The sequence below is a fragment of the Schistocerca gregaria genome, chromosome 11 (assembly GCF_023897955.1).
Source record: "Schistocerca gregaria isolate iqSchGreg1 chromosome 11, iqSchGreg1.2, whole genome shotgun sequence".
Taxonomy (NCBI): Eukaryota; Metazoa; Arthropoda; class Insecta; order Orthoptera; family Acrididae; genus Schistocerca; species Schistocerca gregaria.
Window position 1 is genome coordinate 109,004,726 of NC_064930.1, and position 144,179 is coordinate 109,148,904.

Here is a 144,179-nt window from a genome sequence, read left to right on the forward strand (position 1 = left end):
CCAGTTTTTGCATTCGTCTGTAAAGAATTCGTGTTAGTATTTTGCAGCTGTGACTTACGAAACGGATAGTTCGGTAATTTTCACATCTGTCAACACCAGCTTTCTTTGAGATTGGAATTATTATATTCTTCTTGAAGTCTGATGGTAATTCGCCTGTTTCGTACATCTTGCTCACCAGATGGTAGAGTTTTGTCAGGACTGGCTCTCCCAAGGCTGGCAGTAGTTCTAATGGAATGTTGTCTACTCCGGGGGCCTTGTTTCGACTCAGGTCTTTCAGTGCTCTGTCAAACTCTTCACGCTGTATCATATCTCCTATTTCGTCTTCATCTACATCCTGTTCCATTTCCATAATATTGTCCTGAAGTACATAGTCCTTGTATAGACCCTCTATATACTCCTTCCACCTTTCTGGGTTTCCATCTGAGCTCTTGATGTTCATACAAGTGGTTCTCTTTTCTCCAAAGGTCTCTTTAATTTTCCTGTAGGCAGTATCTATCTTACCCCTGGTGAGGTAAGCCTCTACATCCTTACATTTGTCCTCTAGCCATCCCTGCTTAGCCATTTTGCACTTCCTGTCGATATCATTTTTGAGACGTTTGTACTCCTTTTTGCCTGCTTCATTTACTGCATTTTTATATTTTCTCCTTTCATCAATTAAATTCAATATTTCTTCTGTTACCCAAGGATTTCTACTAGCCCTCGTCTTTTTACCTACTTTATCCTCTGCTGCCTTCACCACTTCATCCCTCAGAGCTACCCATTCTTCTTCTACTGTATTTCTTTCCCCTATTCCTGTCAATTGTCCCCTTATGCTTTCCCTGAAACTCTGTACAACCTCTGGTTCTTTCAGTTTATCCAGGTCCCATCTCCTTAATTTCCCACATTTTTGCAGTTTCTTCAGCTTTAATCTACAGGTCATAACCAATAGATTGTGGTCCGAGTCCACATCTGCCCCTGGAAATGTCTTACAACTTAAAACCTGGTTCCTAAATCTCTGTCTTACCATTATATAATCTATCTGAAACCTGTCAGTATCGCCAGGCTTTTTCCATGCATAGAACCTTCCTTTATGGTTCTTGAACCAAGTTTTAACTATGATTAAGTTGTGCTCTGTGCAAAATTCTACCAGGCGGCTTCCTCTTTCATTTCTTAGCCCCAATCCGTATTCACGTACTATGTTTCCTTCTCTCACTTTTCCTACTACCGCATGTCTTGCACCCATGACTATTAAATTTTCGTCACCCTTCACTATCTGAATAATTTCTTTTATTTCATCATACATTTCTTCAATTTCTTCGTCATCGGCAGAGCTAGTTGGCAAACTTGTACTTCTGTAGTAGGTGTGGACTTGGTATCTATCTTGACCACAATTATGCGTTCACTCTGCTGTTTGTAGTAGCTTACCCGCATTCCTTTTTTCCTATTCATTATTAAACCTACTCCTGCATTACCCCTATTTGATTTTGTGTTTATAACCCTGTAGTCACCGGACCAAAAGTCTTGTTCCTCCTGCCACCGAACTTCACTAATCCCCACTATATCTAACATTAACCTATCCATTTCCCTTTTTAAATTTTCTAACCTACCTGCCCGGTTAATGGATCTGACATTCCACGCTCCGATCCGTAGAACGCTAGTTTTCTTTCTCTTGATAACGACATCCTCTTGAGTAGTCTCCGCCCGGAGATCCGAATGGGGGACTATTTTACCTCCGGAATATTTTACCCAAGAGGACGCCATCATCATTTAATCATACAGTAAAGCTGCATGCCCTCGGGAACTGCCGTAGTTTCCCACTTGCTTTCAGCCGTTCGCAGTACCAGCACAGCAAGGCTGTTTTGGTTAGTGTTAAAAGGCCAGATCAGTCAATTATCCAGACTGTTGCCCCTGCAATTACTGAAAAGGCTGCTGCCCCTCTTCAGGAACCACACGTTTGTCTGGCCTCTCAACAGATACCCCTCCGTTGTGGTTGCACCTACGGTACGGCTATCTGTATCTCTGAGGCACGCAAGCCTCCCCACCAACGGCAAGGTCCATGGTTCATGGGGGGAGGTTTGTTATTATATCAGAGGATAATTACTTTCTGTTTTTGAATATTTCATGAAATATGTTAAGATAGGATTTGCTCTGCAAGTTCCACTTGTTCGTTCAGAACAAGGTCTGGTGAGTTAGAGCTGTGGATATAAATTTATAGCTCTTCAAGCAGATTCATTTTCTTTCCTTTGTTCACGGTGTGGAGTGTTTGTAGGTTTTCTGTAATGGTTGTGGCTGAGTGACCATGGTCTTTTAGGTGGATTTATCAAAATTACTTAGCCAGAAGGCATCCATATGCTCACGGTATCTTATAGTGAAACTCCTTCCAGTTTGGCCTATGTAGAACTGTGGGCAATTGTCACATGAAAGTTTGTAAATACCTGATTTGTGGTAGCATTGGTTGTTCGTCTTACTGTTGTGGATGATGTGCTGTTGTTGCTTGTTGTTAGTGCTCAAAGAAATTTGAATACCAGTTTTCTGGAAGAGGTTGACAATTTGGTATGAAATTTTACCTATAAATGGTATGCAGGCGAGTGTGTTTTTTCCTTCTTGAACTATTGTGGTTTACAGGCCAGCTTATTATATTTAATTTACTGCGGAATAAATCCATATTACCGAGATCCCTTTTTACACACACTTCTGGTGGATTTAGGTTATTTGCTTTTGGGAGCTCAATAAACAGAGCTGAGTGATCTGAAATACCCAAGTCTAAGCAGAATTTTTGGTTATTTCCATTGTCGGATTTATAGTTGGTAATATTATGTTTTCTCTAGTGTCTTCAGAGAAGTTTAGCGTAAAATTAGATTTCTGAATTAACGAAATTTTGTGGAATCATTGCTTTCAGTTAAGACATTTATGTTGAAACCTGCTGATATAACAACTTCTTTCTTACTTTCTTTCTGGACTTTTTTCTTACTTTCTTTCTGGAGTTTTTGTAGGAGGCATTGGAATTTGGCTAGTAACACTTTTGTTACTGCACATTCACGAATTCTGTAGATCGCTGTAACCAGTGTGTTCAGATCACTTTATTCTACAGAGCAACTTTCAAACACTCTATTATAACTTACAGAAGAACTGAGAAGAATGCAGGAGCCTCAACGAGATTTGGTTATTTTAGAAAAGCTAGCAGCTAACTTAAAAGTATTAATACTATTTAATACTTTTACACAATCTTCTGTTAACCAGTGTTCTTTAGGTAGATTATTTTAATATTTACCGAGTCTGAAAGCAGAATTTGTAATTCGTCGATTTTTGAGTATTCACGATTATGTAGTTCTCACCCTAAGCCATTTATATTCCAGTGCATCAATAGATCATTTTTGACAATTTAAAGCCATTATGACTATATTTCGACCGTGACTGTATCAAAAATTATGAAAAAGTTTATTTAAATAACCGCTACCAGTCACAAAATTTGTTACTACTGTATTATTTATTGAGCAACATGTTTCGGGGAATACCTCATCTTCAGGCTCAAAGGCCTTACAAAAACATATTTTAACATTAAAGTCATATTAAAGCCTTTAATTAACTGCGGCAGTTGGATGTACCACAATTGCATTGCGCTGTGCGCACATGCGGATGCATGGGCGGGGGAGGGGGAGGGGGGGGGGAGGGGTAGGAAGGAAACGTACCTGGGTGGAGTCGCTGGGGTTTTACGACGAGACGATAAAAGCATTCAACAAAACTGTCTACGTGAGCTTGTAGTGGAGGACGTCACGTCGCGGAGGAAAGTGAGGTACGTTGAAACACAAAAATGAAAAGGACTCTACATTCGTAAGTAACCCCTGTACAGTTCTGCTATCACTATTTTTAGTATAATTATTGTAAATTCAATGATTTATGGAATTATATGTAAATTTTGTCTGGTTTTCGAAAATTCTTCCAAAATATGAAAGATGTACAATGTCTCATGCTGCTACGTTGAGACAATATGGGGAAGAACGAGACACTGAACAATTAGAGTAAAACCTTTTTTTTTCCTTAAGACATCATAGTTGCCGTTGACCGTATGAAATATTTATTATTACTATTGAAATCTCGGCCTTAGGTCCATTTTCAAGTAACACTGCAAAAGTTACCTAAAGACAAAAACACAAAACTGCAGCACAGGGTGTATGTACATAATGAAACAAACAGTTCATTAAGATAGTAGCGTAATTATAAAAATCGGTGAGAAATGTACAAACTTACAAACTTACAATCTGTCAGAAGATGAGACCAAGGTTACTAAATAATTAGGTTCGGCAGTAAGCGCTCTGCTCTGCCGTTGGCTGGCCTAGTGACGTCAGCGTGGAAGCAAGCGCTCACAAGCAAACGACACGGCATACGCGTATACGTCAAGTTTTTGGCGGAAGATATTGTTTATACCAGAATTGAGATGTCTAAACTGCTTTTCTGCTGCTAAAATATTACAGTTAAAACTGATGAGTTAATATTCTTTCGCAGCCTATGCCTTACACATCGGTAAAATATCATATCACAACCACAGTGGCACACACTTGAAATTCGAAACCTCGGCTCAAATAAATCAGAAACTATTCATTTAATCGCATTGAAATGAATTTACTTAAGAGCATGATTACTTTAAATTAGCATTATATAAAGGAAAAACAAGTGTACTCACCATTTCTCCTCTGCAGTGTTGCAAATATACAAAAGCATTCGTAACATGTCTTGTAACACCATAACAATTTAGGGAGAAGTTTACAAACAGAATATCACACGCACTCTATATCCAATTGTTCTGTAAAAATTTACGTACCTATATACACAATTTTTATTTGCAAAACAGTTACACTATGTAGTGAATTGATTACGTTAATGACATATGCCAGTTTCCCCTTTTTTTCCCCTCTTTGAGCTGCCTCAGATATTCCTGCTCTGTCTTTTGATGATAGCCAGCGCAGACGAATAAATGTTGGAGTTCTAGCATATATTTTAATTATTTCTTTGTGTATCTTGGGGAACCGCTCACCAAGTGTTGCACACAGCTTACTAATTAAGCTTCTTTCTGTAGACAAACTTTAGCTGCCATGGAGATGAGTAAAACTCAGCTCAAATCGGCTTATTGTCTCAAGCCAAGTTTCTGATGGCACAAGTAAGCTTCCCTTCGAAATCGTACATAGCCAGCTAAGTGGTTTTTCCCCTGGGTCCGACATTAGCTCTTCGGTGGGTGTGGCTAATGTTCTGTCGTACTGCCTGCACCGATGGGCTATATATCCGGCCAGGTACTGAAATCCCTCCACGATACAGTCCGAACACACGGACGCTGAGGAACTCTCATAATTTTCTGCTGTCAGTTCTATCCCCTCAATTTCTTTCCGCCCTTCAATCATGCTTCAGACACATCAGGAAGAACACTGCTGCAGCAACAAATGTTCCTTCTTCATCGGGTTCAACAAAAGAAGCATTAGACAGAGGAATATCGGAAGCATTTGCACTTAATAATAGTAGCCTGATCCGGTTTTTTATGTCTATCAGAGTTGGTCATAAAAATGTCCCAGGCCCCTTACAAGAGGAAAGTAGTTTTCGAGACAGTCCTGATTCAGCCCAGCAGTAAGTATGTATTTGACGTATTCTCTTAAGTCACTGAATAGAACTAAAATTTACCGAATACACTTCATGAATCTTTTCGGAAAAGGTAACAAATGCCTTGATGATCCAACGTGCATCCTCTCACAGCAGTTGTAGAACTTGCACAGACATTGTTCTTGTGCTTCAAAATGAATTCCGAATCCACATGCCAGAGTTATCTTACTTTCGGAGGTAATTGAATTGAGGACATCTAAAGTATCGTCGACCAGCTGTATGAAGTCACAAGCGTGTCCTCCTTCTGGCATTAAATACTGAACGGCCTCTGAAGTTGTGTGAGACAGCAATTCGGCGTTTCTTCCCTTAACAGTGATGTTTTGCTGGGTTAACTTTGGCCACATTTTCATTTCCACACTGTCTAAAGCCAGAAGTCTGTCAAACACGTATTTTGTCATTGACTTATTTTCTACAATAATACCTTCATCCAGCAAATGATTCCGTAACAGCTTAAGCAAATGTGGGACATCAGCGAACACCCACACACGTTTCCATGTGTCGCTAGCATGAGGGAAACAACTGTTTATGTGCGTCACGCCAAGCTAATTCAAATCGCAAGCGTTTTTGTTCCCATGTCCTCTACACAAGCTACAACCTTATCGGAATTACTGTCTAAGGCGACAATAATTTCGTTCAAGAGGGCAGCTGTCATGCGAACATCAAAATCAAACTAAACAGGTTGTTTCCAGCTTGCAAACAATCCGCGCACCATGACAACTGAAACATTACTGTGGTGTCCTAACACCTTCTCCTCTTGTTGATCATAGCAAACCCTACTGTCGATGTTCATTTCGTCGAAGTACAAAACGCAAACACGTTGCATGTCAGTGAATGTTTTAGCCTGCATTTTCATCATAATCAAAACATCTTTCAAAATGCCAGGATTGCAACTAAAAGAGCGATTTATCCAGGCCTTCAACGTCGACACGGCTGGTAGAGGATACCCGATTTTTTCCTCCGAAAATAACATTTGTGAGATATAGCACGGAGAGTAATTAAATTAGAAAGGTCTTCATTACTCCATCCAACCCTTTTTTGAGTCACTTAATAAACTTTTTATTTGATTGGGTGAAAATATTTTTCCCAGTACACGAGTAATTTCATTAGACGCAAGAACCTCCTTATTAATTTCTTCCTCGTGCATAAGTCGTCGCGTTCTAGACAGCTGATTCCGAAGATCTTTATTCGTCGCTCGAAGTTGCACACACTTGAAACTTTCCTGGCAGATTAAAACTGTGTGCCGGACCGAGACTCGAACTCGGGACCTTTGCCTTTCGCGGGCAAGTGCCCTACCAACTGAGCTACCCAAGCACGACTCACGCCCCATCCTCACAGCTTTACTTCCGCCAGTACCTTCCAAACTCTACAGAAGCTCTCCTGCGAACCTGGCAGAAGTGGCCAAACCCAACAATGTAAACTAAAATATGAGCGGCCACTTCAGAGAGAAACACAACATATTTATGGTCACGAGTCACTAAATAGCTGTCCATGTCTACTAGCTGTTAGCGAGTTGTGAGATTTGTGTGTTCTGCAATACTCTGGCCACAGTAAGTCCAAATAGAGATGTCTCAAAGCGCTATACAACTGCCTGTCTCAGACTCGCGAATCTCATTGTGAACTAATAGCCTTTTATTGGCAGACATGAAGTGACGTGCCGTTGGGTAATTGCTCCACCCACCACGACTACGAATGGCACTGAAAAACATTTCTAAGTGGTCTTCAGAGCTCTTGTAAATCGGCAAAGACGCAGAAGATTGAGACTCAACTAATTTTGCATGCAAGTGTAAAACACTGTGTATACAAATAATAAAGCCAACAAATCCCGTCTTCCCGTTGGAGTCAACAAGTTTTGTGTTATGAGGTAGTGGAGACACTGAAAGTGCTTTTGATGTACTTCTCTGCATCCAACAAAAATCCTTCCACAACTCTAAAGTTATGAACTGTCAGAGGTTTCTTCCACTGATTCTGGATTATGCTCCTTGAATTCAGCACATCAAAATGGTTATTGGACGTGCGGATAAATTTTATAGTTGCAGATGCGTCGTCATATCACAACAATGCTGCATTGCATATGCCACAGAGTTGCTGAACAGCTAGGCTGCTAATCTTTCATTTTGTCGCGTAAAAAATTTATATGGTTGCCTGTAATGCTATTGCCTAAATGAAGTCCTCCTTTTACCTGTACCTTATGAAGCAGTTCAAAAAGGTACCAGTAATTTACACCACCTTTCTCAAATCAGAAATGTTTCTTCTCTCCTAAGGAATTTCTCAGTAATTTCAGTATATGTGGAGGATCTAGCATAAATGCAACTTCACAAGTGGTACCTTCGACGATAAATGTTGTCTTTAAATTATCAAGGACAAGATTGCATCCCAAGTATTTTTTGGCGCTGATAAATTTGTGGCATAACCATCACAAGACAGAGAGACCACAGAACACTACATGCACTATCAAGGCTAATGGATTTTTGAACTATTTGAGCTTTCTGGTCTCCCGTTATCCCACAAGTGAAAAAGTACGCTACCGGTAGCTTCTAACAGGCATTAATAGAGCACTATGTACGCTATCCATGGCTATGGAAGACCCCATAGCAACATAGCCATAGTACTGACTACCACCAAACTCAATGTGTTGCCTAATTGCAATCTCATCAACCGATAGGCTGCAGAGAATACACTTAACTGATCCTGTATGAAATGCTTTAGATCTAATTATGGCAAAAGCTTCGGAAGTAAATCCAGGTGCCCCACCCATACACTGGTACCACCTTGATAATGTTCTAGAATGTGGCAGACATGTATTAAAAGTATTTCTGACGTACTTGTATGCTCTTGGAGACTAAAAGTGTAAGGTTAACGCAAATGATCGTAGTTGGAGTCTGTATGTTCTAGCCACACTCTGACAGTTAGCTTTTTCAGTTTGCCGTTGCAACAACTCCTCCTGCATTCCAGGAATACTTTCAGGGACAATAAGGGCACTTTCATCAATAAGATTTATTTTTCCTAAGTTCATTAATAACACTGTTCAAAGATGTCACTTTCATTTTTAGACGTCGTTTTGACTGTTGAAGAAATATTTTTTTCTTGTGTTCTTCATTTTTTGATGACAAAAACCCACAACCTCTTTTTTTTTCACAACTGATGCTTCATCAATCTTTGTCCTTTGCTCTAGAGAATTGCGATCATCAAAGCGAAGGCACCTGATCAAGGTTTTAAACCGTCTTAGGCTCATAACCAGGTCAAATTTTTCAGTTCCATCTTTTTCATGACCCCAGAGCTCTTCTAAACTTTGACGATTGGCCTTATAGGCTCCTGCAAGGTACAGTAAACCAATAAACGCCCGAACTTCAGTCGTATCTGTTGACGTAATGTGTCTCGCTCTAGAAAAATTCCCCTTGATGCTCTCGATATACTGACTGGTGTATTTCACCATCATTTCAAGCATGGCAACAGTGAAAAAGTGAATTCCAACACAGCTGGAGTTTTCGCCAGTCTAGCTGCTTCTACGACTCCTGGAAGGTGAGTGATATTTTCTGGTCCTCTGCGCTTTCCCCTATTCAGTGGCTTCTTGGTCCATTTGGTCTTCTTATCCTTCCCTAATAGCGCCTTTCCTTTTTCAGTATCACAAGCCTCTTCATCGTCAGGGTTGTCAGTAAACTCTTTCTCAGAAGCCGTATCATCTTTCCTTTCTTAAACCCCGTCTTCTGACGCAATATCGCTTTCTTCACCTAAATCATCTTTTAGCATTGGATCTTCATCATTATCAGCTTCAAAACGCTTATTACCTCCTCGACATATTTCTCGTTACTCAAATCGAACGTTCTCTTCGCCATATTGCCAAAAACCTGGAGCAGGGGACAAATGAAAGAAATTAGTTTCGCCATAACGAGTTCAGTCGCAATGTGCAAATTTCGCACACCTCATAGAACACCATTGTTATCTAGAAATGTTCCAAAATAAACTCGTGAAATATAACGAATAAAGATGAATACAAGAAAAAAAAATCGAAATACGAACTTCAGAAAGTGTGACGTCTTCGGTCGCCATGTGCTTTTTTGGCCACTTTCTCTGGCTCCAGACCTTCCCGAACCAGGAGGGTACTGGGGAGGGGGCGCCACTGTTCATCTGGAAGGCCACTTTCATCAATAAGATTATTTTTTTCTAAATTCATTAATAACACTGTTCAAAGATGTTACCTTCGTTTTTAAACGTCGTTTTGGCTACTGAAGAAATTTTGTTTTATTTTCTTGTGTTCTTCATTTTTTATGACAAACTCACATTCCTCTTGATTAGCACAGGTCCGACTGGCGGAGGGTTAAAAACTTGACTAATGTTTGAAATGTAGTGTTATTGCCTCGCTGTGTTGGTTCTCCAGTGACTCGCTTAGTTTCCTCAACGCTGTTACAATCACAAGATGCCAACTACCATGACAACATAGGTACACTATTGAACTCGACATTCACGCACCAGTTGACATCTTCTAGTTATAAAAGCGGAGAGGAAACAAAGCATGCCGCTGGACAACCATCACAGTGAGACAATAATAACTTATATCTTTTCATAATTTGTTTTTTGAAATAGCTATATTTTTATGATTTCATATGAACAGTTAAAAAGCTTGATCTCAGTAAAGTGAAAGGGGCTTAAGCGCAAATCATCGTCTGCGTATGAGCAGCAAAATTGATGCAAGATATCATGGGATGTCTTATTTAATATTAGTTAATTTTACATTAATCTTGCCCCCCCCCACCCCCCAATAAAAAAACATATGCTATATTCGTCACTGACTGTGCAACAGCACAGTGCCAGTATAGTACGAAAGTTACGCTATTTATCTTCGAATCCATGCCGTAAATCGCAGTAAAATTGTCATTTCCCCTTGACTGTGAGCCGGAAATCGCACTAAAATTAGTCAATTCTTTTCCAACGGGTGTTGATGTGTAACTAAAATGAACTCGTTTTCGATATTAATTCTGACGTTAAGAACACAGGCTAATGACATCAAAAACTCGTATGTGTCCGACAGTGTAATATGTGAAAGCAGCAAGTTACATACCATTGGCACAACGAATGAAATTTACATAATATATGTAGATGTACGGGGCGGGGGCATTGAATTTATCCTACAAGATGGCAAAACTCGTCAAGACAACTCAGCTTATGTGCGAAAATATTTGATAGATTATGAAATTTTGTCAGTAATATAAGCATGATTTCTAACATTCCGGTTTCTAAAGCCAGTTTACCGCAGGAATCAAATGCGTATTGTCGTAAAATAGTGCCCTCTTTCCATAAAAGCAGATAAATATGCCTAAATTATTTTGAGAATTAACTGTGCTATTATTGTTTAAAAGTCCTTCGTTCACACAGTTATTGGGTGTAAATGACGTTTTCCAAGTGGCGGAACTAATAAAAATATCATCACTCGGAAAAGGCAATAGAAAACCACTACACAAATACTATAAACTTCACTGAAAATTTCATTTTCAATGTCAAAGGTAAATTCCGGCCTCTTTTGGAGAACGTTACGACTGACCGAGGATTTAAAGTTCTGTATAGATACTGCTGCCAACAGTTAATGTGCCAAAGCAGCGCCTATAAAATAGGGAATATTTAGTTTTAGAAATTAGTCCAATTAAAATAGAAAACCATAAAAGTCATATGGACGCTTCTTTCTCCACCTATAGTTTCTAAAACTTACAGTAAACTGATAGCATTCTTAAGTTGCAGCAATCAGCGGGCAATGTGCTGCTAACGACTCCAAACAAGCGAACGAAGAGAGGAATTTCGTCAGTCAAATGCACCCGCCAAGGAGCCACGGGAATTCCCTATTCATGAATTTTTATTTTAGCGCAAAAAATATATATGGTAGAACATGTTCAACAATGGACAATTTGTGAACTGTTTGGTTTCTTGCCATAGGGCATGATCGTCTACTTTGAGAGCTACCTTCAGCTCTCTCTGTAGACGATTGTGCAGCCTCCTGGTGGCCTGATTTCTGGTGATTTCCACTCTTTTGTCACTCTGTCCTTGTGTCGAATTTGAGCTAGCAAGTGTTCCTGGAGCTCTGTATTTGTGGTGCAGGGCCATCCCTTTGTGGAGGGGTGGCCTCTTCCACTGCCTGCAAAATGGTGCGTGTCAAGTCTTGTAGCGCTTGTTCTACTGTTTCGACAGTAGGTGGGGGAGCGCGAGCGATATCAGAGGCGACAGTTTCTCGGTATCGCTCCCAGTCCATACGTTTGTAAGACGTCTGGTACCGTGGGAGTGCTACCCATTCTCCCACATCGACCTCCAGACTCTCTGGATTGTGGTCGGAGGACATTCTGTTGATTGTCCTTGCGGCCACAAACCCTGCTATCCTCCTAGTGAGAGCTATGTCTAACACGTCGGGCCTGCCTCCATTATTTTGGGAAAATGTGCGGGTTCGACCGGACCCCATGCTTCGAAGTGGTGGGTGCGTGCTAGTTATTGCACTTTGGCGCCTGCTCTGGAGGTTACTCTAGAATTCCAATCCGGGTGTTTGGCATTGAAGTCGCCCCCTATTATGAGTTTGGCTTCAATTTGCCCTAGAGCAGCTAGGTCTCCCTCATCTATCTGGTCACGTGGGGGTCGGTATACTGCAACAATTGTTAGAGGTCCGGTGGCAGTGGTTACTTCCACTGCCACTGCTTCGATTTTGTTGATAGCTGGTAAGAATACCTGGTGGCGGGGATCCCTCTTTTTATGTATATGGCCACTCCTGCACCTTGGGTTGGCCTGTCTTTACGGTAGCTAACATAGTTGGTAACTGTCGCTTTTATTCCCAGTTTTAGGTGGGGTTCCCCCATCGTGCATATCTCAATGGAGAACTCCTTCACGAGTTCTCTTAACTCGACTTCTTGGTTAACAATGCAGTCTGCATTAAAGACGCTCATTGTCAGGCCTCGGATATTTGGTCGTCTTTTTGTGATGAGGTTTTGAAACTGCTGAGGAAGTCGCAGAGGGGAGCGACTGCTGGACTGTTGCCTGAAGGGCGACGAGGATCTGTGTGTTCTGCTTCTGGGCTTCCCTGGATTCCTTCATCATTTCCATGACGAGGTACACGGTCTGCACCGTCACGCCTAACAACTGATCCATGGGTGGGGAGTGTGTGTGGGGTTCCCTAGAGCTATCTCTGTCATGGTGGACCTGGTCATTGTTGCTGTGTGTTTCCCGGTGTTGTTCTTGTGATAGTTTCTGGTGATTGCGCCACGCTTTCGTGGCTTCTCGGAGGAGAAACCACTTCCGCATAAGTCGCCCTGTGTGTGTGTCCAGCTGGTTTTACCGAGGCCTTGTCCGTGTGTGGGGTCGTGTCTCTTGTGTGGCTAGATGGGTTTGTGGTGGTGCGTGTGTGTGTGTGTGTGTGTGTGTGTGTGTGTGTGTGTGTGTGTGTGTCAGTCAGTCACAACCTTGGTAACCCGCTGTGTGGTTTTGCCACACAGCGTGCACCTTATTTGTGGGTCCGTGTACTGTAATGTGAATGTCCTCCTGTCGTGGGCCTCGGCGCACTTCCTGCATCCTATTGGCATGGTGCAGTAGGCGGCGATGTGGTTTATGCCCTGACACCTGAAGGTTTTTACGGCGCAGCGGTTCAGTGGTGACAGGCACAACCAAGACGATTTTTACCTCCCTTTTGTTTTGAGGGATGTCAGGGAGTGTGGCCTGGTACAGTGGCCACTTGCTGTTGACGTTGCCCATCTGCTGGACCGCTTTGACGACGTACCCCTGGGCAGTCAAGTCTGTTTTGATTGCCTGGGGTGGGGACACTCGTCTTGGAAGGTCTCTTATCACTATGTTTTTGTTGCGGGGGGAACGTGTAGTCGGGTATGTTTTTGTTATTTAAAAGTGTATTGACTGTAGTGTAGATTTCAAGTGAATGTACTGTGATTTTTATTTTGCCTCCCCCGGCAGGTTTTGCCTGGAAGATGCTTCCCCCGAATTCTGCTTTCGACAGCTCGAAGAGTTCTTCATAGTCCTGAGCAACCTCAGCGACAATCGGGGGGAGGTGTTGGGTGACTTGATTCTGTGTTTGTGTTGTGTTGTGTTGTTTTGTGTTGTATCTGGCTCATCAGCGACCCCCTGAAATCTGTTCGGGGTGGGTTCCACTCCCCGGGCTGGCGAAAGCCTCGGCTGGCGAAAAGTTTTCTTCGCCAGCACGAAACCGTCCGAATCCTGCCCGGTTACGCAGTTCCCTTCCCGGGTCGACGACAGGCGCTGTCGGGAGCGCAGGTTCCTCGCAGGGTGATGGAGTGGTTGGGGTGGTGGAGTGCTCCTTTCCCTTGGATGTGGAGGACTTGTGTGGAGTGGATTTAAGGTATTTGGAACGGGTGGAAGACTGAGACGAGGGGGTGGGTTTGGGGAGGATTTTGATCGGCAGACGGGTCATCTGCTTGCCATTCTTCGTGGATGGAATGTAGTTTGGAAGTGTACCGGTGGCGTTGGCAAGCAGGAGCGGACTTAGGACGACAGGAGGAGGGGCGGGATCGCAAGTACTGACGACGTATTTTGTATTACTGCATTATTCGGTGTATTTCTCGCCATGTCTGGAGCGGAAAGTGGGGTTGTAGCCAAGGGGGTACCAGTTACAGCCATCGTTGACACCTTTAGGTGGCCTGGCTGCATTGCTGGCCCTATTTTCCTGGTGGACGCGGAGGTCTGATCGGGGGGGGGGGGGGGGGAGGATTGGGAGGGGGAGCTGAAGTGCTCGAAACGGCCGGCCGCGCGGCCCGCGGCAACAAGAAAACACGCCTCGTGTCGTCAGAGAAAGAGACCGCCGCGACCCCAAGGCACCACCCAAGCTCGACATACCACAACGACGAGAAGACACGACAATTCTGCTGTCAGGGGACGCTGTGTAAAATTTCCGAAGTGCCGTTTGTGCTAAGACCTCGGTGCAAGTGCCCGTCGGTGTTTTGATAAAAACAGAGCCAGAGAACACTACTGTTTGTACTCCCGTGCAAGTGGAGGCCTATGGCTGACAGTGCGCTAGCTAGAGGAGCGATGCTCTATCCTCGACTACCACTCAGCGAATGGGTCTCTACCCATCTTCTGGCGAAGTGTCGAGGGTTTTTTTTTTACTATTCATTTCCGCTCCTAAGGGGAGGCGGATGGGCCGCTGGAGAGCTTGTTGCTCTATTGGGGACAGAGATGCAGGTATTACATTTTTCTTTTCTTTATTTGTTTTGTACTTATTGCTAACTTACATACTAATTACAGTCTTCCTAAAGTATTATTTGGCCATATATAAATGTTTTGTTTTCTTAAAAATAGAAAGATAAAAACAAAAATGAAAATAGAAAAAGAGAAAAATAGAAGAGAAAAGTAGAAAAATGAGGGTGACAGTGGAGGCGGATTTATTTGCTGGTTTCTTGCTGTCGACTAGGTGGGGTTTATGGTGGCGGGCGGTCGGGGTTCAACGCCTGGAGGTGGGGGAGTGGGAGTGTCATTGTTCTGTATGTGTAATTGTCTTGCGTGTTCGTGTTGGTGTGTTGTTTATGATTGTTCTTGGTGGGTAGGTGTGTTTGTTTCTGTGTCTGGTTCTGTGGGTGTATATAGTGTGTAGGTCAGGTCGGGAGGTGAGGGTGGTTTTCCCATAGCGGGCTCTCAGGATAGCTAGTCTTGTTTGAACGGGGATGACTTTTGCTTCCTCAAAGACCTCTTGTCTGGGGGTGGAGGGTGGGAGTCGTAGGATACTGCGTAGAATTCGTCTCTCGGTGCGGAATATTCTTTCTGCTTGGGTTTTGGAGATGCAGGCGAGAGGCGCTGCAGCGTATTCAAATAGTGGGCGAACGAAAGTTTTATAGGTATTTGTTGCTGTCTTATCATTGCAGCCTGTAAATTTGCCTTGGACACCTCGTATGAGGTGTTGGCGTTGACGTACTCTGCTCAGGGTCTCCTTTATATGGTTGCTCAGGTTGAGGTACTTGTCGAGGTAAACGCCGAGGTATTTTACATTGGAGGAGGGGAGGAGCTGGGTGCCCCACAGTGTGAGGGAGATGTGGTCGGGATTCGGGTTTTTTTTTTTTTTTTTATGGATGTTGCGGTGTTTGAATAGGATGAGTTGGGTTTTGGAGGGATTGGGTTTGATCCGCCATTGTCGCATCCAGTCTTCTAGTTTGGTCAGGTAGGTAGCTGTATGTCTGTTGATGGTGTTTGTCGAGGGTCCAGCGTTCCAGTATGCTGTGTCGTCTGCGTATAATTGGAGTTGTTCAGTGGTTCTTGTCGGGGTGGGGATGTCAATGGTGTAAAGGGAGTATAGCAGGGGGGAGATAATCCCGCCCTGCACTACTCCTGCTTCAGGGCGGAAAGGGGATGAGGTGGTTTGGTTGATATGGATTTGGCAGCGTCTGTGGTTTAAGAGGGTTTAGATTAGTCGTACTGTCTGTGGTGGGAAGCATGTCTTAAGCAGCTTATATAATAGTCCGTCATGCCAGATTTTGTCGAATGCCCGCTCAATGTCTAGAAAGACAGCGAGCGTGCACTGTCCAAGGTTCTGATGTCTTGTTATGTCTGAAGTGAGTCGGAGAAGGGGATCATTGGTGGAGTGGAGTTTACGGAAGCCAGACTGGAGGTGGGGGATGAGTTGGAGTTTGTCAGTAAAGTGAGCGAGTCTGTCTGTGATTATTCTTTCAAAGGTCTTGCGGAGGACATCAGGGACGGATATGGGGCGGTAGGATTTGGGATCTGATTTGGGTTTGCCTGGTTTGGGGATCATGATGACTTTGGCGGATTTCCACACTGTGGGGATGGTGTTGTGAGAGAGGCAGAAGTTAAAAAGGAGGGACAGGAGGGGGATGATGGTGTTCAGGGGGCAGTTGCAGAGGTGTAGACGTTGTATACCGTTCTCGCCAGGGGCTGAGTTTCTGCCTGAGAAGATGGCCTTTTTGATTTCACTCTCTGTGATTACTTTCTGCAGTTTAATGTCTTCTTCTGTGGGGGAGAGGAGTAGCAAGGGGAGTTGTGTGGTGACTGTGTGATGGAATGGTTCGTTAAATAAGGGGTCCTGTGGGAATTTGTGGGTGTGTTCGAGGACGGTTTTGAAGGCTTCTGCTACTTGGGTGGGGTCCGTGGTGGGGGAGTCGTCTACGTTTAGTTTGAATGTCCTATCCGTGTTTTGTCCTGTGAGTGTCTTGAACTTGTTCCAAAATTTGCGTCCTTGTCTGTAGTCAAGTTTGGAGCAGGTTTCGTCCCATTGTTTTTGGCGGTGTTCAGAGGTGAGTCGCTTAATTTCGTTGTTTAGTCTGTTCCAGATAGTTTTAAGGTCGGGGTTTCTGTCTTTGTTGATTTTGCGGTAGAGCTTTCTTTTTTCACGGATCAGTCTGAGTATTTCGGGGGGAAGGTGTGGTTTGAAGGAGGCGATGGTTTTGGTGGGGATGGCTGCGTCGATGGCTGTCGTGATGGTGTCTGTTATGCTGTCATTGACGTGGTTAAGGTCGTCGGTGTCGGTAATGGTTAGTGGGGGTCGTAGGTTGTCGTCAGTGTCTCTTTGTACTTTGCCCAGTCAGCTTTGCTATAGAGTTTTATCGATAGGAAAGTGGGAGCTGTGGCAGGGGGATTGATGGCAGTGGTGCTGAAAAGATGGGTAGGTGAGGGCTGACAAGGGTGTTCCCTACTATATATTGAGTGACGGTATCAGTGAGGGAGGGGCTGTATAGGATGTGATCGGGGAGGGAGCAGCCGTTGTGTCCTACAAAGGTGAAGGTATTGATGGGAAGTCTTGTTGCGTTTTCAGTGGTGAGGAAGTCAAGTAGGTCAATTCCATTTTGATTGTGTGCGGTGTCTCCTAGTACTTCATGTCTTGCGTTCAGGTCAGTTAGGAGGAAGTAATCTTTAAAGGTTGTTACGTAGCGGAGGAAGGATCTTGGAATTGGAGTGTTTGGTGGGTTGTATAGGCAGGCTAAGATGAGGCGTCTACGTCTGGGGCGGGGTATGGATATCATGACTGCCTCTAGATGTTGATATTGAGGTGGGAGTGGGATCTCTTGGGTGGCCAGTGTTGTCTTGGTGTATATAGCAACGCCGCCTCTGCCGTCAGGTCGGTGTTTGGCGTAATGGTCGTAGTTGCGGTTGAGTCTCATATTGTCGGTAGGTTTGGTCCAGGTCTCTGCTAGTCCAAGGATGTCTATGTCTTTCCTGCAGAGGCAGTCGTTGAGAAGGGCTTTGCGGCTGTGGATGCCTTCTATATTGACAAAAGGAGGTTGGTGAGTTCTCTGTTGGGGTGTACTGCCATGAATATGATTAGGGGGGGATGAGGGTGGGGTGTTGGCATGTGTGTTCAGCTTCTCAGTGCTTGGGAGTATGGTCTGTTTGTTATTGTTGTTGTGACGTTATTGCCTGCTTGGTTGTATTTCAGGTCCTTGAGAAAGAGCTTTTGGGCCACCTGTCTGAGAGTAGATATTATCTCTTGTCGCCGGCCTTGGAAGAGGGAAGCAAGTGTGAAAGTGATAGATTTGAGGAAGTCCTCGATGAGAAGGTGCGGGCCTTGGGTGGCGGGGGAGTCAGCGAGGTGGAGGGGGGCTTGGAGGTGGTCATTTTCTGCTTGTTGGGGGCGGTTTTTGCAGAGAAAGGAGCGGGAGGAGTGTGGGCCGCCGCAGTTGGCGCAGGTGGGGGTGACGGAAGGGTCAAGTTCGCACGATGAGAGGGGGTGATCCTTGCCACAGCGGATACATTTGTGTGGTGAGGAGCATTGTTCGGTTCTGTGGTTAAACTTTTGGCATCTTTGACATTGGATGGGTAGGGGACTGGGTGGGTTGGATGGTTCTACCCTGTGGTGAGACAAGATGATGTGGACTCCGTGTTCAAGCATGAAGTCAATGTCCCTCTGGTTGTTCGAGATGACTCGAATCATGGGGCCAAAGTTGCCTGTCTTTCTGGACTTAATTCTCCAAGCGTTTAGGACTAGTATTCCCTGGCGTTGGAGTTCGGCTTTGAATCTTCAGGAAGAATGTCGAAGCCGACATCCTTGATCACTACGCTGACTGTTGGGGGTTTCGGTTGATGAGGGGGAGGTGCGGTTTCCCTAACGGTTTTCCTCTCTGTCACCCTAGAGAGTTCAGGAGTTTCCTGAGCTCCTGCTGTAGCTGATTTGGGTCCAAGTCTTTGTAGGAGGTAAGCTTGGCCGTCCTGCCATCTCTGAAAACGTTGAGGGAGCCGTTGAAATTTCGGAATGAAGGGAGGTGTTCCCTGAGGGTGAGGGAAAGGGTTTTGTTGGTGGAATTGTCTGGGAGGTTCTTTAGGAAGTATGTGGAGGGAGATGAGGACTTTAAGGGTTCCTGGTTTGGGGATTAGGTGGGGGATGATGTTGTGTTGAGGAGGTGGTAGGGTCGGAGGGCTATAGGAGAGGGGATGGGGGGAATGGGAAGCGGCCTATTTATGTGCTCGGTCACCCCCCTCCACAAGACCTGCGGTGGATCAGCGGCGAGCGCGGTGGTGGTGGGGATGGCGGTTGCCCCCGGCGGCAGCGTTCGGTTCTCGGTGTGAGCATTCTGTCTGCGTCTGCGGCAGAGGACATTGACGGGCGCGCTCGCGACTGATTGCTGCTATCGCAGGGTTCTGTGCTGCGCTGAGTTGCTATCCTTCATCTCTGTTGACCAGATTCTCGTGAATCCTTTTTCTACGGATTCTTTGATAACACTTTCCCAAAATCCAGCTGCTCGACACAGTACCTTCGTGTTTTCGAAGTTGAAGGTGTGTTCTTCATTGATGCTGTGTTCTGCTATGGCTGATTTTTCTGTGTCGCCTAGTCGCACACATCTCATATGTTCTTTGCAGCGTTTAGATATGCAGCGCTGTGTTTGCCCAATGTATTGCTTTCCACATTCACACTGTGTACTCCTGGTGTGTTAAGGTTCAGTGCGTCGTTGGCAGAACCTAGGAGCTCCCTCGTCTTCGTTGGTGGTCAGAGAACGGTTTTGATCTTGTATTTTCCCAGAAGTCCTGCAATTTTGGCCGAGAGCGAACTCACGTACGGAAGGAACGCGAGTCGTTTATCTTCTTCTTCACTATTTTCTTCTGGGGTTCTCACTGCTTCCTTCTTCCTTTAAGCACCCTGTTGATCCGCGTTTCACTGTAGCCATTGTGCCAGAAGACTTCCCTCAGGTGTTGCAGCTCGGACAGTAGGCTGTCTTTGTCGCAGACAGCGAGTGCCCTATGTACCAGGGTGGTCAGTACGGTTTGTCTTTGTGCTGGATGGTGGCAGCTCGTTGCATGAATGTATAGATCTGTGTGTGTCTTCTTCCTGTGTACTGCATGGCCTAGTGATCCATCTGCCTTCCTCTTAATTAAAATATCAAGGAAGGGGAGGCATCCATTTTCCTCCATTTCCATTGTAAATTTGATGTTCGGGTGGATGCTGTTGAGGTGTTCAAGAAACTCATCTAGTGCCTTTTTGCCATGTCCCCACACGACAAAAGTGTCGTCGACATAGCAGAAGAAATGCTTCGTCTGGCAGTTTGAAGGGCCACCTTCCGTTTACAGGTTTGCTATCACAGGAGCCAGTGGGAATCCCACAGCCACACCGTCGATCTGCTCGATGAATTCCCCGTCGCACTGAAAGTAGGTGGTCGTTAGTGTGTGTTCGAAGATGCTGACTGTTTGTGGTTCAAAGTGCTGGGCTAAAAGTGCCAAGGAGTCCTGAATGGGCACTTTCGTGAAAAGCGATGTCACGTCGAAGCTCACGAGTAGGTCCTCCCTTTGTAGTCGCATGTCCCTGAGTATTTTTACGAATTCGGCTTAGTTTCTCACATGGGGGCTGCAGTGTCCCACAAGGGGTCTGAGCAGTGTCGCTAGGAATTCAGCAAGTTCGTAACTGTGAGAGTTGATAGAGTCCACAATCGGTCTCAGAGGGACCCCTTCCTTGTGGATCTTGGGGAGTCCATAGAGGCGTGGTATTGCTGGAGCTCTGGGGTACAGCCGCTTCTTCATTTGCTCTAGTAAGTCCAATTTCTTCAGCAGAGCTACCGTGTTTCTACTCATCGTCGGGGTTGGATCCTTCTTCAGCCTCTTGTAGGCCTCGTCTTGTAGCAGAAGGTTTATTTTCTGCCGGTACTCGGCAGTGCTTAACAGCACTGTCGCGTTCCCTTTGTCCGCCGGTAGGATCGTTATATCAGGGTCATCTCTAAGGGACCGGAGAGCTGCTCGTTCTTCCGCAGATATGTTATTTTTAGGCAATCGAGATCTGTCGATTATTGTGCAAGTTTCCCCGTCTGACTTCCTCTGCTCTCTCCTTTGGAAGCCATCGTACTGCTTCTTCCACGTCACTGATAATGTCTCGTTTTGGGATCGTTCTGGGAACGGGGGCGAAATTCAGTCCTTTTTTGAGGACTGCGATTGTGGCAGTGTCCAGTTCTTTTCCAGTCAAATCACAGATCTATACCTTCATGCAACAAGCTGCCACAATCCAGCACAAAGACAAACAGTACTGACCACCCTGGTACATAGGGCACTCGCCATCTGCGACAAAGACAGCCTACCATCAGAGCTGCAACACCTGAGGGAAGTCTTCCAACTTTTTTGATAATATACAACGAGCTGCCCTTCTTCGATGTCCTCTGTCAATTGTAGCTGGTAAGGACCTCCCACAGCACAACAGTATTCTAGCAGAGGATGAACAAGCATAGTGCAGGCAATCTCTTCAGTAGACCTGTTGCATCTTCTGAATGTTCTGCCAATAAATGTAGTCTTTGGTTTGCCTTCCCCACAACATTATGTACGTGATCATTACAATTTAAGTTGTTCATAATTGTAATTCCAAGATATTTAGTCGAAATTAGTCTTTAAATTTGTGAGATTTATCATGTAATCGAAATTTAATGGTTTCTTTTTGTACTCATTTGGATGACCTCACACTTGGTCTCATTGACAGACAATTGCCACTTTTTGCAGCATTCAGATATTGTTTCGAAGTCATCTTGCAATTGGTTTTGATCCACGAGATAGTAAATGGCAGCATCATTTCCAATCAATCAAGAGTGCTGTTCCGATTATTTACTAAATCATTTATGTAGAGAAGCACCAGTAGAGCACCTAAAACACTTCATTGGGGAATTGGAGATATCACTTCAGTTTTACTCGATAATTTTCCATTGGTTACTAAGTAGTTACCTTTCCGAGAAGAAATCTCAGATCCATTTGCAAAGCTGAAACTTGTGATTTTCCATTATCTTGTGCATCTCCTATACATACATATCAATAAATTGCCATTTTAAACTTCTCTGTGCCCACTGACAAGAAACACAAGACTGAACAGCTGACTCAAGTCTCGTGTGCCAGATTTGTTGCAATCTTCTTTCCACACACTATGTTTTGTTTGGGCAGACGTGATGTGTGCAGGTGTGTTGTTCTGTGGGGATTAACCGTGAGTGTTAGACTGTTTGTGTTCTCGTATGTTCATTGAAGTTGCACTTAGTATTTCATGCTTTAGGGGCTCTACCAGCCATGGTACTTATCTTTTTGCCTCCTCCCCAGTATCTAGACCAGATATTCAGTCGCTTTTTTGGACCAAAAGAAATAATTAAGACACACAGTGATGTATACAGCATAGAACCATACTCTGGACCTACAGTATTACCTTGCACTACTTTCTGGTTCATATCACTCCTAACTTTTGGATTAAGTAAATATCATATACAATGAAAAGTTGTGAGATCACTTCATTCAACTTGTTGTTAACTGCAAACTTGAGGAACCTGCTATCTCAATACCTGTAGACCCAGTTTAGTGAAAACTTCATCACTCATATTTTCTGCATGAGATCACCAATTTCAGTATTTTCAGATTTCTCATTTACTGAAATAGTGGGGAGGATACAAACTGCATCTTGTCATGATTATGCTCTGGAGTTGCCTGAATATGTCTACAAGGTGGTATACCAGCCATGTGCTCAGTGATGAAGTGAGGTCATCCACTCAAATTGTGGATAAAAACAATTATACAATTTTTGAGCGTGTACTTGAGGTTTCTTCTACTGTGTGATGCACTGCATAATTTGTCAGTGTTGCCAAATGGCAGATCACAAATGTGAGGCTCGACAGACTTGTTGAATTCTAATTTAATATGCTGAGAGGAATCTTGTGACTCAGTTGTTATGGGAACAATGAGGAACAAAGATGGAGGAGATGATGTCAGAGTAATGTCACTTATAGACAAAGGAATAATTTTCTTGTAGAAAACTATACTTAAATTTTGAATTCAAGGTATGTAAAAACAAACAAGGCTACTTGTTTTGTTTATTTATATACATTAAACTGGTATCAAGCTACATACCCATTTTTTTTAACTTGGCTTTTAGCACATTCTTGACCAGATACAACATTGAGTTAAAATTTTGCAATTTTGCCCTGTTCCAGATGAGATAGCATGTTTTACGCTACATTCAGATTCACTCTTGTTGTGTCCACCCTCCTGCTGTGCCATTTCACTACCACTAAATTCACGTGCATACTCAATAAAATTATGTTATATTAATATGGGAAATAGAATATTTGTGTTACAAAAAAGTGATAAAAGTGATGACATTTTATATTGTGTGAATACTTCAATATAAAGGGTTATTACAAATGGTTGAGGCGATTACACAGCTCTACAACAACTTTATTATTTGAGATATTTTCACAATGCTTTGCACACACATACAAAAACTCAAAGTTTTTTTAGGCATTCACAAATGTTCGATATGTGCCCCTTTAGTGATTCGGCAGACATCAAGCCGATAATAAAGTTCCTCCCACACTCGGCGCAGCATGTCCCCATCAATGAGTTCGAAAGCGTCGTTGATGCGAGCTCGCAGTTCTGGCACGTTTCTTGGTAGAGGAGGTTTAAACACTGAATCTTTCACATAACCCCACAGAAAGAAGTCGCATGGGGTTTAAGTCGGGAGAGCGTGGAGGCCATGACGTGAATTGCTGATCATCATCTCCACCACGACCGATCCACCGGTTTTCCAATCTCCTGTTTAAGAAATGCCAAACATTGTGATGGAAGTGCGGTGGAGCACCATCCTATTGAAAGATGAAGTCGGCGCTGTCGGTCTCCAGTTCTGGCATGAGCCAATATTCCAGCATGTTGCACAAAACACGTTAACTTCTGGTGAATTGCAAATTTGCTGCACGAATGTGTGAGGATTCTCTACTGCTCAGATTCGCACATTATGTCTGTTCACTTCACCATTAAGAAAAAATGTTGTTTCATCACTGAAAACAAGTTTCGCACTGAACGCATCCTCTTCCGTGAGCTGTTGCAACCGCGACGGAAATTCAAAGCGTTTTACTTTATCGGTACACATGAAACTTGCCCGCACGCGTTCAACCATTTTTTCGCTCACTGCAGGCCGACCTGTTGATTTCCCCTTACAGAGGCATCCAGAAGCTTTAAACTTCGTCGTGAAGTGTCATTGCACTGTTATGACTGACTGATGTGAGTGCATTTCAAGCACGACATACGCTTTCTCAGCTCCTGTCGCCATTTTGTCTCACTGCGCTCTCGAGTGCTCTGGCGGCAGAAACCTGAAGTGCGGCTTCAGCCGAACAAAACTTCATGAGTTTTTCTACGTATCTGTAGTGTGTCGTGACCATATGTCAATGAATGGAGCTACAGTGAATTTATGAAATCGCTTCAATCATTTGTAATAACCCTGTATTGTCTTTAGCTTTTTTTGAAATCTGTTGACAGCCATTTGTGAGTGGAAGTGATAAATTGCCACCATACAACTGACAATAAGAGAAATGTTGAAGTTCTAATACTTTTAAGCAAAATGTAACCCCTTTAGTTATGTCTGCAGATATGTGAATAACAATGTGGACTTCATTTTTTTTTCCTTTCACTTTCAATGCAGTGTAAATTGGATGTGTTAATGTTATTTAAAAAATGTTTCCTGCTATGCATATGTATTTTAATCTACACAGCATCAACTTCAGTATGTATTCATGAAACACTCTAACAGGACACTGAAAGATGTAGTAAAAGCTGGTTAAATTAATTTTCTAACTTGTTTTTATGCATTTTTTAAATTTATTTTGCTGATAGAATCATAAGCACTGCAACATATATGAATTTGGATTTTAGATTTAAATATAGTGTTCATAAAAAATTTCTTGTGTTTATAGCCACTAAACATTCAGTAACTGTGCTAGCAAATGATTTTATATTTAATGTTATTTTTCTGGAAGTTTATTGTAATATTTTATTCCTGTGTCAAGTGTGTGTGTTTGATACAAGTTTGTATTACCTTGAATCACTGCAGGTTTGGCTTTACAACTTAAATTGTCATTTTCTGTAACATTTCCTGTGATATGCGTAACTCATTAGTGCTTGCTCACATCTGTACTTCAGCGAGATGTCGTCACCATTTGTGTCACATCCGTGATGTGGCACATTTGGTAAGCACAAATTTTTAATTGAAATGCAAATTAAATGCAGATTGTTGAATTATTTAAGACTGGGTGTTAATATATATTTATTTTAGAGATATTTCTCTGTTGTCCATAAATGTGATTTTCCAATTCTGTTGCCACTATTAACAGAAATTTTTGATATCAGTTTATTACATTTGTATAACTTGTAAAATGATGCACTACAATAGCAAAGACTGAAGTATTGGCATTTTTTCGAGCGTCATCTTCAGATGGAGGTGTTACAGGAACATTGTTGTGGACGAAGTGTAGCTAGATGCAGTGCTGGTGCTGTTGGCAGAAATTTAGTAATCGGCAATGAAACGTTTAAGACTCTGAAAGTTATTTCATGTTATAGGTACTTACAGTACACTGCTTCCGGTATCCACGTCAGATTGCTTGTTATAACATGCATTATGTACACAAATAAACACAGTATGTAGCTACACTTGGTTTTACATAGGCTCACAGGATCTAAACATTTGATGTTTTTACAAATATGGATTTGACAGATAGTACATAATAGTCTTTGGCATGAAACGCATTGTATTATGGTGCCAATTTCACTAGTACAGACTTAAATTTCAGTAAATGTTTCTAGCTGCATATAAAAGGTAAACAGCAAGAGATGAATATTTAATACATAATTAGAAACTTCTTTTAAGTTACAGAATACAATAATAGTTAAACACCAAGAACAAGATTGATGTAGGAAGATGAATTATTGTCATTTTTGTTGTTCTGCTGCCAGGATATCCTGGAAGAAAAGGTTTTGTGTTGACTCTGTCTGTTGATTCAGGAGTTTTTGGGATGATTTTAGTTTTTGGAAGAAAATTTCTAACTCTTCAATGAGGTCCATCTCTATTCCTTTCTCAGCAATGTGTAGCACCAAAAGACTCGTTGATATCATCAATCGAGTGTTCGTGATAACCAACATGTGATCCAAAACTGGACTCAAGTTTTTGAGTTGAAGGGCATCCATATGTTCTTTGTAGCGGGTTGCAAAATTTCTCCCGCTTTGGCCTATGTAGAAGGAAATACAGGAGCATGTGAGTTTGTATATGCCAATCTCTAGTGGATTTGTTACTGTGAACAATTTTATTTTGTAGTTTTGCGGTGTGGAAGGATACTTTTGGTGTGCAGTCTGAAAAGATTTGCAAGTTTGTGACATTTTTACCAAGGAATGGAAGATACACCAATTTTGGCATTTGTTTCTTAGTTTGGGCATTATAACCATTATTTTAGGCTATAGATTTAAGTATGTTCTTTCATTTACATGCATCTTCTTTACTGATAGGGGAGCAGAGCATAACAGTTCACAAATGACGTGAAGAAAGCAGTTTTATGTTGGTTCGGGTGGCATGAGGTATTTTTAACGGTAACATCACTGGTTGTGGGTTTTCTGTATATTTGGAAGGTGTGCTTGTTATTGTGAGCGGAGATAGTCATGTTAAGGAAGTTAATTTCTTCATTGATCTGTTGTTCAACTGTGAATTTAATATTTGGGTGCATTTTATTCATTTCATAGGTTATTTATTTATTTCTTCTTTTGGACCATTGAAAAATATTGTCATCCACATATCTTTTATAGTACATAATTTTGTCAGTAAATTGTGGGTGTGTTAAGTAGTAGTCTTCTTCCAGATTATGTAAAAATATGTCGGCAAGGCTGCTGCACATTACCAGACCATTGTTTTGCATGTAAAATTTGCCATTCAATGAAAAATAGTTATGCGAGATGTCTAATTCCAGCAACATAAGTTCATGAATTTCTGCACTGCTTAGCTTTTTATTTTTTTATTTGATTAGATTCTTTTGTATTATTGTGTATCTGTCTAGGGGATATTGGTGTAGAGGTTTACTATGTCTTAGGCAGCAAACTTTGCTGTCTGGCACTATTAGATCTTTAATGTAGTTAATTAACTCAAAACTGTTGTTAATTGAAAAGCTGTTTTCAAGTGTGTAATTTTTTCTTCAACTGCATATTTATTACCAGATAAACGCCAATTTAAATCTGTCACAGTTCGTCATACACAATGGATATACTGAAATTGAGACTACAGTATGTGAAATGAGACACTTGTTAAAGTAAGGTTATTCATAATTGGTTTAGTATATGGGGACTATACAGGCACTGAACAAAATTAAAATGGAGTATATCAGAATTGAACTCATCAGTTTTATTTGTTGACTGTTCAAATCATTTATATGAATTAAGGCTGGACCAAAATTAATTAAAAGGTTGTAGCAGCCTGTTTTAGCAAAAGTGAAGCATGTATTAAATGTTGTCACACCTTATGTAATTTATGTAATGCTGAAGCGTCTTATGTAAGTTGTTGAAATACTTCAACTGTAAAGCCAAAACCAAATAAATTAATTAATTAAAAACAATTCTTTGATATATCCTTCCCTGTTTCCTGACGAAGCAGCCGCTGGTTGCGAAAGCTCGAAATTCTCTCTCTGTGTGTGTGTGTGTGTGTGTGTGTGTTTGTGTTTTTTTATTCATTGTGCCTATCTACCGGCGCTTTCCCGCTTGGTAAGTCTTGGAATCTTTGTTTTTAATATATTTTTCCCATGTGGAAGTTTCTTTCTAATATATATATATATATGTGTGTGTGTGTGTGTGTGTGTGTGTGAGAGAGAGAGAGAGAGAGAGAGAGAGAGAGAGAGAGAGAGAGAGAGAGATGTGTGTCACATACAGATGGGCTCTTTTGCTGGAGCAGAAAGTCGTGTGTTAAAGGAGTATGGTAATACGTGGTGGTGAAATGCTCAACAGCCAAATATTTAATGTATTTTTATAAATAAATGTGGTTCAAAGAAGTAAAAAATAAAGAACTGGAATATAGCAATACCTTAAGAGCAGTGCATGTGCATACCTTTGTTGGAGTGATCTGAATTAATGTGTCCAACATGGTGGGCTACTAACTAGATCATAAAATAAGTAGCCAGAGTAACTTCATGTTTAGCTACAGCAGTTCTGTCTGGAGCTGTGTGCCAGAGTGCTGTACATTAGTGTGGCGTTGCTGTCACCTTGTGGAAGTTCTCCAGACCCTGGATGTCTGAAACGTACGGCATGGTAGAGGGGGAAGCATTTTATCATGTCCAACATCAGCTAAACAGATACTTTTGTGCCACCATTTATCACTTACTGGGTCAGTCGGCTGCCCAAAGTGGTGTGATCTGTTCACAGAAGTTAACTTTTCTCATAGGCCAATGAAACAGTTACGTGAAAGGCTCATTTCACAGTTGTCTACAGCCATCTAAATCGTGCCAGAACTTATGCCGGCAGGTAAGTAACTGTGCGACAATACACTACCAGCGAGAGGCTCTTGTGGCTAAAATGTACCTAGTGTCCGTCACTCTTCCCCTATTGGCAATTTGTTATTGTTGGAAGGGCCAATCGGGTAATAGTACAGTTTAGCAAATGAGAATGGCTCATTCTTATTATCCATGTCATAAATATTTGGACTTTTTTTCCATCTATGTCAGTTTCCGAGATGGTCGTCAGGACGGGACCTAATAGCTCGGCTTAAACTGTTGAAAGTGAAACGAAATACCAACTAACCTCATTTATGAAGCATAGTAAATTATGAACAAGCAATGTAACTGGTTCACTCCCTTCATTAGTAACAGAAACAGATACCAACATCAGCATGCAACGGAAGAGCCCCGCACAACATGATTCCAATATACACCACTGATTAGATGTGGCTGATTTTAATCATTCATACACACGTTATAGATCCCTTCGCAGACAGGAATAATTGCGGGTGTGACACAAGTCGAGGTATTCATTAATGAGAGAGAGAGAGAGAGAGAGAGAGAGAGAGAGAGAGAGAGAGAGAGAGAGAGAGAGAGAGAGAGAGACTATTAGAAACTTAATATCTACACTGTTTTTCACAGCAGAACTACGTTGATGCTATTTCTGCTTACTCCAGCTAAATGTAACCTAATAAATTAGCATGAAAGCTCGTTTTTATTTCCTACTGGTAGCTTAATATATACAAGACTGCACCAGTATTTTTCCAGGAAAACATTTACCAACCACTGGCACAGTTATCAAAGGCTTTATACACTCTTTATACATGCATGATTAAGTTACAAAATGTGAGATTTTTTTTTGCTGCAAAAAGATTACCTTTCCTTACATACATACCAATCTTTCCTCCCTTCAATATAACAGGGTTTGTATTTTTCTTTTTACATATAACAACTAGTGTGTTACTGTTTTAAAATTTGTAATTTGTTATTGCTAAAATAGTTGTAGCTATTAAACTGAGACCAGCTTAATAGCTACAATTATACTAATTTCACGGAGCATGCACAGAAACAATCTTGGGAAGACAGAGAAATTGTGAGTGAAGATTTCTGTTCAATGACATTTTATTTTTTTGAATCATTTTACTCAACTTTCCGTAATCTATCATCTTCAGAAAAGATTTTTTTTACAACTGGTTCATAAAATTTCATCAAGGTTGTGCTACTGTCAACAATGTATTTTGTTAAGCTCATCTAAATGAATTGTTCAAAAATACATAAGTGAGATACGCAACATGGTCCAGAGCACTGGCATGGGACTGATTGTGAGACACAGCTGTCTTTAGGTGTATCCAAGACTGCAGCACATTTGATTTTGCGGGGTCATTCAGCTGTGAAAAACATTTATTCCTGCTGGATTATTCACAATTTCAATGAAGATAGAATAATTTGCATCAAGGGTATCGGACAGTAAACGAAAAATGTTGTCATTCTTCGTGTCAATGCTAGATTAATTTATGCGGAAATGTATTGAAATAATTAGTTGTTGCCCAGATCCACTTGATTTTTTTACCTCTAGAAGCTGTAGAGTCCTTTAAGGTAGCAACAAAATATTGGCAATAAGTGTTTCCTGAAGTGGTTTGAAAAAGTTTAGAAGTCTATAAGTTATGAAGACAAATATTATGAGAAATATAAGAAAGTAGCAAAATGTGTTTCTTGTGTTGTTTTTTTTTAAAAACTTTGAGAGTTAGGCCCAAGAAATAAATAAATACAGTCATCTTGCCAGACACTGTTCACTGAGGTATTCATCTGTAAATATTAAACAGAAAAGTGAGTTTCCCCGAGCAAAGAAACAAAAAATAAAAACTAAGCGTAAGAGGAGTAATGATGATCATATATACCTGTACATGCATCAACTGCTTAAGAAAAAGCTTTGCACTGCATCTACTGATTAAGGTAATCTCTCTCCAGTTTCACATTGCATTCTCCTGGATGTCTTTCGAGATTGTACACATCATCACATTTGAAATAAAACTTATTTTTCTGGGTTGTCCCCCCTCCCCCTTACTTTACAGAAACCAGCAAATTTCCAAGCTCTTACAGCCTGCTGTTATTGTCACATTCGTGCCAGAAATATCAAGTGAGCTGGTGGTGAAGCTTGGGGAAAAAACGTTCACCAGAAACAGAGGGAGTCCCATTGTGTGGCTCCGTCACCAGTAACTTCCTCTGCCTCGAGTGGTTCGCTCTTCACTTCTATGTACTCTGGTTCCTGCAGCACAACAAAAACCACATTTCAGAGTCACACCACAGCCTTTAATTTTCTGTCATATGCAGCAACAGCAGTGCACTGAGCAGCCACTAAGTCATACTACTGAGTTCAATAACTAATGAATATGAAGAGTATCATTTGTAGACTATTGTTTTACAGAACAGAGTACATGCAGCAATCAAAAACAGAAGACATTACATTCATCTATACTTTAGGTCTCCTAAGCACCCTGCATGATATGAAATGTCATATTACAGGGCTATTTAGTGAAGATTAATGCTTCTTTTTAGGAGCAGGAAATGGTTAGTAAATAGTGCAGAAGAATACTTTCCTCACAAAGATGTATGTATGCACCACAATGTGTAGTTTTGTTTGCTATACTTTAAATCAAACCAATAAGGAAAATAAAATATGGAAAGCAGTAACTACAATATTTAACACACCAAATAAGCCACTGAAGAGAAAACTGCTATGTGGACATGATAGCAATATATCAAAAGTGATAAAACTATTTCCCAGCAGAGACAAAACCATCTCCACAATTTTAGCAGTCAGAGTGATTCAAGCCTAAACCACAAGACGTAAATTTTACAGGAAAGCGAAATAAAGATTTGGAAAAAAAATCTATAAACTAATGTTTTAAAAATTCTTACATTACTGTACGATCTGTTAAAAAATCAATAAACCACTTCAGCAGTAGATGCATGCAGCTATTCTCAGTCTATACATACTGAAATCTAATTCTTAGAGAGAATTAGGCTTAGGCTTGAATCATTCTGACCTCTTCAATTGTTATACCAAAGCCAGAAACCTCAAACACTCAACACGAACATTTTTTTTTAATATGAAGCAACTAGATTAAATAAAATTACTTGTATTGAAAAGACTGAGTGAAGTGTAGTAATGTGCAGATCACTAGACTCCCTGCAAAATTATTAGGTAGCAAGGAAACTGCCTATCAAAAAAGGCTAGGAAGTAACTCCCATAGAAATCAAGTGAAGAAAGACAAAATTTTTTTTACAAAAATATTAAATACAAGTACAGATACTTGAATTATGATTGTGGCTCATTTGGGCATCTAATTTACTAGATGAGTATTCTGTAATGTAAGCTACGTATTATAATGAAAGAACCTCATAGCATACAAAATAATAGGGACAAAGTTGTATTTTTAGTGACAGGCATCCTAATGACTCAATACACCAACTATTTTCTAAATTAGATACACATACAATTAAAAACAAATATAATTCTTATGGCAAACACTACTAATATGTGACAAGCTTTGTTGCTTTGGAAAATGTCAAAGTTAATAAAATATTCCAGGTTATTATGCAGTGGTCGAATAGATTTCACATTAAAACCCAACGTTTCGTTCCCATCTGGGGAGGACATTTTCATGGGGGATAGTAACTTCACTGAATGTGAAAGTCACACCATGGCTCACAACTGACTGCATCAAAATTTTGCCTCTGCGCAATGGCATGACGTCATATATTTTGAATACGCAAGCACAATTGGCCATTGTCAACTCCCATTATCCATTGTTACCAACACCTCACAGTGGAAAACTGGTATACGTCATCTTCAGCACCAGAATCCAGATGTCAATAATTTTTACACCCTCCTCTGTCCTATTGATATTCCTGGGGTGTTTTACAATCTCTATGTGCTCCCTGTATAACCTTCCATGGTATGTTCTAGTGGCTGCTACTTCTTGAGTCCTATCAAAGTGAATGTGGTGGTCTCCTGGCTGCAAAGCACGGTCTGCAATAGCTGATGTGTCAGTCTCCCCTCTTTCGCAATTGTCCTCCATGCTCTTTTAGTCAATTTTTAACCACACTTTTCGTACTTCCCACATACACCTTCTCACAACTACACAGAATCCTATAAATTCCCAATTTTTGCAGCAGTTGGTGAGCATCCTTGACCAATTTTTAGTGATCTTGTATCTTCATCTGTAGATTAACCGATGTTCCGCTTTTTCAAGATTTTTCCTTATGCGGTCAGAAACGTCCTTAATGAAATGCAGGAAAACATTAGATTTCACCGCTGCTTGAGCATAGCTATGATTTCTTCAAGGTGGTCTTAACACTCTTCTTACCTCAGAGAACAACCAACCATTCTTCAGCAATGCATCGTTGAGATGTTTTAATTCCGCATCGGGCAACTCTGGTTCGCAGAATTTCCTTGCTCTATACACAAACATTTTTAGGATGCCTCACTTTTGTTGTGGGTGGTAGTTTCAATCCCTGTGTAGGTAATGATCTGTGTATGTCAATTTTTGGTAAACCATGTGGTCCAAGCTACCATCTTCCTTCTTCTTCAAACAGAGGGAAGAGGCTTTACTAACAGAGCAGATTGAACAGACCTGCCAGGACCTGGCAAGCACAGACTGAAAGTTAATATCTCCATATTACTATCCACAATAAATTGTGTAGTGGTGACTGGGGTAGAATAGACAGACCACTGCACGATAATCTTAGGAAGGTTATTTTGACGTCGTATAATAGACATAAGAAATTTGATAATTTGCATCCCAACAAAGTGGTGCCTACATGAGAAATAATAGCCAGGGTAAAAGCACGAATTTGTAGTGTGGACACAGTTGTAGCCTAAGAAATCTGTACAGACGCTGTAAGAGTATTCTCTCGTGCAAACTCACCAAAAAATAATTTAACTGTGGGTGAGAGGAATACCATAAAATGCCTGAACAAGGAAGATAGTGTTATTATTCCCCCCACTGACAAGGGAATTGAAGTGGCTGTTTTGAATCTGACCAATTATAGAAGTAACATTCAGAACTAATCAGATCTGCAAACATAGAAAACTGAGTAAAGACACCACGACAAAGTTCTTAGAACTATTACGCAGTTGATAAAGAAGTCCTCTGATTGAACAGAGCATTCAGGAAAGTCTGTTCAATTCAGCTGTGCTGACACCAACACTTATGGATTGCCAAAGGTGCACAAAGAACATGTTCCTCTAATGCCTATAGTGACTCCTATTGTTTCATCCATGTATTCAATTGCCAAGTTCTTGACAACATTATTATGACCATATGTGGGCTGACTGGATACATATCAAGAATTCTGCATGTTTTGTCAAAAAATTAAATGGCATAGTAGACCAACGGGAGTACCATACTAGTTAGTTTTGATATTCACTGTTTCTGCTCGATAAAGTGTTGCAACTGATGCATCAGATTTTTCCTCCCAATACTGCAGAACTGTTTAAATATCGCCTCACAACCACATATTTCGAATGGAATGATGATTTCTACGAAGAAATGGATGGCGTTGCTATGGGTAGTTCCTTAAGCCCAATTGTAATGAACTTCACGGAAACATTTGAGGAGCAGGCACTGGAAAATGCAAACAAGAAACTGAATATCTGGATTCGGTACTTGGATAATACTTTAGTTTTGTAGTGGCATGGCAGGAAGGAACTGGCTCGTTTTCACATACATCTCTACAGGATAAATCTGATGATTCATTTTACCATGGAGGAGGAGGCAGGTGGAAGAAGGAATTTTCTTGATGTCCTAGTTTTCAAGAATGAAGATGATACCTTGGGCCACACAGTTTACTAAAAACACACGCACACATACCTTTACCCACACCAGGATTCGAACCACCACCCACAGCAAAAGCAAAGCATCAAAAATGTTGGCAGATAGAGCAAGGAAAATCTCTGAACCAGAGCTATTCGATACAGAATTAAAACATCTCATCATCAGTGCATTGGCTCAATAATGGTTATTTGTTCACTGAAGTAATAAGAGCGTTAAGACCACCACGTGGAAATCATAGGGATGCTCAAGTGCTGGTGAAATCTAGTGTTTTCATGCCTTTCATTAAGAATGTTACTAACCGCATAGTAAAAATCTTGAAAAAGTGTAACATTACAGTAACCTACAAACTCACCTGAAAGATACTAGATCACATAAAATCGACCCAGGATGCTCGCAAACTACTGGAAAAAGCAGGAATTTATAGGATTCTGTGCAATTATGGGGAACCACTACAAAAGAACAGTCAAAGAATGACTAGAAGAGCACAAGAGCAATTGCAGAAGAGGGGAGACAGACAGGTCAGCTGTTGCAGAACATGCTATGGAACCAGGAGACCAACACACATTCATTTTGATAGGGCCCGAGTACGGGCAGTCCCAAGTGGATACCATGAAAGGCTATACAGAGAGGCCATATAGTTTGTAAAACACTCCAGGAATTTCGAATGGAAGGAGGAAGGCACAAAATTGAATGATACGTGGGTTTTGGTACTGAAGAAGATGTGTACAGTCTTCCAACTCCACCTTGGGTTGATAGTAACAGAAAACAATGACTGTCGGCAATAGCCAATTGCGCTCAGGTATTCAAAACATGTGACATCACACCATTCCTCGTAAATGTAATTTTCTTGCAGTTAGTTGCGACTCAAGGTGCGAATCCACCACAAAGCAGCTATGATCTCCCTTGAAAATGTGCTCTACAGATGAGGACAAAATGATGGGTTTTAATGTGAAATCCTTTTGATCATGGTACAATAGCTCAGAACATCTTAACTAATTGTAAGCTTTGTCACTGCTGAGTGCCCTGCTGTTGCTCCACCTATCAGACGATAACAGTTTACACTACAGTGAGACTGTTGACAGGGCGATTTATTTTATAAGCCAGGCCACAAAGGAACTGTTTTGTACTTCTGCTGATAAGTTTGTAAGTACCTATTTCAACAAAAGAGCATTTTAAATAAAACTGTTTACTTAAAACTTTTTTTTAACACTAAACTACACAAAGAAGTGCTCCAAACAGATAAAAAATACAGTACAAGGTGTACAACTTTGCCTCCGCTTTTTTTTTTTTTTTCCACTAACATTTGAGGCTTTAATGAAACGAACTCGGTACACATGTATCATTCAAAGTATTTTCCATTGCTGGTCACTACTTTCTCCCATCTTTTGGGCAGTGTAAGAATCCTGTGTCAAAAAAATTGTTCACCTTTTGAAGCAATCCACGAATCGATCAAATTTGTGACTTCATGAGATCGGAAGTGTTGGTCAGACAGGCCATGCGCCATTGATCTAAACAGGTGATAGTCAGAGGGAGCAATGTCTGGAGAATACGGCGGATGGGGTAGGACTTCCCATTTTAACGTTTCCAAGTACATTTTGACCTCTTTTGCAACGTGGGGTCAAGCGTTGTCGTGTTGCAAAATCACTTTATCGTGCCTCTCGCCGTATTGTGGCCATTTGTCTTTTAATGCTCTGCTCAAACGCATTAACTGCGTTCGATATGAGCACCTGTGATGGTTTCACTCGGTTTTAACACCTCATAGTACACGATGCAGAGCTGGTCCCACCAAATGCAGAGCACGATCTTGGAGCTGTGAATATTCAGTTTGGCCATCGACTTGGAAGCGTGGCCGGGATATCCCCATAATTTTTTGCGTTTAGGGTTATCGTAATGAATCCATTTTTCATCCCCGGTCACAATGTGATGCAGAAATCCCTCCCATTATTGCCTCTGAAGCAACTGTTCACAAACACACGAACACTGTTCAATGTCTCATGGTTTCAGCTCACACGGGACCCAAGTTCCTTCTTTCAGAACCGTGCCATGGCTTGCTGTGTCACTCCCACTAATCATGCCAATTCTTCTCGACTTTGACGCGGGTCTTCACTCGGCAATGTCTCAAATTCTGCATCTTTGAAAACATTCTCTCTTCCACCACTATGCCAGTCTACAACATTAAAATCGCCATTCTTGAAGCATTGAAACCAGTCACGACACGTTCTTTCACTAATTGCGTCCTTATCGTACGTACTTGAGAGCATTCGATGAGAGTCAGCCGCTCTTTTCTTCATATTGAAACAAAACAGTAACACCTCCTGCAAATGAGGAGAATTAGGCTCGTAAACTGACATTTTCAATAGATAACAACTTCATGATGCAGACACAAATCAACCAACATTTGAATGAGGTTATGTCGACGAAAGTCCAAGCTAACTGCACGACGTCTGCGATTTGTTTCTTTCAACCACTACTTACCACTGTCGACACCTATCGGCAAATGGCGAAAGCAAAGTTGTACACCTTGTAGTAATGGTATATCTGGTCATTCAAGTCATTTTTAATTTCTTTGTCTTTTTTTAATTACATAAAGAGTGATATGTGTCACAATACTCTATTGAAATCATATTTCTGTGGACTAGAAAAGCTTACGTGGGAGGAGAGATGGACACACTCTGAATTGACAGCAAAGGCATATGCGGATTGTTCTGTTCACCTCTGATAGACAACAAACCATTATAACTACTTGTAAACTGATGTACATCTATTGTAACTAAATGTCTTATTACAAAAACAATAAAAATTTAACTGTAAGATATCTGCAACTGGATAAAAGCCACACACTGTAACTACTGGAAACATTGTTTATGATCGTTGCTCAGAGACCAGCTACACGTAATAGAAAGGTAACATCTGTAAGAAACACTACTGTGTAATCTGTAGTAAAGAACTGTTTGGCAGACATGCATTACACTTCTGTGTGAAGATTAAGATAAATAATTTTGGTTAGGAATAGCAAGAACTTCAGTGGTGGTGTCAGTGGAGGGTGTTACGTTAAATGTAGTTTTATGCATTCCCAATTTTCAAGTCCCGCAGATGTAATTTATTGCTCAAAATTCTAACAGTCAAACTCTGAATCACTACTGTGAATTTATTAAATGCTTTCAATTATTTCTAGAACGCATAATTCTGTGGCTTGGTTCTGAAAGGGCCAATGTCAGTATTTGTCAAAACTGTTTTTATTGGTATGCGCCACATAGTTTCACCTGCTCTTCATAATGTTAAAACGACCAATGTCTAAGCCACACAGGATGAGAGATACTGGGCTTTTAAGATGTAAGCCCCGAAGTATTTTATCAAGTTTCCAATCAGCATAAAAGGGCCAATCTTTATACTGGCCCTTCCTCTTATTTTACTTTTGTTTTAAGAAGGGCCAATGTCGACACTGATCTTAAATCCGGCAGGAATACACAATAATAAGAGTTGTTCCTCTAATAATTCGCCTAACCATTTGGCCCATTGTTAGTGAGGGGTCTAGACAGTCTTGGTGGGCAAAAAACATCATGTTCCACAGAGGCAGTAAGGAAGAGCTTGAGCAACAAACTGCACCTGAAATATCACCACACCTGAAATATCACCACACCTGAAATATCACCACTCAAGTCATCAATTTGCCTTGAAGGAAAGTATACTAAAATAAACTGGTATCAAGAGCACAGATCCCTAATTTTTCCGACACAGGACCATAAATTGACTGGTATCTCTACTTAATGCCAATCTAAAATGTTGGTCATCCGAATACAAGAACAGAAGGAAATGCATGTTCATCATTATAGGCTGACATGATTTCAAGTTCTGATGTAGGTGTATTTGAAGATTCTGATGAATATGTTCCAAGTGATGGTGAACATAGTGATGAAAGCAATGACAGGGGAATATAGCTGTACCAAAGACCATTAAAAGACCTTCTCGGATTGAAGAAATTAATCCAATTCAACAGCAGCCTGGCAATAAAACAACAAAGTTCAGTCGAAGGGGGAGGAAGAAATGTGATCCACAGGATTCATCCAGAAAAATGGGAGAGAAATCGGAGGAAAGAACTGTAAAAAGTTATACCTGCTAAAATTCTGAAATCATTGTGCAAGTGCAGGAAAAATTGTGGAGGAAAAGTAAATGATGATGATGATGATGATGATGAGAGACCAGGAAGTACTTTATTTACAGTTCTTCTTTGCAGACTAAAACAGAAGTATGTCAGAATGTATTCCTTAGTACATTTTCTTTAATACAAAAGTAGGTAAGAATAATTGTGGAGAAAAGACGGGGCTCTGAAAATGGACATGGTAAACATTTTAATTGTCTGAAAGTTCCATCTGACGACATTGATGTAATGAAGGAACACATTAAACTATTTCTTTCCTATGAAAGCCATTATTCTTGATTCTTCTAAAAAAATATTTATCTCCAGACTTGAGTATTTCAGCAATGTACTGGCTCTATCAAGAATTTTGCAAAACCAAGATACGAAGGAAAGAAGTGAAAACTGTTATCGAAGAGTTTTTGTGAACCGTTTCAGTCTTAGCTTCCACAAACCGAAGACTGACACTTGTGCAAAATGTGACAAATAAGTCATGTTACTCAAGAGTTGTACTGATGATGCTGAACGTTGTAAGGTTGAAGTGAAATGACAGCAATATTTGGATTTAGCCCAGACTGCTTACGATCAGAGAGACAGTGATGCAAAGAGAGCTGAGCAGAATTCCAGTGCAATAATCCTGGCCTCTGACTTGCAGAAATGTCTACCCACTCCTTTTCTACACTGTGGTCTGGCATTTTACAAAAGACAACTTTGGACTTTCAACTTGACCATCTATGTACAAAGAATGTTCTCCAGTATGTTACATTTGGAATGAAACAGTGGAAGGAAGATGTGACTAAGAAATAGCTTTTTGTCTTTATGATTATTTGAGGAAACTGGCTGATGAAATTGTTGAGGTACAGCGATTTGTGTACCGGACAAAACAGAAATATTTTTATTGCCATCTTGTTTCTGAGAGTAGTGGAAGAATTCATGATTCAGGGAAGATGTTTGGAAATCAACCACAAATTTCTTGAAGTTGGACATACTCACTTGGAAGCTGACTCAATTCACGCAGTCATTTAGAAGACAAAGAAAACAAGTGTTGAAGTAGAACTGCCAAGAGACTGGACCAAATTAATACACATGGTTCCCCAAAAGCCACCTATAACTGTAACAGAGCTGGAACGAAAGGACTTCTACAACTTTAAAGACTAGATGAGAGCTCATCATCTGCACAAGAAAATTAACAGAGAAGGGAATCCTACTGTTTAGAACAAGATAACATGGATGAAGTATCACGCAGGTATGCCAGGAATTGTCTCCTACAAACAAAGTTACTCCTCCGGAGAACCATTCAAGATGATAGATCTGAACAGAAAGGAAACTCGATGCTTGTCTATGCCAAAACTTGCACCTATTTCTGATGCTATCATACCCATTTCAGAAAAAAATTAAAGGACTGCAGGGACCTCCTTCCATACATCAATGTAAGCAGTCGTCCATTCTACATACAGACCATCAATCACCTGAAAGCCAATACACAGTCAGATGAAAGAGATAAACAGATATCTTACGAAGAGGAGGATGAGGGTGGTGGCAATGACGGAAACGAGTGATATATTTTTTATTTCCCGTTTTTCAGTATTAACCATAGTGTGTGCAAATTATTCATCTGATATTAAGAAATTTGAATAAACAGTTTACCACCCGATTACGAGATTAAACAGTGTTTTCATGATTTACGGCGATAAAATGTGATTTTTGGAACATGTAACAGTTACTATCAGTTATTAAATTCTTGAGGAATGAATAAAGTGATTTAATTAATGAGTACAAGGAAATATTTATCTTAAAATTGCCTGTTTCTTGTTATTCAGTGTACCTGACGCTGATGTCAAAAGGGCCAATGTCACATAATTTAAGGGAGTTCATGATGTTAAAAAGGGCCAATGTCCTCTTATGTCCTTTAATTTTGAAGTTGAAAATTCTAGAAATTTATCATTAAGTTTAAGTTAAGTTGATTTACTTTAAAGATAGTAAGAAATAGCCCCAATATATTGTTAAATGTTGTCAGAAAATGACAGAAAATATTCACAAGCTTATAACTTAAAACTAAGATTCTTGACATTGGCCCTTTCAGAGCAAAGCCACAGAATTACTCACAAAGGAGTTAAACCCAAATTTCTTGCAAACGATATAAAGTATGTAGTATTTCACGTTTTGATAGGGCAGTTTAATCTGTTCAAATAGGAAAATATATCAGAGGATTCAAAACTTTTCTTTGCAAAGTAAGGACATGTTTTTACATTTCACTTCGAACAAGTTTAAAAGATAAAAAACTTTTAATCATATATAATTCTCATGAAATATATTAAAAAACTAACTAAACAAAGAATTAAACTTGAAAACTGTAATACTTGTCTTTTACATGTGTGAAGATTGTGTGTTGTAAACGCAAGTGTTACTGGTGGTTCTGTAACTGCGGGCTCATTCCACTTTTAAAAAACATTATTCTGACAGTCACAAATAAACAAGCATTTAACATTAATTTGAGGAAGATATATTAAAAATTGCTCACTAAATTAAATATAGTAGTCAATATTAGATTTTCAAAAATTAAACAACAGATTTCTATCGCTGGCTCAACTCAGGAGAATGGCAGGTCGTACCCTGTTTGCAGTGCTCGAGGTAGAGGGTGGATGTGGGGACTGAACATCTGGCCTCAGTTACCCTATGAGTCAGCAGGTGGTAATTCCTTTAGCAGGGTACTTGCAGACACATGGGGAGCTGCAGAGGGGGTCTTTTTTAGTTACCAGCAGCACCCACATTTTGGCACATTTACGGGAGTAGTGATCACTGTTCGAAAAAAATTCAACGAGCACTCGGCTCTTCTGCCGGAGGGACTCATCTGGGATGTGCAAGTATGCCACGCTGCTGCCACTGGAACGTCGGCACACGCCACTCGAAACTGCGATGGCGGCGTCTTATGTGTGGCGACCGCAATGTATGAATGCACAGCACAACAGAACATTTCTTGAAAGTGGTCAATAAAACTTCTGCGACTACTACAGTAGAAATTAACACACTTAACCTTGGGTTCATTGTGTATTTCAGCATGTGTCTCATTTATTTATTTATTTCCCTTTATTGCCTTTTTAATGTGACAACATACTGTTTGTTTTTCTACTCATGTTGGCGGCTGTGTGAAGGTAAGACTGCTGAAGATGTAGGATCTAGTACACAAGCTTTTAAATTTGTACAGTGTCATCTTGATAGGTCCAATAGCAGCTGCAGCAACATGGTAGTTAATGCTTTGGGCTCGCACCCTGTGTGTCGGCATACACCAGTGATGAAACTGAACCACTGTTCTCTTGTGGTAGATGGATTCTGATGCACTCTCAGCAAATTCAGCCACAAGACTGCCACGAAAGCAGTGAAGAAAAAAGAAAATCAGAACAATAAGGATGTATTGCATTACATGTAGTGTTTGATAAAAAAAAAATCAATCCTGCTGTTACATTCTACAACTACGTACCTGTTATACAAGCCACCATATAATCCGTGGCGGAGCATACCTTGTACGGCTGCAAATTGCTGCCTTTGCTGTTCCATTCACAAATGGAGTGAGGGAGAAATGACTTTCTGTACGAACACCGATTCTTCTTCTTATGCCTTTACAGTCACAACACACTGTGTATGTTAGTAGCATTAGGTTTCTTTGGCAGTGTCTCGCAGATGCTGGTCATGTAAACTTAATTGACAGTGATTTGAAAACGATTATCTTCTTCCCTCACGGGACTCCCATTTCAGTTCACAGACCTTTTCCGTAACTCCTGTGTCGACGGGACCTACACAGCAGCTAGTGTGCTAAACTCACTTGCGAACAGATCCTACAAGTGTTCCCTACAGTGTCTCCTGTATAGTTGAGGCAAACTTACCATAATTCTCCCAATAAATCAAGGTCAACCATTTGTCTCCCCTAATAACAGACCTTACACGCTTGTCCCATTTCCTGTCACTTCACAACATTACGCCTAGATTTGTAATTGATGTGACCGTGTCGAGCAGTGCATCACTGACACTGTATTTGAACATTACAGGATTGTTTTGTCCAAGTTATCCCATATCCTCACACCATTCCTTAACTATGATACTGTCCTGAACACTATGCATTTATCACAGATTTCTGCTCACCCTATCCATTGGATAGTTTGTGTGTATAGAGACCGAGACTAGTGCAAATGGTTAGCTTATTGATAAAATGACGTAATTGCACTTATAATAGGTTTGAGTGTGTGGGGTCACAAATTAGAATTTCTGTGGTTGGCAGACGAAACATCAGACTTCGATATTAAATACAGGACGCCGGTCTGAAAGGACACATACTACAATTCGAGTCCACTGATAAAATGTTAGTTAAGTGCAATAAAGCTACGTCAATGATGTTGTCTGACTGCTGTGTAATATTAATATACAAATACAAACTTGTTGTGATAGACGCAGGCAGTCGGTTACTATCATTTTAAATAAAACAAGTTTTTGGTTAATTACTGTATCATAAAAAAAATGTACACCATCTGCTAGTTGTGGTAATACCTTCCTTCCCAAACTTTAACAGAAGAAAAATAATTATTAATGATTTTGTCTTTTTTCTTTTGTTTTAGAAACAAAAATTACCTGAGATACTATACCCTACACGTCTCACATATATAAATTTTAATGATCTATTAGTCTTCAGACTTCACAGTGGATGCCATCAAGTTGTCTTTGTCTCCAATGAGCACACGCCATCCAGGACAATTTACTGGTTTCTATTACTCAAAATGTCTTAGAACCACTTTCATGTCAGAGAACCTACACCAAATGATGAGCCTCTGTAACTCTATAGTGGCGCATTGTGTCAAATGCTTTCTGTAACACTAAAAAGTTTCAAGACTGGACCATTTAAAAGAAAAAGAAAAGAGAGAGAAATATTAAGTTGGTGGTTTTAATCATGATGGTGTTTGACATAGCCTCCTCACTCAGGGGAAAAAACACAGAATATTCACATAATTGTCTGAAACTTGTCTCTTTTTGCTATGTTGTTCAACTTGTACATAACATTGGCACCAATGTCAGTAATGTTGTCAAAACACTGATGCTTTGTGCGAATTTGTGCACTTTGTCAGTTTGTGGTAGGTTCATATTGGTAACACCAAGTCTCGTATGCAGAAAAGAAATTAATACATTTTGGATTTCGATGAAGTTGTGGCAATCATCTATGTGTCGTCATTATTATTTAGAAGTCAAGCTTACTGGGGCAACGGCCTTGCCACAGCGCATACACCAGTTTGCATCAGATCACCGAAGCGCTGTAGCGTGTGCTGGCACTTGGATGGGTGACCATCGGTGCCGCCATGCACTGTTGTGATTTTTCGGGGAGCACTCAGCCTCGTGATGCCATTGAGGAGCTACTCAACTGACCAGTAGTGGCTCCGGTCACAAAAAACCACCATAACGACCGGGAGAGCGGTGTGCTGACCACATGCCCCTCCTCTCCGCATCCTCAGCTGAGGATGACACGGCGGTCGGATGGTTCCGATGGGCCACTTGTGGCCTGACAACGGAGTGCTAAGCTTACTGGACAAACTCTGCACACACTTTTCCATTCACGTCTTCATCACTTGATTTAGAGATGTTTGGGACGCCACAATGTTGACATACTATTGCTGCACATCCATTACTTATTACTGCTTGCTCACAACTGACTGGTCGAATGCTCATACCGAGCAAGGTGGCACAGTGATTAGCGCACTAGATTCACATTCGGAAGGGCAACAGTTCTAACTAGTGTCGGGCCATCCTGAGTTAGGTTTTCTGTGATTTTCCTGAATTGCTCCAGGCAAATGCTGGGATGGTTCCTTTGAAAGGGCACACCCAATTTCCTTCTCCATCCTCGACACAATCCGAGCTTGTGCTGCACCTCTAATGACATTAAACACTTATGTCATCCTCAAATGCTTGTCTGTTGTTTACATATGCCACTGTATTTATACTGCACTTTTGTCGTTTGTATACAAGCAACAAAATAGGTCTTGGAAGTTTTCGGATGGACAGTGTAGGAATGTGGACTCTGCCTGATACCCTTCATCCACGGTTTCAGAATGTTCGGAGGGGTGGGGGGCAAGCTGAATTTTGCATGAGAGATACTTTCTAAATTAGTGTTCTTTCTAAACCAGTGTTGCTGTTTTGGACAAAAACTTTTATGTCCTGAATAAATTTATTATATTTGAACTTATAAAATGCTCCAGAATTCTGCATTAAGGACACTAGTCTAATTTTATGGGCTCGTTCTTTCACCTTATGTGTATACAGAAGTCACTGGCGCTTTTTTTCCAGTCGCTCTGTTAAAACTCGTATAGATGTGGCAGCTTATTTGTTTTCAACTCTAAGTTACTTTTAAGTGTCAGATATGCCAGTTTCCACGTGGGGGTTAGTGCAGTGGTCGAACAATGGTCTGTCTTTACGACCCTCTTGTGTGAAAGGTTTCATAAACACAAAATTTAAAAGTTCAGCTTCCCTTTTGCTGTCTTATATTGCCACACCAGGTAGGTGTATGAGTGACCAAATAGAAGCCTTTGACCTGCTTAGCAATTTTACATGGATTAGAATTTTCTGATCTCAGCAAGATCTTTAGGTAACGTGACAGTGGAAGTTGTGTGTTTCATGCATCGATCTTTTTGTAGATGAACAAATTTCTGCTAACTTTTTAGGCATGTCTGAATTTCCTGCATTCTTCTTCGGATCTGAGAGTGCAACATCTGTTTTCTGAATTTTGTTATTAAACCACAGTGGATCTTTGCCAGCCTTACTCCATTTAGTGCAAAATTTACAACCATTTAAACTTTGCCCATAATTCCTCTTCGTCCACCATGTCGTCACTAAATAAGTAAACATGAGCACCACAGGACAAGAGTGTGTTAGCGATGTCAGCAATGGAGATGGACTGGAATGTACATTTACTGTCTAAGTAGGATGCTAGCAACTGCTTATCTGTAAAGTAAAGTCAGACTGCATGAATGACTGGGAGACCTCAACAGACTGGAAAGGTTTTCATTATCTTTCATGCCCGTAAGCACCTTTCTTCTGTGTCTCTGTTAAGAGTAGCAGATGACTATTGTGTGTGTGTGTGTGTGTGTGTGTGTGTGTGTGTGTGTGTGTGTGTGTGTGTTGTCACAAGGCTTAGGCCTGTCCCACCCCACATTAAATCGACCAAGACTTATACAAATAATTGTATTATGTTCTTTAGGTTTGTTTTTGGGTTTGCAGAAATACAGTGAGAAGAAAGTTTATCTATGTTGCACATAACGTGGAAGACGTTGCCTGACGATCACCACGAAAGTTCGACGTAGCGGCAAGTGGGCAAGGAATAAAACGAATGCTGCAAACTAACCCGAGCTTCCTAGGTCCTTGTCGAACAACGTCAAAGGAAGAGATATTCTGCTTTCTCTTTGTAAACAGATCGATCGAGACTCGAAAGGTTCGTGTAAAATGTATAGGTGGGTGACACATTAGGTGGGACCCGATGCCTGTAATACTTCCACAGTTATTAAAAAGTTGTTAAACGGCAAAACCAATAGTTCATCTTTTATATAGATAAAAAGTAGTAGAGATATAGGAAAGAAAGAGTTGCGGCATCAGAATGAAAAGTGATACATCGCTCAGCAACGAAGAAGGACGTAAACAGTGGGCGTTACGTGGTGAAAACAAATCAACTGATAAAATAGTAAGTCTGTAATTAAGCATAAAGCCACGTAACACTACAGTGTGCACGCGCAGTGTCGAGGCCTGTTCATTTGGGATGTAATGAAAGAAAGGTACATTATAAGTATGAATCACAATCAACAGTGTTGCATGCCCTCACTTTGTGAGGCACTGCAGAGAGATTTGGAATTTATCCAGGACATTGGCACAAAGACTGGATATCAGAAATTTTACCCCATGTCCTTCCCTTGCTAGCCAAATACTGGCAGTGAGAATTTCATTCTCTTCCAGGATTCTAACAGGCTCACCTCAGAGTTGCACACCACGGCACGACTGCTCGTTAGTGACATTGACGACGGAGGTGGGTTGGAACGTACAGTTACTGTCTAGAGTAGGAACAACTGATTACCTGCTATTTCCAGCATAGAAATTCTCCTAGCCTTCTTGATGGATTTATTAACATTAGTAACCATCGGAGAACGATGCAGGGATTTCCAATCCCTGTCTCTACACTGACAGTGTCAGGCTAGTTTTTAACTGTGAAGTCAAAATATATTTCCCTAGAGTATGGGTTGTCACACTAGCTGTTCAAGGCAGTTTACAGACAAATCATTGAGAACTTCTTTGCAAGACTGTCTGTACCACTAGAAATAAATCCACAGACTTTCAATCAGTGCCCAGTAGGTTTAAGTTGTCTCCTACTAATACTTCATGGCAAGGGTACTTCCACATTACTGAGTGATCACTGTCTGTCAATGATTTTACAACTGTGTTAGTGGAACTGGCTTGCTGGTGAAAGCATCCAATGATTAATTTGAGTTCATGTAGGCCAGGTAAGCTCGTCCAGATAACTCTTCAGTCAGACTTAGTTCCAATTTCGGTAGACGTAAGACTTTTGTCGGTTGCAATGGCTCCCTTTCCCTCCAGTGATGTCTAACCTATTTTTTTGATATATATTCCTTGCCTCTTTCAATACATTAAACTCTTCTCCTTCCGGTTTCAACAAGCTCTCAGTTACGAGTATAATTTCAATCAAAGTTTTCCTGGAGTGCAGCAAAATTCATGTGCTTTGTTAGGAATGCTTTGACAGTTTACTGTTAAAATCATGACATTCGGATGTGTGTCTGCCTTGCACATGACAAGATCTCACTCCCTGCATATTAAGAGTTGAGCATTTATCAGGGGACTTCAGGCTAACACCCAAGCCTAAAAAAAGGCGATGTACACTCCACATGTTCTCTGCTACCTGAGTAGCAGCTTCCTGTGTGTAATGCACCCTTGATCTATCCAGGGGAATCCTACTACAATTCTCCATTCCATAACCTATGTCCAGAAATCTGCAACTGAGACTTGTCACAGCATTGATGGATCCTCTGGTTGAGACGCTCCACTCAGTTCCAAACCAGGGCATCCTATCAACTCGGGGTATTATGCTGCAAATTGTAAACTCCGTCTGCAGTCTACAGACGAGGCCAGCAACCTGAGGACGGCTCGAGATGTCTAGTGCCACGAGACACCGGTGCCGACACGAGCCACGACTCTCAGATGACAGCACCCTGCACCCTCGATCTCAGGTAATTTTTGTTTCTAAAACAAAAGAAACAAAGACAAAAACATTAGTAAATATTTCTCTTCTGTTAAAGTTTGGAATGGAAGGTATTATCGCAATCTAGCAGACGGTGTCCTTTTTTTTAGATGACACAGTAAGTCACCAAAAACGTGTTTTATTTAAAATGACAGAAACCCGACTACTTGCTTCTGTCATGACAAGTTTCTATTTGTATATTAATATTTCACAGCAATCGGACAAGATCACAGATGTGGCATTATCACTCTTAACTAACATTTTATCAGTGGTCTCGAATTGTAGTATGTGTCCTTTCAGACCGGCGACCTGTATTTAATATCGAAGTCTGATGTTTCATCCGGCGACCATAGAAATTCTAATTTGTGAGACCACACATTCAAACCTGTACTAAGCATAATTATGTCATTTTATCAATAAGCCCACCCTTTGGACTAGTCTCGTTCTCTATACACACAAACCGTCCAATGGATAGGGTGAGCAGAAATCTATGATAAAGGCATAGTGTTCAGGACAGTATCATCATTAAGGAATGGTGTGAGGATATGGGATAACTTGGACAAACCAATCCTGTAATGTTCAAATACAGTGTTAGTGATGCACTGTTCGACACGGTCACATCAATTAAAAATCTAGGCATAATGTTGCAACGTGACACGAAATGGAACAAGCTTGTAAGGTCTGTTATTAGGGGAGACAAATGGTTGACCTTGATTTATTGGGAGAATTATGGGAAGTTTACCCAACTATACAGGAGAGGATCTGTTTGCAAGTGAGTGCAGGTTCCCCTCCAGTTCGAATTAGAGGAGGATACCACTCACACACTAGCTGTGTGTAGATCCCGTTGACACAGGAGCATTACAGAAATGTTATGTGAACTGAAGTGGGAGTCCCACGATGGAAGGAGATAATCGTTTTCAAATCACTGTCCATTAAGTGTACACGACCGGCATCTGCGACACACTGCCGAACGATCCTAATGCCACTAACATACACTGTGTGTTGGGACTGTAAAGGCGTAATAAGAGGAATCGGTGCTCATACAGAAAGTCATTTCTCCCTCACTCCATTTGTTAGTGAAACTGGAAAGGCAGCAACTTGCAGCCGTACAAGGCATGCTCCGCCACGGATTATATGGTGGCTTGCATAACAGGTACGTAGATGTAGAATCTAACAGTAGGCTTGCATGATTTTTTTTTATCAAATTCTATATATAATGTGATTCATTCTTATTGTTTGGATTTTCTTTTTCCTTCACTGCTCTCATGGCAGTCTGGCGGCTGAGTTTGCTGAGAGTACATCGTAATTCATCAATCGCAAGAGAATAACGGTTCAGTTGCAACACTGATGTATGCTGACACACACGGTGTGAGCCTAAAGCTTTAACTACTGTGCTGCTCCAACTGCTATTGGACTGATGCTGGACCTATCGAGATGACACTGTGCAAATTTAAAAACCTGTGTACTAGATCTCGCAACTTCCGCAGGCTTACCTTCACACAGCCTCCAACACGAGTGGAAAAACAAATAACACGATACTGTCACATTAAAAAGGCGATAACAGGAAATAAATAAAGGAGAGACATACTGAAACACACAATTAACCCAATGTTATGAGTGTTAATTTCTACTGTATAGTAGTCGTAGAAGTTTTATTTATCACCTTCAAGAAATTTTCTGTTGTGCTTTGCGTTCAAACAGTGCAGTCGGCACACACAAGATGCCGCCATCGTGTTCTCGAGCACCGTGTACCGGCACGACAGTGGCAGTAGCGTGGCATGCTTCAAAGTACTCACAGTGGGGGCGCCACAAGAGATGCAGCCACCATACCTCTAAAGTTGACGGAGCCGATCGGGATGCAGCCCTACGCGATTAAGTCGCGTCGTCGTGGCCCAGAAGGGGAGTCGTCTGCTGGGCCTTCTGGTGTGCAGAGCTGGTCTCACCCCAGTGATGACGCTGTTACTGTAATAGTCTTTATGGGAGATGAACTTTGGCTATGGAACTGGACACGAGTGATTATGCTGAGTTATGTTTTACCCTTCTAATAATTTCCGGGTATGCAACCGGATCCCGTCGACATTCTGCCACGATATTTCGGCCCAGAGACGTCCGGCCATCATCAGGTGAGTACACAACTACTGAAGAGCCCAGGTGCAGTCGCGGTATTTATACCGATTCTCGTGCACGTGTTGACATGCGCGGCATAGCCGAGTTGTACGTGCTGCCCTCGGTGGTGAAAGTAAAAGATCATCTAGTCATTGAGTATCGAATGTTTTACCCCATTTTCACAATAAATCTTGTAAGCTGTAATTAATTCCAACTTTCCATTTGGTAGTTTGTACCTGGGACACAACAGTTACACAATTACCAATTTGTTTGTTTGCAGGTACGTCTGCAGCGTTGCTACACATACGGATCTTCATGCCACATTAACCCTTTTAGTGCCAAATACGATCTGATCATCATCCAGATTTTCGGCGAAAAATGCCAGTAACGATCTGATCGTGATGCCCTTCTCATTCATTTTTTCCGCGCTTGAAGGCAAAGTTGTTAGTATTTCCTAGCCAAGACGCAGAAGGAAGGTCGAAGGCACAGCATATCGATCTTCTTTTTGATTGTCAGTGCAATATTTCGAGTAAAATAAACTTCTCTGGTGGTGTTTATTTACCGACTATTTCGCGGTAGCATGGTGTCGTCAAGTAAGAAGTTGTGGTTCGATACAAGTGATATAGACAATAATATGGTAAGTAGTGGAAGTGAAGATGAATTTGCAGAAAGTGAATCGGATTATGAGATGTCCGGTGGAGAAGAGGACTCGTCGTTTTCTTCTTCAAGTGACGATTGTGCTTCAGCAAATGATGACAATGACGATGACCAAACACAACTAAATCGCAGTGCAAATACTTTTGTTGAAGTAATGGATGAGGCATCAGATAATCCACCTCCTCCAAGCTTTGTGTATGCAGAAGTACCAGGCCCTAAACATATACCAGCAAATGCCACACCAATTGATTTTTTCAATTTGTTCTCCTCACTGCAGCTTCTTGCGATTATGGTGACAGAGACTAACAGATACGCTCGCCAGGTGATTCAGTCAACGCATTTATCGCCAAATTCGAGACTCGAACAGTGGCAGCCAACAATTGTAGCAGAAATGAGGGCTTTTATAGCAGTAATTTTGAATATGGGACTGATAAAAAAAACTGACGATTTTTAGTTATTGGTCAACTGATGCAAACCTGTTGACACCGTGGTTTTCGCAAATGTTTTCAGTTGTTGCTATGGTTTTTCCATTTTGTAGGCAATTCCTGGTCACCCATTATATGATCCAACAGCCAAATTTCAAGTGTTGGTGGATATTGCCAAAAATGTTTTCCATCGCTACTACACTCCACCCCACACCAGCAACTGAGTGTTGATGAAAGTCTTGTTGGGACAAAGGCGCACTCACAGCTAATCCAGTACCTTCCCAATAAACATCATCACAGATGGGGAGTCAAATTTTGGATGCTGTGTGATTCAGTTGTGAATTACTGTCTAGGGTTTTATGCATACCGTGGTGCAAAAAGTGATGATGAAAAAAACGAAATAAAAGAGAATGGCCTGGGATATGTAGTCGTCATGAAACTACTTACTCTTGGGAGCTACATGCAAAAAGGTTAGCATGTGCTTTGTGATAACTTTTTTTACATCTATTCCTCTGGCAGAAAAGCTGTATTCAGTTGGCACTTATCTAATGGGAACAATTAGAAGAAACAGAAAATTCCTGCCACGTGGTCTTCTGTCGAATTATGCTGTAGGTCAGCTAAAGTTTTTCAAGAAATCTTTTATACTTCTCTGTGGCTTCAGACAGAAGAGATCACAGAGAAATCCAGTCCACTTTGTGAATACATCATCCTATGCTACATCATCAGAAAAGACAATTCGCAATTGACAGTCGGTCCAGAAACCAGGTGTAATTTTTGAATATAATAAGTATATGGGTGGCATTGACTCATCTGATATGATGGCATGCTGCTATTTAGATGAGAGAAGTACTGTCAAGATGTGGAAGAAGGCAGTGTTCAGCATAATTGCCAGGACATTGCTGAATGCATATGTTTTGTATAAGGAAAGCCTAAACCCCAGTGACAAACCACTGACACGGCTGAAGTTTAACAGCATAGTCATTTGCAAACTTTCTAAACAGTTGTTTCAGGCAAGGACTGCAACCACAAGTGCAATAGATATAAATGTACCTGCTCCAACAGTATATGGTGTAGAGACTCTTCCAGGGAGAAAGGAACTCTACTGTAGTGTTTGTTCTACGGAGGATAAGAAGCGGCGTTCACGAACAGTATGTGTTTGTTGCAAGAAAGGACTGCATCCTTCATGTGTTGGTCAGCATGTGTGCAAGTAGTTGTCATAACTGCAACGTCACATTTGTCAGTGATTTATGACTGAAGAGCTGAGAACACGTTCAGAGCAAAACAATTTTTTTGTAATGTTATGTTCTTTTTGATTTTTTCCTTAGTGAAATTAAAAAAAATTGTATTCCTTTATGGTGTTTTTGTTAAGGAAACTACAGAGATTCTATATATACCTGAAATGTTTGAGTATATCATCATTTGATGGGTCTCAGAGTAAACTGAAATCAAAGTTTTAATTTTTTTCGATAAACCGCATCATGAAAATAATTTTTTTCTCTGAAAATATGTTCTTTGACAACGTGTATTGCACATATTACTGTAGCCAGCAGCATTCCCTAAAAATTAAAAAAAATTACATTCCTTTATGCATTAGTTTAGATTTTATTGCAAGTATGGCAGAGGTCTGCATTTTACTGTAAAATTGCATGGCACAGGCACTTTTAACATGATCTTTTGAGAAAACGTCTGGCACTAAAAGGGTTAATGTAGCGAGCCACTAGAGGAGCCAAAACTGACTTCTGCAGTCCACTGCTAAAGTTCAGTACTACGTGGTGATTCATTTTTGACAGCAGTAGAAGGAAAAGTGTGAATCCTTTAGCTGTCTGGTACGACGAAGCGCACATACGTATGAGAAGTTACAGTTTGGTGGAAGGAAGACTGATCCAATAACCCACGTTTTACAAATTGCTCACCACGTTCCCATTTCTGCATTATCCACAGAAGCTCTCGACACAGCTGATGAGGACTGCAGAATTCCGAAACCGATTGTTCTGCAAGTTAAGTAGCTCAGGCCAAAAACAGCTGTGTTTCATTAGAAAAAAGAGGTTTCCAGGATCAACCTCTCCACTGGGCACAGACCACACTAGCCGGCTGCAGTGCCGACATCGTCCGACAGCGTACCTGAGTCAGCCAGCCAACGCACTATCGTTGCTCTGTAACACTTCAGTGTGAGCTGGTACCCAGCTCCGTGAGCAACAATTTTCTTAAACTCCTTTCAGAGCCCATTACCGACTCGTCCGATTTGACCAAAACCATCTTTCCAGTCTGGGCAAAGGAGCAGGGTACGCATGGAAAAGCAGGCATGCCTACGCGGCTGCTCTCCGCAACGGGCTGGACACGATACTTCTGTTACATTGTATACAGTGTACTGTGTGCACACGTGCATTAGGAATTACAGTCTGGGAGAAGAAAAAACTGTGCACTATGGGACTGGCACTTACCTAACATTCCTGAAGATAGCAATGCATATAGAGGAGGGGAGAGTAAAATTATTGGACACTATCAAGTTTCAGTTAAACTACTTTCACACTGGACTTTATATACTGTGTTTGTACTTTTCACACAACCACTTCTGTCCCTTTCAGCAGAGCCTTACCTGTGTTCTGTGCTCCTCACAGGAGTTCTCTTCGTATTCAGGCTCCTGTTCCACCTTCACTTTTATCCTCCCACACACCTGCAAAAAATAACATACATGCATCACCAAATATCAAGTCAAATGAGAGACGTGATTCTACAACTTAATGTAATTATTAAATGGTACAATATTTATGCTGAAAAACAAAAAGATTTAATTGTGAGGGCCTGATGATGTCTCTGGTGGGGGGGGGGGGGGGGGGGGGGGAGCAACACAGAATAGGCATACAATACAGTGGAGCAGAAATGAATAGTATGGATAATGAATTAACTGGCACAATGAAAATAATCGCGAGAGTGCAAATAGGAATCACATACCCAAGGGTCCATACCAACTTAGGTGTGTTTAGACAAATCATCCATACCGGATATTGAGAATTTTAACATATTCTGCCTGTTGCTGCTATTGATACTGGCATGGTGTCAAAATATGTGACACAAATAGCTATATATTTTGATTGCAGTGGCATTGAAGCTTCCATTTTTTACATCACAAAGGGACAGTAACCCTAGCATGTGATATGAATTTCAACATGGTATTTAACCTGTTCCCAAGAAAGAAAGGTTCTTTATACTCAGATGGACAGAGAGACAGACAGACAACAAAATGATCCTATATGGGTTCCATTTTTATCTACTGATGTACTGAGCCCTAAAAAGTGTCAAAATAAGTGAGGAAGGAATATGTAAAAAATTGAGAAGCCCTAAAAACTAAAAAGAAACTTAACAATCTACCTTATTAGCCACTTCTCCACTGTCACTGTCATGTTCAAGGACTCAAATTCAGACGAGTTCTGTGACAAGTCGCAATGTTTAGACCCCTGTACTTACGGCACAAAGACAGAGGTTGTTCTCTGATAAATTCGGATATATTTAAATAAGTATTACACTACCAATGCGAAAAAGCTAGTACCTCATACAACTGAGGACACAGCACCTTCCTTCAGAGTAGCAGCCTGTTCATTATACTTGGCTGAACACAAATGTTTAATAACTGCATCACTTTGTAGATCTTGATTCACATCTCTGGATGGCACAATCTTTGGAAAACAGAGAACTAATGAAATCTCAGCATGGCTTAAGAGACAACAGTGGTCTGAGCACAATTTTGTCTTTATTGTGCTCCACAATGACATCACGCCACTTGTACACCTACTTTGTGAATAGTTTTCTTTACATGACTTTCTTAAACAACCGTGTGTGTGTGTGTGTGTGTGTGTGTGTGTGTGTGTGTGTGTGTGTGTGTGTGGTGTTGTTCTGCAGCAGAATCAAATTTTTTGTTTTGGTCAATCTATCTTTAGTGAAAATATATTCTACATCTACATGACTACTCTGCAATTCACATTTAAGTGCTTGGCAGAGGGTTCATCGAACCACAATCATATTATCTCTCTACCATCTCTAAGATTCCACTCCCGAACAGCGTGCGGGAAAAACAAACACCTAAACCTTTCTGTTTGAGCTCTGATTTCTCTTATTTTATTCTGATGATCATTCCTACCTATGTAGGCTGGGCTCAACAAAATATTTTTGCATTCGGAAGAGAAAGTTGGTGACTGAAATTTCGTAAATAGATCTCACCGTGACGAAAAACGTCTTTGCTTTAATGACTTCCATCCCAACTTGCGTATCATATCTGCCACACTCTCTCCCCTATTACGTGATAATACAAAACGAGCTGCCCTTTTTTGCACCCTTTCGATGTCCTCTGTCAATCCCACCTGCTAAGGATCCCACACCGCGCAGCAATATTCTAACAGAGGACGAACGAGTGTAGTGTAAGCTGTCTCTTTAGTGGACTTGTTGCATCTTCCAAGTGTCCTGCCAATGAAACGCAACCTTTGGCTCGCCTTCCCCACAATATTATCTATGTGGTCTTTCCAACTGAAGTTGTTCATAATTTTAACACCCAGGTACTCAATCGGATTGACAGCCTCGAGAATTGTACTATTTATCGAGTAATCGAATTCCGACTGATTTCTTATGGAACTTGTGTGGATCACCTCACACTTTTCGTTATTTAGCGTCAACTGCCACCTGTCACACCGTACAGCAATCTTTTCTAAATCGCTTTGCAACTGATACTGGTCTTTGGATGACCTTACTAGATGGTAAATTACAGCATCATCTGCGAACAACCTAAGAGAACTGCTCAGATTGTCACCCAGGTCATTTATATAGATCAGGAACAGCAGAGGTCCCAGGACGCTTCCCTGGGGAACACCCGATATCACTTCAGTGACGTTAAATGTAGACGAGGCGTGTACCGCATTTCCAGCCATTGAGGATGGCCAACGAAATTTGAATGTCACCTCTCAGAGTCTGCTGGCTTCAGGTGATCAGCCGTACACGGTACTTCGACGGCTGCCACTATCTTCTTTGTGCTTCTAGCTGTGGGATTTTGCATACTCAGTGCTGGGACTCCAACCAGACTCGAGTAATGTCAGTCTGTAACGTGCCGCGCTGTGTCCTCGTATTAGTGCCTCTTAAAGTTCACGTTACAACTGGTTGTAGTGAAACATTTCCTCACCCAGTAGATGGCGCACAGTGTTCCTGACCTACCTCACTTTGCTTATTCGATATTGTCTTCTCGGTAGCTGCGTCCGTCTCACCCAAATCGCACTACAGTTAAGAAGCTGGGATCCTAGATTATGTTTTCCAAAATCAAAAGTCAATACCGTATTCATTGTTGAACACTTACGACAACCAAAGTCCAATTTATTTGTTACCACTCACACACATACAATCTTCGTGTGACCAGGCCTCTTACACTTAATAATCGTCACATTAGGTAGGTCAAAAACTTCCAGTCTTCAACAATGTTCACTATACGCGTTAAATGTTCAAAGCCGAATACAATTACACTTTTTTAGTACCGACCAGAAAAGTTAAGCTTCTGTTTAAAGTATTATCACATTCCGGCACTGACTTGCTGCACTTTCTGACCGAGAACTGAGAACTGCACCAGCTCGGACCTTATATAGACGAGTGCTTGAATATTTGACTATTTCTGTTAATATATTATAGTTTATAATTTACCAGGGTTAATATGATCCTTTCTAATTGGTTTTGAAGTTAACTATTGGGTTTCATTACTTAAATAACACGAGTGAGCTGTATCAATTTAAATACGCAGAACTAACTTGTGCATCCACAGTGGGAATTCCAGACTTATAACCATGGCAGCCCTCTTGAACAATAATTTTTACTTATTCAAATTTACTTAACTCTTAATTAATGCACTTACAAAGTTGACACTGGAGTCATTATACATAGAAAAATAAAGGTAGCAAAAGTATCAAAACAGATCACTGAATTATTTAGTAGCTTGGCCACAATTGGCACTGAAAGTCATACAGGCTACAGATTTCAAGTCTTAATATCTACTTAACTAATAGACTTTAGGTTAATTTAAACACTTTGCTGGAATCAGTAAAATTTAGGCTTTCTTTTGGATGCAGTCTTATAGCTGAATTCGATCTATTAGCTCACTGGAATTTTACTTAATATGTATTGCACAATATACATCATTGTTCATAACTTTTAATACAATGCATTCCCAATAAAGCTAATTAGCTCATTACTTTCAGAATAGACGTTAGAATGTACTGAAATAATAGATTTCACTAAGGGAATTTTATTTAAACCATTTCTGAATTCTGTGCTATGAGGCTGAAGGTCACAGAATCTGTAGTCAGTATCTGAGTAGTGAAAATGAAAGAAAATAAAAGTTCATTGCTTAACTAAGTTACTGAAGGAGCGTAAAACCGAAACAGGATAGCAGTGGGCAATCCTGCTTTGTTACAAGTTATTTATAACTGAGTTCAACTCCCCAAGTCTCCAAACCCTCTGATACTTATTGAATTTTTGGAGCCTGCATTTTACTCTGTGAAACAGACATACTCTCAGTATTTTCCCAGATCTGGTGGATGTTATTGCCAGCAAGATCTTAAATAAAGAAGAAGAAGGAAGAAAGAAAATCGAGTGCCAAGTCCCAAGCCTGTCTCAGTTAACTTTTGCAACATCTTCATTTTGACTGATTGCTGCCCCACCCTAGTGATACCACCATATTTCATTTCACAGTGCTCGGTGCTCAGTCACTTTAGCCAAGTGTATTACTGACATTTTTCGCACCACTTACTAATATTTAATCTTTCTCCTCCTAGCTGAATAGTGACTTGTGATTCCAAACCAAAACCGACAAATTTTTTCCAGCTGACTATTTGCCAAGGTGAAGACACTAGCATTTTTGTTTTTGTGACAGAATTGCAGATATATGAATGAGATAAGTTCAGTGACTGAAAATACGTAATAGCAACAGCAAGTCTATCTCAAAACATGATAACATCAAACATATATTTAAGTGTTACGTGTCTTCTCTGAAAGTATTTGTTTCTAGTGTAGTCTTGTACAGGAATGAAATGTTGTTGATGAACAGTATGGAACAGAAAAGAGCAGTAGCTTTTGAAATGTGGTGCTACAGATGAATGCTGAAGATTAGGTAGATTGGCGAAGTAACTGATGCTGTAGTACTGAATTGAGTCGAGGTGGAGATATCTTTATGGAACAACTTGAACTAAAAGAAACTTCCACTACAGTAATCAGGTTTAAATGAATGTATGTTGCAGCAGTTTTGCAAAAATGAAGCAAACTGACAACATAGACTAGCACGGAGAGCTGCATCAAACCATATCTTCAGACTGAAGAGCACAACACCACACAAGCTCAAAAGAATACTGTGAAAATACGTTTCAGCCTTTCCTGTTACAAATGAGGTTATTTCCTAGAATTCGAGGACTGAAAATATATCTCAGCTGCACGACAAGTACCGAGACCCACACAAACACGCTTCTGTTCCTACAGTACCTATATAACTTTATCTTTGATAAATACGGATGCACTCGTACAGATACTACACTAGCTGGTACTGATCGGGAGCAATTTTTCATGTTCCTCTGAAAGCAGCATCTTTCCTAATGAATATTGCTTCAGCAAATTGCAAATAGTATGCAGCATTGATTGGTAAACAATGAAATCAGTAACAACTGTCAAACATGTAGGGGCATAACAGACACTGTTAAGTAGTTTTAATAGAAAACAGTATGACAAAACTTACAACTACTCTTATAAAAACTGAGTGGTTAAATAGTTCATTAATTTACCAGTTATGAAGGAGATGAAATCAATTTCAACAGAAATGGTTTCTGCATGGGTAAACAAAAGCTAAATTAAGGACCCGCCCAATAATTTCTTGACTGTGCATTACAGAGACTGTCATCATCACATGTGGTACTAATTTACAGCAAGGAACATTAATTTAATTAAGGCTGTTGTAATACAAAACAGTAGGAGGAAATGGCATTTAAATCAATTATCATACTCTCTCAATTGTGTCCGAAACTCAATAGTGTATTTATTTATAAGACCAAAGACTACTATTAATCAAAGTCATTCACACACATAGTAAAACCAATAATACTTCATTTTACAGGGAAGAGTCAACACAAACAGTTCCAAATGCTGCCAACTTATTGATGAGTATCTGGCAGTCAATCTATAACACTGTTACTATAGCTAGATTATTGGGGGACTCATAATTTATGTAGGTTACCAATTATTAATAAGACTGGTACACACACAACCTGAGGTGCCACCTCAGATTTCAGTGTTTGCTCTTTAGCAAACTAGCTCGACAGCCTCCGATATAGAGGATTGGTAGTGGCACACAGAAACACATTCCTGCAAAAATGTCAGTACTGTCTAAAGGCCTCATCTTTAGTTCAGAATCTACATTCAACCACACTGGAGTCATGAAGGACCTTTTTTTCCTTTACGTGTTCTTTGCAGATTAAACATTCTTTGTCACACAGCCCACTGACAACAGTCAACCAATCCCAAATATAAGCTTTTTTTAAAAAAAAAAAAAAATAAAAACCAGTTCCAAACTCCCTCCAACTGTGATCCTTCTCCCATTCCACTCAAGTCATCCCTCAGTTATCCCCCTTACCTAAGCCTCTGCTAACTTGTTTCCCACCACCTCCCCCTTACTCTTGCCCCTCTCTGTGTCCCTCTCCCCTTCTCCACCACCACCACCACCACCACCACCACCACCACCTTCCTCTCCTTTCCTCCCCCCCCCCTCCACTTATCCACCTCTATCCACTATACATTTTCTTTAATTCATCTGTTTCCTCCCTATCTCCTCCCCACACCTGCAACTAACCAGGCAACTACTTTTGATAACCAATAGTCATAAGCAATCTCACTGCTATGCCACGCATGTACATTTCTCTCTCTCTCTCTCTCTCTCTCTCTCTCTCTCTCTCTGTGTGTGTGTGTGTGTGTGTGTGTGTGTGTGTGTGTGTGTGTGTGTGTGCGTGCGTGCGTGCGTGCGTGCGTGTGTAAGTGCGTGTGCGTGTGCGTGTGCGTGTGTGTGTGTGTGTGTGTGCGCGCGCGCGTGTATACTCCTTCTAGGAGAAGACCAAGAGCTCAAAAACTAATTTTAACTGTTTTTTATTGTGTGGTTCTATGTGCTACAAATCAATCCTCTATAAATAAGCGGTTGCTTTTCCCTTATTTTATATACTTTTCCATCGAAGAAGTTCCATTATTATTATATATCTTAAAATGGTTTAATGTGTCTTCAAACACTTCTATCTGTGTGGTACAATACTCTGTGAGAGATATTCTTCATCTATCTGTTTGTATTTCTGTTTCATATCAAGGGCACGAACAACTCAACAGTCTGATGACAGTATCTTTGATGGAATGTTGCAGATCTGATTCCACTGTGTTTATTAAAAGTTGGTTGTAAAAAATAAAACAACTTGATGACTATTATTTATTATGTTCAAAATGTTCACTCCCTTGTCAGTCTTTATCAAACACACACACACACACATTTGTTACATGTGAAATATATCTTTTCATGGCTGAAGTTAATAAACAATGTCACGTTGAGAACTCTGCTTGCAGAGGGATTTTCATAATAACTGAAATATTTTTATGTCTTTATTGAGAAATTAAATTGATTTGGAGACCATCTGTGCCTAAAGCTTTGGAGAAGTACAATAAAGTTATGATATTAAACATACAAACTGGCTGAGCGCATGAACGGACACAGACGAACTGTCCGCCTAGATGTCCAATACCCAGGAGTGGAGCATGCCCTCCAGCATAATTCTAGGGACCTAGGAACCTGCTACACCGTATGTGCCATTTGGCTTCTCCCACCCAACACCAGTCCCTCTGAACTGCGGAGATGGGAACTTGCACTCCAGCACATCCTTTCATCCCGCCATCCCCCTGGACTGAACCTACGTTAAACAACCTCACTCCCATTTACTTTTCAGTCTTCTCCTCTTTCCCTTTCCTCTTTAGCCATTCATGCATCTTTTCATCCTACATCTTTATACTATACACCTCTTTACTTCTGTATGCATCCTCTTTGGTTTGAAGCTGGCACAGTACCTACAGTAGAATATCTTTGGCGTCCCTCTAACAACCATGCCTCCATCCTTGCTACCCTCCCTGTTTTCCTTTCCCTGTTGCTTCATAACCTGGGTTGTGAGTAACTAAATCCACTTTCCCTTCTTCCATTTCTTTCCTCTCTCTCCTCCCTGATGAAGGAACATTTATTCCGAAAGCTAGGAACTTAAATTTTCGGTTGTTTTTTGTGTTTATATCAGCTGTACTGAGCTGAGGTAAGTACTGGCCAGCCCCTCTATCTCTTTGTTGGTAATTGTTTCACATCTTTATATGAGATTTTCCATTAAATAATTTTATACAACGAATTAAGAATTTCAGAGAGTATATTCCGGTAGACTTAAGGATAAAAAGAAGTACAGTGATATGCAGCTCTCACCTGTTCAGCTGCTGTATATGTGGACTCCTCTGGATCATCTGCTGGTTCCTCCTTCACTATTGTGATTTCACATCCCTGGAACAGGTAAGTTTCACATTTCTAAGTAAGCAGCAGAAGTAGTTAGAGTAAAAAAATTTTTCTGAGAAATTTGCAAAATGTAATTGCAAATCAAAGTCAATAACAAATATTAACTATGTAGCCACAGTGTTCACCTCTTGACACAATTGTTAACACTCAGTACTACCTTATAACTTCATCTTCTGGTGGTAATGCAGCCAACTTCAAAGAAATACTTATTCTACAGAAATATCCAATACGGATGTTGTGTTAAGACTGACAGCCAAGCCTTTTATAGGAAGCCTGGTACGAGACCTTGGGACTCACACTTTTGTGCTAACACTTTTACACCTTAATGGGTTGTTTGATGTTGATAACAAGAATAAATTCACAGCCACTAACAAGAACAACAAGGAAGGAAGATTAGGGTCAAATTACCCTTCACACACAGACTGCGGAAGAGAAGCACGCGTGATATTCTCAAAGGAACCACCACACAATTTGTATTATGTGATTTCAGAGACCGTAGAAAAATAAATCTGGAGGACAAGATGACAAAAAAATCCGAGTCTGGTGTCTTCCCACTGCACTCCCTTACTCAGTCACAAGGAGGTAAAAATAATTTTGGTACAGACTGCACAACCCTCTCTAGGGTTCAGAATGGAGTTACACATTCTGGTCCACAAAGATGCAACAGGCTGCTAGCAGACCTCAGGCAGGGGTTTGGAAACCACCTCATTTTCAAAATACAAGTTAAGACTGCATTATTAGCTGCTCCAACTCATAATTTCTCAAAGTATTTGGACAAGGGGAAGCAAGTTCCACATGCTTCAAATGTCCATATTTTAGCTTTTGACTTTTGCAATATACAGACAGTGGATGGAACCTGTGTGAAGTTATAGAAATGCTTGGTTTGCGTTACTGGATGAAAACAGCAGCTGAGTGGTATAACAGAAGCAGCAGCAGCTTTCTTAAATTGAATGTCTTTCATCTAATGTACAGACACGCACATTGCGAGGGCTGGAAAAATAACACGTAATGTTTCGATACAGCATTAGTAGCGTCCTACTCAACACAGTCACATCATTTAAATATCTGGGCATAGCACTGCAAAGTGATACGAAATGGAATGAGCGTGTGAGGATTGTGGTAAGAGAGGTGAATCATCAACTTCGGTCTCATTGGGAGTATTCTAGGAAAGTTTGGTTCATCTGTAAAGAAGGCCACGTATAGGACACCAGTTAAACAAATTCTCAAATACTGCTACAATGCTTGGCATTCTTATCACGTCAGATTAAAGAAAGACATCAAAGCATTTCAGAGGGGGGCTGCTAGATTTCATACTGGCAGGTACAAACAACACATAAGTGGAAGGTACAAACAACACACAAGTGTTACGGAGATATTTTGAGAACTCAAATGGGAATCTCTGGGGTGAGGAACACTATTGAGAAAATTTAGAGAACTGGCATTTGAAGCTGACTGTAAAATGATTCTACTGCCGCAAACATACAATTCGTAGTGGTGCAGGGTACCCTCCGCCACACATGTAAGGTGGGTTGTGGAGTAACGATGTACGTGTAGGTGTATATGTAGATGTAGACCCCATAATTATCAGCATGGGTAGAGCAGTGCTAGTCATAATTCATTCTTTTTATAATTTATAGAAGCACACAACAGTGGTTGCTCATGGTTGTTAATGTATAAACTGACTAATTCCGCATCCCTGAGGGTATCCTTTGCAATGAGATTTGCAAAAAATGATGTGTGAATGAATTAGAAAATAAGTGTATAGAGCTGCTCATCGAACTCCACAAGGAGTAAACTGAAATGCACTTTATAATTCAGTGTGTGCCCATACTAGTACAAGTGAAGCAACATATCACTGCTGGCAAATATACATCTCACGAAATTTGATCTCTTGTAGAGGCTTACACTACAGTCATCCTTCCTCCACACAATACACATATGAAAGAGGAAAGTGGTTAATGGATGAGCTGCAATAAGTACCTTCATTCAAACAAAATAAGGCTCTTTACTTAGTACAGACAAAGTGTTCACTAGACAGACGTAACTGACAAATGTACTGTGTAGTGTACACTCATGCTCATAAATTAAGGGTAATTGCAGAATGTGGTGCCACACAACGTGGCACTACACAGAACTGGCGCTAATAGCATAGGCACATAGGGAACACACACGACACACATCTGTAAGTCCATGGTATTGGCGGCAAGTTGAGAAAACCATCCCGAAACACATGTGCTACAAAAGTCACTGTTTCCTGCGCACGTACCCTAACATCAATATGGGATGTGATCACCGTGCACACGTACACAGGCTGCACAGCGGGTTGGCATACTCTGGATCAGGTGGTCAAGAAGCTGCTGGGGTATAGCCTCCCATTCTTGCACCAGTGCCTGTCGGAGCACCTGAAGTGCCATAGGGATTTGAAAGCGTGCACCGATACGTCGACCGAGAGCATCCCAGACATGCTCGATGGGGTTTAGGTCTGGAGAACAGGCAGGCCACTCCATTCGCCTGATGTCTTCTGTTTCAAGGTACTCCTCCACAATGGCAGCTCGGTGGGGCCGTGCGTTATCATCCGTCAGGAGGAAGGTGGGACCCACTGCACCCCTGAAAAGGCGGACATACTGGTGCAAAATGACGACCCGATACACCTGACCTGTTACAGTTCCTCTGTCAAAGACATGCAGGGGTGTACGTGCACCAATCATGACCCACCCCACACCATCAAACCACGACCTCCATACAGGTCCCTTTCGAGGACATTAAGAGGTTGGTATCTTGTTCCTGGTTCATGCCAGATTAAAACCCGGCGAGTATCACTGTTCAGAGTATAGCTGGACTCGTCTGTGAACATAACCAGGACCACTGTTCCAATGACCATGTACTGTGTTCTTGACACCAGGCTTCATGGGCTCTCCTGTGACCAGGGGTCAGTGGAATGCACCTTGCAGCTCTCCGGGCGAATAAACGGTGTCTGTTCTGTTGTCTGTAGACTGTGTGTCTGGAGACAAACATTCCAGTGGCTGCAGTAAGGTCCCGAGTGAGGCTACCTGCAGTACTTCATGGCCGTCTGCGAGCACTGATGGTAAGATATCGGTCTTCTTCAACACACCTCTGCGTATGTGATATGTGGACTGCTACCAGCGCCACCGTGTAATGACTGCAGGTCAAATGCACTGCATGGTAATACCCTGAGGTGATTTAAACCTGCAAACTACCCACCAGAACGTTGTTTCACCATGTATCAGCATTATCTTAAATTTATGAGCATGAGTGTAGATGTCTAGAACATTGTCACGGTCTCTTCAAAGACACTGAAACCCTCACAATATACTCCCTTCCCAATATGCTTATTCCCAGGTGGTATTTTTCATTAATATAAAATGGAACAATGGAAAATCCAGGATGGAATGAACAATATTAGAAAAGAAAAGCTGTTGCTCACAATATAGTGGAGATGTTGAGTCGCGGATAGGCACAACAAAAAGTATCTCACAATTAAAGCTTTCGGCCATTAAGGCCATCATCAAAAACACACACACACACACACACACACACACACACACACACACACACACACACGACTGCAGTTTCAGGCAACTGAAGCCACAATGATTTTAATTTGTAATGTTGTTGTTGTTGTTATTGTTGTTGTTGTTTTTGTTTAGTCTGAAGAGTGGTTTGAAGCAGCTCTCCAACTACTCTGTCCTGGGCAAGCCTTTGTATCTCTGAGTTACTAACGCAATCCACACTGTATTCGAGCTGCTTTTCCACCACATTTCCCTGCAGTATCAAACCAACAATTTGTTCATGCCTCAGGATGTGTGATATCAATCGACCTATTTGTTCAATTAACTTGTGTCATGAATTTCTTTTCTGCTCACTGCAATTCTGTTCCTCCTCATCTGTTATTTGATCAACCCATATAATATTTGGCATTCTTCTAGAACATCACATCTTCAAAAGTTTATATTTTCTTCTTGTCTGAACTGCTTATCGTTGATGTTTCACTTCCCCACAAGGCAAAGCTGCACTCTAGATAAATACCTTCAGAAAAAGAGCTCCTCACACAAACTGGTATCTGATATTAACAAATTCATCTTTTTTGGAAATTCTTGTCTTCCTATTGCCAGTCTGAAATTTGTATCCTCTCTATTTCACCCCTCTTTAATTATTTTGCTGCTAAAATAGCAAAACTCGTATACTAGTTTTAGTGTTTCATTTTCCGATCTAATTCACTCAGCATCAAATGATTTAATCAGACTTTATTATATTATCCCTGTTTTACTTTTGTTGATGCGTGTCTTAGTGTTTTTCCAAGACAGTATGCATTCTGTTCAACTGCTCTTCAATGCCCTTTACTGTGTCTGACCAATATACAGTGTCATTTGCAATACCAGACACAAAAAGGATTTGCAGGTAGACATAATTTATGTTTGATTCAATGTATGCTTCTGCATCTATCCTCTGTTTGTAGAAATTATTATTTTTTATTTAGAAAGGAAATAAGGAAGTGTGGTTATTTAGAAAGGAAACTTAGAACCAGACTTGATAGGGAATTCAAGTTCTGGGAGAAGAAATAAAAAGCTTAAGGTTTGCCAATAATTTTGTGATTCTGTCAGATCGTGAATAACTCGCAAGACTACTTGAATTCAATAGACAGGGTCTTGCCAAGTGGTTATAAGATGAATATAAATAAAATCACAACAAGAGTAAGCAGAGCATAGTCTACGTCAGGTAATGTAACAGATACGCTGTTGCTCATTCTGGGATTTATGAAACACAGTGTGTCAGTAAGTGAGTGAATTAGTCATCATTGAATAAAAATGAAAATGAATCTACGCTACATAGACTTAACCTATATATACATATATAAATAAATAGAGATTCTCGTCCCGATCCTGAAGGCCCAGGGCATGCCAACCAGCCGCTGTGTCATCCTCTGCCATGCTGCGTCACACGGATGTGGTGTGAGGGACATGTGGTCAGCACCTGGCGCTCCCAGACATTTTGACAATTTTCAAGACTACGTAGCCGCTACTTCTCACTCACGTAGCTCCTCTATTGATGTCACGAGGCTGAGTACATCCTGTACCAGCCCTCCCATCGAGGGAAAAACCTTGGCAGTACCAGGAATCGAACAGGGTTCCTCCACATAGTAGCCGTGTATGTTGATCACTCAACTACAGAGGATGACAAATTATGTAGGTACTACAGTTTATCAACGACAAAATGTAAGGGTAACCATCCTATATTCTATTTCATCCCAATCAGCAGGACAGCCACCACAGCAGAATACTTGGTGCCCTGTAAGTGATTCATTATGAGTATAAATTAGCTTAACAAGTGTTTAACATTGTTGCTCACCATGTACAATAGCCATTCATTCACTTCAAACAATGGAAAATCCATGATGGAATGTAACAATACAAGAGAAGGAAAGTTGCTACTCACCATTTCCGCTATATCTTGAGTAGCAACTTTCCTTCTCTGGTATTGTACATTCATTCACTTTTTCATTCATTGTGTTTCATAAATGCAATCAGAAAGGAGATCTTTGGGGTTGTGTATCACGGCAAACGGTACTGTACGAAAGGGAGAATCCAGTAAGCAATACATCAATAATTAACTATTGACAAGCAGCAACAAACAATCTGTGTTGATTCTGTTCAACTTGGCCCAAGCTGAAATAGCAGGAAAGCACCTACTCTTAAGCAAATACCTGCTATCTAATTTATGATAAATAGCTGCCATTTTTATACTGCTGCTCTCTTATTATTTGAACACTGCACTGACACTTATTAAGAATAACAGTTATCTACACACTGAAAGAATGCAGTATTTTTCACGGTGAATAATACTACTTGTTCTCCAGTTAAAAGGAATCTTTGATACTTATACAAACACATTATTTTCTCTCGGCGTGGCGAGTCCTGGCAGAATGTACATAATTTAGGCGTTAAGGTAACAACTCACTGAAGACTGCCTTCCTGTGCCTTTTCAACACCCAGTGTCTCTACTTTTCCACGAGTTGTTATCTTTACTACTAATATTATTTGCATTCCACCAGGGGCTTTCTAATACCTAGAAAATAGTATTAAAATAAGGAGGTCTCACCTCTTCAGTTGCAGAATTCATAGATTCATCAGGATCTTCTATTGGTTCTTCCTTCACAACAATGTGCTCACACTCCTGGAACACAAGAGTCTGAACACTAAGCTAGAACAACATGCAGAGTAACAACAAACCCTTAATAGTTCTTAGAAATGTAATTTCAAATTATGAAGAAAGAACAAAAAATGGGTTCTACCTACAGAAGAGTTGTTAGCATACTTTCACTTAATTCTGCCTGACAGTGAAAAGTTCTGTACCAATGCAGCTTTGATCAAACAAATATTTATTTTATAGAAGTGTCAAGTAAAAACTAATTGATGATCTTCTTGCAAAACCCTAGGGGATTCTTGCCTTCATGTGTCAACACATTTACACCCTAATGGTAATAAAAAAAAAAAGAGTGAATTTATGACAAACTGTGAAATTCACAGTCAGATTCAAGGAAAAAGGTAAGGAAGATTAGGATTTAATGTTCTGTCGACCCTGGTGAAACCATTATGGGATCAAATACTCTGACTCTGGGAGACAGTGCAAAGGAACTGTGCTCTTCTTCTCAAACTGACCATCTCAGCATTTGCTATCCGCTATTCTGGGAAACAAAAATGGATGTAGAAGACAAGATTACAAAATAAGCTGCCTTTCTCCACAGTACAAATCTGCTGTTTTCCCATCTCATCCCCTCAGTCAGTCGCTACAGTAAAAGAACAAATAATTTCAGTACAGACTATGTGTCTGCCTCCGCAGCTGGGTGGTCACAGCACTGACTGCCACACAGAGGAGTTGGGTTCAATTCCCATTACTGCCAGGGATTTTTCCTCGGTGGAAAGACAGAAAGGGGGTGCAATCAGTATCGGCAACGTCCAGAAGAGACGTGTGCTGACCACGCGACCCTCCAATCCGTATCCAATAATCCCATTGGCATAGGTTGTCACGGCAGTCAGTTGATACCAATGGGCTTGGCAGAGCCTGTGAGTGGAGTTTCCATTATAGACTGTGTTTCCATTTCCACGGCTCAGAATCAATTTTCATATTCTTGCATAAAGGTCTATGACAGATCGACTGTGTACATCATGCGGGAGATTTGAAAGGTAGTGATATTCAAAACTAGCAGAAAAGGTTCCAGTATTAGTCATTCTTCATCTAAATTTAGCAGAATACTTCAATCAGGGGACGCAAATTCCAATTCTTCTTACGCTCTTATTAAACAAGTTTTGAGTTTCGCAGCATAAAGATAACCAAGAGTGTTCTGAATAAAGTTCCAAAAATATGCTTTATGAATCATAAAAATAGCATATGAGTAGAGCTCGTTTTATTCTTTGGAGGAGCAGTGGCTTTTCTTCAAGGTAGCCGATTGTATATTAAAATACGAACTTAAAGTGATTTTGTAAAGGTACCCACAATTTTCAGTGTAAGTTGATTAGCACTACCCGTAACTTGTTGTCAGTATACTTTATAAAAGTAGGCAGCAGTGGTTTCTTTGGGTTGTTAAAGTGCAAATTAAATCATACAGCACCATCAGGGCTATCCTTTGTGATAGGATTTACAAAACACGGTTTGTGAATGAATCAAAATGAATGAATAGAGATGCATATGACGCTCCAGCCATAGAAGCCAAAATATAAACAATTGCCACTGGGCATGATGTTGAAAATCCTCACCCAGATGTAACTTCCTTGTAACTATCTTAGACACCAACTTCAATTCCTCAATGGTCTGTCAAATCCTTCACGTGTTATCCTATCTCAGTTGCACCTATTTCCTCTTCCCGTTCCATAATACTGTCTTCAGTTTATTTTCATGAATTAGACCCTTTGTATATTCGTTCCACTTTTCAGTTTTCCCTTCTTGCCATATGAGCTCTCGATATTCATACAGTTCCTTCTCTTTTATAAAAATGTCTCTTTGGCCTTACTACAGGCGACATTTATCTTTTTCCTAGTTACAAGTACTTCTGCAGATTGCAATTGTCTTCTAGATGTTCCTGATCAGACACTTTGTACTTTCTGCCAACCCAATTTTTTAGACATCTGTATTCGTTTGCCTGCTCCATTTTGTAAATTCTTATATTTTTTCCTTACATCAATTACGTTCAGTATCTCCTACATCATCCAAGGATTTCTACTATGCCTTCTCTTTTTAACTACGTGAGCCTCCGTTGCCTTCAGTATTTCATCTTTAAAAGCTAATCTTTCATCTTTCTTCTTTCATCCTCTACTTTATTCCCTCCTCCTCTTTCAGTCCAATGTTGGCTAATGCACCCTTTGAAACTTAACTCAACTTCTGGTTCCTTCAGCTCATCCAGGTCCCACTTCCTTAATTACATATCTTTCTGCAATACCTTAAGATTTACCTTCTAGTTCATAAACCAATTAATTATGGCCAGGTACACATCTGCAACTGTGAATGTCTTTTGAAATTTATGCCTTATCATTATACAATCAATTTAAAACCTCTGATTATCCCCAGGTCTCTTCCACATATGCAGCCTTCTTCCACAATCCTTACACTGAGTGTTAGGAATATTAAATTATTCTCTGTTCCAAATTCTGCCAGGTGGCTCCCGCTTTCATTCCCGTCTCCCAGTCACTGATCCCATACTATAATGGGTATTCATAATCTTCTCAATTGACAGTGTTGCTGCAGTACACATATAACATAGTGTGACTGACATGTCCGTATTTATTCGAATCTAAGTCACACTTTTTTTCCATTTTTTGTAATTCAAAAAACCGCCTGCGGCTTAGAATCAAGTGCAAAGCAAGCGGAAGTTTTGAAAAATGTTGGTAGGTGCTGCCACAACTAACTTCTGCTGTCGAATATATGTAGCGCTACACAGATATGTTTTGTAAGCACAAAGATAAGTACTGGCGACAAAACCTCTGCATCAGTAAATAAATTTAAAAAAAGGTGGAAGACGAGCTTTTTTTCTCCGCCCCGAGTTTCAACCCCAACATTTTCATACATTATCCAAAGAAGTAAATACAAATTTAGTATTGTTCATCTTCGAATGTAGCAGAATCTCGATGTACTACGAAAAACCGACTGGCAAGACTGTTTGGGATGTTTGTCAATATGGCCAACTCTACATTCCGAAATTTTTCCTACCTGTGAGAAGAGATGGTTGCTAATAGGAACCTGATGAAATGTGAATCACATACAGTATTACCCTCACCATAAGAATAATATGAATATAAACATTTTGCCACGTATTCTTTCGTGTTTGCTCCTATCTCATTTAAGTCCTGTCCGCCTAATAAACCACGAAACTAGAGTGAGACAACAGCAAACGCGGAAGAATATAAATATCGTGTCATGTTTATATTCGTATTATTCTTATGCCTAATAGTGATACAGTCAGAAATGAAGCACAGTAACTGACTAGATTTTTAAATCTAAGGTGACTCAAATTTCTGTGCAGAATTTGGTGTACTAAAGAAGCGGCCGCAAAGATTTCCAAACGGAGAAAAATTTTCGTCTAACTCTCGTTCAGAACATGTTCTATTATACGCAGTCTATTATTTGGTTCTTGTTGATCATTATCAAGGAAAGCAGCAGTGTAAGTAACAACAAATAGCAGTCTCTTGTCATTGTTTCGCTAATGATACGATTCCTCTCTCTTTTTTTTTTTTTTTAAATTGTAAGCGGCGGGAGCGGGCAAGAAAAGCAAGCCAAGCCGCGAGCGGCGACAGGGCGTAAACACTCATTATTGGAATGCGACAAACAATACTTGACACAGTACAGTAATGCATTTTCAGCTTAGAGTGACATAAACACCTATAACAAAGAGAACGGCACTTATCAGATGAAAGCAAAATAAGCAATCAATTCAAACCAGACGAAGCACGTGAAAAAGGAAGGGTACCCGTATAAATACGGATGGAGCGCCTGATGCATAGCAATGGCTACCTGGTAAAGCTTAACTGCTAAGCTTATGACTCAAACCAAACTACTGTAGCAGTATCATCATTCATTCGACCTAAATTGTGTCTCATATTACAATGGACCAACTTTGTTTCGATTTGGAGGTGCGGCCTAAAAGTATTCTCTCTCCTTGTATTTCGAGTCTCAAATTTCAAGTGTGGCTTAGATTCGGGAATTTTTTTTTCCCTTTATTTCGAGTCTCATTTTTCAGGTGTGGCTTGGATTCGAGTGCGGCTTATATTCAAGTAAATACGATAGGCAGGTAATCAATGTGACATTCACATCATTCCGATGTGCGTGCGGTAAATGTGGAAATGTTAACTGTGGTTATGATGTTACCAAACGTTCGTCTGGCACGTTCATCGGGGTTCGAGGGACAATCGGGTTGCTACCGGTGCCTCCATCTTGGCCTTCGAGGGAGATGCATTACCGGAGAAGGTCAAGGTGATGGTAACTGTCTTCCCGCTGCACTTCCAACCTCATGTCGAGATTGCGGACTCCCATCACATCCCAATACTCCGTGTGCCCCGCCTCCCATCTGTGTCAACTGCGGGGAGCACCATTCACCTTGCTCGCCAGACTGCAAAGTCTTTCAGAAAGAGTGCAAAATCTTGGAATATAAGACACTGGACCGACTGACCTATACTGAGGCCAAAAGGAAGTACGACAGGCTACATCCTGTGAGAATGACATCTTCTTATGCCGCTGCTACAACAACTGTGCTAGCCCCAGACGTTTCGAGACTTCCAGCCGGCTTGATGAGCACAACAACTCCTCTTGCCCCCTTGCCCGTGGGGGGCTCTACCCACTCGCTTGCTCCTGCACCACCTACCTCAGGAGCAACATCCTCCCACCCGACGGGGACGTCCGTCCCCGCTTCTCAGCCGGAGAAGCATCCAACTTCCTCGGCTACTCTCACTCGTAAGGGTTTCCTTGGGTCCCTCCCTTTCCAGGCTTCCACCAGTGGGAAGGATGACGGCCGACAGTGGCATAAGTCCCCCCCAGCGGCTGGTCGTAGGGCTTCGCAATCGTCCTCCGTCCCGGAGACTGAATCGGTGAAGCCTTCCCAGGCTGTGAAACCCAAGGTTCAGCGAGAGAAGTCAGAGCGAAAGGCCTCTAAGGCCGAAGAACTTGTGGTGGCACCGACCCCACCGCACCCTTCGAGCTCTGTGTCTGAAGATGAGGTCGAGATCCTAGCATCCGCTGAGGACCTTCATCTCGCCGGTCCCTCAGACACCATGGATGTCACTCGCACGGGTACTGAAACGGTGGCTGTGAGTGAACACACGGCGTAAATGGCCTCCCCAGTCCCTTCGTGCTTTTCTCAGCCATGGACAATACCATCCTTCAGTGGTACTGCAGTGCTTTCTTCCACCATCTAGCTGAGCTCTGCCAACTTATCGGCCTTCACCCTTTCTTCTGCATTGCTCTTCAGGATACTCAGTTTCCCGCAAAGCGAACCCCCGCCCTCCGTGGATATCTGGGTTATTATAAGAACCGTGCAGCTTATGAAAGGGTGTCTGATGGCGTCTGCATCTATGTCCTTCACTCACTTCACAGCGAGTCTGTCCCTCTACAGACACATTTAGAGGCTGTCGCTGTTCGGGTGTGGCCTCCACAGGCTGTTACCGACTGCAGTCTTTACCTTCCGCCGGATGGTGATGTCGCGCAGCATGTCCCGGCTGCGCTGATAGCCCAATTGCCGCCACCTTTCTTGTTACTGGGCGACTTCAACGCCCTTAACCCTCTGTGGGGTGGGTCAGTGGTGACAGGTCGAGGCGCCACCATTGAGCATTTATTGGCAGAGCTCTATCTTTCGATTTTAAATAACAGTGCCTGCACATACTTCAATGTGGCACATGGCACGTAATCTGCCATTGACCTTTCAATCTGCAGCCCTAGCCTCTTAACGTCTGTCCAATAGTGTGTGCATGACGACCTTTACGGTAGTGACCACTTTCCGATCTTTCTGTCACTGCCACAACGTCAGTCTTCTGAACGCCCTAGCAGATGGGCTCTGAATAAGGCTGACTGGGACTTGTTCTCATCCATTGCCGCTATTCAGCCTTTCTCTAATGACGCCATTGATGCTGTGGTTCACTCGGTCACCATCGGCATCGTTACCACCGCAGAATCTGACCTGCCCCGTTCTTCTGGGTCCCCTCGGCGGCGGACTGTGCCTTCGTGGTCACCCGAGATTGACGAGGCGATTAAGGATCGCCGGCGGGCGCTCCAGCGTTACAAGCGACATCCCTCCATAGACCACGTCATTGCCTTCAAACAGTTGTGTGCGTGGGGCCGCCGCCTTATCCGCCAATGCAAGCAGGAGTGTTGGGAGCGGTATGTGTCCACCATTGGCCTCCGTGTCGCTCCGTCGCAGGTCTGGGCCAGGATTCGACGCCTCTATAGCTATCGGACCCTTGTCAGCGTCCCAGCACTCTCACTGAATGGAGCAGTTTGTACTGACTCCGACGTAATTGCAAACTGCTTGGCAGAGCATTTTGCTCTTACTTCCGCTTCTGCGAATTACCCCCTGGCCTTCAGCTCCATTAAAGAGCGGATGGAACGTCAAAGCCTTTCGTTTCGCACTCACCATCCAGAATCGTACAATGTTCCATTCAGTGAGTGGGAATTTTGCAGTGCCCTAGCCTCTTGCCCTGATACCGCTCCTGGGCCAGATCGCATCCACTGTCAGATGCTGAAACGCCTTTCAATGGACTGCCAGCGATGGCTCCTCGACCTTTACAACCGTCTCTGAGTCGAGGGTGAGTTTCTGTCGCAATGGCAGGAAAGTGTTGTTATCCCCATTCTGAAACCTGGCAAGAACCCTTTGGAGATGGACAGCTACCGTTCCATTAGCCTCAGCAACGTTCTTTGCAAGTTGCTCAAACGGATGGTGAACTGGCGGTTGAATTGGGTACTGGAGTCTCGTGGCCTTCTGGCTCCGTCTCAGGGTGAGTTCCGTAAAGGCCGCTCTGCCGCCGACAATCTGGTGAGCCTGGAGTCGGCCATCCATACTGCCTTTGCCCACTGTCAGCACCTGGTCGCTGTCTTTTTTGACATGCGGAAGGCGTACAATACAACATGGCATCATCACATCCTTTCTACGCTTCACGGATGGGGTCTTCGCGGTCCACTGCCGATTTTCATCCGAAATTTTCTGTCGCATCGAACCTTCCGCGTGCAAATCGCAGCCTCACATAACTTATCTCGAGTTCAGGAGAACGGAGTGCCATAGCGATCTGTTTTAAGTGTCTGCCTGTTTTTAATATCCATTAACGGGCTCGCTGCAGTGGTGGGAGCGTCTGTCTCAGCGTCCTTGTATGCTGACGACTTGTGCCTTTACTATAGGTCTTTTGGAATTTCAGCCGCTGATCGTCAGCTGCAGGGCTCTATCTGCAAGGTGCAGTCTTGGGCTGTAGCGCATGGCTTCCAGTTTTCGGCTGCCAAGACCTGCCGGCGACGCACTGTTCACCCGGAGCCACGGCTTTATCTTGATGGCGAACTTGTTGCTGTGGTTGCGACACACAGGTTTCTGGGTGTGAGGACCCACCTCCAGGTTGCTGCAGTTCCGTTTTGACTGTGGTCCACATTTTGTTGGAGTGTCGCCTTTTAACTGTGCTCAGACAGACATTTGCGCTGCCTGGTACACTTCGTGCCCTTTTAACTGATGACACTACTATGGCTGGCTTAGCTTTGCGTTTTATTCGGACAGGGGGTTTTAATCATTTAATCGGAGTGTTTATGTTTTATTTTATTGTTGTGTGTTTATTCTGGCCTTTGGGCTATGGTTTTAGACTGAGTTTTTAATGTGTTCTCAGTGGTTTGCTTTTCATTTTTTATCTCTATGGTCGGCCAACCACCGTCACACTCTGTGTGATTTTAATTTGTTTTGTCTGATCTCTGTCTGAGTCTTTCTTGTCCTGTGTCGTCTCACATCTTTTATGTTGTTCGTTTTTTATTGTCTGTGGGTGATTTTAGTTTTTTGGAAAAAGGGACCGTTGACCATCGCAGTCTGGTCCCTTTAACCCCCGCAAACCTACCAACCAACAAAAAGCTGATGTCATCATCTTCACTCTGAAGATTGGTTTTGTGCAACTCCATGTTAGTTTATCCTGTGCAAGCCTCTTCATTTTTGAATGACTACTACAACGTATGCCTATTTGAACTTGCTTACTATATTCATCCCTTGGTCTCCCGACACACTTTCTAGCCACTATATTTCCCTCATGCACCAAATTAATGATTCCTTGTTGGAAAGGATGGAGACATGGTCGTCAGAGCATCCTTACTACCCTCGCTGTTTACCTTTCCCTGTTGCTTCATAACCTGGGTTGTGCGTAACTGAATCTACTTTCCCTTCTTCCCTTTTTTCCCCTCCCTCCTCCCTGATGAAGGAACAAAGTTCCAAAAGCTAGGAATGTAAATTTTCTGTTCTGTTTTGAGTATCTATCGGCTGTACTGTGTTTAAGTAAGTACTGGCCAACCCCTCTATCTCTTTGTTAGTATTTGTTTCACATCTTTATATAAGATTTTCCATTAATCCAAGTACATAAGCATGACAAAATAGCAACACTGAAACACTTAGAACAAGCCCAATAGTGTTAAATAATTTAAGAAGTAAAGATGATGACATTTGGTTTTTGGAGCGCTAAACTGTGGTGGTCATCAGCGCTCGTACAAAGTCCCAATCTTTACATGATACAATCTAGCCACTTTCACAAATGCTGATGAAATGATGACAACACAAACACCCAGTTCCCGGGCAGAGAAAATCCCTAACCCAACCGGGAATCGAACCCGGGACCTGTATGAAGTATAGGTAACAACTCCAATGCTTAGTGTTTTGGTGACATGCCTTCTGACTATTCAGCACCTCAGAGAGTGATACCTTTACTTCTCATACTATTTGCATTCCACAAGACCTTTATATATCTACAAAATACTTTTAAAATATGGAGCTCTCACCTCTTCTGTTGCTGAATACATAGATTCATCAGGGTCTTCTTCTGGTTCCTTCTTCACAACCATGTGCTCATACTCCTGGAACACAAGAGTCTGACAGGCTAAACTAACACAAGAAGCAGTTAGAGAAACAACAAATCCTTATGAGCTTTCAAAAATGCAATTCCAAATTAACATCAATAAAGAATATTACAATAGTGGTGTTCACCTACAGAAGGGGTCGTCTGCATACTTCCACGTAATCCTATCCTAAAGCATATAATTCTAGGCCAATGCAGCTAAAGTCGAGTAAGTATTTAGTCTACATAAGCATTAAGTAAGAACTGATAAATGGTCACCAAGCAGAACCATTTTTTTTTCCAACACTTTTATTCTGTAATTGTAATGACAAGAGTGTTTTTAGGACAAACTAAAAGGCATTTTATAAGAAAAGGAGAATCTTCTGCAGAGGTCTGAACAGAGAACTCCCAAAGAGACTCATAACATGTCTTGTATGGAGTGTTCTTCTATATAGCGCTGAAACATGGACTATGAGGAAAAAAGACAGAGAAAGGCTTGAGGCTTTTGAGATCTGGACATGGCGGGAGATGGGAAGAATAAGTTGGATGGACAGAGTGAAAAATGAAGAGGTACTGAGAAGAGTGGGAGAGAAAAGACAGTTACTAGATGTAACAAAGAGAAGGAAAAGAAATTGGATTGGGCATATATTAAGAAAGAATGACGGACTGATAAAAACAGTTTTAGAAGGTTATGTAGAAGGGAATAGGAAGCGAGGAAGGAGGAGATTACAGATACTGGATGACATGATGGACGGTACAACATACAGCGGCCTTAAAAAGGAAGCAATGGATCGCAGAAAATGGAGAGGCAAAGGACCTGCTAATATAGCAGATAACTGATGATGATGAAATTCACACCCATAATATACAAAAAAACAAATGAAAAAAGATTAGGGTTTAATGCCTTGTTGACAATTGAGAGGTCATTATATGCACAGAAAGTGCTCCGACTCGGGGACATTGTGGAAAGAATCCTTCTTAAAGAGACCATGCCAGCATTTGCCACCTGCTGTTTTGCGAAATGAAAGAAAGCTAATGTGGATGACTAGATGGCAAACTAACTGGTGTCTTCCACAACACAAGCCCAATGTCTTCCCAGCTTAGTCACAACATTGAAATTAGAAATAATTTCTGTACAGACAGTGTGGGTCCACCTATGTAGCCGGTCAGTCAGTGCACTGACTGCCACGCAGAGGAGCTGGGTTCAATTCCTGTTACTGCCGGGGATCTTTCCTCAGCGGAAAGACGGGAAGGGTATGTAATCAGCATCGAGATGCCAACTGAGGAGCTACTCGACAAGTAGCAGCAGCTTCAGACCACAGAAACTAGCGAAGCCCGGAAGAGAGGCACTCTGATCGCACGTCCCTCTGATCCACATCCGACGTCACTGGCATAGGATGACATGGTGGTCAGTTGGTAGCAACAGGCCTGCCAGGTCCTGTGAATGGGATTTGCAACATAGACTGTGTGTTCCTTTCTAGTCTATGGAACGGAGAGTTACATTCCACGGAAAACGGGTGTAACAGGATCACTGCCAACAAATAAGTATTTCATTCATATCTGAAAAAAATGTGCAACAGGTAGAGATCTCCCAAACAAACTACTATCATACCATGAAACACATTCCTAACCCTGAATACATTAATAACAGAGTCCTCCAAGGAAGTGTGCTTGGCCCAATATACTCTTCTCAATATACAGTGTAGTCCATTGACTGTGACTGGGCCAAATATCTCACGAAATAAGCGTCAAAAGTTGAAACTAAAAAGGACGAAACTTCTCTAGCTTGAAGGGGGAAACCAGATGGCGTTATGGTTGGCCCGCTAGATGGCACTGCCGTAGGTCAAATGGATATCAACTTCATTTTTAAAAATAAGAACCCCCATTTTTTATTACATATTTGTGTAGTACGTAAAGAAATATTAATTTTTTAGTTGGACCACTTTTTTCACTTTGTGATAGATAGCACTGTAATAGTCCCAAACATATGTCTCACAATTTTAGACTAACAGTTGGTAACAAGTAGGGTTTTTTAAAATCAAAATGCAGAACATAGGTATGTTTCAACATTTTATTTCGGTTGTTCCAATGTGATACATGTACCTTTGTGAACTTATCATTTCTGGGAATGCATGCTGTTACAGCGTGATTACCTGTAAATACTAAATACCGAGGAAACCCGAGTAGTGGCGAGGCGGACCGAGCCCTGGACGGCACGCGTGCAGCACATCTGTACCCGCGCGTGCAGTTTGTCACACCGTGGCCGTCCATGATATATATGATAGGGAGGTTATTTATTAGGCAAGACACAGGCTCCGACATTGATGACTGGAGTTGTATTGTCTGTACATACAGGCAGTGGGGAATATTTGGTGTACTGAAATGCTGAATAAAACCAAACTGTTAAAAACACATTGCATTACTTATTGGATGCTCCTCATATTTGTGTGTTGTAATTGTATATGTTTACGTATATTTGTGTCTGTATTGCATATATGTGTGTGTTGACAACATCAATAAGATTTATATTGTCTACAGATGGATAAATAAATAAGTCAATAAAATGAGTCAGACAGAAGATTTGAAATACACTGATATTCAAAACAAAAGAGAAGGTTAAAGTATTAACCAGTTTTCCCCTTATTTTATTAGAATATTCCAATCAACGGATGTACAAAGGTCACTGAAAAAAAATAAGGTGGCGCCTGCATAATTAAAACTGCTGAAGGGACCAAAATCCCATTGTTTACTGAAGATGATGTGGTCTCTACATGGCTGCCGAGGCCCAAAAGTCACCGCTAGAGGGTCACGGGCACACATCCGTATGCCGACAGAGCAAGCACGTGTAGATTTTGACTGTCCACTGAAAAGCCAGTCCCGAGTAACCTGCCCGACAATGCTATCACTAGTGTTGTGCAGCATTCCAGATCACGTGTTATTGGCTCGCAATCACTTGTGCCACAACTTTACCCTCGCATTCAGCACTCGCACTCACATGTGCCTTTATTTGATGAACTCCCATTCCCTACAGTTCTTCTACTGTCATAAAATGTGCTATATCCCTTTTCTCTTCTTCTGAAGCCTCCATTTCACTGTGGACATTTGACATGTGCTTTGCTCTGTTGTCATGTGGCTGTGCACCCGTGCACCTCCAGCAGCGAATTCAAAGACTCGGCACGCTAAAAATTGCATCCGAGTAGCGATTTTTTTTTCTTTGGACGAGTAGTGGATTTTCTTCAGAGTACATGCTTTTATACTAAAATATGTGTTTAAAGTATTGTAGTGATGGTAGCCAACATTATTAGTGTAAGTTGAATCCTTATACAAGGGTCACTCCAAAAGAAATGCACACTATTTTTTTAAAATCCATCTTTTATTCTACATGTTTGAGTGTTTTACAGTGTGTAGATTCATCCTTTAGGAACAATATTTTCATTTCTCCACATAATTTCCATCCATCTCAACTGCCTTACGCCACCTTGCAACCAGCGCCTGTATACTTGCAAGGTAAAATTCTGGACCAACCTGTTGGAGCCAATGTTTGGCAGTGTGCACAAGGGAGTCATCATCTTCAAACCTTGTTCCACAAAGAGAGTCTTTCAGTATCCCAAAGAGATGACAGTCACATGGAGCCAGGTCAGGACTAAGGTGGGTGTTTCAGTGTTGTCCATCCAAGTTTTCTGATCGATTCTATGGTTTTTTGACTGACATGTGGCCGTGCATTTTTTTAACGTCAACACTTTCAGTTTTCTGCAAATACTTCCTTCCCCTATCCCAACGTAGCATGACAATTTGTTCACTGTGATGCATCTGTCAGCAGTCCCCAATTCGTTAACTCTCTGCACATTGTCTGGAGTGTGTGCAGTACGAGGACTGCTGCTGCGAGGACAATCCGCAATACTGCCGTGCCTGCTCTCGTCACATAACCTGCTTGCCCACCGACTGAACTGCGATCGACAGCAGCATCTCCGTACACCCTTTTCAACCTCTTGTAGATGTTTCCCGCTGTCTCGTTTTCACAGCACAGGAATTCTATGACAGTATGTTGCTTCTGACGAACGTCAAGTGTAGCAGCCATCTTGAAGACATGCTGTGACGACGCCACTCACGGGAACAGGTTGAACTAAGTTTGAAAACAAGCGGGAAGGATGTATCTACACACTGTTAAACTTTAACACATGCAGAATGAAAACTTGCTGTTAGTATAGTCTACAGACAGTAGTGGATGTTTCTGGTTGTTAATGTATGAACTAACTCATCTTGCACCCCTGAAGCCACCCTTTATGATAAGATTCACTGAAAATTGTTTACGACAATCAGTGAATGAACTGAGATACCATCAAATTCCTGAGGGAGAAGCTTAATTACAAACTACTACAATCACTTTTAAAAATCAAAGTCTGTCCAAGAGCCAAGCAAAATATCCCTCCCACACACATTCATTTCATGAAATATTATCTCTAATAAACACCAAGCACACAGTAAAGATTATGCACACAACATTCACACCCTCTCCACACCATTCGAATACAAAACAGGAAAGTGCTCAATGGGTGTGCTACTTAAGTACCCTCATCCGTGCACAGTCTGCAAAGTACTGACTCGGGAAAAGCAACTAATGAACACACTGTACAACACAGATATCCAATAAATTTTCAGAGCCCTCTTCAAAGATCTTAGAATCCTCATGCTGTACTTACTTTCCAACACACTGAGTCCTAGACGGTGTTTGTTACTAATATAAAAAATCAGTTACAGTCAACTTTAATTTGCAACGTAATTGTTGTTGTTGCTGTTATGATCTTCACCCTGAGGACAGGTTTGAAGCAGCTCTTCTCGTCACTCTATCCTATCCTGTGCAAGCCGCCGTATCTCTGTATAACCACTGCAGTCTCTATCTACTTGAACCTGCTTACTGAAATCGAGCCTCGGTCTCCTCTTACAAAGTTTAGCTCCATACCTCCTACTATTGCACAACTGACAATTGCCTGATGCCTCACACTGTGGCATCCACTAATCCCTTCTTTCACTCAAGTTGTGTTCTCACTTACTTTGAATCAGTATCGCCTCCTCCGTTATTTGATCTACCCATCTGATCTTCAGCATTATTCTATAACACCATATTTTCAAAAGTTTATGTTCTCTTCTTGTCTGAATTGCTGATTCTCCATGTTTCATTCCTCCTCCCAAACCTACAATCTATACAGATACCTTCATAAAATACAAGGTGTACAACTTTGCTTCCGCTGTTTGCCGATGGGTTGCAACAATGATAAGTAGCGGTCGAAAGAAACAGACCGCAGATGCAGGCAGTAGGCTTGGACCTCGCTCAACATAACCTCATTCAAACATAAGTCGATTTGTGTCAGCATCATAACGTTGTCCTCGATTCAAAATTTCAGTTTATGAGCCAAATCCTCATCATTTGTGGGAGGTGTTACTGTTTTGTTTCAATATGAAGAAAACAGTGGCCGAGTCTCATCAGATGCTCTCACGTAGTACATACGGTAAGGATGCTATTAGCAAAAGTACGTGTTGTGAGTGGTTTCAACGCTTCAAGAACGTTTATTTCAACGTTGTACACCGACAGAGTGGTGGAAAAGATAATGTTTTCGAAGATGCAGAATTGGAGACATTGCTCAGTGAAGACTCGCGTCAAACTCGAGAAGAATTGGCACTATTCGTGGGAATGACACACCAAGCCATTTCAAAACATCTCATGGCTATGAGCATGATTCAGAAAGAAGGAAATTGGGCCCCGTGTGAGCTGAAACCAAGAGACGTTGAACAGCGTTTGTGTGTTTGTGAACAGTTGCTTCAGACGCAAAAACGAGAGGGATTTCTGCATCGCATGGTGACCAGGGACGAAAAATGGGCTCATTACGATAACCCTAAATGTAAAAAATCATGGGGATATCCTGGCCATGCTTCCACGTCAACAGCCAAACCGAATATTCATGGCTCCAAGATCATGCCCTGCATTTGGTGGGACCAGCTCAGGATCGTGTACTATGAGGTGTTAAAACGGAGAAAAACAGTCACAGATGCTTGTTATCGAACACAATTAATGCACTCTAGCAGAGCATTAAAAAGGCCGCAATACAGCGTGAGGCACGATAAAGTTATGATACAGCACGACAATGCTCGACCCGACATTGCAAAAGTGGTCAAAACGTACTTGGAAACGTGAAATGGGGAGTCCTACCCCACCCCATCATATGCTCCAGACATTGCACTTGCTCCCTCTCGACTATCACCTGTTTAGATCAATGCCGCAGGGCCTGGGTGACCAACACTTCCAATCTCACGAAGAAATCACAAATAGGATCGATTCGTGGATCGCTTCAAAAGATGAACAATTTTTTTGATGCGGGATTTGTATGCTGATCAAAAGTTGGGAGAAAGTAGTGGCCAGCGACGGAAAATACTTTGAACAATACATGTGTAACCAATTTGTTTCATTAAAGCCTCAAATGTTCGAGAAAAAACGGTAGAAGCAAAGTTGTACACCTTGTACTTTCCAACACTTAAACTGACATCTGATTTCAACAAATTCCTCTTTTCATAAATGCTTTTCTTGCTATCACTGGTCTGTTCTTGCTGTCACCGTCTGCATTTTCCACAGTCCAGTGACATTAATGTGGACCACTTGTCAACAGCCTGAATGACCACCTTTTGCACCTGCAAACATGCAGGTAATGAGTCAGTGAGGTTCTGGAAAGTACCGACAGGGATGTGAAACTGTGCCTCAAAAAATATATAAAAAGGAAGAAAACTCAATCTAGCAAATGAACAATAAAGCATAATCATTAAAATTAAAACCATAAAAACAAAAAAAATTAGGATGATAAGAACTCAAAGTGAACCTAACTACAGTGTCGTGGTCACTGCGCTAGCTTTCTCGGACGAGGATCCGTGGCGTGAACAGCCCGACAGAGGTGGTTCCACATATTCTCGGTCAGATTTAAAGCAGAGCAGTTTGGTGGCCAGGCGAGTACAGTAAACCCATCTCGGTGCTCTTCAAACCACGCACGTACATTGCGAGCTGTGTCACAACTCGCACTGTCCTACTGGTTGGTGCCATCGTGCTGAGGAAAAAACAAACTGCTCGTACGGGAGGACACGGTCCCCGAGGATAGGTACATATTGTACTTGTGTCGATCCACTGCGCCTCCCAGAGTGTCGAGATCACCCGGAGGCTGCCACAAAAACATTCCACAGACCGTAACACTCTCTCCTCCATTCTGGATCCTTTCAACAATTGCTGCAGGGCCAAACGTGTCAACAGCCAGCTATATGACGGAACAGAAAACTCGATTCACCCGAAAAGGTCACCTGTCGCAACCCCGTGGACGTCCCGTTGCTGTATTAGTCTGCAGATTCCAGCCTTCACGCCAGTGAATGGCAGTCGGCGTCGGTGCACGAACCGGTGTCTCTTGCGGACGCCCATTAGCAGTGACATTCATTGAACGATTGTCGTAGAGACACTGTCAGTAGCTCCTCGGTTCATCGGGTCGGTCAGTTGCTCGACAGTTGTACGTCTACTCACCTGTACACATTTCTGCACCCACTGTTCACCCAGTCATCTAAGGTGCGGCGCACCAAAGTTGCCCCAGCACCAATTTCAGATAGGGCCATTTTGCCACTTAAGATATACTTCACCCGTGGTAGCATAACAACTGTTGACGAACTTAGATGCTCAGACAGTGGTCAATTAATGTGATTGGACCATGTATAACCTCTCCCCTTCAGCCACCACCAACAACTTCGCTGCCCAAATAGCAAAACACTACTACTTTTAGTCTCTTATATTCTTATCTAAATCCGCCAACATCACCTGATATAATTTGGACTACATCCTTCAATAACACAGGAGAGATTGAATTTAAATGACAAAAGGAGAAAATATAAAAATCAGCAAAAGAAGCAGGCAAAACAGAACAAATGTCTAAAAAATGAGTGACAGGAAGTACAAACTGGCTATGTAGCAGTGGCTAGAAGACAGATTTAAGGCTTAAGAAGTGTATTTCACTAGCAGGAAAATAGATGCCACCTACAGGGAAACTTAAGACCCCCTTTGAAGAAAAGACAGGCAGCCGTACAAATATCAAGAACTCGTATGGAAAACGAGTTCTAACCAAATAAGCTGAAAGGTGGAAGGAATATATAGAGGGTCTATTATACAAGGCAGAAGTATATGAGGACAGTATTATAGAAATGGAAGAGCAATTAGGTGAATCTGAGATGGGAGATATGATACTGTGAGAAGAATTTGACAGACCATTGAAAGGCGTAAGTCAAAACAAGACTACTACTGCTACTACTGATAAGCCCTGGGAGAGACAGCCATGACAAAACTTCCACCTGACGCGCAAGATGTACGAGACAGGTGAAACACTCAGACTTCAAGAAGAATGTAATAATTACAAATCTGTTACAAAGCTGTTGCTCACTGTGTGAAAACTACCAAACTATCAGTTTAATTAGTCATGGTTGCAAAAAACTAACACGAATTCTTTGCAGAGGAATGGAAAAATTGGTAGAAGCCAACGTTGGGGAAGATTGCTTTGAAATCTGAAGAAAAGTAGGAACACCCGAGGCAATATTGACCCTACAACTTATCTTAGAAGCTAGGTTAAGGAAAGCCAAACCTACGTTTTTAGCATTTGTAGGCTTCGAGAAAGCTTTTTAACAATACCCACTGGAATACTCTCTTTCAAATTCTAAAGGTAGCACAGATAAAATATGGGGTGCGAAAGGCTCTTTACAACTCTAATACAAACAAGGTGGCAGTTAGAAGAATCGAGAGGCACAAAAGGGAAGTAGTGGTTGAGAAAAGAGTACGACAGGGTTGTAGCCTACCCCCGATGTTATTCGATCTGTATACTGAGAAAGCAGTAAAGGAAACCAAAGAAAAATATGGAGTAGGAATTAAAATCCATGGAGAAGAAATGCAAACTTTGAAGTTTGCCAACAACACTGTAATTCTGTCAGAAACAGCAAAGGACTTGGAAGAGCAGTTGAACAGAATGGGCAGTGTCTTGAAAGGAGGATATAAGATGAACATCAACAAAAGCAAAACAAGGATAATGGAATGCAGTCAAATTAAATCGGGTGATGGTGAGGGAATTAGATTAGGAAATGAGTCACTTAAAATAGTAGACAAGTTTTGCTATTTAGGCAGCAAAGTAACTGATGATGGCTCAAGTAAAGAGGATAAAAAAATGTAGATTGACAATTGAAAAATGTTTCTGAAGCAGATAAATTTGTTAACATCAAATATAGATTTCAGTCTTAAAAAGCCTTTTCTGAAAGTATTTGTATAGAGTGTAGCCATTTATGGAAGTAAAACATGGAGGATGAACAGCTTGGACAATAAGAAAATGTAAGCTTCTGAAATGTGATGCTACAGCAGAATGCTGAAGATGATAGGTGGATCACGTAACTAATGAGGTGGTGCACAGTAGAATTGGAGAGATAAGAAATTTTAGGCACAACTTGATTAGAAGTAGGGATCAGTTGATACGGCACATTCTGAGATATCAAGACATCACCAATTTAGTACTGGGGGAAGAGTGTGTATGTGGGAGTGGATGGGGCTGGCCAATGGATGAAAACAGTAAGCAGATTCAGACGGATGTAGGGTGCAGTACTTATTCGGAGATGGTGAGGCTTGCACACAATAGAGTAGCATGGACTCCTGCAACAAATCAGTCTTTGGACTGAAGACAACGACAACAACAAAAACAACGACAACAACAACAACAACAGGTGGAGGTGGAGGAGGAGGAGGAGGAGATGAGACTGGAATCAGCCACAAAGTCATTGAATGAACAGTTTACATACAGGAATCAATGTGCAATATAGCCACTAAACATCTGAAGATGCCAAAAGGCACACTTTTGGTTGAAGTACGTAGCTTGTTTTTCATTCCACAAACTTTGACTGACCACAGTGTTTCTGTCACTATTATAAATACTTTTTGTTTCTGCTGATATTGGAGACATATTCACAGTTTTTCTTCCATAGCACTAAACCTCATACCTGTTCCTGCTTCACTGTGCCACACAAAAAATTGTCTCGATTCTCTCTGTCGTGCGACTCCTTTTTCGTGGCGATTTCCCACTGCATTTTGTTGGTAGCTGAATCATTTGGCATGATGTTTGATTCACCTACTAATGCAGAAATTTTCCTGTTTCTTTCATCATCTGGCCAAGTTTGCTCAGGTTTGGGTGCCAATGGTGGCACTACTGAAATACACCAAATACTGGAAAAAAAAGAAATAAAATCATGAGACAAAATTAAACTCCCATCTCTCTCTCTCTCTCTCTCTCTCTCTCTCTCTCTCTCTCTCTCTCTCTCCCTCTCTCACACACACACACACACACACACACACACACACACACACACACACACACAGATATCGAAAACGTATTTTACACATTATTATAACAATATTAAGAAAATGATAGACTGATGTTCACAACAGAGGTCTGTAACAAAGCAGGCAGATTCCACTTGCCTGTTGTGCTTTTTCTGTTGTCCCTCGTCCCTCCGCCACCCTGAAAGTATTATTTTCTTTTGCAAATCTCTTGGTATTCCTTATTTGTATGAAACGTGCACAGTAGCTAAAATTCTCAAATATTGACATAGGGCTTTTCTGCCTTGTTGATGTTGTGGTCTTCAGTCCTGAGACTGGTTTGATGCAGCTCTCCATGCTAATCTATCCTGTGCAAGCTCCTTTATCTCACAGTACCTACTGCAGCCTACATCCTTCTGAATCTGTTTAGTGTATTCATCTCTTGGTCTCCCTCTACGATTTTTACCCTCCACGCTGCCCTCCAATGCTAAATTTGTGATCCCTTGATGCCTCAGGACATGTCCTACCAACCGATCCCTTCTTCTAGCCAAGTTGTGACACAAACTCCTCTTCTCCCCAATCCTATTTAATACCTCCTCATTAGTTATGTGATCTACCCACATAATCTTCAGCATTCATCTGTAGCACCACATTTCGGAATACTTTCAGAAACAACTTCCTGACACTTAAATCTATACTCGATGTTAACAAATTTCTCTTCTTCAGAAACGCTTTCCTTGCCATTGCCAGTCTGCATTTTATATCCTCTCTACTTCGACCATCATCAGTTATTTTGCTCCCCAAATAGCAAAACTCCTTTACTACTTTAAGTGTCTCATTTCCTAATCTAATTCCCTCAGCATCGCCAGACTTAAATCAACTACATTCCATTTATCCTCGTTTTGCTTTTGTTGATGTCCATCTTATATCCTCCTTTTCTCCAAAGGACTCTTTAATTTTCCTGTTGGCTGTATCTATATTACCCCTATATTACCCTCTACATCCTTACATTTGTCCTCTAGCCATCCCTGCTTAGCCATTTTGCACTTCCTGTCGATCTCATTTATGAGACGTTTGTATTCCTTTTTGCCTGCTTCATTTACTGCATTTTTATATGTTCTTCTTTCAGTAATTAAATTTAATATTTCTTCTGTTACCCTAGGATTTCTACTAGCCTTCATCTTTTTACCTACTTGATCCTCTGCTGCCTTCACTACTTCATCCCTCAAAGCTACCCATTCTTCTTCTACCGTATTTCTTTCCCCCATTCCTGTCCATTGATCTCTTATGCTCTCCCTGAAACTCTGTACAACCTCTGGTTCTTTCAGTTTATCCAGGTCCCATCTCCTTAAATTCCCACTTTTTTGCAATTTCTTCAGCTTTAATCTACTTCTACCTTAACTTCACTATTTATTACATTCCACTGGCCATCAGGAGTTAATGCACCAGCTAATGTACCTGGGAACTGCTAACTGTAAAAAAAATAAAAAATTAAAAAAAAACAGTAATCTAAAACTTCGTTATCATTGTAACAATACCAGAGATGGAAAGTTGCTACTCACCATATAGCAGAGATGCTGAGTCGCGATAGGCACAATAAAAAAAGATTCACACAATCACGGCTTTTGACCATTAAGCCTTTGTCAGACACAGGCTTAATGGTCGAAAACTGTGATTGTGTGAATCTTTTTATTGTGCCTATTGCGGCTCAGCATCTCCGCTATATGGCGAGTAGCAACTTTCCTTCTCTGGTATTGATACATTCCATTCTGGATTTTCCATTGTTTGATTTTGTTATCACTGTTCATATGTAAACTTATAGGTATACTATTACTAACTTCCTGAGAAAGTAGATCAAAAAGACATAAATAAGTATCTCTACAGCCAATGACGAAACTATGCTAGCAATATTTGGGCTCATTTAGTTTCAGAGTAATTAGCTTCTTCATTTAAAGCATTATTACTGGAATACAACACAACATTTAGGCAAACTAGCCACATAATTGAATAGAAATGATTGTTGTGTCTAACAGCCCACATTCAGAACGTTCTTCTCACTCAAACACACTTTACAAGGAGTACAAACGGCCTATCTCTCAAATATTAAATTTGCTAATTTTGTGACCCATGTTCTGAATACCTACTTTATGTAAATTAATCAAACTTTTGCACATTACTTATACATGTGTCATATAATTACTCCTCTAGTTTGGTTGTAGTATGTACTTTACGGGTTAGAATTCTTTTCGTTTGAATCTTTTATGTTAATTTGTCCATAAATTTTTGTGCATTTTACTGGAAATATATAGCCAATGTCAACCATTCCAGAGAGTTAGCATCACAAGTGTGTTATAAATTAACTGTAAAAATAAAAAAAATAATAAAGTCAGCCGTATCTTTTATAGCAGCTGAGAAAATGCACGATTTGTTTGCGAAAATTTCATTTTCCAGAAATTGCAATTGCAAATTAATTTAAGTTAAAAAAATTTAAAGATGATGTAAATTTAAAAATTTAAGTTAAAGAAACAAGAGTTAAAACATGGCAGCACTGCAGTCTTTGTCATCATCTACATTGTCTGACTGCATCTTCTTCCTCTTCAGACACTTAGCAGCCTCGTAGCTCAGCTTTGTCGACTTGCACGTCGTCCAGTTCCCCAGTATGGTTCGTGTATTCACTAACAGCTCTTTGTCTACCAGTATTACTATCAATAACTGTAATGACAGCACCACATATACAAAGCCTCAATGTATGTAGCCCGACAAATAGCCACTCTTGCCCAAACTACATTGCTGAAATGATTCATTCACATTTTGCGTTCTCCCTGGCAGACATTTCTTCAATAGACCTGAATCTGCCATATCTCTACAGTGTCTAGTAGGCTCAGGTAAGGAGTTCTTGTAGGTAAACTTATCTAAAGTTACAGCTGATCCAGTTTTTTTAACACCACTAGCCTGAACAAAGGATGTGGATCACCTTATCATCTATGGATATTTTAGGGAAAATGGTTACTAACAGAGGCTTTTTCATACCATCTAAATTATTTTCATTGCATGGCCTGACTTTAACACTCTGATAGCTGATTGATGGTATTGCTAGCAGACGGCTCCAAAGTGTCAGCAGTGCATTTCCCTGTTGTACCACGCACATTGCATGATCAACACAGACAAGAATCAAAACTGTTATATCAGACTTACCAACAGCAATAATCACAACCGTTATGTCAAGCTTACCAACTTATGCAGCAAGATTTCCCATAGAATTTAAATGATACCACAACCTTCTAGAGCTTATGGTTCTTGGAATATTAATTTTTAACTGAGCAATTGTTTCTGAAACCTAACAATTTCCTTTGCAACTACTCAAATTGAATTAAATTAAATGAAACACCGAATTCCAAATGAAGTTTCTGCGTAAAAACCAAAAATTAAAATTTTTCAACAAAATGGCTATTCATACCCTCCTCAATTCTAATTTGTGAAACACTAGTAAACAGCAGTAGCTACTTTTAGTTTTACTTCTTGTAAATCTATACAAAAAGGCTGGCCATTTCAGTTCTGTTTGTGGAGAGTCGTGAAATCTACAAGATCTACATCCACAAATACAGAAAATGTGATGCAGATGACACAGAATAAATTACAAGTTGGAAAGGGTACTTCAATTTATTTAAATTTCATGTCCACGGGTTTACTCCATTATTCAGTGGACAACTGATGTGTAATTACTATCACAGATTGCTCCAAACTTCAATAGTTTCCACTGTGATAAAGGGTTCAAATGTGAATTGTGTTGTAATAGTTGCTTGCTGTACACACCATTTCCATCCTGCTTTAACCGTCAGATTTGATACGAGTATAATTATGTGACTGTGTTAATTATATGATTCCAACATGAGAATTTTCATGAATAGTTACTTCAGTGTCAGTTACTACACCTGAACAGTCACATTATAGATCATCAACTGAGTATAGTATGTGGCTAACCTATTATCTGCGGGTAATTTAAGTAAACGACACTAGATAAACAGTAGTTCATTCATCGTATAAGTGCAAGTAATGTGTCTGAACTGCAAATTCAATGTGGGCCACATTATTAGTAGTATACTGTTCCCACCACCAACTTTTCAGCCAAATTCAACAGAAGCCCATCTACTCAGGGCATATTTGCACAGGTACATACAGTTACATTACTAGTTGCTGGTGGGCACAGTGAAAAGACTGCTAAACATCCAAGTTTTTGTACAAAAAGTTGGCGTCTTGGAGTATAAAACACACACACATATATTCCCACTGTGTCCAGTCACTGTGGCCCAACTGCAACTACATCTGACACGAGTGGCAGTCTGGGTTGGTTGGCAGGGGTAAGGAGGAGGCATTGGCGAGGGAGGGGGAAGGACAGCAGTGTAGGGCGGGGAAAGATGTTGCACTGCATGTGAGAGTGAGCAGGGGGGAAATGGAGCAGAAAACAAGAGAAGTAGAGAAGAAGAAAAGATGAGTGGGTGTGTTGGTGAAAAAGAAAACTGTGTAGTGAAACTTCCTGGCAGATTTAAACTGTGTGCCCGACCGAGACTCGAACTCGGGACCTTTGCCTTTCGCGTACAAGTGCTCTACCATCTGAGCTACCCAAGCACGGCTCACGCCCGGTCCTCACAGCCCGCGAAAGGCAAAGGTTCCGAGTTCGAGTCTCGGTCGGGCACACAGTTTTAATCTGCCAGGAAGTTTCATATCAGCGCACACTCCGCTGCAGAGTAAAAATCTCATTCTGGAAACATCCCGCAGGCTGTGTCTATGCCATGTCTCCGCAATATCCTTTCTTTCAGGAGTGCTAGTTCTGCATGGTTTGCAGGAGAGCTTCTGTAAAGTTTGGAAGGTAGGAGACGAGATACTGGCAGAAGTAAAGCTGTGAGTACCGGGCGTGAGTCGTGCTTCGGTAGCTCAGATGGTAGGGCACCTGCCCGCGAAAGGCAAAGGTCCCGAGCTCGAGTCTCGGTCGGGTTGGTTGTTTGGGGAAGGAGACCAGACAGCGTGGTCATCAGTCTCATCGGATTAGGGAAGGATGGGGAAGGATGTCGGCCGTGCCCTTTCAGAGGAACCATCCCGCCATTCGCCTGCAGTGATTTAGGGAAATCACGGAAAACCTAAATCAGGATGGCCGGACGCGGGATTGAACCGTTGTCCTCCCGAATGTGAGTCCAGTGTCTAACCACTGTGCCACCTCGCTTGGTCTCGGTCGTGCACACAGTTTTAATGTGCCAGGAAGTTTCATATCAGCGCACACTCCGCTGCAGAGTGAAAATCTCATTCTGAAAACTGTGTAGTCCTGGAGGGGGAGCAGGGAAGGGAATAGGTAGGAGGAGGCGAGTGACAAGGGAAGGTTAAGGCAAAACACGGGATGTGAAGCAGTTATTTATGTGAGGCAAGTAGTGTTGGGCAGCATGTTCAGCAACTGGGTGGTCCAGCTGTCTCTCAGGCACGGCTTGTCAGTTGTCGTGCCCACGTGGAAAGTGGCACAGTTGTTGCAGCTTGGTTTGTAGATCACATGACTACTTCCACAGGTAGCCCTGCCTCTGATTGGACAGGCAGTGCCTGTGACCGGATTGGAGTAGCTGATATAGGGAGAACATAAGGGACAAGTCTCGCATCTAGCTCTATTACGGGGATATGAGCCACAAGGCAAGAGGTTGGGAGCAGCAGGTGTCGTGTCGGGATGGATGAGGATATTGTGCAGATTCGGTGGGTGGCAGAATACTGCAACGGGAGGAGTGGGGAGGATACTGAGTACGATATTCCTCAGTTCGGGGCACAGCAAGAGGTACTCGCAACCTTGGTGAAGACCGAGTGAAATGCTCCGGTCCTGGGCGGTACTGAACCGTGATGCGAGTGCCGATTTATAGCCAGACAGTGTATACTCGGTAAGCGGGAGTGACCGGAGAGACGAGGTACACGAGATCTATTTGCGCATTGTCGTAGGTGTCACATCCGCCAGGCTCTCGGGTCCCCGGCCGGACATTCATTCCATTTTCCTTTGCAGCCCGCTTTTAGCTCTTCGCACTTTCATCACACACTGTGGTAGTCGCAACAGGGGAAAGTAAGGCCTGCACCTGAAGCAGAAATAATAGTCATAGACCGAGGTTTCCCAAACTGTGTTCCACAAAACACTGTTGTTGGGCAGGAAATGAATAAAGCTCCACAAAAAACTACTAATGGCATGGCATTTTTTTCCTTCATTTCGGGCAATCCTATTTTGTTTTAAAATGTTATCACATTTTCTTTGGTATTAGTTATGTTTTAAAACAGAAGTAATGAGTGAATAAAGCAAGTTTTCTCATTTTTAAAAAGATTAATAATCTTCAAAATAAACAAGTTGTTCCATCAAAGTTTCAGACTCTAGATTTATCTTTTCTTGAAACTTTGTAAGCAGGTGTTCCAGGGAAAGTGTGGATTCACACGAAAGTTTTTGTCAGTTCAGTTCTTTCAACATCTCTGTGATGCTCTCCCATGGATTTAACAAACCTGTGACCATTTGTGCTGCCCCTCTCTGCATGCAGTCAATGTCAGTTGTGAACCCTATTCGGTGTGGGTCCCACACACTTGAGCAATAATGTAAGACGGGTCGCACAAGTGTTTTGTGAGCAAACCCCTCTGTAGACTGACTGCATTTCCCTAGTATTCAACCAGTGAACTGAAGTCTGTCACCTGCGTTACCTACAATGAGTATGTGATTGTTCCATTTCACATTCCCTAGACATTGTTACACCCAGATACCTGTGCAAATTGATTTATTACAAGTGCGACTTATTGATATGGAGCCATAAGAGAGTTTTTATCATTTATGAAGGTCAAAATTTTACATTTTCCAACATATAAAACAAGCTGCCAACCTATGCATCACTTTGAATTTTTATCAAGATCTACGTGAATATTTGCATAGCTTTTTTTTAGCCAATACTTCATCACGGCTGCATCATCTGATAAGTCTGATGTTGCTATTGTCTACAAGGCCATTGACATATAACGTGAACAGCAAGGGTCCCAACACACTTTCATGGGGCATAGCCAAAGTTACTTCTACATCTGTCAATGACTCTCCATTCGAGACGATATGCTCATCCACATTAACACGCTGTGTCCTCCCTACCGAGAAATATTCAGCCCAGTCACTAATTTCGCACGGTACCACCTACGATTGTACAAACGATTCTAAGTGTATGCATAGTACTGCCAAACTATCACAATCCACTGCTTTCACAATGCCACGTGAGGAAATTTAACATTCAGTTTCCCACGATCAATGTTTCTGGAATCCACACTAGTTGGCACAGAGTTGAGAAACGTACAGGAAAGAGCTGGCAGTTGGATTACCGTTCAGGAGCAACTGAGAGTTTTGCTATTTTTACCAGAAGACAAAGTGAAAGTACTACAGCCGAGTCGAGTGAGAAATCCACCTCTGCACTGTGAGTGTAATTTGACAGTAACTAGCTGTTACTCACGGCTGTGCTCGCACATCGGTAGTTTAATACGTCAAAGGTCTGCCTCAGTTGCTGAAAGTTACTGGTCTTTACCCAAATTTCGGCTAGAGTGATCTAGCCTTTTTCAGAAGCATAAAATAAACAAATAGTGACAGAATAAGGCACGGTCAGACATAAAAAGCTAAAGTTCCGTGGTACCATGTCACAGTGAGTTCCAATGCAGCGTCCGTGGCCAACCGACTGCTTTCCATTAAGTGGGGCCGGAGCTGTTCCTCAGCTAAGTAACGTAGCTTGACATGGTACCACAGTACTTTAGCTTTTTATGTTTGACTGTGCCATATTGTGGCATATATTAATTTATTTTATGCTTCTGAAGAAGGCTAGATCACTAGCTGTAACCTGGGTAAAGACAAGTAACTTTTCGCAACTAAGGCGGATCTTTGACATATTAATTTATCACAGTTGCTGACAGGGCTGCAACATGTTAAAAATTCGCAGTAGTTTTCTTATGATGACTGAGTAATCAGTCTTAACACGTAGAGTTGCTGACCTCTCCATAAGCACTATCCATATCCCACTCATATATACCATATTTAAAAACATTAACAATACTCAAACAGATAATAGAACTATCCAACTTAAAAAAAGGATGAAAGGATATTTCAGAAACTGGGAAGACTGGAACCATTTTAGAAACAGAAAAAAATGGTTATAGAAACAAATGCTCAACAATTATTCAATACAACAGAATTTTTTGAAAGTGTAACAAAAACAACTTTTTTTACTTTACTTAACAATTGCTTGCATGGAAAAAGAAAAAAAATATTTGCACCAAAAAGGACCACATAGCAAAAACAACACAATAAATGGCTAAACAAGTCCTGCTGCATCAATAATCTCCCCATCACCCGCGTACTGCTTCCCGCAGAGTGAAACCATCATTGGATCAAACAGACGGAAGTGGGCAGGTGTGAAATCTGAGTTGTACATCTAAATCTACATTTATACTCCGCAAGCCACCCAATGGTATGTGGTGGAGGGCACTTTACATGCCACTGTCATTACCTCCCTTCCCTGTTCCAGTCCCGTATGGTTCGCAGGAAGAACGACTGCCGGAAAGCCTCCGTGCGCACTAGAATCTCTCTAATTTTACATTTGGGATGTCCTCAGGAGGTATAAGTAGGGGGAAGCAACATATTCGATACCTCAATCACAAATGCACACTCGAAACCTGGACAGCAAGCTACACAACGATGCAGAGCGCTTCTCTTGCAAAGTCTGCCACTCGAGTTTGCTAAACATATCCCGTAACGCTATCACACTTACCAAATAACCCTGTGAAGAAATGCGCCACTCTTCTTTGGATCTTCTCCATCTCCTCTGTCAACCTGACCTGGTATGGATCCCACACTGATGAGCAAATTCAAGTATAGGTCAAACGAGTGTTTTGTAAGGCACCTCCTTTGTTGATGGACTACATTTTTCAACCTGGCACCCACCTTACCAACAATTAATTTTATATTAAACTTCAAATCGCTCCATATGCATACTCACAGGTATTTTACAGAAGTAACTGCTACCAGTGTTTGTGCCACTATATATAATCGTACAATAAAGGATCCTTCTTTCTCTGAATTCGCAATACATTACATTTGTCTATGTTAAGGGTCAGTTGCCACTCCCTGCACCAAGTGCCTATCCGCTGCAGATCTTCTTGCATTTCCCTGCAATTTTCTAATGCTGCAGCATCTCTGTATACTGCAGCATGCAGCAATGGTCACATTAACACTCGCCTGCTGCACGCCAGAGGTTACTTTGACGTCTGTAGACATCTCTCCATTTAAAACAACATGCTGTGTTCTGTTTGCTAAAAACTCTTCAATCCAGCCACACAGCTGGTCTGATATTCCGTAGGCTCTTACTTTGTTTATGAGGCGACAGTGTGGAACTGTATCGAACGCCTTCCAGAAGTTGAGGAAAATGGCATCTACCTGGGATCCTGTATCTAATATTTTGTGGGACTCAAGAACAAATAAAGCGAGTCAGGACTCACACGATCACTGTTTCCGGAATCCACGTTGATTCCTACAGAGTAGATTCTGCCTTTCCAGAAATGACACGATACGCGAGCAAAAAACGTGTTCTAAAATTCTACAATAGCTCGATGTCAGAGATACAGGCCTATAGTTTTGCGCAACTGCTCGACGACCCTTCTCAAAAACTGGAACTACCTGTGCTCTCTTCCAACCATTTGGAACCTTCCGTTTCTCTAGAGACTTGCAGTACACGGCTGTTAGAAGGGGCAAGTTCTTTCACGTAGGGTGGATGAGGAACATTAAAATGAAATTTTGTGAGTTTCTCTTGGGTGTAAATGCTGAAGTCATTTCTTCAAATTCCTGAGGGTAGTACAAAACACTTCTATGGTGATCGCTCTACCGCAAGGGAGGACATCAGACAGAATAAACATCTTCAGAGTCCTAGAAGTGTGTCATCCCTGTACAAGATGGCCATCTTGTTCACGGTTCAGGGTGACGAACCCACGTTTCATTGCCCGAGACACTGTTAGACAAAAAATTGTCACAATCAGCATCGTGACATGGGAGCAGTTCTGCAGAGACAGTCCTTTGGTGCTGTATACGGTCATCTGTTATGCAGTGAGTAACCCAGCACGCATTCACCTTTGAGTACCCTAACCCAACGGAGACTTCCAGTTGTGCAGCAAGGTGTGTGATTGTGATCCGTTTAACACCTCAAAAGAGAGTGTCTGCACATTCAAACACTGTAGGGGTCACAGCTGTGTGCAGCAGGCTGGCACATGGGAGATCTGACAGGACCTCGTCGCGATGGTGATCCTTGCGCAATGACTCGCCTAGCTTTTGTTCACTGCACGGCCCTGCAGACATCCTGCAAGTGCCTACAAATATCGGTGATGCTCTCGTTTTCTGCCAAAAGCAGCTCACTGACAGCACTCTGCTTGGCACCTCCGTTAGAGATGGCATTTTGGAGGTTATGTGCCGTGCCACTGCTTCACGAAACTGTACAAGCTCAAGTGGGAATTATAATTAAACGGTTCCCTGAGACATTTAAGTATCTTTTTTATTATCTACAATAATGATAGAGGCAGACGAAATGAATTAAAAATTGTGCTGCAGACCGGACTCGAACCCAGGTCTTCTTGCTTGCTAGGCAGAAAAGCTAACCATCACAATACCACAGCACAATGGTCAACATTGCTGCACAAACTACCTTAGCTGAGTGCCCTCCCCAACACAAACTTCAATTCATTTTTCCCTTATATATTGTCACTACTGCCAGGGGTCTCCGATATTGACAAGCATTGGACGTAATGGGTCGTCCTTATACCATTGGTGATCTTATAATTAAATGCTTCCCCGAGACATTTAAGTCCCTTTATATTATCTACCATAATGATCGAAGCAGATGAAATAAGATCCACCAATGGTACAAGGACGTCCTATTACATCCAATGCTGGGGTGCTTGCCAATATTGGAAACCCCTGGCAGTAGTGACAATATATAAGGGAAAAATGAATTGAAGTTTGTGTTGGGGAGAGCAATCAGCTAAGGTAGTTTGTGCAGCAATGTTGACCATCGTGCTGTGGTATTGTAATGGTTAGCATTTCTGCCTACCCAGCAAGAAGACCCGGGTTCGAGTCCTCGTCGCGTCACAAATTTTAATTCGTTTCGTCTGCTTCGATCATTACCAAGAGGGAATATTCCACTCTGCAAATACTGCATGTTCTCAACAAAAACTGGCCTAAAAAAATGTTGCATTACTTATTGAGTGCCCCTCATAATAATGTACTATAGATAGATCTCATTACTTATACAAGCAGGTACACACTTTCTTTCAAAAATACCCACTCCAATCACACGAACATTAAGCTGTTATAGCCAATAAACAGCAGCTATTTAGTGAAACTGATAGGGCAGTAGCTTTTTTGAAAGAAGCAGGTTTCTTATTAATTTACTCGATTAAATGTATATGGCATTAAACTTGATAGCAACAGTATGCTATTGAAACAGTAAGCAAATCAAATTTGCGTTACGTTTTTTTCTCTATTAATGTATAGCTTGACTTGTTTTTTACCAAAGGATCTCCTCCTGATGGGAACAGGGGAACATGATGAATGAATAAGTTCATTAATTAATTGATGCCTGTGTGTAACAATTGCTGGGGATATAAAAGGAAATAATTACGCACGATTGGTCGTAACTGCACAGAAAGAGATAGATATGAGCTTACGACATGCTTCAGATTAAAATCGGTTGCACTTGCTAACTGAAAGGAAGGAGGTTCCTCACGCTATAATTACCACCTTGAGCAAACTGTTTTTTCTTCTTCTTTTTTCCCCTCAAATTACAGCATCATTACCTGGTTTTTATTTTCTTTCTCTAAAGTAACAGGAAAACATTGCCTTTTCACTCTCTGTAAATACAGAATTCTAGTTCTTATGTGAAGTATTCCCAAATCTGGAAAAAAAATTGAAAAAATAAAGAAGAAATGTGTATCTTGTCAACACGTACTGTGGTTTCTGTAGTCTGCATTACAGTTTACAGTTTGTGATCCTCAACCATGAATAATTTAATACAGATAGCCCACTGTGAAGCAAATATGTTTGGTAGCTGAGTTGGTAGAGCACTTGCCCGCGAAAGGCAAAGGTCCCGAGTTCGAGTCTCGGTCGGGCACACAGTTTTAATCTGCCAGGAAGTTTCATATCAGCGCACACTCCGCTGCAGAGTGAAAATCTCATTCTGGAAATATGTTTGGTAATTTTACACTGTAGGTGTTTACATTATTTTACTCAAATGGAAAGAATCTGAGTGCGCGCATCTCTGTGTGTGAGTGCACATGCACCTAGGGGGCAAGGGGCTCATCTGCACATGTCTACCGATCGAGATGTCACAGTTGATAGCACACCGGATTTTCGTTCAGGTGGACGAAGGTTCAACCCCGCTTCCAGCCATTCTGATTTAGTTTTCGTGATTTCCCTAAATTTCTTCAGGCAAATGCAAGGACAGTTTCTTTGAAAGAGCACTCCGACTTCCTTCCCATCCTTTCCTAATCCGAGCTTGTGCTCGGTCTCTAAATTACGTCATTGTTGACAGGATGTTAAAGACTAATCTCCACCTCCTCCAGTGCTCATTATGAGAAAAAAAAAAAAAGAGGAAAGAGGACGTTGAATGTATACAGAGAAGGGCAGCATGAATGTTCACAGATTTGTTTAACAAGTAGGACAGAGATACTCAAGGAACTGCACTGGCAGACTCTCTAAGACAGATGGGAACTATTCCAAGAAAGTCTCTTAACAAAGTTTCAAGAAGCGGCATTAAATGATTACTATAGGGATATATTACAACCACCTAAACATCAGTCACTTGGATCATCAGAATAATTACTGCACACACAGAGGCATTCAAACAATCATTCTTTCTGCACTCCGTATGTGAACTGAACACAAAGAAACCCTAATAGCTCGTGCACAGATGGGACATACTCTCTGCCATGCACCTCACAGTAGTTTGCAGAGTATAGGTTCAGATGTAGGCGAGGTCGAGATATTTACAGTACGGTCCGTGAAGACTTTCAGTCTCGATTAAATTTAGTTCTCTGCACGAACCCATCTCTCTCTTCTCGGTACAATGTACACTGAACCCAGATGACAGAAAGAGTTCTTCCTTCTCATCCTGTCTGACCTGTAGTTACTAAAGCTCAGCAGTCATTTTCCTACACGCCTCTTCCTCTCCCTTCAGCCCTTCTGGCTACAAAAGATCTTTAATCTTTCTATATGTTTTCACCTGCCACTACTTGGTGAGAAGTTGTTTATCTAGCCATTTACATTACATTTTCAAACGTATTGAGAGAAGACATTCACTCAAACCACTACATAGTTCAAGTTAAAATCAAATTCACCCAATTACAGAAAAGTAGTGGAAAAACTAATAAAACAAATAGGAAGTACAACCTACACCGTTGTTGATGTTGTGGTCTTCAGTCCTGAGAGTGGTTTGATGCAGCTCTCCATGCTAATCTATCCTGTGCAAGCTCCTTTATCTCACAGTACCTACTGCAGTCTACATCCTTCTGAATCTGCTTAGTGTATTCATCTCTTGGTCTCCCTCTACGATTTTTACCCTCCATGCTGCCCTCCAATACTAAATTGGTGATCTCTCGATGTCTCAGAACATGTCCTACCAACCGATCCCTTCTTCTGGTCAAGTTGTGCCATAAACTTCTCTTCTCCCCAATCCTATTCAATATCTCCTCATTAGTTATGTGATCTACCCACCTAATCTTCAGCATTCTTCTGTAGCACCACATTTTGAAAGCTTCTATTCTCTTCTTGTCCAAACTACTTATTGTCCATGTTTCACTTCCATACATGGCTACACTCCATACAAACACTTTCAGTAACGAATTTCTGACACTTAAATCTATACTCATAAAAGAAATTATTCAGATAGTGAAGGGAGACGAAAATTTAATAGTAATGGGTGACTGGAATTCGAGTGTAGGAAAAGGAAGAGAAGGAAACATAGTAGGTGAATATGGATTGGGGCTAAGAAATGAAAGAGGAAGCCGCCTAGTAGAATTTTGCACAGAGCACAACTTAATCATAGCTAACACTTGGTTTAAGAATCATGAAAGAAGGTTGTATACGTGGAAGAACCCTGGAGATACTAAAAGGTATCAGATAGATTATATAATGGTAAGACAGAGATTTAGGAACCAGGTTTTAAGTTGTAAGACATTTCCAGGGGCAGATGTGGACTCGGACCACAATCTATTGGTTATGACCTGTAGATTAAAACTGAAGAAACTGCAAAAATGTGAGAAATTAAGGAGATGGGACCTGGATAAACTGAAAGAACCAGAGGTTGTACAGAGTTTCAGAGAGAGCATAAGGAACAATTGACAGGAATAGGGGAAAGAAATACAGTAGAAGAAGAATGGGTAGCTCTGGAGGGATGTAGTAGTGAAGGCAGCAGAGGATAAAGTAGGTACAAAGACGAGGGCTGCTAGAAATCCTTGGGTAACAGAAGAAATATTGAATTTAATTGATGAAAGGAGAAAATATAAAAATGCAGTAAATGAAGCAGGCAAAAAGGAATACAAACGTCTCAAAAATGAGATCGACAGGAAGTGCAAAATGGCTAAACAGGGATGGCTAGAGGACAAATGTAAGGATGTAGAAGCTTATCTCACTAGGGGTAAGATAGATACTGCCTACAGGAAAATTAAAGAGACCTTTGGAGAGAAGAGAACCACGTGTATGAATATCAAGAGCTCAGATGGCAGCCCAGTTCTAAGCAAAGAAGGGAAAGCAGAAAGGTGGAAGGAGTATATAGAAGGTTTATACAAGGGCGATGTACTTGAGGACAATATTATGGAAATAGAAGAGGATGTAGATGAAGACGAAATGGGAGATACGATACTGCGTGAAGAGTTTGACAGAGCACTGAAAGACCTGAGTCGAAACAAGGCCCCCGGAGTAGACAACATTCCATTAGAACTACTGACGGCCTTGGGAGAGCCAGTCATGACAAAACTCTACCAGCTGGTGAGCAAGATGTATGAGACAGGCGAAATACCCTCAGACTTCAAGAAGAATATGATAATTCCAATCCCAAAGAAAGCAGGTGCTGACAGATGTGAAAATTACCGAACTATCAGTTTAATAAGCCACGGCTGCAAAATACTAACGCGAATTCTTTACAGACGAATGGAAAAACTGGTAGATGCAGACCTCGGGGAGGATCAGTTTGGATTCCGTCGAAATGTTGGAACACGTGAGGCAATACTGACCTTACGACTTATCTTAGAAGAAAGATTAAGAAAAGGCAAACCTACGTTTCTAGCATTTGTAGACTTAGAGAAAGCTTTTGACAATGTTGACTGGAATACTCTTTTTCAAATTCTAAAGGTGCCAGGGGTAAAATACAGGGAGCGAAAGGCTATTTATAATTTGTACAGAAACCAGATGGCAGTAATAAGAGTCGAGGGGCATGAAAGGGAAGCAGTGGTTGGGAAAGGAGTGAGACAGGGTTGTAGCCTCTCCCCGATGTTATTCAATCTGTATATTGAACAAGCAGTAAAGGAAACAAAAGAAAAATTTGGAGTAGGTATTAAAATTCATGGAGACGAAGTAAAAACTTTGAGGTTCGCCGATGACATTGTAATTCTGTGAGAGACGGCAAAGGACTTGGAAGAGCAGTTGAACGGAATGGACAGTGTCTTGAAAGGAGGATATAAGATGAACATTAACAAAAGCAAAACGAGGATAATGGAATGTAGTCAAATTAAATCGGGTGATGCTGAGGGAATTAGATTAGGAAATGAGACTTTTAAAGTAGTAAAGGAGTTTTGCTATTTAGGGAGTAAAATAACTGATGATGGTCGAAGTAGAGAGGATATAAAATGTAGACTGGCAATGGCAAGGAAAGCGTTTCTGAAGAAGAGAAATTTGTTAACATCGAATATAGATTTATGTATCAGGAAGTCGTTTCTGAAAGTATTTGTTTGGAGTGTAGCCATGTATGGAAGTGAAACATGGACGATTACTAGTTTGGACAAGAAGAGAATAGAAGCTTTCGAAATGTGGTGCTACAGAAGAATACTGAAGATAAGGTGGATAGATCACGTAACTAATGAGGAGGTATTGAATAGGATTGGGGAGAAGAGAAGTTTGTGGCACAACTTGACTAGAAGAAGGGATCGGTTGGTAGGACATGTTTTGAGGCATCAAGGTATCACAAATTTAGCATTGGAGGGCAGCGTGGAGGGTAAAAATCGTAGAGGGAGACCGAGAGATGAGTACACTAAGCAGATTCAGGAGGATGTAGGTTGCAGTAGGTACTGGGAGATGAAGCAGCTTGCACAGGATAGAGTAGCATGGAGAGCTGCATCAAACCAGTCTCAGGACTGAAGACAACAACAACAACAAACAAATCTATACTCGATGTTAACAAATTTCTCTTCTCCAGAAACGCTTTCCTTGCCATTGCCAGTCTACATTTTATATCCTCCCTACTTTAACCATCATCAGTTATTTTGCTCCCCAAATAGCAAAACTCCGTTACTACTTTAAGTCTCTCATTTCCTAATCTCCTCAGCATCACCCGAGTTAATTCGACTACATTCCATTATCCTCGATTTGCTTTTGTTGATGTTCATCTTATACCCTCCTTTCAAAACACTGTCCATTCCGTTCAACTGCTCTTCCAAGTCCTTTGCCGTCTCTGACAGAACTACTATGTCATTGGCGAACCTCAAAGTTTTCATTTCTTCTCCATGGATTTTTATACCTACTCCAAATTTTTCTTTTGTTTCCTTTACTGCTTGCTCAGTATACAGATTGAATAACATCGGGGACAGGCTACAACCCTGTCTCACTCCCTTCCCAACCACTGCTTCCCTTTCATGTCCCTCGACTCTTATAACTGCCATCTGGTTTCTGTAAAAATTGTAAATAGCCTTTCGCTCCCTGTATTTTACCCCTGCCACCTTCAGAATTTGAAAAAGAGTATTCCAGTCAACATTGTCAAAAGCTTTCTCTATCTACAAATGCTAGAAAAGTAGGTTTGCCTTTCCTTAATCTTTCTTGTAAGATAAGTCGTAAGTTCAGTATTGCCTCACGTGTTCCACAATTTCTACGGAGTCCAAACTGATCTTCCCCGAGGTCGGCTTCTACTAGTTTTTCCATTCGTCTGTAAATAATTCGCATTAGTATTTTGCAGCTGTGACTTATTAAACTGATAGTTCGGTAATTTTCACATCACGCAGTATCGTATCTCCCATTTCTACATCCTCTTCCATTTCCATAAAATTGTCCTCATACGACCTATACCAGTTGATTCAAAATAACACAAAGCATTAAATTACAATGGGTGTCCGTAAAATAAGGTTCCCAATTTATTTTTATTTTTTTTCCACTGTGTAAAACATGTTTATTTCATGAATACGTACATTTTTGGAAACTTCAGACTTAAGCCTAATTTTGTACATAGTCACCACTGAGGTCAATACAGTTTTGCATGCAGAGCACGAGCTTTTGAATGCCCGAGTCAAAAAAATCTGCCGCCAAGCTGCGCAGACACCCGAGAACCGCTACTTCCAGCTCTTCTCTGTCGCCGAAATGCATCCCACGCAGGTGTTTCTTAATGTCAGGGAAGAGATGGTAGTCACTCGGGGCTGAGTCCGGGCTGTAGGGTGGGTGTTTGACAATACCCCATCCAAATTTTGCAATGAGCTCATTGGTGGCTCTAGCAGTGTGCAGTCGAGCGTTATCCTGGCACAAATGCACCCCCTTTGACACCGTACCCCTCCTCTTATCTTGAATTGCACGGCGAAATTTTTGCAGTGTCTCGCAGTACCCGGCAGTGATGACTGTTGCACAGGTGGGCAAGAACTCACACAACAATACCCCCTTTCTGTCCCAAAACACTGATACAGACACTTTGCATTTGTTTGAATTTACACGATCTCGGTGACTCTGGGTGCTTCCATCGTTTGGACTTTTCTTCGGTTTCGGGTGTGCAGTAGTGCACCCAAGTCTCGTCTCCAGTGACGATGGAGTCGAGGTCTTCCTCGCCACGAGTTCCGTGATCTTGAAGAAATTCTTGGGCCGCTTCAGCGAGTTGACGTTTGTGGTCTTCGGACAACGTTCTTATCACCCATCTCGCGCAAACCTTAGCGTACCCTAGATGCTCCGTCAAAGTCTTGTCAATAGAGGTTTCGCTGACATCAGGGATCATTTCAGAGAGCTTGTCAACAGACGGCCATCCGGAATGCTCCTCATCGTGGGTGTCAGTGCGTCCATTCTTGGACTCTCTTCACCATTTCCACACGTGCTGTACGCTCATACACTTGCCTCCATAGATTTCACATAGCTGGGAATGGATTTCCGCTGGCTCAATGTTTTTTTTGCACACAGGAAATGGATCACTGAGTGCAGCTCACACCTGGCGTGCAAAGCGAGGGGGAGATCCCTCACGTACAGCTGCCGAGCCAAGACTGAGCTCCGCAGGCAGCTCCCTAGGGAGGTGATTCGGAGTGGCACAACCAAAGTACACAACAGAATTGCGGGATACACCGTAACAGCACTTTTCAGGACTATAGCGCCGTGGGAACCTTATTTTACGGACAATCCTCATAATAGATAATCGAGGAACTCATGCCAAATATAAGAAAAAGCCAAGTATCTAGCTCCTTTGAATCTACGAAGAAGATATGCACAGTGGGCATCAGAATGTGACAAATTTCATGAAGAAAGGGTGAGCTCGGTTAAGCTGAAACAAACAAATCGGAAGAAATTAATCTCAAAACTGAAAGGAGGACATTCACACAAAGCATTTAGAGAATCAAGACAGGATTCCATAAAGACGAACACTCTACAGAAGATAATTACCACAGTACCAATTCCAGGAACCACTACAAAATGCTTGGGAAACAATTACAACAGTATGAGCACCCACAGTAATATTGAAATATGAAGATGGATGTGTAGCACATAGTAAGAAAGAAAATGCTGAAATCGTGGTAAAAGCATTTAATAAAATTTCGAACTGTAAAGAACAGAACAAACTCTTACAAATCAATGTAAATACCTGAATACAAACCCAATCTAACAAGTTAGACCATTCAAATTTCTGAGAAGTAGATAAAACACTCACACAACAACAACAAATTAAAAAGCATGTGGACAGCACGCTGTTACTGAAATATGGAAATATTTAAGTGGCACAATGAGTACCTCACATACGGTTTTAGCAAAAATTTCGATAATGGAACAATTCGTCGATCATCTGACCGTGCCCGTCATCCGCCCACTACACAACAACGGGGACAAGAGCAATCCGGATAATACAGCGGAGTCTCTTGTAGACTGCACATCCAAGATTTTAAACCAAGATCCTACATGGAAGAATCAAGCAGCAACTAGAACTTTAGAAGGGCAACACAAGGGAGGCTCAGATCATGGAGACACTGTGTAGACCACATTGATTATGGCATACTGCAGCTGCAAAATTAAAACAATATAAACAGTTACACAACCAGAAATAACGTACGCAAGTGAAATCATCTTCAAAACAACTAAAACAGCACAAACTGATGAAATACTCAAGATAGAAAGAAAGATAATTACGGAATGCATAAATAAACAATATCAAGTAACTGGGCATTGGAGAATAGCTTCGAATGGAACAGTATACAAGAAAATTGAACAAGTAATGAGCACAATCAGGAAGAAACAAATCTCATTTTTCAGACATCTGAAGCGAACACCAGACAACAGATATAATAAGACATTAACAGAAAAATTGTGGAACAGTTAGAGCAACATTAAATGGATCACAGAAATTAAGTAAGACACAGAGAACTCCAAATACAGTAGGTGGCCCAAAAAATGAAACAGAAAACTAAAATACTTCACGACACACCAGGCCAGAAATGAGGATCAGTAAAAGGACTACAGAGAGAGTGCTCTCAGACGAAGAAAGAGACAAAATATCTGGAGGAATGCAGAAATATTGGGCAGACAGAAAAGTAAACATTCTTTTGTATAATTATAATCATTGCATAAACAATATTTTATTGAACTGTCTAATGGAGTTTTTACTGAAATGAATTGTATTACTGAAGAAAACCTCCCCAGATAAACTTTAGTATCAGTGATTGGAGTAGTCCAATGTATAAGTAAATACATAAATAATAAAAGTGAAATATGTGTAAATTTTTAACTGTGCCACATGCCTCATATTTAACTAGATACTACATTTATTCGACATCTCCATAATATGACATACTGTCTGAATGAATGAACAAAATCAAATTGCTCCATCCTGTTCAGCAATCACTGAAGCTCACTACTTCTGGTGCTTATCATATTCCTCAAAGACAGCCACATTTTCATCTGTACAGCTGGATCAGTAGCATTTGCAACATAATTATTCTTATTGTTACAGTGAATATCTATTGTGCCTTTTTTTTAAATATATTATGCATGCTGTCACAACATTCACATAATGCTTTTACTATGAAACATGTCAGCTGCAGCTCTCGCTCAGACACAACCATTTCTTGACACATCCTCTATTGAGAAGGGGCACAGAGCAGAATGTCTGCCTTTACAACAGTTTTTTCCTCAAAAATACCAACAGTTACTTTTCCAAAACCCTGGCATGTTAATTCCAGGAGTGCAAGTAATGCTGAAGAACTTCTCTGATGCCTGGAATGGTGGGGAGACCAGAGCCCGACAGAAGTAATACTGTGACAACAGGCGTCAGTCGGAGGAACACTGCCCGTGAATGATATGGTCTTAGATTTGAGTCAGTTTTATATAGCCAGGAAGTTTCAAGGATTTTTGGCCGTCAACATACACTGAGCCCTCATCACACGGACACAGTACGATACAGATTTGTCCGCTCTATTCTCTGCAAAATTTACATGCCATTAAAGTAGTTGTGTAAAATGATTTATTCACATTTAGTTGCCTATGGTAATATTGTAAATGAGTTTTGCTGAGATATTAAAGATTTACATTTGGTATCTGAAATGAACATCACTTAAAGCTTTGAACAGCAAAATGCTGAGGCATTTTCCTGTTCTTTATTGGTCATTCAGCATTATTACATGCAATAGACTTTGTCAGTTCACTTAACCTAATATCTTTATTAAATATATTTAACACATTTAACTTAAGTTGATATTGGGTATTTCTAAAAATTCTTCTATTGAATAGAATGGGTTCATTAACAAGAAGCTGTGTAGCTTTTCCTTAAATAATTTGATTGGCATGCTTGTGGCATATTTGTACAATTTCTTATATATTTTAATTGACATGTACTTATGGCTATTGTTTGTTTTTGCTAATCTATTCTGTGGCAAGATCAGAGAAGTACAGTTTCTTGTATTGTAGTCATGTCTTTGATTCGTTACACTTAAATTAGGTAGTTCCGCAAGTATGAAGTTAACACTATCAAGAATATATAGATTAATAACTGTTAAAATTCTATGTTTAATGAACAATGGTTTACAATGTGTCCTATTATCTACCTTTGCTATTACTCTGATTGCTTTCTTCTGGATCACCAAAATTTCATTTATTTTTTTGCTATTTCCCCAGAGCGTTAGCCCATACCTTAAAACAGACTGAAAAAAAGCAAAGTACGCTGTCCTTACATATTCCGATGTCACACAGAACATCAGCCTCTTCAACAGGTATATAACTCTTGACAGCCTAACTGCTATGTGTTCTGCATGAGAGTCCCATGTTAGTTTGTTGTCCAGGATTATACCTAAAAATTTTGCACTTTGTTTTTCTATTTTTGTAGTCTTTGATAGACTGAACCACATGTTCTGGGTCTTTGTCTCATTTAATAATAGCCCATTTGCATTAAACCATGATGTTGCATTTTCTTTTGCCAATTACATGGCAGTGACATTGGGAAAGAAGGTGAAATTCCACAAAAAATGGCAGATTTGGAATCACAACATTCCTGCAGCAAGTTCGCAGTTCATCTGCTTGTCCACATTTTTTTTTTTATATTTCTAAATATTTATTCCTACATTGTTTTGCTATAGGCTAGCTTAAAATTTCAACATTTTTATATAGTGGATTTAATGTACAAGCATCCATAACGGAAATAGTTATTTAGATTAATGCAAAACTTACTGCTCTACAAACAGTTTCGGAAATAATTTGGTTGACCATCATACCTGTAATGTCTTTTACTGTTTGCTGAAGTAGAGGGCGCTGGTAGAATCGGAACATTTCTACTCTGAATGCTTGCCAGGAGCTCATTAATATTTTGTGAATTATCTGTGACAATTTGGAGACATTTGAGGTTGTACTGATGACAAGTAAGTCAAAATTAAAAACATCTCAGTATCATAAAACATCTACAATAAAATCACCAGTGTGCAAGTATCTACATATAGCAAACAAACCTCTTTTTGGTGGACGTTTTTTTGCTGCTGCTTTTGGTGGGCGCTCACAACAATCAAAAACTGTTGGTATAGCATCATTCTTGAGCCAGACGCCTCCAAACCGCTCTCTATCAAAGCTTTCTTCCGTAAAGTGCTTCGAACACACTTTCGAGTACCTTGAATGGACGAAATTCGGTCTATTTATGTTCTGGAGCCATATTTTCGCTCTTCGTTCGTCTTTCGGGAAACTAAAACACAAATCGCACATAATCAGTTTTTAGGTTTTAGGATTCGTATTTAAAACAATAACTGCCAGGTAAAAATCGTAAATAATGAACAAGTATTTTGATGCATAGTGTGTACATTTAGCCACGTACATAAATAACAAAACACTTTTAACCGAATTTCATCCGCAGTTAAATATTTCTAAATGTGTACCTATACATTCAACTGATTGACAGGGAGCATACTGTCACTGTAATGAATGCACATAGCATTTGTCTAGTAAACATGATTTGCGAAAAATGGAAATGACTAATAATCTGGCTGTGTAACCAAAAAAAATGAGCTCTACAATACTTGGCGTTGACATGATATAAAGTGCATCCTTCCAGTACAGGAATATTAGACCTTTATGGTACTTACCTATGAAAAGTAACTGTTCCTCCTTTCACATATCTTTCTTTGCACCCATAACAGCAACAATATTGCACCATTGCTATTAAATATAATCAAATTAATAAAAACCGGGCAAATACCTATAACACTAAACTTTCAGTCTTGGCGCTTAGCATACACAAGCAAGGAAGTAACGCAGTTATACCAAAGTCATGTGACATGCGCAGCAGTAAGCTACGCTACTTCCAGAGATTTCTGTACTCATTCCGCCACGAATTACAGCGAGCAAACTATTCTTATTGGGCTCATACGCGTTTTTAGTTGTTATATTTGTGTCTTTTGTTACCTGTATTACATTACTTGTTAATTTTTCGTCACATATTACTACGGTGTTTGTGTTCTTTTACAAATGAGATCCAATGTCTCAGAGCGAATTATCATTGGTAAACACGAAGATAAAGGCTACAATCGTCACAAATAGCAAAAACAGAAGATGCAAAAAGAAAACATATTTTTTTAAAAAGCGAAACAGTCAACGACAATGAGTGAGAAACATACATACATTTTCGTTTTTGGCAGTTAAAAGGTCTGTCTTCATGCAACGATATGTCCGCGCACAATATTTCTGCGCAGACAAATCGTTGCGCGTAAACAAGAAATTTGCACAGAGTTGTGCACAAGACCTGAAGCTGGAGTTGGAGGTTTGAACGAAGATTTTCAAATATATGGGTTCAAATCACATCTGTGCAGACAAAATGGAGCGTGTGGACAGGAAATCGCAGCAGATCTGGCGCTAAAACGTGTATGAGACAGATGTTCCTCGATTTTTAAAATTATAGTGATATTGATTCAAAATCGAATAATCAAATACAATTCTTTTGACGAATACAGTTTCAGGATATCAAACAGATAATTCTTCTGAATACATCAGTTTATCTGTCACAAAATAAAGATTTGTCTGTATTAATAAATTTTACATTTTGATGCATTGTACATTTGTTAATACACAAATAACAATGTTACAAACACTGTTGTTATCAACATTAGGTGAGTTGTGAGTTGTTTAAAACTATGAGTTTGACACACAAAGCAATTTTCATAAAGGTAAAATACTCATCTAGGAAATAAGAAGTATTTTCAAGAAGAATTCTTTTTAGCTGGCAGGTATATGTGAGTGTCCTGGATAGTTAATTGACGAATTATCGAAATGTATAGGAGTGATTCACGTTCGTGTAAATTACAGGCAGGGAACACAGCGATAGGGATAAGAAGGCAGCCTCTTATAATTCTTTAACAGGTAAATTTCGAGCATTTGACCCTACATAATACAACAAATTCGTTGCAGACTGTTTACCGCAAAGAGCTAAGAAAAAGTAATGAAATCTATTCGATTTGGTGTGGGGGTATTGTTAACATACTTTCACTCAGTACTATCCTATGCCATAATCTAAAGTGAATTGTAACAAACACGCAAAAAGAGTTGGCCATCTTTGTTCTATTGAAAGTTGCAGCCAGAATATTGTGTTAGGCTGTACAGTCTCTTCAGGGACGTAGTTATTATTACACTTGTTTTACTTCCTAATATAATACGTGCTTCATAACAAAAGTGATGTAAAGGTGAACTGTGGAATTCATTAGCACAATACTAGAAGTAAAAATTCTCAGATATACTGTGAATCACTGTCTGGAGTTCAGAACAGAATTTTGTATTCTAGCACCAAAATCGTTGGTAGACTTTGAGCAGGGGATTCAAATTCTCGACTTAGAAACAAACTAAATTACAGCACATTGGCCACATGTGTTATTTAGAAGAACATGTTTTGTCTCAAACTTGTCTAAAGATGTAATGATATAATTTATAAAAATATTATCTGTAAAGGCCAATTCACACTATCCATTGCATTACATCCCATTAAAACATTCTGCAATGCATTTCAAATGGCAGCATCTGTACTAGCCATCCTGTACCACCACAACACATCAGGTTGCCATCCAGCTTTCTAGGGAAGAATGTTTTGACAGCTGATATCAGCTGTCTGTTGTTAATCATGTGACCCCCAAAGCTCATTTTCACCCAATACACAGGCATGCACACATCTCCATATTTCGTTTCATCATGGTTTTCGTGGTAAACGTCAGTTGTTTCTTATTTTTTATAAACTGCTTTGTTTCGTTATTTCTCTTATTAAAAATTATAAATTGAAAATAAATGATTAAAGATTAATTGAAGCAATGAAGCAACAGGCTGAATTGTACAGCGTTAGTGTACTAAATTACTTGCTCCCTACTACATGTATAACATTTTTTATGCATACCTGTACCATACTTAATATTTTACTTAGAGATGGTTTGCAATATGGCTATAAGTTCAAATGAAAAAGGTAATGTGGGTAGAATCAGATTGATTAGTAAGTCGAATTTATATGTCCATTGTCAGGCATTTGTGATATTTTGTAACGAAATGGACTGAAAATTTCGGGCACTGCAACTGTGGCAAAATGCTCTTTATGTGAAGTATACATCAAGTAATGTATTACAATTGTTGGTTCGTGTATGTTTTTGTGACAGGCCTATTTATTGTTAAAGTAACTCTGTGATTTGTGCATGAAACAGTTTTGTTGGGGATATGTGAACAAACATTTTCCAGCGTGTATAGTGGCGCACAAGATATTATGTGCTGAGTGCATTAGACTCTATGGAATATACATGTTCTGTGTTTGTTGTTGGGGCAACATAACATAATTTGGTAGTCAAATATATTAATATGTGTTGTGCAAATAAAGCATAAGTTTATTTTCTCCCTTAAATAGCTGTTAACTATCATTTAGGTGCGTTAACCTGCATAAACAGCAACAAATTATGGGCCCAGGTACTGGATTAAAGCGAAATAATAAGCTTTAAGGTGATGTGTATCTGCGCAAAACGTGTGCGGAAGTTCGCATAAACTTGGATTGTGTACGCTATACGAAGAAGAAAGTAAGTGTAAAATGAGTACAACCCAGATACCGGAATAGAGCAGCTTGTAGGACGCGAAAATTACACGACCTGGAAATTTGCTGTTGAAACGTATTTGCACTTGGATGACTTATGGGAGGTAGTAAACGGTAATTTGGCACCTATGGAATCAAGTTTTGCTACTAAGGATCAGAAGGCGAAATCAAAACTAATCTTTTTGATTGATCCAGTGAATTATGTTCACATAGAAAAGGCTATGTCAGCAAAGGAGGTATGGGACAAACTGAGAAATGCATCTGAAGATGGTGGTTTAACCAGAAAAGTAGAATTACTTCATGAGCTTATAACCACAAGATTGAATAAGTGTAAAACCCTGGATGAATATGTGAATAAAATAATTTCAATCTCCAGTCGTCTAAGGAATATTGGTTTTGAAATTGTGAATGAATTGATTGGAACTTTAATGTTAGCTGGACTACCAGAGAAATATTCGCCAATGATTATGGGTTTGGAAAGTTCCAAAATATCCATTACAGCAGATAGTGTTAAGGTAAAGATGCTACAGGATGTGAAGAATGAACCAGATTCGAATGCTTCAGAAAAAGAAACAGCGTTGGCTTTATACTCTAAATACAAGAATAAGAAGGCAATAAGATGTATCAGATGCCAGATGGATTAAAGCAAAGTGACCATTGCTGCAATAAATGCTTGCATAAAAGTTTGATTAAACTTGGCATGGTACAGTCAAAGGCAGATCCCAGTATATATCATAAAAGGAGCAATGAAGAAATTGCAATCATGGCTATGTGGGTAGATGATTTTTTTTTATTTCAACCAACATTGAAATGCAGATCGACTTTTGTAAAAGAACAGTTACAGTCAGAATTTAATATGTATAATTCAGGGAAAATTAATCAATACTTAGGCATAAAGATTCTAAGAAGTGCCAACAGAGAAGAATTATGGATTGATTAATCTCTGTACACAAGGAAGATCATAGAAAAGTTCAATATGAATATTGTAAACCTATTTCTACTCCTACGGAAATCAATACAAAACTGTTAATAACTGATGATGACAGGAAATTTAAGGATAGTGTACGCTATTTTGAAGCCGTAGGAAGTCTACTGCACTTAGCACAGACTTTCAGGACAGACATTGCATTTGCCACAAATGCAGTAAGCAAGTTTTGCAGTGATCCGAGAGAAAAGCACTGGATGGCAGTCAAGAGAATATTCAGATATTTAAAAGTTAAAATATTCTAAAACTGGAAATGTACATTTGGAAGGATACAGTGATGCATACTGGGGAAATGAGTTAGAAAGCAGACACTCCAATCCAATTTTTCACTGGATTTGGGGTAGCTCGTAACGCTATGTTATTTATAGTAATTCGAGGTGCTATTTGACTTTAAAAAAAGAAACATTTGGTGCTTCACCTTGCTAAAATATAAAATGCAGATGCCTCTTCTTTGAGCCCCTTCTATAGTGTGTGAAATTCTCCTTCTGTACCACATAATGACATTTTTTCCACCCACATTCTTTTTGTGTTGTTATACACTTCTGCCTTCCTTCTCTAATACACAAGCTGTACTACCAAGCTACACTTTGCACGTAAAAAATATGAAAATCGTCTTTCAAAGATCGCAACTCCTGCGAAAAAATAACTGAGGACAGCTATGTAAATTGAGATCACATGAGTTGAATTTATATGACGTTCTATGTTGTGACACACAGTGCGATCACACCTTTATGTGACAGTGCCATGATGTGACAGTGCTGTGACGCCCAGTGTGAATTAGCCTAAGCTTGTCATAACTTACAAGCACAGGTACATTACTTGCCTTCATAAAATTATGGTTCAGGACAGCGCAAATGGCTCACTGTGCTGTGTATGACTGCAGTTAATGCTTGTTTCGAAATTGCAGTAGCAAATTCTAGGTCTGTAGCTTCTTCCTGTTGCCAGGGATCTTAACATCACCGTCAACCGCTCAAGTCGAGAAACTGCTCTCCTTATACAAGCTTTTTCCGTAGTGTGCTAAGAATTATCAACATCAAATGATAATTATGTCTTTCTAAACCCATCCTCAAATAATTATTGTAAATTGAAGTGTTCACTTTGACCGCTCGTATACCAAACGTTGTACAGATGTCTGCTGGATTTCAGCTGAGTGTTTAGTATATACTGTAGGGTGATAAAGTTCTATCAATATGCCCTACATCTAGTGCCAACTTTCTTGTGCAACAGCTGGTGGGCCTGTTGCGACTTATAGTTGTATACGAAAAAATGTGTTAAAATCTGACTGTGGAAAATCGACCAGTATCGTTTACCTGGTAAGCTATCGGTGTTTTCAATTACAACATGTGTCTTACTCGATTAATTCTGAAAACATATCACTGATTAGTTTTTTGTTTACATGTATACATGTGTCAGTAGATTATGATGTCTGGTCTCATGTGCATAATTTCCCTTTTTCAGGATTGCTTTGACAAATTGTCATTGTTGCCCCAGTATTACAGATACAAATTTTATTAAATGATTTTGATGTGCATGACACTGTGGAACTAAGGAATACAAACATTAAAATCGGATTATAGACAAATTCTGATTTGTTATTGTTAATGTGCCTACAACTAAGAACAAAAGTCAGTCATATATTTCTCAAATTGTAAGCTCTCGTAGTTCAGGCAGTGATTCAGATGTAACATGTAATGTCAAGTGAAGTTCGCTTGCCCTCAAATACCAGATATTGACTCGATAAATATTGAACAGATTACCTTTGGTTCTAACTGTGCTGGATGTTTTGAAACAAAGAGTTAGGTTCAAAAGTATTAAACTCAAGTAAATTTCAAGCTATGTATATGGTACTCCATTCTAGTACCTTTGATTATATTTATAGTTTTGTTGCTGGATCACAATGTTTGATTTATGTATGGTATTAGGTTTTTCTTTCTTTTATGGGGCTTAATCAAGCACTTAAGAAAACTTAATATTGGTGTATTTACTTTTAAGTGTTAGCTGATGCTTGTGGTGGAACTACAGGCCACCCGATGTAACCTCAAATTCATGCTAACTTTGACATCTATAATTCTTCCTCTACTTCCTCTGCATTTTATGAAACGTATTATACTAATTAGTATGTAATCCTTTCCTGCAATCCCCTATGTTTACTATCATAAATCTCACAGAAGTTAACAAACAGGCATAATAATTATATATGAATCTGAAAATTCGTCAAAGTGTACTCAGTTTATGATACACCAGTCGTCGAGTTCGCACTGCAGCAAGTGAAGTAAATTTGTGAGCGAAAACTGCCTTCTATTAAGCATCCACAGTGTAGGAGTTAAGGCATTAACATACGAAAAATAGAAAAATAGCAAACAGACGATACATCTGCTCATAGAGTCTAATAATGTATCTATACGTGTTTACTGCTGCATCAATGGAAATCTCATTAGAAGCGAAGGCATTCATTTATTAGACCTAAACATACACGATCGGACAACCTTTACTATAAGTATGGCACTGCCATAGGAATACATTCAATATGAAAACAAATATCGAGTTGTATACATCTAAAGTATACACTTGCATGTACCTGCTTTGTAGAACTTAATCTAACGCTTGCAACAGAAATAACTAGAACAGTTGGGACTTTGCTTCTCCAATATCTGGTTTAGAAAATTTGTCAAGTAGGCTGACACATGTGTACATAAGGGGCGAAGAGGAAACACTTACATTAGGCACAGATACGGTGCATGTAACTGTAAGAAATTATTTATCGGTGTTAAGACAAAAAATGCTGCAGCAGAAAAGACATTTCACAATTTTGAGTAATGACACATCAACAGATTCGTTTACTTACATACTATCACTACACTTTTAAAACCGTACACATTGATTTCTTCAGCAACTGAGTTAGAAGCTTCTTGTATTCCAGTCAACAGCACACAGACCGTATCTCAGGCCCTAGTTCTCTTGAAGTAATATGGAGGCAATAATGGTGGAAGTGACTATATGCCACAAAGCACCTCATAGGCTTATGACTGTAACATCAACAAATAGTGTGGCTGGCGTCAAGAAAACGGGCTGCCAAGAGTCACAGAAGTATTTAACTGGACAGCCCAATGCTACTTTCAAGTATATGTTGTAACTTAGACTGACCATTACAGTAATAAATTCAGACTACAGACCTGTCATTCACTTCAGTGTGATATTTTTCAAACATGTTCCTACAGCACCTTGAGCCTTGTTTTCCATGAAACAGACATCAGCAGAACTGAACGGGACTAAGGACAAAGGACAGATAACTCCTGGGATTAAAGTATATTGTCCTAGGGAAAGAGAAGTGCACGCGCAGAAAATCCTTAATGCTCAAGAATTTTTGGTACTGTGCCTCAAAACAACATCAGCAAAATGTGAATACAGCTGCCACCAGTTTTTATCCTAGTGGTTTTCATATTTTAAACTGTAGTATGCAAAGCCTGAGAATTAAATCTCTTGAACTTGAAGTTGCTGCTTAGGATGACGTTATTGACTGTATGTGTATCATGGAGCACTAGTGCAGAGGTCTAGAATTGGATTTTGTTGATATTAACTACTATAAGTAATTACCAACCCATTTCATTCCTCTCAGCATTCTCTAAACTAATTGAGAGATTGACGAAACAACAATTTGCTAAATACTTAGACAACAATGACCTATTGAATAATAATCAGCATGACACTCGAGAAAGTAGAAGTACTGAAATGGTGGTAATTGACTACACCAACGAAATACTAGTTTGGATAACAACAATAGTGCCACCTTAGTTAATTTAATCTTTCGAAAACCTTCGCTACTGTTAATCAAGAAATCCTTTTTGATAAGATGGATGCAATGGTAATAAAATGAGTAGAAAACAAGTGGGTCCAATCATATTTCCAAAATAGATTACAGTTATGGAGCTCACATCAGCTTATGCTAATCATAAAATCAGATTAGTATCTAATGCCATGGAAGTCGAAATATGTGTGTTAAGCCCCCTTCTGTTTCTTATTTATACAGATAATATACAGGTCTCAGACACTGTAACCAAAATTACACTGTGTGATCAAAAGTATCCGGACACACCCAAAAACACACGGTTTTCATATTAGGAGCATTGTGCTGCCACTTACGTCCAGGTACTCCATATCAGCGACCTCAGTAATCATTAGACATCGTGAGAGAGCAGAATGGAGCGCTCTGCGGAACTCAAGGACTTCAAATGTGGTCATGTGATTAGATGTCACTCGTGTCATAAGTCTGTATGCGAGATTTCCACACTCCTAAACACCCCTAGGTCCACTGTATCTGATGCAATACTGAAGTGGAAACGTGAGGGACATGTACAGCACAAAAGCGTACAGGCCGACCTCGTCTGTTGACTTACAGAGACTGCCGATAGTTGAAGAGGGTCGTAATGTGTAATAGGCTGACATTTATCCAGACCATCACAAAGTAATTTCAAACTACATCAGGATCCACTGCGGGTATTGTGACAGTTAGGCGGGAGGAGAGAAAACTTGGATTCAAAATGGTTCAAATGGCTCTGAGCACTATACGAATTAGCGTCTGAGGTCATCAGTCGCCAAGAACTAATTAAACCTAACTAACCTAAGGACATCATACACATCCATGCCCAAGGCAGGATTCGAACCTGCAACCGTAGCAGTCACTCGGTTCCAGACTGTAGGGGCCAGAACCGCACGGCCACTCCGGCCGGCTAAAACTTGGATTTCATGGTCGAATGGCTGCTCATAAGCCACACACCAAACTGGTAAATGCCGAACCACGGTGTAAGGAGCATAAACATTGGACGATTGAAAGTGGGAAAAAGTTGTTGGGTGATTGGTTTAAAAGAGGAGGGGAGAGAAGGGACCAAACTGTGAGGTCATCAGTCCCTTGTTCACAGTAGAATAGATACACAACGAAAAGAAGAAAAGAAAGGAGAGGTTCAGCACAATAACAGTGGAAAGGAAGAACCAGACGAAGGACACTACTATGGACAAAACAGGAAAAGAAAAGCACAGAGAAAAGTAAGAAACAGGTAGAAGATGTAACAGCAAAAGAGCAGATGTCCATGGCTGGCCGACCACGAGAATAAAAAGGAAAAGCCAACTACTCTGTGACATATTAAAACATCCATCTTAAAAGCATTAGAGTGGAGAACACAAAGGGACAAAGGATACGTGCTAAAACTTATATAGAATGATATAACCCACCATCATGTATAAAACATTAAACTAAATTAGCCGATGAGGCGTTGTCAGCTAAAATTAATGGCAATGAGTCCGATAACTGAAGCATTCGTTGCAGGGAGGCCAAAGAAGGACACCTGACTAAGATATGGGCCACAGTCAGCCGGGCGCTGCACCGACACTGAGGTGGGTCATCATGGCGTGTGTCACACAAGCGTAGTGAATGCGGAGCTGGCAGAAAATCTCAGAGTCCCTGTGAGTGGCCTTCATGGAGGACTGCCACACATTCGTTGTCTCCTCAATGGCACACAGTTTGTTGTGCATGCTGAGGTTATGCCATTTCTTCTCCCAAAGCCACAAAACCTTGCACCGTACTACTGAATGCAGGTCAGTTGCAGAGAAGCTGATCTCCATAAGTGGTTTCTGCATAGGCTGTTTGGCCAGCCTGTCGGCAAGTTTGTTGCCTGGAATTCCGACGTGACTTGGGGTCCAGACAAACACCACTGAACGACCGGACTGTTCCAGGGCATAGATGGACTTCTGGGTGGTCACTACCAAAGGACGACGAGGGTAGCACTGGTAGATAGCCTGTAGGCTGCTCAAGGAGTCTGTACACAGAAGAAAAGACTTCCCAGGACATGAACGGATGTGCTCAAGAACGTAAGATATAGGCAACAGCTCAGCCGTGAAAACACTGCAGCCATCAGGCAATGACTGCTGTTGGTTGGTTGTTTTAGGGAACGGGACCAGACGGCGAGGTCATCGGTCTCATCGGATTAGGGAAGGACGGGGAAGGAATTCGTCCGTGCCCTTTCAAAGGAACCATCCCGGCATTGGCCTGGAGCGATTTAGGGAAACCACAGAAAACCTAAATCAGGATGGCCGGACGCAGGATTGAACCGTCGTTCTCCCGAATGCGAGTCCAGTGTCTAACCACTGCGCCACCTCTCTCGGTCGGACTACTGTTCAATATGTCCTCCACGGACATACGCAAAGCCGATGTGATCATCAGCCATCGAGCTGTCAGTGTAAACCGCTTCATTGTTTAGGTACATGTGAAGAATCGAGAGAAAGTGGCAGCAGAGAGCCGCAGGGTTAACTGAGTCCTTAGGGCCCTGTGAAAGGTCCAGGCGAAGCCGCCGCCTAAGTGTACACCATGGAGGTGTATGTGAATGGACCTCAAGAACAGGTGGTAAAGGCAAGGACTCGAGTTTGGAAAAAAGGGATTGGACACAAACTGGAATTGGAAGCCCTGACCTGGGCTGCCAATGTGGGAGATGAACTGCCATGTGTGGGAAAAGGAGACGGTGATTTGGATGCGCAGGAGAACTACGAATGTGTGCAACGTAACTGGCCAGCAGTTGTGCATGCCTAACGTGCAAATGGAGGGACGGTGGTCACCGGACTCATCTAAAAGCTCCTGTCATTAGGCGAACGCCACAGTGGTGCACTGTGTCGAGTAAACGCAACGCTGAGGGCGCCGCCAAATCATAAACCAGCCTCCCATAGTCAAGGCGGTATTGAACAAGGACTCTGTAGAGCTGAAGCAGCGTAGAGCGATCTGCACCCCAGTGGAGTTACTCAGGCATCGGAGGGCATTGAGGTGCTCCCAGTACTTCCGCTTAAGCTGACGAAGGTCAGGAAGCCAAGTCAATTGGGCGTCGAAAACCAGTCCTAAGAATCGATATGTCTCCACTACAGCGAGTGGATTGTCATTAAAGTAAAGTGCTGGTTCCGGATGAATGGTACGACGCCGACAGAAATGCATGACACATATCGTCATGGCGGAACACTGGAAGCCATGGGCAAGAGCCTATGACTGCACCTTGTGGATGGCGCCACTCAGCAACACCAGTACTGGAGGAGTAGTACGAAATGCAGAAGTCGTCTGCATAGAGAGAAGGTGAGAAAGATAGCCCCACAGCTGCTGCTAGACCATTAATGGCCACTAAAAATAGAGAGACGCTCAATACAGAACCCTGCAGGACCATATTCTCCTGGATATGGGGTGAAATATGGGAGGCACAAACTTTGACATGGAAGGTACGAAGCGAGAGGAAATTTTGCATAAAAATAGGGAACATGCCTCGGAGACCCCAGTCATATAATGTGCCAAGGACATGATGTCACCAGCTCGTGTCATACGCTTTTCTTAAATCAAAATAGACGACAACCAGGTGTTGGTGTCTGCAAAAGGCTATTTGGAAGGCAGATTCGAGGGACATAAGATTATCAGTGTTAGAGCGACCCTGGTGGAAGCCGCCCTGAAATGGAGCCAGTAGGCGACATGTCTCCAGGATGTCACTCAACCATCAAAATACCATACGTTCCAGCAGCTTACAAATTATGTTGGTGAGGCTGATGGGCTGATAGCTATCCACGTCAAGCAGATTTTTATCGGTTTGAGCACCGGAATGATGGTGCTCTCCCGCGATTGCGGTAAAAAGACGCCATCGCACTAGATCTGATTGAAGATGATGAGGAGATGTCGCTTGTAGTCAGATTAGATATGTTTAATCATCTGACTGTGGATCCAGGAGCTGTGTCAGGGGCAATATGCCATGGCACTGAGGAGCTCCCACTCTGTAAATGGGGTATTATAGGATTCATTGTGTCGTGTAGTAAACGAGAGGACTTTCCCTTCCAGCCACCCTTTGAGAGTGGGAAAGGCTGGGCGTAAGTCTCCGACAGAGAGGTTCGAGAATAGTCAGCAAAGTGCTCTGCAATCGCTTTTGCGTTGGTAGATAACATGTCATTTATGTTAACAATGGGAACACCTGTTACGGTCTGGTACCTGAAAGCACGTTTATATCTTTGCCTAGTCTTGGGAAGGCAAGGTATGGCACCCAATTGTCGAGATATATCTCTCCCAACACTCCTGCTTCCGTCGTCTGATAAGTTGGCGATCGCAGGCAAAGAGCCATTTAAAGGATATGAGGTGCTCCAGGGAAGGGTGCCACTTATGCCACTGCAGACCCAGCCGACGCTACTTAATTGCTTCAGCCACTTCTGGCGACTGCCAAGGGATTGACTTTCGCTGGGGGCACCCTAAACAGCGAGGGATCGTTTTTCCTGCAACAGAAACGATTGTTGTAGTCACCTGCTCAACCGTCATATCTATGTTACCATGTGGGGGAGATTCAACAGTGACAGCCGAGGTGAAAGTTTCCCAGACCACCATGTTTCAAGCCCATCTGGGCAGGCTCTCATGGAGATAACACCAGGGCAGTGACAGTAAAATGGGGAAGTGATCACTACCACACAGGACATCATGTGCTCTCCATTGGATAGATGGGAGAAGTCCTGGGCTGCAAATTGATAAATTAGTGGCCGAGTAAATACCATGAGCCAGACTGAAATGTGTGAAGGCTCCAGTATTTAAGAAGCAGAGGTCAAACTGAGGCAGTGAAGTTTCGACATGTCTGCCTTGCAGACAGTTATTTCCTGCATCATCCTTATTCCGAGAGCCACAATTTCAAGAGGGGTTTGAAGGGGCACAGTTTCACTACAGATTGAGTTTAGGACATAAACACAACCTCCACCTGACACTCGTTTATAGTCGCTAGGGTTCATGTAGTATCCCTAATAGCCACGGAGTGCAGGGGTCCACATTGCTGGGAACCAGGTTTCCTGGAGGGCAATGCAGAAACCAGGTGTAAAGCTTAACAGTTGCTGTAGCTCAGATAGGTATTGGAAAAAACCGCCGCAATTCCACTGGAGGATTACGTCATCGTGAGACAAATTGTAAATAGCCTTTGCCCCCCCCCCCCTGTATTTTACCCCTGCCACCTTCAGAATTTGAAAGAGAGTATTCCAGTCAACATTGTCAAAAGCTTTCTCTGAGTGTACAAATCCTAGAAACGTAGGCTTGCCTTTCCTTAATCTATCTTCTAAGATAACTCGGAGGGTCAGTATTGACTCACGAGTTCCAACATTTCTACAGAATCAATACTGATCTTTCCCCGAGTTCGGCTTCTCCCACTTTTTCCATTCGTCTGTAAAGAATTCGCGTCAGTATTTTGCAGCCATGGCTTATTAAAGTGATTGTTCGGTAATTTTCACATTTTTCAGCACCTGCTTTCTTTGGGATTGGAATTACTATATTCTTCTTGAAGCCTGAGGGTATTTCGCCTGTCTCATACATCTTGCTCACCAGATGGTAGAGTTTTGTCAGGACTGGCTCTACCAAGGCCATCAGTAATTCTAATGGAATGTTGTCTACTCCCGGGGCCTTGTTTCGACTGAGGTCTTTCAGTGCTCTCTCAAACTCTTCACGCAGTATCGTATCTCCCATTTCATCTTCATCTACATCCTCTTCCATTTCCATAATATTGTCCTCAAGTACATCGCTCTTTTATAGATCCTCTATATACTCCTTCCACCTTTCTGCTTTCCATTCTTAGCTTAGAACTGGGTTTCCATCTGAGCTCTTGATATTCATACAAGCGGTTCTCTTTTCTCCAAAGGTCTCTTTAATTTTGCTGTAGGCAGTATCTATCTTACTCCTAGTGAGATAAGCCTCTACATCCTTACATTTGTACTCTAGCCATCCCTGCTTAGCCATTTTGCACTTCCTGTCGATCTCATTTTTGAGATGTTTGTATTCCTTTTTGCCTGCTCCAATTACTGCATTTTTATATTTTCTCCTCTGCGCAATATACAGATTGAATAAGATAGGGAAAAGGCTACAAACCTGTCTCACTCCCTTCCCAACCATTGTTTCCCTTTCATGCCCCCCCCCCCCCCCACTCTTATAACTGCCATCTGGTTTCTGTACAAATTGTAAATAGCCTTTCGCTCCCTGTATTTTACCCCTGCCACCTTCAGAATCTGAAGAGAGTATTCCAGACATCATTGTCAAAAGCTTCCTCTGAGTTTACAAATCCTAGAAACGTAGGTTTGCCTTTCCTTAATCTATCTTCTAAGATACGTCGGGGTGTCAGTATTGCCTCACGAGTTCCAACATTTCTACGGAATCCACACTGATCTTCCCAGAGTTCGGCTTCTACCAGTTTTTCCATTCGCCTGTAAAGAATTTGTGTTAGTATCTTACATCTGTGACTTATTAGACTGATCGTTCGGTAATTTGCACATCTGTCAACACCTGTTTTTTGTATTGGAATTATTATATTCTCCTTTAAGTCTGAGGGTTTTTCGCCTATCTCATACATCTTGCTCACCAGATGGTAGAGTTTTTTCATGGCTGGCTTTTTGAAGGCTATCAATAGTTCTAATGGAATGTTGTCTATTCCCAGAGCCTTATTTCGACTTAGGTGTTTTAGTGCTCTGTCAAACTCTTCCCACAGTATCATCTACCTCCTTTCCCATTTCCATAATATTGTCCTTAAGTATATCACCCTTCTATAGACCCTCTATATAATCCTCCCACATTTCTGATTTCCCTTCTTTGCTTGGAACTGGGTTTCCATCTGAGCTCTTGACATTCATACAAGTGGTCCTCTTTTCTCCAAAGGTCTCTTTAATTACCCTGTAGTTAGTATCTATCATAACCCAAGTGATATATGCCTCTACATCCTTACATTTGTCCTCTAGCCATCCATGCTTAGGCATTTTGCACTTCTACATCTACGTCTACATTTATACTCCGCAAGCCACCCAACCGTGTGTGGCGGAGGGCACTTAACGTGCCACTGTCATTACCTCCCTTTTCTGTTCCAGTCGACTTCCTGTCAATCTCATTTTTGAGACATTTGTATCCCTTTCTGCCTGTTGCATTTACTGCGTTTTTATATTTTCTCCTTTCATCAATCAAATTCAATATTTCTTCTGTTACCAAAGGATTTCTAGTAGCTCTCGTCTTTTTACCTACTTTACTCTCTGCTGTCTTCACTATTTCATCTCTCAAAGCTACCCATTCTTTTTCTGCTGTATTTCTTTCCCCTGTTCTTGTCGGTTGTTCCCTAGTGCTCTCTCTGAAACTTTCTACAACCTCTGGTTCTTTCAGTTTATCCAGGTCCCATCTCCTTAAATTCTCATCTTTTTGCAGTTTCTTCAGTTTTAATCTACAGTTCATAACCAATAGATTGTGGTCAGACTTCACATCTGCCCCTGGAAAAGGCTCATAATTTAAAACATGGTTCCTGAATCTCTGTCTTACCATTATATAATATATCTGAAGCCTTCCAGTATCTCCAGGACTCTTCCATGTATACAACATTCTTTCATGTTTCTTGAACCAAGTGCCATCTATGATTAATCTATGCTCTTTGCAAAATTCTACCAGGCGGCTTCCTCTTTCATTTCTTAGCCGCAATCCATATTCACCTATTTCGTTTCCTTATCTCCCTTTTCCTACTATGGAATTCTAGTCACCCATGACTATTAAATTTTCGTCTCCCGTCACTATCTGAGTAATTACTTTTATCTAATCATATATTTCATGAATCTCTTCATCAGCTGAGGAGTTGGTAGGCATATAAACTTGTACTACTCTGGTAGGCATGGATTTCATGTCTATCTTGGCTATAATAATGCATTCTCTATGTTGTTTGTAGCAAGTTACCTGCACTCTATTTTCTTATTCAGTATGAAACCTACTAATGCAGTACCCCTATTTGATTTTGTATTTATAACCCTGTATTCAACTGACCAGAAGTCTTGTTCTTCCTGCAACCGAACTTCACTAATTCCCACTATATCTAATCTATCCATTTCCCTTTTTAAATTTTCTAACCTACCTGCCTGATTGAGGGATCTGACTTTGCATGCTCCGATACATAGAATACCAGTTTTCTTTCTCCTGAAAACAATGTCCTCCTGAGTACTCCTCGTCCAGAGATCCAAATGGGGTACTATTTTACCTCTGGAATATTTTACCCAAGAGGGCGCCACCATCATTTAACCGTAGAGTAAAGCTCAATGCCCTAGGGAAAAATTACAGATGTAGTTTCCCCTTGCTTTCAGCCATTCACAGTACTAACATAGCAAGGCCGTTTTGGTCAATGTTACAAGGTCAGATCAGTCAATCATCCAGACTGTTGCCCCTGTAACTACTGAAAAGGCTGCTGCCCCTCTTCAGGAACCAGACGTTTGTCTGGCATCTCAACAGATACCCCTCCATTGTGGTTGCACCTACAGTACGGCTATGTGCATAGCTGAGGTGCGCAAGGCTCCCCACCAACGCCAAGGTCCATGGTTCATGGGGGGCAATATTTTGCTACCATAATCACTGATGGCGTTTTGGATCCACAACACCAGGTTGGATTAAAGAAAGATGTTGAAACAGTTCAGAGGTGTGTTGCCAGATTCGTTACTGGTAGGTTCAATCAGTATGTATGTATTATAGAAGTGTGAACTCAAATGGGAATCCCTGAAGGGATGACAACTATTGAGAAAATGTAGAGAAGTGGCATTTGTGGCTGACTGCAGAACATTTCTACTGCTACCAACATACATCTCGTTTAAGGCTCATGAAGAGAAGATAAGAGAAATATGGGTTTATACAGAAGCATATAGACAGTCGTTTCTTCCTCACTCTGTTTGAGCATGAAACAGGAAAGGGAATGACTAGTAGTGATACAAGGGGCCCTCTGCCATGACCCTGTGGTAGTTTGCAGAGTATGTATGTAGCGTGCAGGGTTTCCTTGAAGGTGTGACCAATATTCATAGATGCCAGAGGAATGATCATTTTAAGGAAAAACCTTCATTGTACATATGCCCTGTTCCTAATGATTTGCGAGATAGATCACATTTAATGTAGACTGTTATTTTTTGTCTGCATTACAATGAATGTCAGGTTTACACATGTACAGTAGTTAGTAAATATTACAACATGTGTTTTTCAAAGTATCATTTGAAAAATACAGTTTCTTAACACATTTACCTCTCAGCATTATCGCACACATTGTGTTTCTGCTGTTGTGCTGTTCACAATATACACCATAAGAAGAAGGAGAAGAAGAAGAAAGAAGAAACTAACCGTGAAGAAATTATATGAGTAAAATGTAAATTGGTAGATGTGATACAGATTCACATGCAAATAAATTATTACAGTTTCAGACTAACTGGAAGATTTATTTAAGAGAAAGAGCTTCAGAAATTCAACAAGTCAATAACGCACTGGTCCAATTCTGACTCTTATGCAAGCAGTTATTCGGCTTATCATTGACTGACAGAGTTTCTGGATGTCCTCCTGATGGATACCATGCCAAATTCTGTCCAATTGGCACGTTAGATTAGCAAAATTCTGGGCTGATTTGCGGGCCCTGTCCATAAGGTTCCAAACGTTCTCAGTTGAGGAGAGATCTGGAGACCTTGCTGGCCAAGGTAAGGTTTGGAAACCCCAAAGACAATCAGTAGACCCTATCCCACCAACAAGTTCAATGCATGTGTGCACTCTTGGGGAGAACGTGTTGTGCTACTCGTCTGAATGCCTCAGCATATTCACTAATGAAGGGAACAGCGACCATGATGCAGTTCACCTCTTAAACTCCCATTTCGTTTGTACACCTCAGACTTCATCCAACCCCATAACAATAACCTGATGGCATAAGGTCTGGCACTCTTGATGCCCAGTTTTTTGTACTACCATGACCAAACCAGCAATTAAGTTACATGAGGTTGAGATGTTCCTGCATGCATATGGTAACATATGGAGACTCTCTGTCATGCTGGAAATACATTGCAGTCCACATGGCCAAAGGAGGGTCCTCAAGGTATTCAACATGTGAATTTGCCATGTAATTCTGTACAGTCATTTGCTCTTCTACAGTGACTGGACCTATCATCATGCAGTATGTAAACACTGATCGAAAAACGACTTGGGAAATTTGTTTCCACTGTAGGTGTGGATTTTCCCATGACCATCAAAGATTGTTATGTGTGTCATTGATTCGAGTCTGTGTGAATGTGGCTTCATCAGTGAATAGTATTAATACAAGCAAATGACGATCATCATTTAACCAGTCACAAAATTCAAGTCGTATGGCAGTATCACCAATGTGAAGATTGTGGACATGCAGTATGCGAAATGGGTACAAGTTTTCTGAATGTTATGTTGGACACACGTGTTTACCAGACACCAATATGGGCAGAAAGTTACCATGTGTTGCTGATAGTAGTATGCTGCGCTTGTTCAATAACGTTTTGCCTTTCCTGCAAAGATCGTTGAACTACGTGTTCAGAAGATGAATGGGAACTTGGAAGAATACCTGTTTCGCGCAATGCTCTGAAAACTCTGGTATACACTCCACCATCAGAAATTCAATTACACAACTTAAAAAGAAAGTTTTGCCTCAGCCCGGTTCGCAGAACTCCTGAAGATAGACTTTGACTGTGGGTAATGTATCACAGATACAGTCCCCTTCACTGTTCACTGAGATGTCGATAAACCTGCCCAAAGATGTAAACAACCATACATTAGCAGCACCTTTTAGACAGATGGGGTCCGACAGCCGATCAGTTCCAGTCATTCCACCAGAAAGGAGGTACACAGTTCGTGTTGTCTATAGTTGAACCATGCCTAGACGGTCAATATCGCGGTTCAATCGCGTACGCATTGTAACTTCGTGCCAGGAAGGGCTCTTAACAAGGGAAGTGTCCACAAGTCTCGTAGTGAACCAAAGTGATGTTGTTCGGACATGGAGGAGATACAGAGAGACAGGAACTGTCGATGACATGCCTCCCTCATGCTGATCAAGGGCTACTATTGCAGTGGATGACTGCTACCTGCAGATTATGGCTCGGTAAAACAATGACGGCAATGCTACCATGTTGAATAATTCTTTTCGTGCAGCCACAGGACGTCGTGTTACGACTCAAATTGTGCTCTATAGGCTGCATGATGTATAATTTCGCTCCTACGTCCATGGCGAGGTCCTTCTTTGCAACCACGACACCATGCAGCGCGGTACACATGGACCCAACATCAGGCTGAATGGACCGCTCAGGATTGGCATCACGTTCTCTTCACCTATGAGTGTCTCATATACCTTCAAACAGACAATCGTCAGAGACGTGTTTGGAGGCAACCAGGTCGGGCTGAACGGCTTAGACATACTGTCCAGCGAGTGCAGCAAGGTGGAGGTTCCTTGCTGTTTCTGGGGTAGCATTACCAGGTGCGACAATAAAAAATGTTGCTTACCAATACACTCAAGTTTAGTGTTGTCTCTTTCAAAATAGTTCCCTTCTGATTGCACGCATTTTTTCTAGCGCTTCTGCCATTGATGGTAACATTTCTGGAACTCATCTTCTGTAATATCCTCCAAGGCCCTCGTCACAGCTTTCTGGACATCCTGTGTTGTCTGAAAATGGTGTCCCTCGACCGCCATTTTGACTATTGGAAATAGAAAAAACGTAGCACAGAATAATCTGGTGAATAATCAGAATATGGTGAATAATCAGAATAATCTGAGCGTGAGTTATACGCTCTCTCACATCAGTCTACACTGAAAAACTAATAGATCAGTTAGCCTGTTTTCATAGGAGTCATGTGGACCAGTATTTAAGATTTTTACTTCAGTGCCACATCTGTTCATTGCAGTAAGCTGAGTATTTATAGTGCATCTACATTTAATAAATGATGATTAATTAATTTTCATTGTGTTATCCAATATATTTTTGTTACAATATTGATTGACCTGTGATGAGACTGGGTGCAAGCTTCTAATGTCAGTGACACAGCTAACATTACAGTAGGTGCAAGTAGTGAGGACAAAGTTACACTCCTGGAAATGGAAAAAAGAACACATTGACACCGGTGTGTCAGACCCACCATACTTGCTCCGGACACTGCGAGAGGGCTGTACAAGCAATGATCACACGCACGGCACAGTGGACACACCAGGAACCGCGGTGTTGGCCGTCGAATGGCGCTAGCTGCGCAGCATTTGTGCACCGCCGCCGTCAGTGTCAGCCAGTTTGCCTTGGTATACGGAGCTCCATCGCAGTCTTTAACACTGGTAGCATGCCGCGACAGTGTGGATGTGAACCATATGTGCAGTTGACGGACTTTGAGTGAGGGCGTATAGTGGGCATGCAGGAGGCCGGGTGGACGTACCGCCGAATTGCTCAACACGTGGGGCGTGAGGTCTCCACAGTACATCGATGTTGTCGCCAGTGGTCGGCGGAAGGTGCACGTGCCCGTTGACCTGGGACCGGACCGCAGCGACGCACGGATGCACGCCAAGACCATAGGATCCTACGCAGTGCCGTAGGGGACCGCACCGCCACTTCCCAGCAAATTAGGGACACTGTTGCTCCTTGGGGATCGGCGAGGACCATTCGCAACCGTCTCCATGAAGCTGGGCTACGGTCCCTCACAACGTTAGGCCGTCTTCCGCTCACGCCCCAACATCGTGCAGCCCGCCTCCAGTGGTGTCGCGACAGGCGTGAATGGAGGGACGAATGGAGACGTGTCGTCTTCAGCGATGAGAGTGGCTTATGCCTTGGTGCCAATGATGGTCGTATGCGTGTTTGGCGCCGTGCAGGTGAGCGCCACAATCAGGACTGCATACGACCGAGGCACACAGGGCCAACACCCGGCATCATGGTGTGGGGAGCGATCTCCTACTCTGGCCGTACACCTCTGGTGATCGTCGAGGGGACACTGAATAGTGCACGGTACATCCAAACCGTCATCGAACCCATCGTTCTACCATTCCTAGACCGGCAAGGGAACTTGCTGTTCCAACAGGACAATGCACGTCCGCATGTATCCCGTGCCACACAACGTGCTCTAGAAGGTGTAAGTCAACTACCCTGGCCTACAAGATCTCCGGATCTGTCCCCCATTGAGCATGTTTGGGACTGGATGAAGCATCGTCTCATGCGGTCTGCACGTCCAGCACGAACGCTCGTCCAACTGAGGCGCCAGGTGGAAATGGCATGGCAAGCCGTTCCACAGGACTACATCCAGCATCTCTACGATCGTCTCCATGGGAGAATAGCAGCCTGCATTGCTGCGAAAGATGGATATACACTGTACTAGTGCCGACATTGTGCATGCTCTGTTGCCTGTGTCTATGTGCCTGTGGTTCTGTCAGTATGATCATGTGATGTCTCTGACCCCAGGAATGTGCCAATAAAATTTCCCCTTCCTGGGACAATGAATTCACGGTGTTCTTATTTCAATTTCCAGGAGTGTAGTTGTGGTGCATTTTATTAGTGTGGGTTGCCTATATGAGGGGCAGGTATGTTTTCAGGGGTAAACCTATTGTTCTGTTAAGTGCTTTTCCATGACAACCTATTGTTCTGTTAAGTGCTTTTCCATGTCAACCTATTGTTCTGTTAGGTGGTTTTCCATGTCACTGCACTTAACCCATTGTTCCCCCACCTCCTCCCACCCCCACTACCTCATCAGGAAGGGATTCTAGTGCATTTTGTTAGTGCAAGTTTCACTGCACTTAACCTATTGATCCACCGCAGCCCCTCCCCCCCCCCCCCCCCACCTTTAGTTGCTACAGGTAGACTTTCAGGACTGAGTTATTGGAATAGGCCCTGTCACTACTATCAATTTGATTCACTACTTGATTAAATTGATCATTTAATTAACCTCTCCTCCTCTGGTAAACTCCCTTCCCTCCCACCCCTCTCATTCCACCTGGAAAATGGCTGGAAAAAGACTCAGTTGATTGGTCATTTAGTGGGAAACCAATTTCTATGTATGGAATATTGTTTTAGAGGATTCAAGGCAGTGTATTGAGTATATGGAAATGGTATATTGTTTTTTTTTAAATCATTTTTATGGATTGGATTTCTCTTGCTCAACATCTTAGGCTGTTTGGAAACATGTATGTCTTGCAAGAAGCAATTACATGGGGCAAACATGTAGCATAACCTAATGTTTTGCACTATACTTGAGCCTTTGTCGGCACCTAACCCATTGTTCTGTTAAGTGGTTTTCCATGTCACCACACTTAAACTACTGTACCGTCTTTGATGCCATCAGTTATGTCCTCCCATTTTCTATTACAGTTTTCGAATTTCATATGCTTTTGACCACCATTTCTGGCGCATTCTTCTGTCACCCACCCCATAAACTATTGTACTGCTAACACTATGTTGATATAAAAAAATTCAAATTAATTAAATCTATATTCATCACATGTATTAGATAGTTTTTTTTAATTTGTGGCATCCTATTGGTCTTACAGTATTGTTTGTCTGTATGAGGCCCTTAGAGATTAGATTACATTAGATTAATACTTGTTCCATGGATCATGAATACGACACTTCATAATGATGTGGAACGTGTCAGGTTAATGAAAGATGTCTGTACACAATATTACATTACACAAAATATTGCATGACACTAATGTTTAAGTTAGTTTTTTTCCCTCCCTTAATTTATATCTAAAAATTCAATCAAAGAGTAGAAGGAGTTGTCATCTAGAAATTCTTTTAATTTTTTTTTAAATGTTGGTTGACTATCTGTCAGGCTTTTGATGCTGTTTGGTAGGTGACCAAAGACTTTTGTGGCAGCATAATTTACCCCTTTCTATGCCAAAGTCAGATTTAACCCTGCATAGTGAAGATCATCCTTTCTCCTGGTGTTATAGCTATGCACACTGCTATTACTTTTGAACTGGGTTGGATTATTAACAACAATTTCATAAGTGAATATATATATATATATATATATATATATATATATATATATATATATATATATATAGTGAGATTGCTGTGAGGATCCCTAAATCCTTAAATAGATGTCTGCATGATGACAGTGGGTTTACTCCAGCAATAATTCTGATTACACGTTTTTGAGCAATGAATACTTTTCTACTCAACGATGAATTACCCCAGAATATGATGCCATACGAAAGCAGTGAATGAAAGTAGGTATAGTAAGCTAATTTACTGAGATTCTTATCACCAATATTTGCAATAACCCTAATAGCATACATAGCTGAACTCAGACGTTTCAGCAGACCATCAATGTGTTGCTTCCAGTTTAACCTCTCATCAATGGACACACCTAAATATTTTGAAAATTCTACCATAGCTACAGACTTCTGTTCAAAGTCTATATTTATTACTGGAGTTGTGCCATTTACTGTACAGAACTGTATATACAGTGTCTTATCAAAATTTAAGGAGAGTCCGTTTGCTGAGAACCACTTAATAATTTTGTGAAAAATATCATTTACAATTACATCACTTAGTTCTTGGTTTTTGGATGTTATTACTATACTTGTATCATCAGCAAAAAGAACTAACTTTGTATCTTGATCAGTATGGAACGGTAAGTCATTAATGTATATCAAGAACAGTAAAGGACCTAAGACCGAACCCTGTGGGACCCCGTACTTGATAGCCCCCCAGTTTGAGAAATCAGCTGTTGTTTTAACATTACATGAACCACTCATTTCAACTTTCTGCATTCTTCCACTTAAGTATGAATTAAACCATTTGTGCACTGCCCCACTCAAACTATAATGATTTAGCTTATCTAAAAGAATTCCATGATTTACACAATCAAAGGCCTTTGACAGATCACAAAAAATACCAAAGGGTGATGTCCGGTTATTCAGAGCATTTAATATTTGATCATTGAAAGTGTATATAGCATTTTCTGTTGAAAAGCCTTTCTGAAAACCAAACTGACATTTTGTTAGTACTTTATTTTTACAAATATGGGAGGTTACTCTTGAATACATTACTTTCTCAAAAATTTTTGATAGAGCTGTCAGAAGAGAGATTGGGCGATAGTTGTTGACATCCGACGTATCCCCTTTTTTATGCAATGGTTTTACAATGGCATATTTCAGTCTATCGGGGAAAACACCCTGCTCCAAAGAGCTATTACATACGTGGCTGAGAATCCTACTTATCTGTGGGGAACAAGCTTTAAGTATTTTGCTGGAAATGCCATCAATGCCGTAAGAGCTTTTACTTTTCAGTGAATTTATTATTTTACTGATTTCAGAGGGAGAGGTTGGTGGAAATACAGTTGTTTCAAACTGCACAGGTATGGCCTTTTCTATTAGAAGCCTTGCCTCTTCTAGTGAAGATCTAGATCCTATTTTCTCCACAACATTTAAAAAATGATTATTGAAAATATTTCCAATTTCTGATTGGTTGTTAGTACACTTGTCATTCAGTTTTATGGCACTGAAGTCTTCCTGTGCTCTTGGTTGCCCTGTTTCCCTTTCAATAATATTCCAAATTGCTTTAATTTTATTATCAGAGTTACTGATCTCAGACACGATCCACATTCTTCTGGACTTTTTAATAACTTTTCTTAGTACCACACAATAGTTTTTATAATATTGAACAATTTCGGGGTCAGTACTCCCTCTTGCTGTTAGATACAGTTCTCTTTTACGGCTACAAGATATTCTTATTCCTTTAGTTAGCCAAGGTTTTTTATATGTTTTCTTGGAATTAAGTTTAACTATTTTCTTGGGAAAACAATTTTCAAATGCCCTTAAAAATGTATCGTGAAATAAGTTATATTTCAATTTTGCATCGGGTTCCATATACACTTCATCCCAGTCTAGCTGCTTTAGGTTTTCCCTAAATTTTGCAGTATTTATATTGTTAATTGAATGCACTGCTTTGAAATTCTGATTTGATACACTGCATGGAGCTATGTCATGTACTGTAATTAGCTGTGCACCATGATCTGAAAGACCATTCTCAACAGGATAAGCATTGATGTCCTTAAACTTTTCTTGGTCTATAAAAAAGTTATCTATCAATGTCCAGCTGTTCTTTGTTATCCGAGTAGGAAAATCAATGATGGAGCTCAAATTGAAAGAACTGAGTAATACTACAAGGTCATTCTTCCTATCACACTCTTTCAGGGAATCAACATTGAAATCCCCACAAATGATAATTTGCTTCCCCCTGTCTGGCAGATAGCACAACAAAGCATCCAAGTTTCCTACAAATAGCTGGAAATTCCCTGAGGGGGACCTATACACTGTTACAATTATGAAAGTGCCATCATTTAGTTTCAGTTCAGTGGCACATGCTTCCATATGTTGCTCTACAAAAAATTCTTTAGTTTCTAAATTTTTTGCGCTGTGGAAGCTTTTGACATATATGGCAAGTCCTCCTCTCATCATATTATCTCTACTTACGTGTGCAGCTAATCTGTACCCATTGATGCTAACCTTTTGCATATCAGTGACAATGTGATGCTCAGACAGATGTAGTACATCTATTACAATCTCAGTTTCTATATCTTCTAAACAAAGCAGAAGCTCATCAATTTTATTCTTCAATCCCCCAAAATTTTGATGAAATATACTAACATTATTTTTCATTTTACTTTTGAGATTATCTTGACCTTTTTTAACATCTTTAGTACTTGCCTGGCTGAGTTTCCCACTGGACACTGATCTTACACTAAAAAAGAGTTACCACCATGAGATGTAGTTCCTCCCCCCTTTAAATTTCCTGCTATCAGCCCAGCCAGTTTGACCTTCCCCTTCTTGTTGAGGTGTAGACCATGTCTAGTATAGTCCCACCTACAGAATGAATCAACAGGAACCACACCAATGTGTGACCCTGCATCAGATCCAAGTAGCCGTTCCAACTCCAAATTAACTCTCCTGACAGAAGAGCTCAAATGAGGCCGGTCGTGTCGCTCCAGAACCGACACAAACCCAATATTGGTATGACTCGATGCTGATGCAATATTTGCCAGGTCACACTCTATGCTGTACCCCGGATCTCTGTCAACACTGTTGCCCGGCCTACCCACAATAACCACGGAATCTTCCTTAGTAAAGCCTCTACATAGTGAACCTAAATCCTCTGTAACCTGCCCCAGTCCAGCACCTGTTGGGTCTGATTCCAGAGATTGAGAACGTCCAAAGAAGAATGGCAAGTTCGTGTTTGGTACATTTAACCACTACGAGAGCGTTACAGAACTCATTGAAAGTTTGATGTGGGGGGCACACTTTCAGAGAGACAATGAGCTAAACGGAAGGGCTGCTCACTAAATCCCAAAATCCTATCTTCGCTGAGGATGTAGAGCGCCAGCGTAGCTATGGCTCTCGCAAGGATGAGACGGCGACATCTCTTCCATACTTGACACTTGACAAATTCCTATCGAAATACGTGTTCACCCAGGTACTGTTGCTGGTGCGATGACGTTTGGTGCACAGCCTAGAGATTTCGCAGTGCTTCCCAGTGCACATTCCTAATGGGACAACCTGTCCGTCAGTGAGTTTACGCGTCAAACTGCTGGTCTGCGAGCACCATCAGCCATTGTTTTCTGCAGACAATACTTTCAGAGGCAAAATTATTATGCACAGATCGCTACATTGCACTGGCAGTTAAACACCACGAAAAAGTTGTCTTTAGATCATCAAATACATACAAGACTCACAAGAATATTTACCAGTGCAACTACAAATAAATATTACGATTGCTGCTGCTGTCTGACACCGATCGATGTACAGGTAATGCTTCCTCTGGAACGAATCTCAGAATCAAAAGCGCACATAATTTCCCAAGTACAAAAATCTCTCACATATCCTCGCAGTTCTTGATGTGCTGGATTTATACGCCCCTCACCGTAGGACACACAGTCATCTTCTCTAGTCATGCCACAACATAAACCACAGTAACTTTGCAATGCAATATATACACATTTTACACCACATAAGCCACAGTAACTGTACAATGTAATATATACAAATTTTACACATACAGCACAGTTATTTTTTTATATCTGCACAGCACCCAAAAAACTATGGTATGCCTACACTCACACCAGCTACATGTCACGATTCTCCTCACTCCTAGGGAAGCACCGTCCGCCTTTTCATTCTTTCTACAGACGTTACTTTCAGTGGCATATTGCACCGACAGCTAAGCCTCGCAAAGTGCCATACATATCGTCCAATACGGAAAGACTCTTACTCAGTTACTCTGCTCTCCCACTGCGAACAGGAGATGTAATGTTAGAGTGTGAAACTGATCTCCAACCCAGCAATATATCACCGCGTACCGTGTCGATATAGTAAACATACAATTCTTATACTCCGCCATACAAAATCATCCCTTCTACATCAGAAAGTCACTCTCAGCACTGTTGTGCAAAGACTGCCTCGTTTTCCACCCTCGGTACAAACACGTTACTGTTTCTGGTCTGCACCTGCCTGCTTGCTCGCGTTTCTACACCCATCTCCAGACTCTGAGATTACGAGAACATATCTAATTTCTCATGGTTCGCACACAGCAGTATCCTACCGATCGGTCACGCAACATAATTCCGAAGATACAGACTGGGAATTATGTCTTTACAAACAAGCTAGGTGGAGCGTGCTGTAGGCCACTGAGTAACTAAAAACAAACAGACGAAAAATGATATTTCCACTCTCGAATACTGATGTCGGTGATGTATTAGATTCGAAATCATCCCTATAATTTACAAGGTCAACTAAGGTGTTTCTTATGTCTAGAGAACTTTCAAACATGTCTTCCACATGCTAGATGCGTACGCCATAATCGAACTTCTCTCAACTAAATAAAAGCGCAAATATGCAGAACCAGTGAACCGAACAATTTACATGGGAGGGAATAACAGTCCAAGATATATTAAGTATTAGTTCGCTGCTCGGTAGTCTAGAGGACAACACATTAATTCATCTACATTCCTACACTCCAACAGGCCTCTCCCCTCTGACAGTCCTACCATTAAATGGTAACGTGAATCACCCCTGCACAGGTCTCCGGAGCTGCAAGGTAAGCATGCACAGGTAGAATCAATCATCCTAAGATATCGGTCACATATAGGTTTTATCTCTGTACTTACAAGTGAATGTTATGATCGTGGTCTAAGTTGAACGACATTCGACAATGAGCAAAGCATTGGAAATACACTCTGTTGACGGCTATGGCTCTGGAAATAGAAATATCAGTACCATTCTTATGACATGACATATTCTTTCCTTTGCTATCACAGAGTCTCTCTGTCTCTCTCTCTCTCTCTCTCTCTCTCTCTCTCTCTCTCTCTCTCTATTCGTTTAGTTGGTTCCGACTCTTCTATCACAGTACTAGACTTCAAATCCATACCTTCCTTATGAATGGACATAGTCATTTCCTTTGCACTATGCACTGAACGCTTGTTTTAATGCAGACCACAGATACTTCAATAGTTACACTCATAAGTTTGGCAATAACATTCGATCTTTGGCAAAAACATTTGACAGGCGGCAACAGAAACCAAAACATTGCATTAAAACAAGCGTTCAGTGCATAGTGCTGTGGAATGGGGAAAAACCGCAAATTGGCGTTAATAATAATAAGAAGAACACCAAAAATGCAACAGGAGCGTAATATGTAAGAAATTGTCCACGTGACCTGTAAGTACAGTTCAAAACATTACTACTTAATAGGAAATACCAACCACCAGAACTGTTTATAACATCTAGGGACAGTGACAAAAAATGTAAATACAATAGTTAACAGATGTACATATTCCAGGCCACTGATGATGCCTTGCAGAAAATATAGGCGAAACGCATATGGCACTATAATTGTGTTTTATTCAGTTGCTGTCAGACGGTCCATAAGTAAAAATTATCAATATACCGTGACATTAAGACGCTCTGATCAATGGCCTCACACAGAAAACTAGACATCGAAGGTGTAACTCATTTTGTTACTGCAGCTATCATAACATGCGACACATGCTGGATGATTTGAAATAAAAGACAGTTACAACACAACGAAATTAGAAAAGTTGGGCTGTGTTGTGGAGAGTTTCCAAAATGATGTCCGAAAGTGATTGACGACCTCTACATTTAAACTCATCTGTCACAGTGGCGGAATAGATGATGGCTGTGCGTTCCCTTTCAACCGATTCCTCATATTGCACTCATGTTCGCGATCACTGTTTCGGTGGTGTCAACCCCCAGAAAGAGTCACCCATCCACAAAACTCATTCCCCATCTCAAACAGTCATTATGTGGTAACCAAGAGAGCGCCAATGCACGGATGGAACTGAAAAGACACCAACGATCTACTGTAATAATAAGCATCACAGTTGATAGCGCAAACAATTTTGCAATTTTACGGTAATTTCAATAACGGCCAAAGATATGACAGCATATTTCCCCAATTTCAGTATCATAGCTAAACTGCCGCTTCTCTACTTTGCGTGGTTAGCACACTGGACTCGCATTAGGGAGGACGACGGTTCAATCCCGTCTCCGGCCATCCTGATTTAGGTTTTTCGTGATTTCCCTAAATCGTTTCAGACAAATGCAGGGATGGTTCCTTTGAAAGGGCACGGCCGATTTCCTTCCCCATCCTTCCCTAACCCGAGCTTGCGCTCCGTCTCTAATGACCTCGTTGTCGACGGGACGTTAAACACCACTAACCTAACCTCTACTTTGCGAATGTAGATGTATGACTGCGCAGTACGTCCATTCAGTGTTAATTCTCGAACACATAAATTATCAAAGTCTATCAGACAGCGATCTACATATTTCTAACACCTCGAGTGTAGTGCTTAATTTACAATCTATCTCTCTGCGTATGTGAGCCACAGAGCATTCTCGCTGTCTTAGGGTAATTTTAGAGAGTGACCAACCCACGCTGCAGCACCGTTATCGAAATAATCTGCAGCCGATCAGAAATAGGCCGGTACATTCCACATGTCGTGAATGAATGGAGCTTACCGAGACCTCGCCCATCCAAGTGCACAAGATTTCTCGAGATGTGCCCACGTCGAGGAGCTTAGCACTCCTTATCGATGTATAGTAACAGATTTCAAAGTGGCGTGATGTAATAGCAGATGGTTAAGAAGAACAAGAAACAAATGATTTGTATGCGTGATGGAGCTCCAGACAGATGGAGTTCGACCCATTTTTACGTAACTCAACCAAGCTACCAACTCTAAAGCATTGTTCTAGAGTCTAGGAGAGAACATAAACACACACACTTGGAAGGCTACAACGTTCTGCACTTGAAACAGGCTATAATGTTAGACCGCCTGTCCTGTCAGTTGTATGGACTGTAGCACTGTTAATATTCCAATGAAAGAAATATTTTTCAAGTTTCTCTATGATAAACGATGTTATCGATCCGGAAAACGAGAAAACTATTTCTTAAAACACTGGCTATGCGTGGTACATGCACAATATATCCTTCCAGAGATGTATAGCGTCCACTGTTCACATCCGATCATGGTTCCGAAATTATACGATGCGTGCATCAGGTCTATACAAAATTATCGTTAGTAGCGGGGGATACCTCCTACAAGGAAACAGATAAACGCGTAGCAGCAGCGTCCGACATGTGAAAATCACAAGTCATTCCATGACTAACTCTGTGAACAGCACAACTGTCAGGCAAATGTGTACATGGGGAATGCAGTGCCTCACAAGCATCTCTCGCTATCTTAGTTATGACGCTCAAGTCTCGATTTGACACCCAGGATGCGACAGGGGGGATGGAGTACATCACATAAATCAAAGTTCGTTTAGAGGAATGTGTCATGTTTCATCACACATGAGATGGAAATCCTCTGATGACCGACAAGTTTACCTTTAACGATCGTAAGTAGACGGTGCTTCAGACCACATACAGAACACCTGGCTGTATACGAGTAGAACACAGGCTATGTCACGCGACTGATGCATCCTCACAGAACAGTGGAAAAACTGACCTGCAACAACTTTTCCCTCTCTAGAATGCATCATCAGTCTACCATTAAATCGTACCTCTTTACAGCTGCATCTAATTCGATCACCGCGTCCACTTTCTGTTATCCTTTAACGCAGATGCCAGTAAGTTTAGAGGTGGATGGTTCCGTCTTCCTGGAAAGCATCAAATACAGTAGTCAACTCGTGTACCTCTACAGACATATAGTATAATGCTGTCTTGACAGAGAAAAATTGACTGTCTCTCTGATTCCCTTCGTTTTGATGTCTAATGAGGTACCAGTGGTACATGCGAGTTGACTACTGTACTTGATGCTTTTCAGGAGGACAGATAACCATTCAGCTCTAAACTTACATGCATCTGCGTTAAAGGACAACAGAGAGTGGATGGGATGATTGATTGAGATGGAGTTGTAATGGGGTACGATTTAATGGTTGACTGATGCATTCTAGAGAAGAAGTTTCTGCGGGTCAATTTTTCCGGTGTTCTGTCTAGATCCATCAGCAGCATGACACAACCTACTCGTATGCAGCCACGTGTTCTTTAAGTAGTTTAAGGGACTGTCTACTTGCAATCTTTAACGGTAAACTTGTCGGTTTTCAGAGGACTTCCATCTCGAAACTTCCTGGCAGATTAAAACTATGTGCCGGGCCGAGAGTTGAACTCGGGTTCGCAGAAGAGCATCTGTGAAGTTTGGAAGGCAGGAGACGAGGTACTAGCAGAATTAAAGCTGTGAGGACGGGTCCTGAGTCGTGCTTGGGTAGCTCAGTTGGACACAACAGATATTGGCGTTCCTGTTACGCTCCGCCCCTCACAAAATTTCATCAGACACCCTTTTTTCCCCCAAGAATCTTGTTTTCCGCTCCATTCTTCTTCTAACTATACCTATCGCAGATTCCCCAAACACAAAACCGTGCCCAGTTCTTGGAAAAAGGCAGAGGTCACACCCGTCTACAAGGAGGGTAGTAGATGTGATCAACAAAATATTGTCCAATATCCTTGACTGATTTGTTGTAGAATATTAGAACACATTCTGAGCTCAAACATAATGAGGCATCCTGAACAGAATGATCTCAATGTCAGCCGCCGTGGTTTTTGAAAATATCGATCATGTGAAACCCAACTCGCACTTTTCTCACATAATATACTAAAAGCTTTGGATCCAGGCAACTGGGTAGATTCAGTGTTTCTTGATTTCCAAAAAGCATCTGACTCAGTACCAAACCTACACTTACTATGTATCAAATGAAATTTGTGACTGGATTGAGGACTTTTTTGTAGGGAGAACACAACATGATATCTTGAATGGAGAGTTATTGTCAGCTGTAGAACTAACTTTGAGTGTGTCCCAGGGAAGTGTTTTGGGAGCTTTGCTGTACATGTTGTATATTAATGAGCTTCCAGGCAATGTTAATAGTAAAATCAGGCTTTCTGCAGATGATGGAATTATCTATAATGAAGTACCATCTGTGAGAAGCTACATAAATATTTAGTGTAACCTCCCTACCATATTTGTGTGAAATTTAGCCCAGCTTTACCTCCCTATAAAAGCCTGTGTATTACCAAAACTATAAACTCACAAACTATTATCCAAGAATAACTCATGTGTTAACCTTTGTCTAAACAGAACCTAATTTAAATTGAACTGTAACTCTGCTCCAAATGAAGCTTGTCTTTATATTAGATGTACAACTGAAATAAAACCGGTATCTGGCCCTAATTAAAATTTTCACATAGTCCATGTCTTGACAACACTGTAGCAGATTCTTCAAAAGCAAAACAGGAAACAGCAGGCAGGCAGCAGCTACGCTAGATTTATATTCCTAAATCAATTTTCCAAAATATATTCAGACTAATGGATGTCACATGGTGAAACATGGTAATGCATAATGACAAACAGTGGAATGGGAAGAGTAACTATTCCTATGCAATGATATTCCAAGACAACGATTTTCGCGTGAATTATGTATTCAAAACAACAGAGTAAAACTTCATAGGAATTTTGCACATGATATTGCATTGAAGTCATGTGCAAAATTCCTACGAAGTTTTACTCAGTCGTTTTGAAGAGCAGAAATTTTGGAACACGTGAGGCAATACTGACCCTACGACTTATCTTAGAAGCTAGATTAAGGAAAGGCAAACCTACGTTTCTGGCATTTGTAGACTTAGAGAAAGCTTTTGACAATGATGACTGGAATACTCTCTTTCAAATTCTGAAGGTGGCAGGGGTAAAATACAGGGAGCTAAAGGCTATTTACAATTTTTACAGAAACCAGACGGCAGTTATAAGAGTCGAGGGACATGGAAGGGGAGCAGTGGTTGGGAAGGGAGTGAGACAGATTTGTAGCCTCTCCCGATGATATTCAATCTGTATATTGAGCAAGCAGTGAAGGAAACAAAAGAAAAATTCGGAGTAGTTATTAAAATCCATGGAGAAGAAATAAAAACTTTGAGGTTCGCCGATGACATTGTGATTCTGTCAGAGACAGCAAAGGACTTGTAAGAGCAGTTGAACGGAATGGACAGTGTCCTGAAAGGAGGGTATGAGATGAACATCGACAAAAGCAAAATGAGGATAATTGAATGTAGTCGAATTAAGTCGGGTGATGCTGAGGGAATTAGATTAGGAAATGAGACACTTAAAGTAGTAAAGGAGTTTTGCTATTTGGGGAGCAAAATAACTGATGATGGTCGAAGTAGAGAGGATATAAAATTTAGACTGGCAATGGCAAGGAAAGCGTTTCTGAAGAAGAGAAATTTGTTAACATCGAGTATAGACTTAAGTCTCAGGAAGCCATATGGAGCGTAGCAATGTATGGGAGTGAAACATGGACGATAGATAGTTTGGACAAGAAGAGAATAGAAGCTTTCGAAATGTGGTGCTACAGAAGAATGCCGAAGAATAGATGGGTAGATCATATAACTAATGAGGAGGTACTGAATAGGATTGGGGAGAAGAGAAGTTTGTGGTACAACTTGACTAGAAGAAGGGATAGGTTGGTAGGTCATGTTCTGAGGCATCAAGGGATCACCAATTTAGTATTGGAGGGAAGTGTGGAGGGTAAAAATCGTAGAGGGAGACCAAGAGGTGAATACATTAAACAGATTCAGAAGGGTGTTGGTTCCAGAAGGTACTGGGAGATGAAGAAGCTTGCACAGGGTAGAGTAGCATGGAGAGCTGCATCGAACCAGTCTCAGGACTGACGACCACAACAACAACAACATTGCATTGAAGAATACTATGCTTAACAATGTGAACAATAGTTTATAATGGGTACAATATTAACAGAGAATTTATATAAAAACCAAGCACCTTAATCAGTTAGTATGTTAATGCATGAATCAGGGAAATGGGGTGGTGTTTCTTTCAATTCTGAGCAAGTGGAGAAAATTAACTAGCTGACAATAATCATTTCTAAAAATTAGATGTGCAGTGCTGCAGTCTGACCTCAAAATTCTTCTGCTCAGAAAGAAAACAACATTATTCACAATATATATTTCTTTCCCTTTCCAATATATGCATCGTATTCATACTTGCTTTCCTTTACAGTAAATGTTTCTTCATCTAACAGATACTATGACAAGTCAACACAACACTTCAGAATGTGCTCATAACGTACCACACTTCAATTCAGAATGTATCAGAC

General features: G+C 41.1%; 1 protein-coding gene across 4 annotated transcripts; it reads right to left on the reverse strand.

Annotated features, from left to right (window-relative positions):
- Positions 1 to 28,911: 28,911 nt before the first annotated feature.
- On the reverse strand, positions 28,912 to 109,998 carry LOC126295377 (peroxynitrite isomerase THAP4-like). Of its 4 annotated transcripts, none has more exons than XR_007552478.1 (10): positions 109,789 to 109,951; positions 109,165 to 109,391; positions 108,934 to 109,036; positions 86,412 to 86,634; positions 76,312 to 76,386; positions 67,426 to 67,500; positions 61,222 to 61,296; positions 53,320 to 53,397; positions 30,188 to 30,555; positions 28,912 to 30,095 (listed from the first exon to the last, which is right to left on the reverse strand). XR_007552478.1 is itself a non-coding variant. In XM_049987861.1 (10 exons), exons 1-9 carry the CDS (start codon positions 109,857 to 109,859, stop codon positions 47,451 to 47,453), a joined length of 1,014 nt encoding a protein of 337 aa, XP_049843818.1. In that variant the 5' UTR covers positions 109,860 to 109,951; the 3' UTR covers positions 30,493 to 30,555; positions 47,431 to 47,450. The 4 variants fall into 4 exon arrangements, 3 of the variants coding, with proteins under 3 accessions (XP_049843817.1, XP_049843819.1, XP_049843818.1); XM_049987861.1 differs by lacking the exon at positions 28,912 to 30,095 and adding an exon at positions 47,431 to 47,537 and having other exon boundaries at positions 30,493 to 30,555; XM_049987860.1 differs by having other exon boundaries at positions 28,912 to 30,555; positions 109,789 to 109,998.
- Between the last annotated feature and the right edge of the window lie 34,181 nt (positions 109,999 to 144,179).

What these genes read in the sequence shown, in the direction of transcription:
- LOC126295377 (XM_049987860.1), bottom strand. Translation starts at nt 109,859, where the DNA reads ATGGTGCAATATTGTTGCTGTTATGGGTGCAAAGAAAGATATGTGAAA. An exon ending in AACAGTAAAAGACATTACAG is followed by an intron (nt 86,635 to 108,933) that starts GTATGATGGTCA and finishes TTTTTTTTCCAG; the next exon opens with TATTTGGTGTATTTCAGTAG. An exon ending in GCACAGTGAAGCAGGAACAG is followed by an intron (nt 76,387 to 86,411) that starts GTATGAGGTTTA and finishes CTTGTGTTCCAG; the next exon opens with GAGTATGAGCACATGGTTGT.